General features: G+C 40.1%; 4 protein-coding genes across 28 annotated transcripts in view; 3 read left to right on the top strand and 1 right to left on the bottom strand.

Annotated features, from left to right (window-relative positions):
- Positions 1-1499: 1499 nt before the first annotated feature.
- zpld1a (zona pellucida-like domain containing 1a) lies at positions 1500-14980 on the bottom strand. The gene is made up of 11 exons (XM_068721329.1): positions 14416-14980; positions 13798-13911; positions 13241-13461; positions 12324-12505; positions 11477-11549; positions 10894-10991; positions 5044-5124; positions 4785-4956; positions 3452-3554; positions 2403-2432; positions 1500-1855 (listed from the first exon to the last, which is right to left on the bottom strand). The coding sequence occupies exons 2-11, from the start codon at positions 13901-13903 to the stop codon at positions 1680-1682; spliced, it is 1242 nt and encodes a 413-aa protein (XP_068577430.1). The 5' UTR covers positions 13904-13911; positions 14416-14980; the 3' UTR covers positions 1500-1679.
- Positions 14981-22509: 7529 nt separating this feature from the next.
- Positions 22510-65943, top strand: picalma (phosphatidylinositol binding clathrin assembly protein a). 11 transcript variants are annotated; one of them, XM_068721278.1, is made up of 23 exons: positions 22510-22591; positions 22769-23012; positions 34046-34188; positions 34362-34437; positions 34539-34641; positions 35012-35105; positions 35234-35345; positions 35996-36102; positions 36183-36224; positions 37489-37574; positions 37894-38017; positions 38889-39016; positions 43671-43756; positions 51525-51665; positions 52129-52212; positions 52692-52769; positions 54556-54666; positions 56038-56172; positions 56416-56446; positions 56531-56630; positions 63021-63080; positions 63500-63604; positions 64609-65943. In XM_068721278.1, exons 2-23 carry the CDS (start codon positions 22883-22885, stop codon positions 64621-64623), a joined length of 2091 nt encoding a protein of 696 aa, XP_068577379.1. In that variant the 5' UTR covers positions 22510-22591; positions 22769-22882; the 3' UTR covers positions 64624-65943. The 11 variants fall into 11 exon arrangements, with proteins under 11 accessions (XP_068577379.1, XP_068577382.1, XP_068577380.1 ...); XM_068721281.1 differs by having other exon boundaries at positions 38883-39016; positions 56068-56172; XM_068721279.1 differs by having other exon boundaries at positions 38883-39016; positions 56047-56172.
- A 5128-nt stretch (positions 65944-71071) lies between these two features.
- sytl2a (synaptotagmin-like 2a) lies at positions 71072-89167 on the top strand. 4 transcript variants are annotated; one of them, XM_068721389.1, is made up of 19 exons: positions 71072-71091; positions 74631-74929; positions 75240-75394; positions 75803-75923; positions 76989-77058; positions 77146-77254; positions 79268-79831; positions 80618-82708; positions 83330-83431; positions 83576-83632; positions 84324-84391; positions 84562-84666; positions 86389-86558; positions 86789-86891; positions 86984-87145; positions 87231-87327; positions 87407-87512; positions 87920-88125; positions 88631-89167. In XM_068721389.1, exons 2-19 carry the CDS (start codon positions 74829-74831, stop codon positions 88777-88779), a joined length of 4536 nt encoding a protein of 1511 aa, XP_068577490.1. In that variant the 5' UTR covers positions 71072-71091; positions 74631-74828; the 3' UTR covers positions 88780-89167. The 4 variants fall into 4 exon arrangements, with proteins under 4 accessions (XP_068577490.1, XP_068577493.1, XP_068577492.1 ...); XM_068721392.1 differs by lacking the exons at positions 79268-79831; positions 80618-82708 and having other exon boundaries at positions 83363-83431; XM_068721391.1 differs by lacking the exons at positions 79268-79831; positions 80618-82708.
- Positions 89168-91035: 1868 nt separating this feature from the next.
- The window catches only part of dlg2 (discs, large homolog 2 (Drosophila)), a 224494-nt gene continuing 193633 nt past the window's right edge, over positions 91036-121896 (top strand). For all 12 annotated transcript variants that reach the window (XR_011103787.1, XM_068721250.1, XM_068721241.1 and 9 more), the window contains exons 1-3: positions 91036-92260; positions 94589-94720; positions 121233-121375. Coding sequence is in view for 11 of the 12 variants with exons in the window: in XM_068721250.1 (XP_068577351.1) it covers positions 92242-92260; positions 94589-94720; positions 121233-121375 (294 nt within the window). In the remaining variant the exon portion in view is untranslated. The remainder of the gene's footprint in view (positions 92261-94588; positions 94721-121232; positions 121376-121896) is intronic.

The raw sequence follows: 121896 nt of genomic DNA, 5'->3' as shown, positions 1-121896 counted from the left end.
TAGTAAAGCATCTATTAAAGGCTTAGTTCCATATGATCACCAGATGGTGTGCAATTTAACATATTTTAAGCTTAAACCTGCAGACATCACACTTACATTTAAATAATTTATACATAATTTGTGTGTGATTATCAATCATAACCCATCTGTCAGACAAGCACTGCAGGCAAGGTGCCAATTGGCAAATGTACTTTAGGAAGAACACTGACAGTTTGTATCATCATTACAGTCTATTACAAACAAGCCTACAGCAGTTCTTACATTCAGTTGATATAATGAAAACACGGCCTTACCATTTGTAAGTGACTGAAACCAAACCAAGTACTCTGGTTTTTTAGAACAATTTAATTAACCCTCTTCCCCTGTCCATTAACCGTGTGACCCAGATGTGACGACAGAAGCTATCCAGAGGAGTTTAAGGCAAGTTCCCTGGGTGAAGACTTGGCACTGTTAGTCATAAATGGTGAGATGTTCACAATAGGCAATAGTAAAGTACAGATGATGTACATAACTATTCATACTGGGTGTTAGGTTTACATCCTACTGAGAGCTCCTCGGGCGTAACCATAAAAGACTTTCAGAAAGACAATAATTCCGAAATCCTAACGACTCAGCTACAGGGTGAGATAAAAGGCCGAAGGTATTGTTTTGACACCTCCAAGAGGAACCTTTTCCTAGTAGGTGGGACAGCCGATGGAGTTACCACCGTGTTAGGTGCGCAAGCTTGTCCCGCTTTCCCTGGGGCAGGAACCGTTTATGCTATAACTAAAATTCTCCAGTCGGGTTTATGAGGAAATTCATACTGTATGTTTAGAAATATGACACCGGGCACGTTTTAATCACAAGTCATAGCGCAATATTTGCAATATGCACAATTGTACACAATTTGTACATTTCAAGAATAGATCGTCAATGGCATTTTTTGAATTTTGGAAAGTTATACACAATTACATTGGGTACATGTATAAATGAAACTTTCATTTCTGCCACATTGAATAAACTATTTAAAGAGTGAAATACATATTTAGGTAGAACAGACCTCTCAAATGATTAATTCAAAAGACTAGCACTCTAATATGTAGCAATATTAATAAATTAAAGATTTATTCCAATTATTATATAAATACCCTTTTAAAAGTTAGATTTTATGTTGAGAAAACTTTAAGCTCCAAGCCTGAGGCTTTCTGTTAGTTCACTGAATCACTTAATTGAAGGTTTTATTTTCATACAGTAGAATTCCCTCATTCTCTTAAGTTATATTTATCCAAATGAAATGTTTTCATATTTCAGCCTCTAAGCAGGAAGTGTATGTCTTATCAACAGATCATGCACTACTATAATGTACTGTAAGCCCTTTTAATTGATCCTATACCCTGCAATTGAAAGCTGTATAGCTGAGGTATTTAATTAATGTGGGTCAAAACTGCACAACAAATAATTACAGGCAGGTTGAGGCCTAGCCTGCCACATGGTTGAAACACAAAGTACAGAACAACATATAAAAAAGTCCTGCTTTACTTCTACACTAATGCACATTGCACAGACCTACATCAACATTTAACTTGCATTCTCCTGTAAAGATGACTACATGCACCAACATCATGTTACATCATGTTGTTTGCCCCTCGCTGAGCATTGTTGGTTGTGGAGGAAAGTCTGCAGGGAGTTGTGTTAGGTGCTCAGTTGAAGGCTGGGTTTCGGACTCCAGACAGGGTGCTGACAGGAGCACTTTTGCCTTTGAGGAGAGTGAGGGAGAAGATGAAGAAGCAAACACTCATGACGCCCAGGATGATCACGCCGGAGATGAGCGCGCTTGTTACTGTGTTCATCTGAAACACTGGAGCTTTCAGATGGGCTAGAGCAGAAAAACCACAAAGAGGCAATCAAATCAGTTCTTATTTCTTCCACCTTTCAACACTTGCTCTACTACAACTTAATTGCCAAATCCCACATAGAGAACCCCACTATTAGTGATGCACAGAGCAATTTAGTTTGTTTTCTTGTTCCTGAGAAAAATTACACGACTTGTAATGTCATGCTGAGATATTTCCAGCTCAACTACAGTGGTGTTTGATAGCAGAAAATGATTCAGCCATCCAAAACACCAGGAATCAAACAGGCATCAACATCTAACAATCAGGGCAAAGAAAAATCCATCTTAACAGCAGATATACCAATTTCATCACTGACATTAGAATCAAGTAGACCAGAATATAACTATAAGCGACAATGAATGTTTGAAGTTTTTCTCAACTAAAAAAGTATACTCTCTTTGCTCGTACTACACTTAGTTGCAATCAATGACTCTTTCTGGTGTTATGTAGCAATATAACTAATTTAAGTGCAATTAGTAAAGGCAAGCCACCCTAATGCAACACAATGCACAGAATGTGAGGGCTTACCCAATTGAGAGTTGTTGGTTGGCGTTTCATCTGTGAAAAAATTAAAGGTCATTTAAGGTAAGAGCAACAGAGTAGTTAACTGTCCAATTGTGTGTTGTTCATTTCTTGTATAGTACATGAGTCAACAGGATGCCTTCCAGCAATCTCTAACCATCTAGGTTGCAGAAATACGTTATCGCTATCAATCAACAACCTGAGGGTTGATACATTCTTAATATATATCCATTCTGAAAATCAATTCAGATATAAATAATACATGGATCTGTAGAAATCACAGAAAGAGAAGACTTGTGGAGTTTGAAAGAATTAAAAAAGCTCAAACCAGGCTCAAAAACCAAGTTTTAAAATCCAAACAGATTTTGAAATCGGGTTGCATCACAGATCCTTTTTCTAATCTAAAATAATGGCATATCACACACTACAAGCTATCATTAAGATTATCATGCCAGACGGAGCAACTTGCCACCTCCCTTGATCTCTCGGGGAAGCAGATGTAAACAAAACGGACATTGCAGTTGTGTACAAAATTCCATACTAACATGCTATTTAGTACGCAAACTTTTTAGTATGTCCGAAACCTTTGTATGAAACCAAGAGTAGGCAAACTATTTTCATGGAAATATCATGGTATTGGTCATGGCATAGGACCCAAACACATAAGGTTACCAGTACCTCGGTGGGCATGGACACCTGGCCAATATTAGCCTGGAAGAGCAGCGGGATTCATAATAACAGGTCAGCTGATGTTGGATATTAACGGGACTGCTCCGAAAAGGCTGTGAACATTTCGGGAGGTTTAAGGCTGGATTTGTAAAACGCTCACATTACCAAATAATCTGGTACCGACCAAGTTCCTGGATCATATTTTTCCTCCGATTGTCGGGAGGGGTAAATTGGGGATAAATCGGTCCAGAACTCCTGTAGTCTGAGCCTGGCTTCATGTATTGGGTATTAGTCAGTCAGTAACAGTGCAGTTTGGATTATGTCAGAAAGATAAAGGTGGTTGGCAGGAAAAAGACACTGAGAGAAAGGAATATCAGAAACTCTACCACTCCGAGTGATGATTGGCCCAGCAGTCAGGACGGCATTCCCAGATGCAGCGTTAGATTCATTTCCCTCTATGACATCTCTCTTTTTCCTGCTGCCACATATCTATAAAAAATGGTCAAGAGAGATATAGTGGTAGAAGGTGTTGTACTTACTCAGCAATTTCTATAATTAAAAAATTAAAGAAGGATGAGGTGATATATGCTGACTGAAGGATATAACCTGTTACAATATATCATGCAGCTGCTCTGTTTTTACCACTTTTATAAATTACAATCAACTGCTTAAATGCTGCTGTCAATTAGGTCTTGATAAAGCATTGTCTTGAAATATGAGACGGGAGGAATATAAATGGCCTGTTCTGATATAACATCATTTTTCTGAATTGGCAGAAAACATCACAAGTTGTACTTGATACATTGAGGAAGATACATTTTTCTATATGAGCCAGTGATTTAAAATAAATAAAGGATATCTGACTGTAAATAAATATCCAGAAAGTCAGTAAACACCTCAAGATAATATATAGGTCCTGGCGCTATGAATCATGTAATCATTTCTTGAATGATTACTTGAAATTCAGATTTTGTTGTGACTAGAAACTCATTCGTGGCCTGGTAATTAATTTTGTCTGGTTATCAGTGGTGGAAGAAGTACTCAGATCCTTTACTTAACTAAAAGTATCATTACAACAATGTAGAAAGACTTCATTAAAAGTCCTGCATTCAAATTATTAAATTATAAAAGTATTACAGCAAAATGTAATTAAAATAGCAAATGCCAAAGTTCTCGTACAAAATCATCCAGTGTTATATTGTTATCTTTTAATATTTGATTATTAAGCTACTGATGTAAAAATAATTTAATATAGATGGTTGAGTTGGAGCTGATGTTCACAATTTTGGTAGTTTAATTCATAAACTAAACTATTTAAAGAATATGTTTTGTTTGTAAAATCTTAAGCTGCAACATAAATAGTAATTCTAATTGTCAAAAAAAGTGTAGCGGAGTAAAAAGCACAATATTTCCCTCTGAAATTTAGTAAGGTATAGTAAGGTAACAGTAAATGGAAATACTCAAGTCAATTACAAGTACTTCGAAATTGTGCTTCAAAAGTAACTGAGTAAATGTAGTTAGTTACTTTCCACCACTGATGATTGATGTGTATAAGTGAATGTTTGATATCTGTGAAATTCGGAGTCTGTTTGTCACATGCTTCCTCCATAAGATGGAGCCGTAGATGGGTGTAAGAGAGATACTGACAAAATACGTCTGTTATATCTTATCCTAATAGTATGTCATGCTTTGTGTGAAAGTGTCCTTTGTTAGTCTCACTGGCATGAGCATTGGACAGTCATCTGCTCTACACAGTTTGGTGACACAGTGTAGGAAGACTGTGGACATCTTCTGATTCTTGTGCTTTACAAAGCGGAATACTTCAAAGGCAAAGCGGCCCATTTGGCTCTTTCCATTTTCAAAGACGGCGGTCTGGGGGTCTTTTTCACAGCTGGTTCAGGGAGAGAAAATCAGAAAAAGTTATTGGAAAGGAGAGAAACAGAAATATAAGAACTGAACAAAACCATAGATCTGTTACCTAAAGAAAAGATCATAGCGGAGGTCATCATTGGGGTTTCCAGAGGGTGTGGTGTAACAGTAGTCCATTAGAACGTTCCATCTATTTAACATTAAAGATTAGTAAATGCAGAGTTGATGGAGTTTAATGCAATTGAGATTATGTAGATGTAGATGTAAAGGCTACTCAGACACTTTGATGGCACAATGCTCACCTCTCCTGCTGATGATATTTGTATTGTTTCAACAGATAGAACTGTCTATTACAACCCTGTCTACTAGAAATTATATCCATATACTACTTTTTAGTTTTCCCAATTATGTATTGCATAGAAAAGTAATTGTTGCCTTGAATTCCTTTTTTTGTGTCGGAAGCATTACATGTATATATCGTATGCAGTTAACAATGTATTAATAAATACATAAATGAAGGGCTTCAACGTGTAGTTTGTCTGGTCGGTCGAATGAGTTGAAAAGAGCTTCGTCAAAGAACATGCCGTGGCACCCGGGCATGACAAATCCCTAAAACCCCAATGACTTGAGACAAGATTGAGACAAGTCTGAAATCTTTGAGATCTGATTGGATGTAGCAATGGTATGCTTGAGAGGACCATCGGTCCATGATTTGAATAAGGTGATCTGGGACACCATTACGGGAGGCCGAGGTAGCGGCTCCAATCCTAAAACTCACCTCTTCAAGAAGTACTACCCTGAGCCTTCCACTCAGCACTTATTGTATTCATACTAGTTTGTTGCACTTATTGTATTCGTATTAGTTTGCTGCACTTATTGTAGTCGTTTGTTTCTGCACTGTACTTTTGCTCTGGTTTATGCTCTCTTTCATGCTCTTAGATGCTTGTGTAAACAAGGAGATGCACTTATGACTTCTGATGACTAGTAGTTATCTTGAATACCTATGTTGAATACACTTATTGTAAGTCGCTTTGGATAAAAGCATCTGCTAAATGACTGTAATGTAATGTAATGCAATGTAAAACAGTGTCAAGAGTAAAGGGCGGGAGATATGCCAGACGAGGAGAGAACATGACAAGTATCTAGTACCTACTTGACCAGATATTGAGATGATGAGAGAATCTCAATCATCTCAAGGCACCATGAAATTCTTTAAGTAGAATGTCATTCTGAGAAATAAGACGATATGCAGGCGTGGCGGCATTGGTCAAAGTGGAGGGTTGAGGCAGTGAACTCAAAACATCTGAGAAAACCTAGTGAGAACATGGCTTCTAAGGTGAAAGCAATGTGAGGATTGCTGTATCTGGAGCAGATAGTGAGAATGCAGGAAAACAGCAAGCAACGGAATGAGCAAATGTAACAAAACAGGTCACGTGGACCAGATCAAATGACGGAAAGGTTATATTGTACTGGTCATGGAATTAGTGGAAGCTCTTCCAAGCTGTCCAGTAAGATGAGAGGGTTGAGGGTGATAGGCTATCGATGATGGAGTGAAACGACTTTGTGTCAAGAGGGATTCCGATAAAAATCAAGGGATGTGAATGGGCCCTCTGTCAACAGTGGAACTCCGAGTTCGGAAAAAAATTAAGTCAGGGTGACCAAACTGGAGGGTGTGGCGATGAGGGAGAGCAGATGATGAGAAAATCATCCAAAAGATGGACAAGGAATGGAATTTTATGGTTATTAGACAGGATCCAGCAGAAGGCTTCTGACAGGGTGTCGAAGAGTTTAGGACTGCTTTTGCAGCAGAAGGTGAGCCTAAGAGTGGAGTAATATTTCCCCCCGCCACTGGGACAAATATGGGCTTACCCCTTTTTACCTATACTATATGGCTGACGATATAGGCTTCAGAGGTGTGGGTGCTGGAGGGGCCAAGGGCAATAGGCGAGAGAAATTTATGGGCTAGCTGTGGCTTAACATGGGCAGGAATGGAACAGAAACAGGCTGGGTGAGACAAGGCACCGCATAAGGAGCCTGAAATGGCTGCACGGCAGCAGATGCGGTAGGAAAATGCGTTGTCGAGCATGTTGAGTATGTGTCCTTGTTGAACTGTTGCACACAGGCAGCAGCAGTGACATCCTGGTGCCGGAAGCCTCAACTAGAGCTAGCTGCTGCAGTAGTTGGGAATGGTCGGCAGAAGGCACTAGCATCCCGTTGCTTGGTGCCCCTGCTGAGGTGGGCTGCTGTGGCTGTGAAAAGTAAGCAGCAGGAGGCGCTGTCAAACTGTTGCCAGGTTCCCCTGCTCAGGCTGGCTGGAGAGGTAGCTGGTGCTGGGTGGCAAGGTAGGCTGATGTCCTGGTGTTGGGATGGGACCCCCGAAATTCCAATGTCGGAAGCGTTGATAAATGGCTTAAATAACAATTGAATGTTGCTGAAGCCCTTGTGTTTTTTGGTCTGGCTGAAGGTGGCCTTTGCTTTTGCTGCTGCTGTTTCTGCCGCTTTTGTGATAGGTGATATGGGTGAACTTTCTCTTTAACTGGAGTGCTGATGTCGTGGCATGTTGGTGGCGTGTGCACGATGAAGTCATCCAGAAGAGGACTGGTGTTTACTGAGCGGTAAGCACGGCAGGCAGACATGTGCGTATTGAAAAGTTTTGCTTTGTTGTCCAATCTGTGACAAGGAATTCTTTTTTTCTTTTACTGTTTTTTGAAGAGTGGCTATGGTCCAATCGAAGATTAAAGAAGGCTGGTTGTCATGGGACCTCGCTGGAGAGTAGTGATGGCTGCGTGTCGTGAGGCCGGAATAGTTGGTTTGATGGTGGGAAACTGGCATCTTTCTCAGTGGTGATGAAGTTCTGGTCCAAAAAGATCGTCGTCAGAAAGGGATAGCGAGATGGTATCCATAGTGGAAACAAGGTAAGTAGATGTGATCGTGAAATGAGATCGTTAGAAGGTTACTTACTGACTAAATGTTTCGATTGCTCTTGCATTCCACCAGAACCAAGAGCCCGTTTTGGTTCTGGTGTGGAATGCGGAAGAGCGGAATGGGTTTCGGTGGGTATTTATGGGTATTTATGAGAATGCAGGAAGAGATGTGGTAGAGGTGTGGTCCTGCCCCCTAAAAATTCTACTAGGTCGCTTCCAAAGCCATACGAGACAGTCAGTATGTATGGTGGTCGCACAAACTTTGACAACAGAGACTCCGTTCCTGCTTGAATCACGTTTGTTAGGGTTAACAAAGATGGTAGTTTTGCCTAAATGTTAATTATGCAGGCTGGTCTCAACCAGCATACGTAGCTGTACCTACGGACGATAATGCGCTGTAAATCGTAGATATCCCACGAAATTATTTCATATGTTATCCAGGTTATCATGAACGACGAAGTATAAAGACCACTAAAGCACTCACAGGGCGGGAGCGAAGGGAGGTGTATAGGTCTGATAACCAACAACCTTTAGCCAGGGATTTGTCACATAACTCTCATAATGTAGTTCCGACACCAAACAACATTCTTTTTCTAAACATAATTAAGGTTTTGTTGCCTAAACCTAAGAAAGTATTTTACAATCTTTTCTTAAACCTGACTAAGTAGCTTTGTTTCCTAAACCTAACTAAATTGGTTCCTGTAAAGACGGAAATTGTTGCTGGCTTTTGTAGGAAAAATATGAGGAGTAATGTTTCATAATGTTAAAGTACAAAACAGGTCATCAAGTTATTTTTGATTTTTTTCAGTAAAAGTCCTCATCCACTCAAAAATGTTGTACTTATTGTTCCTTCGCTTGGATTTTGACACTAAAAGGCTGTTTTCACATGTATCTGCTGTAGGAGGAAAGACGTGCTCATCTTAAATCCCGTGGGCCGTCAGGGCCAGCAAGCGTTCCCTGCTGGCCTAGACAGAATCACAAAGTTATAGCTATTTTATAATTTAATTATTTTTCATAAATACACTACATGTATTCTAATTATATTTCCCATTAGCTTATTTCACAGCTACTGTCTTCCTCAGTTGCTCTGCTTCCAGTGCAGCTTGTTTTAAGTAGAGCTTTTATCCAATCAGATTTCATCGATTTCTGGACGATATTGTTGATTGTCATAGTCTTCAACCAATTACATTTTTAGTTTGACATGTTGGGCGTATTCTTTGAAATGCCAGAGCTTCTAGCTGGCCTACAAGTACGTCAGCATTAACGTGCGGCTTGATTGGTCAGTGGGCTAGCGTGACAGTTGTGAAACTAGCTAACAGAACTTTGTAGTAGTAAGAGTTAAAGATATGTAAGCGTTTTGGCATGTTTGGTGGTGACAATCCCAATATCTACTGCCTCTGTCGAGCGGACATGTTCAGGCCTCAAACGCATTAAAACGTATTTAAGAAATACAACTGGGGAGGCTCGACTGTCATCACTGGCATCCATGAATCAAGGAAAACCTCGTGCTGGGACTGAACCGCACCGATGTTCTGTTCAACCGCGTCATTAAACTCTTTGTAAACAAAGAAAGGAGGATGGACTTCGTCTTTAAATAGTGAACAGCAGCTTTTGCTTTTTTACATCTGCAGTAGCATTACTACTAATTTTTCTATCGCGTCGTTTTTTTTGATTGGGTTAATATTGTTCCCTCTGATGTGAATAATATTTAAATGGCCCATGCCCTGTGCGGCGGAATGGGTGTTTTAGCGCCAAAGTTTTGCTGGAATGTGCAGAGGGCTGTTGAATCGTGGTATTTGGGTTTTATGTTATTCTACCTGCTTTGTTGTCATATAAATGGTAATAACTGGTTGTTGTGAGTTTGTTCATGTCATTGTAGTACATCAACATATTTGTAGGAGAAAGGGTTGGAAATTGGCATGCCATAGACATAGTTAATGTATTTCTGGTGACAGGAAATAAGGATAAGGTGATAAACAATGAGCCATCTCCCCTTAAAATCTGTGAACTATCCTTGTGTTTACTCCCACCCTTCAGGCAAAGTCACTCTCCCACCTTCGACTAGCCCCACAGGCAAGATCGAATGACCACAATACAATAATACATAATAATAATGAAAGTATTGTTATTATTATTATACAAAGGCTTCACATAGTCAAATCATGTCATGTTCAAAACAATGGAGTCGATAAGTCTGTCTGACAGAAGCAAACCATAAGTCATTTTTAGAAGCAATAACACAAAGTGCTTTCCCAAAAGGTGCTGCTGCTGATTATGAAATCCCCTAAAAATGATCAAATTTAGATCTATTTAAACCTGATCTAGTCAGAGAACATCAGGGGATTTGGTCAATTCTCTGGAGAGGTCAGGTGTACACTCAGCAGAATGTATTTCCAACAACGATTACAAAGATACAGGACCAGCAGTGTGATGTACGATGTGGTTTTCATGCTCTGTCACAAATTGTGAGTCTTAAAGAGTCAGAATTCATGAGATCAGATAGAAAAACATCTAAGATCAAAGAGAGGTACAAAGTCAGAGTCAAGACTTTGACATGGTGCATCCCTGCACTGTGTGTATCATCAATGGGAGCAGTAAAACACAAAAGTTCTTCTCAGGTGAACAAAATAACACAGTTAAAAGCATAATCCTTCATCTGTCTCATGCGTATTTATAAAGCAGGCTGATTACATTTACAAGCTGTTATTTTTCTGAGACATCCTTAAATGAGTCTAATGACTAAATTAAGAACTTTTTTTTACTTTTACTGTGAATGAATCCCTATTCAGCTTCTATATCATCTAAATATATGCCAGTGGTGTTGTTCTTCGCATTGTGTTGCAGCCAAAGGTATCACTTTACAGCACTGTGTGGGTTAGGGTTGCTTACATTGATTACATTGTGCTTGTACCAATGGCATTATTTCATAATGGACAACATAAATGGATATGGTAACCTACTCTCCCTCTAAAAAATATGTTGTTTTGGTATAAAGTGACTTTTTCAGATTGAATGGCTGGATGTTGATTGAATACCTCCTATCCAGGTTAGAAGCTTTTACGGCTGCAAACACTCGCGTCTTCAGGGTCAGTCCTGCCATGGGGATGGACAGCTGCTGAATGTATGACGAGTCCTGTACATAAACCACAATAGCATTTCAGCAAGTTTGTCACAATACCCGACTCTTTCCCTTCATCCTGTTGAGGATGATTTGTTCAGTTTCACTACACTTCATGAAAACCTGCATATTTATTATCTGGTGTTTGCTTCAAACTGACTAAATTTAGCATATGGTGTGACATGAATTGAGGGTAAATTGAGAATAATTTTCTCCAATTACAGGATTAAAGGTAATTTGCTGCCTACTTGGGCAGCATGAAATAACCTTTGGTATCCTTCCCATCTCATACATAGATCATCATCCTCAGAAAATACTGAAATTGCAGATTTAAAAGGTGTAGATTCATTTAACGTATCTGCAGAGCTTTGAATGCTCTTTGATGCTTGCTGACTTATTATAGCTTTGGTATATGGCTTTGTCTCCAGTGCAGCAGCCTATAAGCTCCCCTGCTGTGCAGCAAAATAACAGATATTTCAACTCAACTGTTGTGAACTTACATTGTAAAGCAGTAGATTCAGTGTGCTGATGAAAGTACCATTGCTTTCCTTCACTGAGATTGCAGCTGCAGACCTTCAATGAAGATAAAGAAAAGATCAAAGCTGCCAAAACCATTTTGAAAGGTGATTCCAATATTTTAAGTGACATTTGCCTCACTGGTATGTGCATTTTTTAAATCAGAAAATAATTCTGTAAGCATAGATGGTGCTTTGCACTGTTAGCTCTGTCAGCATTGTTGCCGTTGTTTGCACTGTTTACTTTGTTAGCACCTTTTACACTGTTTGCGCGGTGAGCACCATTAGCTGTGAGCCACTGGCTCAGCTGTTGCCATGTTGAGAGCGGTGTGATCTGAATTTTTTTTAGCCATTTGTAAACATTGTCTCTCCATGGTAAATATTGTTTCTTCCCCACTTGATCCAGAAAAATGTTCTGGTGATGTCGTCTTTGAATGCATTATACTTCTAATAAAAATGTTGTGCATCATGGAAGACAAACTCAGAGACAGAGTCAGTGCTAGTGTGTGGACGGTATTAATTATGTATTGACGGTGGTTCTTTTATTTTGTTCACCCCGTTGGCATAATGACTCAAAATTGACATTATTACAAACAACATCCTCTCTCTACAGAGTCAACAAAAACTGAACAGCATAAATTCTAAAAAAAGATGAAGAAGATTTGTATTTAGTTGCCCACCCCGTATTTCAGTAGTCAATATGTCCCTCCATGACTTTTTATCGTCCCATTTGTTAATTGGTTGAACTTATTTCAATGGATGGCTTGCTGACTCTCTGTAGCAACCTACTAAAGCACTTTCAAACCAATGAAAAAGTGGAAGTGAGACTTACGAGGCCAGCTGTGTGTTGTTGACTAGGTATTCCAGTGGGTAACTGCAGCTGAACTTGTACAGCAGACCTGGCAGGTAGCTGATGATGGTGGGGGGATCCGGTGTGTCGATATACCCTGATATGTTTCCAATCTGCACCAGTGACAGGTTACCATAAGCGTTGGGTCCTTGAGCCGTGGAGACCTGAGGCGAACAAAACCAGTGTGAGTGACACTCCTCCTTCTGGCTCTAACCACCATTATCTTACTGTGGGCACACCGGACCGGACCGGGGCTGATACCATCAGCCATACTACTGAGCATGCTAAGGCCCCTCACTAATCCCCAACTCAATCCCTTTTCATCCGAGTACGGACCCTCCAGGAACTGTGCCGTTGCATCCGGCTGAACACAGAACAGAGAACAGATTCACTGTGAACTTCCTTTGAACTGTTTTAAGATTGTTTGTTCAGTCATCATCCTGACAGCCCCTTTACAGAGATATGCAGGACAAAAACACAATTTATCAACATCCAAACATGGATACTATTAACTGACTCAAATAAAGATGCATCTGAAACGGCGGGGAGGGTTTTTGCTGTTTTTAAAATTTTCCGCTTCAGTTTGTAATTGTTTATCCTGTATAATTTAGCATAAAAAATGTTACAAAGGTAACTGTCAAGTCATCTAAGAATATGAGTCATTTTATGACACTTTTCAGCAGTTAAACTGTACATAACTCAGCCTTTACAGTAAACTATATTTTCAATAGCTTTGATAATATTTTCTCAAAGCTATTCGTATTATAATATTTCTGACCCATAAAGTATACCCATAACAGTTAAAGCACCAAATCCAACTCCATCATTAACAGTGTCAGTGATGCTGACAGTAATACTGTTGCTAAACAAGCAATTATAACCATTTCCGCTTTTCTTACCACCAGGGAATTGCCACAGGATTCCAGCGTCGCCAGGCTGATACTAAAGATTACCACAGTGGGAAAAGTGTTGTTATTGATGAAACCACGGCAGTGGGAGTCTCCATGGCGACCATTGAGGGCTAGGTCAGTGTCTGTGTAGCCAGAAAAGAGGACAGGGCAGAAGTTGATCTTGAGGGTAATGGTCTGCACCCCACAGTACACACTGATATCCCTCTCCGCTGCAAGACACACACACAGAGACAGGTGCATACAGGCATTAAAATGAGTCACAAGATATTAGGTTTGATATTTTGTTAGTTATAAAAAAATTAAAATTATGATTTATTTATTTTTTTATCATATTTTAGGTAAGAAGTGCACTTCTGGGATGACAGTCCAAAACCATCACTTTAAATTGTGTTCAAACCATAAATTAGGAACTGGTTTGTAGGCAAAAATGTAATTATCTCCTTTTTGGTATATGTAGCCAGTTTGTGGATAAATTTACTTTAAAGAGACATTCACATGTAAATTCCGTCCAGTTAGTCTTACAGAAAAAGTGTTGAGTTCCTCACCAGGGAAACGGCTGTGAAAGTTGGCGTCACAGTTGTATCCATTGAATTGAGCTCCAACTGATGAAGCCTTACTAAACAGTAAAAGAATCAGAAATATATGTTCCATTTCAGCACCTGAAACAGAGCAAGAAAGTGCACTTAGTGTAAGACACGCAGTCTATATGTCAAATAGAAAGTGAAATCCTTCATATATTACATTATTCTTGAGGAAAACCTAAGATAGTCTTCTCCAAGTGTGCTAATGTCAGATGCTAAGATCTCCTCAGAAATTTCAGTTATCTTGTAACAGTTTTGACTGTCACATGGAATTATCTTTGAAAACCTGCAGCTTTGGCAGCAAAGTTATGAGAAGAATGCTGGATAATGCGTTGATAACGACGGTCATTTCATCAAGGATAATGGCTTATCTCTGTGTGCACATCTCATTGTTCTGTGATAACCTCTTATCACAGAATCGTTGTCAGTCACAGACACAGTTTCAGTCCTGAGGAAACAGATAAATTAAAGGAGTAATTGCACCAAGTTTGTAGTTAGCATCTCTATCTGACAGCAGACAAATTCCCGACAGCTTGAGGTAAAAACACAGATCACTGCTCTAGGAAAAGTAGAATCACTCACCCTGGTTCCTGGAAGCCAGCGAGTCAGCGGTTCTCCATAAGCTTGGGACAGACGATGGAATGGTCTGCACAGCATCCCTACCCGGCCACTAGAAACAGGACTCGGTAGCAGGGGGGGAAAAAGGGATCTACACATAAGAGATTCATTATTTGAACATGTCAACAAAAAAGGGCTGTTCAGAGAGAACATGGGAAAGTCCATCAAATCTGAATGTGTTATACAAATCCTTTCACGTTCGCAGAAACATGAGCAGGTTTTGAAGTTTCCCACTCATATCCTTTCGGCCCAATCTGGCTGTGTCACTGCTCACAAATGGTTTGACGCCGCATGAGGTCCAGTGGCGGTGGGGGGGAGAATTATCTTTTCATCGCTCCAGTGGCCCTGGCCTGCTGACTGAGCCGTTCCTTTCTCCCCGGGCCAGTCGGGGATTGTAGAGCCCCCGGAATCCACACTTTTCATGCTTTGTGTGCAGTAGTCCTCAGTCAGCACAGCAGCAGGCAATCTGCTTGGTGGGGCTGCGAGCTGCTGCCGGCCTCCTACCTGATCCCCAAACTTTGATTCCTGGTCATAGGACTCCCGCCACATAAAGAGAGCAAAGAAAAAGAAAGCAAAGTTCATGCAGTTTCAAGGGATTAGCTGGTCCTCACTGTCCCATCTTCCATATAGACGGCAGTATATGTGACGGGCTGGCTTACAGGGATCCTGTGAATATGGAATATGAGACGGAAATGACATTGTTCTGAGCAAACTTCTCACTTTAGGTCCAATGGAAACAAAAAGAGGCACTTGTTTGTTTACTCTCCTCTGACTGTTTGAAATTCCAGCCACATGGATTTTTCTTCTCCACATGTCTGTCATCACCAATATTATTTCTCACCAGCTTCAACACAACAACAATCTGTCCAGCAGAACATCATCAGATTTTACAGTTAATGACAATTTGTCTTGAAATCAACTTTTATTTAACTTTGTTTTATGTATTTTATCTGAAATCATCAGAGCACAGTTCATCAGGTGTAATCAGCACTTACCTTGTTTGTCTCAGCTGAGAGCATCTTTGGCATTTATCTTTGGTGTTTTCATCAGTTCTTTAAAGCTCTGGCAGTCACTGTGACTTTATGTCAATCCATTGTTCAAAGGTGTTCCAGCAGGGTCTTCCTGTTTAAACGTCTTGTTGAAGCAGCCAATGCAAACTGGACAGGAGTGACTCGCCACAGCTCAAGACAATTCGCGCTTCAATGCTATGATATTCACTCAGAGAGCAGCACAGGAAAGTGTGCACTGACAGCAAGGGAATGGCAACTTCTTATTTTCAATCCAGATAAATTGTAATTAGGAGAATTTTGGCCAAAAACTGGAGATAGTACATTGCTTTATTGGAGACTGATAGTCATCTAGAGTGCCTCAGCACCTCAATTATCCAGAACTCTTTTCATCACTCTATATGCCTGATAGTTAGATTTAGTTGGTCTTATCAGCTGGAGAGCATCTTAATCCATAAGACCTGGCAAACATAGAGGCTAAAGACACAATTTTGGAACTTTTCATCACTTTGCAAAACAGACTGACATTGTCAAACCACAGCACTCGGGTGACGGCCGACTTTTGGGTAAATCCTGAGAGCTCTTTGAAGGCCATGTGAATGCTTAGCTTTCTGTTGACCGTTTGTTGTGTGTTAATGGCTGCTTGTTATAGGACATCTACGTATTCATGGAAAGGACACATTATCTTGGCAAAACATGTGAATGTAACTGAGCAACTTGTTAACAGTTAGTTTTATCAGTGTTGAGGTTTTACCCTAGTATTAACAAACATCTGGAAGCAAACATATTTGTTCCAGGAACATAGAGACTCTCGTTAGGACATAATTTTCAAGATTCAAGGGGGAAATTTGTTTTGCAGCCAGGGTTCACGTAAAAACAGAGAACAAAAAGATGCCACATCAGCACAATAAAACAGAGCTAGAACAGGGAAATGAAAATTCATACCAAGTACACATGTTCAAAAGTGCAAGTCTGCAAGAGAAGTGCAAGGTGCTTTATGCTATAAAGCATATTAATAGCACTTGGGGTGAAGAAGACGTGGCAGTCTAATACAGCCCTTATCTAATGTTAGCCCTTCTAAGAAACCTGCCTGTTATTAATGTCCAAGTGCATAGCCTGACGCCTCCCTGAAATCTCACTGGCCATTTTAAAAAGACTTTCAAGTCAATTCTTATTGGACAGATTTATACTCTCAAACCAAGCATTAATACAAAAGGTTAAAAAGATAAAACGAAACATAAAATAAATAAAATCATCATTAAACATCGAGAGTCATCATTAAACATCGAGAGTCATCATGAAACGTTGTTAAAAGCGGTCTTTGCTGGACCTTTTTGAGGTGTAGCATCAACGGGATTGAAAGCACATTTTGAAAGCCCAACATAAAAAGACTCACATAAAGCCACGTTAGCCAATGATCCTGTACCTACCCTTCAAGAAGGCTAACAACAACAAAAGCATCAGAGAAATCATTAAATAAGAGTATGGCATGCCCTCCAAATGCTGGTAAAGAAAATTTAGCTGAATTTGCTTTCAGCTTCTAATTCTTAAAGTGAGTACTTAAATCCAATTTAAAATGTGTGACAATTTCCAATGACTTTGCTTTTACTTGGTATATCATTCTGACAATAAATCACTGTCAAGTAATTTAGTCCAGGAACCTGATTGTAAAATGTGGTTTATAACAAGCAGAGATCAGGACAAACTAATTATTTTCATTCTCATCCGCTAATTTTATTCTTTGAAAGCATTTTGAGGATTGATTTGTAATCCCTGGATGAAGTTATCTTGGGTGGCTGTGCGCCCTTGAAATAAAGGAAAAATGTGTGGAGCGTTGAAACCACGAGTAGCATACATATCTGGCTGAGTGATGACCGTATGATGCGGTTCCATGAGGTAAGTGTGTTGAGAACCATCCCAGCATGCACTGAGGCAAGAGATTCATTCATAATCTCATTTTAAGTGTGTTCCTGCGTTGTTACTGGTGTCATTTGATTCTACATTGTGCTCCACAATGTTTCCACTGTGTGCACCGATTCATTGCTGTTGAACAGTCTCTGAGTGTATGACGTGTGTGGTCCTCCTCCCTCATGGACAAGCAGGACTCTTTTAAGTGATCATCAGAAGCCTGTTATGAAAATGAATCCTTACTAATATCTCTTAACAGCAGCTTTATTTGCATAAACAAATTATTGTGAGTTTTGCACGTAATCATTTAATACATTTTTGTGTTCAAATAAAATGTCACATTAAATTCCATATATGTTCTGGTGCCAGTTAACAACAGTCAGAACCTTCGCTCACAGTTTCTCAAACTAAATTTGATTTGGTTCTTTCTTGTTTACAAACTTTTATTAATTTTCATTTTACAAATTGTATTAGTTTTAACATGTATAGTTTTCATTATGAACATTAAATAGTGATTATTCAGATTCAGATTCTATTTTTTAAATAGATCTTGTTTGTTTGAAACTAATTCATTGCTGCATTTTAAAATCATTATGCCACCTTGGCACCTCGTACTGAATCCTGATATAACATTTATTGTTTATCATATTGTATACTTATATAGACCACAAACATATGTAACTGAACCCTTAGTTTTCACTGTTGTCAAACTATATGTGCTTCTTATGTGCTAACCAATAAGTCATGCCCTCACCATGGTGACAGTGTGTTTATCAATTAAGATGACAGTAACTTGAATCCATCCCCTTTCAGCTGTCTTTCTTGCACTTAGATCCGTTCCCTGTGCATCATAGTGGAACCCTTGCATGAGGTGTGATATACAGTTCAGACTGAGTTCAAATTCCTTCTGATTCATAAATTCAGTCTCTGTATTTAAGATAAAGAAGTTGAAAGGTCAAATGTATCAATGGCCTAATTTTTGGTGGAAATGTACTACTTCAATAAAGTCACAGTGAATCATCCAATTTTTCAAAAGTCCAGTATTTGGTTGAAACTCTGACAAAACTAGTGACAATCTCTCTCAACAGAAAAAGATCTGAGGACCCTTTATCTGGAGTGAAATCAATCTAGACTGGGTGCCATCACACTGAGCTCTCTTTAGCAGTTTGAGTGGCACACAAATAGTTTTCCGTGTTTGACAGAATGAAAGGGCAAGTCTCTCAGCTTTTGTTGGCTAAAATGTCATCACTTGGCTCACATACAAGTAGCCAAGTCTTTGCATCATTTTCAGTGTCCCTCAGAGAGTATCCCTGTTTAAGCTTGCCCTCCCTGTTGACATAGCCATTATATACATGAGAAATAAATTCTTCAGAGGAGGATGCATTATCTGCCTGAGTGCTTTAGGGAAAAGGGCAGCTAAAGCATGGCTAAAGTAAATAATATTCAACATAGGCTGAACCTATATATTGAAAAAGATATAAAAGTAGAATAAAAACTTTGGGTACATATTTCATAAGTATCATATCTTTTGTGAATAGGTCAGGTTGTTCATGGTGGTACTGGTGTCTAAGCTCAAGTGCTCACATCCTCACATATCTGGGAAATGTGAATTTCCCTACATTTTTGACTCTCTGACCAAATGTGTGAATGTGGCGGCACAATGATTATGTTTAAAAAAAGACATACATTTAAACAAATTTAGCTAATCAATAATAAAAAGTAGAAACGCTAAGTAAACCTCTGTATTGTAACCCTATGCAAAATAATTTTTAATTTCCTTTAAATATAGCTGATCATTTCTGATAGATAACTGGATTGGATAATAAATGTATTTGCATTTTTTTTACTACAACTGCACTTAACTATCTTATGTATGGTTTATGTTCATTCAGCCACAGCTGGATTACCAACTGGCTAAATTAGACAAAGCAGGCACTTGCCCCTGTGTGGCATATAGTTTGTTTCAATCATTTAAACATCAGGGAGGTTTGTTATGAGTGGAAAGCATCCTAAGATATCATCCTCATGCAATTTGAAATCTTTTTTATGAAAAGATGTGCAGCTAAATGTCACATCTCATTTACCAGAAAATTAACACTGTCAGCAGATAATTAAATGTAGTGAAGATTTTGGAAAACACTAAATAAAGCAAAAGTTCACCCATAAACAGTTTGATTAGTGCTAAAAAAAATGCAGCTATTAGTGATTAACTAGATCTATTTTTTTTGGCATACTTATATACACTTATGTGCTGTAGTTTTTATGTTAAGACATTCCCAGCTCAGGTACTATGCAGTTGAACTTCTGGACAAAAAGGTTTAAGCTGACTGAAACTTAACAGTAAATGTCAGTCTCCTTGAAATTTAAAATCAAAAGTGTTTTTCTACTATTCAACATTGTGCAACAATATACAACAATCATTCAAAGAGAAATTTATTACAGAACAGACACAGCTCCTTATTTCTCTCTCTCTCTCTCTCTCTCTCTCCCCCTCTCTCGCACGTATGCGTGCGCACACGCACGCACGCACGCACGCACACACACACATGCACGCACACACAGGAAGATGTCCTTTGCTAAAAATGAATATAAGCCCTTAAGGATTCCCAAGAATTAGATATGATAATTTCAAAAATATGATGTGATATAACTCTGGTTCATTAGTCCATTTTATGACCAGTCCTATGCATTAAATGACACACATAATTAACTAGTTATATTTACAAACCAGTATGCAGGTAGTACCACAGAAAGACGAAGTGAACTTAGCTTCAACCTCAACACATTTATGGTTCCGGCTGGTGGTTGTTCGAAGTCATTCTGAAATGTAAGAAACACTGAGACAGAAACAGACAAAGTTATTGATAAAATTTACAACAATGAATCACAGATACCCGGAATGTATTGAGCGTCACAGACTGATGATGTGCTACAGTGTCAGAGTATCCTAATGTGGAATATTTAAACTACTTCAACAACTGTTTGATCATAAAAAATAATTTGGAAACTACAATGAGTAAGAAATGTGTCTTACACAAAACATATCTGTTGACTTGAGGCCTCTGTAAGTACTGTGCATTCAGTGCCATAATTACAAATGATGGCCACTAGATGTCCTCAAAGTTATACCAAATATTGTGATGGTGGGGCAAGGAGAGCGTGTTCAAATGTTGTTGGAAATATCAGAACTAAATATTTTTAAGTAAGTATGGAGGAGCCAACACAGAGTTAACTGCTGAGAGGCTGAATGAAAAAGTTATCTGTGGTATCTGTATTGCCATTAAGTCATTATGTGAATAGAGCACAGATGCTAAGGCAATGCTAAAAGTGATTCAATCATTGGAGCCTACTACGTGAGGTCTTAAATAGGCAATACATGAAACATCCAGTGTAGTTCCCCAGTGCTTCTTCATGTGCGAATGTTCCTATTTTTTGTATGTCATGCAGGTTGGTTTCTATTTTTTTATTCAGCACATTTTAAAATCTGGAAAGCCCATTGTGCTTCAGCTAAAAAAAGTTCTATGTAAATAAAATATTATTGCTATCACAAATATCATTATTATTATCAAAGGACTACTGAAAAGAAGACTATTTTACAGTATTTTCATCCTTTGACACTTTTTTACCCCATGTGTTTGGTGTACAAATGAACATGTAGGCTACCTCACTCCATATTTTCCATTGGATCCCAAAATAGCTTTGTACCACTTGACATGCTAAACAGGCCAAATGCAGCCCCCAGCCCAGAGCAGGGCTGTCTCAGTCACAGGATTCTTTTGGTTTCCTCGCATGGGGTCAGGGCAGAAAGCCCTCACTAAGTACGCAATTTACAGAAGCAATCCACATTAAAGCTTCCTGTAGGAAATGATTGACTGACCCAACTGAACTGAAGTTGTTTTTTTTTTAATTCAAGAGTTCACCAAATGAAAAACGCTTCCTACCCTGATCACAGCAACGCTGGATCCACTAGATCACCAAGCCACTATGATTTAGAGAATACAGTTGCATACATTTAGAATAGTGCATCCTATGTGATATAGGCCCAATCTTATTTATTAGTTTATTTAAAGTTACTACAATTCTAAATTGTTATGGAAATTCTGATGAATGCAAAATAATGACCGTACTGGAGTATCAATAGTAAAACACACCTTTGACCTCAAATGAGAGGCCTATGGAAAGACCAAATAAAGCACACACAACACCAAACAGAGGGCAAATGTAACAGGATGTTTTTTTGACTTTCAAATCTTTGATTGGTAATTAAATCATCAAACTTGATTATCGACCAAGTGCCATAGAAGCCAATATCGATCTAACAATAGGTTATACCCAATAAGGCACACAGATACTTAGCCATGTTCTCAGATCAGCGCAGGGCAGAGATGGCGCCTCTCTAGCATTGTTATGTTCCTGCGATAGAGGGGGCTTCACTTACAGGGCCTCATTTCTAGCTCACATCAGCAGCCTGTCATAGAGTATGCACTTGGTTTCATGATGTCCACAACCAACGTCTTGAGAGGTTAAGGACTGACCAGGAAACAGACCCGCCATTTTCCCCTCAAACCCCTCAGTCCATTTAAAAGCTGGTTTAAGGCAACTCAGCAGGGAGAGGCGCTGTTAAATACTGAACGGCGTTCAGCGTGGGAACCAAAGTAAGAGAGAACAAGAGCCGTATCAAGGCACACAGTTAATGGCGACAAAACCGGAAGTGAAATTTATAGACTACAAAATAAAAGCTCGAGATAACCCTAATCCCACAGTGTGTTTAAAATGAATATTGGTGAACCCAATCACATTGTTTCTTTGTTTCTTTGTTTTTAGCACAAATTAATCCTTGGACCTGTAGATAGCTTCATAAGTAGGTCATGGTTATTGGGGACAAAATATATTGCAGGCCACCAATGACACAAAACGTGTGCTTGTGAAAATATATATAGCTAAATAAACGTACTACTTTATTATCAACAATGGGGGTAATTTTAACAGGAAATGTGTGTGTTTGTGTAAGTGTGTGTGGGTGGGGGTAATACAGTCGGCTACTGTATTTCATTATCACATCCTGCTTTTCATATTGTTTTTCCTCAATGGAGCTTTTATTGTGGAAAACTGTGTCCGGAAGTAATATATATTTTTAGTCTGTCTGTCTATCTAGGGCTACGGTATGTGAGACTTGTACGGGAAGAGGAGAGGATACGTGAGTGGTCGATCGATCAGAACACTGGGTTGGTATCTTAAGGTCATGGGTTTTATGGATGGTTCGTAGGTTCAGTCAGCGTCTTTAAATTCAGTCGTGTGGGGTTGTTTCTCCCATTAGTTAGCTAGCCGGCTAGCCTACAACCGAAATGTATCTCCTGCCGTCGTCTCATTGTATCGCCTCTGTCTCTCTCTCTGGTTTCCAGTGTTGTCAGGTGGCACAGATCCCTTGAAGATCGACACCGTCTATAAACCCGGGCTATTCCGCTGGATTTGGAAAGGTTTCTGTAGCGGTGACTGTTGATTTGATCCGATACAGGATGTCTGGTCAGAGCATCACAGACAGGATAACCGCCGCTCAGCACAGTGTCACCGGGTCGGCGATATCCAAAACGGTGTGCAAGGCGACCACACATGAAGTAATGGGGCCAAAAAAGAAACATTTGGATTGTAAGTATCCTATTAATTGATTATTGATATAGCCGTAACGTTAACAGTTCAATATTTCATTGTGCTTTTTTTTTTTTTATTAACGTCATAATTTGAATGCCGTGTCTTGGCTATGAGGCCTGCACATACATGTAGGTTAACTTAACGCTAAGGTTAACTTACATGAACTCATACACACTGTAGTAGTTAGTCTACTATCACAACTAACATGTGTTTCTTTAGATTTTCAATAGATAGTGGTTCATTTGATCTTAAATAGCAGGCTTTTGGTACGTGACCAGCAATCTGCCAATGACATGGGCTCAGTGTTAGCAGCTTGGATCTTTGTTCATGCTAATTCATTGTAACGCGTTATCACCTTTTTATTTTAAATGAATAACCACATCCCCTAAACAGCCACCCGATGTATTTAGGCATTGCACAAATAGTTTAAAATAGTTTGATCCGAGTAGGACACCGTGTTGGCTCGCTAACGTTAGCTCTGAAGTCAACATCTAACGTAGAAGTTAACCTTCTTTGTTGAACGCGCTAACTTGTATAGTCTATTAAATAATAATTTCAGCCTGCTTTTTCATGAAACAGTTACATTTGCCATTCAGGTTAATGCTACATTAAATAAGTCGTGTTAAAGTAGCTCCGTTGATATTTCAGCTTTATAATGTCCAGGTTAGTCCCACTAACGTCACTCAGTCTGCTCCAACATGCACTAAAGCAGGGGGCTAAAGAGGCATTTCACATGATGCATGACGCAAAGTAACTTTGGCTTCATTGAGTCGGCTGACAACATCATAAAAACATAACGTTGTTTTGAGAATGGCACATCCTGACAGATATGTGATTGTGTTGGGAGGAATGGTAATCACTTGAAGCTCAGTTGAGTTTGTATTTTCCATGCAGTAACAGTAGACCTTCACAGCTTTATGGAGAGCACACAAGCTAATATATATTCAACAGGGCCACAACCAGATCCTTTCGGTTATTTTAGTTTTTGAACTTTTATGAATGAATGTTTATGAATGGATCTGTCCAGATGCATGGACCTCAACAGTCGCTCTCTGTTAGTGCTTTTGGAGGTTTGACTGCTGGATAATTGACGCAGCCTTTGCTCTTCCTGACCTTTGGGTCTTGTTTGAGTGTCTATCTATCTTTTCCAAGACCTCCATGGTGCTGTCAGGGGCTCCCAAGTCAAACATCATATTTATACATTATCCTGGTTGTTTTTTTATTATCAGTTCATACTAATTCGCATGCATTGGATCACAAGCAGCTTATCAGTCCTTGTAGCGTTGATCACTGGTTCCCCCATACCATTAGCTGAAAACACATTGTTACATTGTAACTTACAAGATTGTGTCAGGTTGTAAACATTGCCCTTATTTGTGAACCAGTATCAACAGGATTGTCCATGGACTGTCGGCTTAATCATAATCACAGCAGCTGTCAACCCTGTTTCCAATGTAAAAATAAGTACTCTGAGACAGCTGAGCATGAATGTGCTGCTCCACTCTGTATAATTTAAACGGAGTGAAAGTAATGCACATCTATTTTATATTCACATATTGACACGTTGGGTCTTAATTTCATTAGATGTGCTAATTTGTTGCCTTGCAGGTATTTGCTAACTGTTTATCATTCATCCTTCATCATCTTTTTTCCATTCAGTTGTTTCTCTTCAGGGATAGACTGTCTTAGATGTTGTCCTAGTTCTATCAGCCTTGATTTAAGGCACACAAACGGCACCAGAACTTGGTAGCACTTCGGTCCACAAACGGCAAACATGCAGTGCACCTTCTCAGCAAATTAGTCATTGCAGTTTAATTTGAATAGCAGGCATTGATAAGCCTTTTAGATACTTTGTATTAGGTTCTCAATAACTTCCCTGTCCGACACAGAGAGATATATATATATCTGTGAGTATTCTTATGTCAGTTGGCTGCAGTTTAAATGGTGGCATGATCTGTAAGCAAATATCATGTTAGGATGATTATTGTAAAGAATTGATGAATATATAATGTGTTTCATCACAGTGCTCTTTTCTGTTCTGTAAACTGGCTCAGCAACAAACAGTATTTTGCCTGTTGCAGGCAGCCCTTTGGTACCATATGGAATCCACTTCCACTCAGCTCATATTTTTAGGCATGGAGCGCCATGTTTGATGTTGGAACATGTGGGTCTTTGAATAGCTACACCTTTTAGCTGATGGACTGCAGTAATGAGGCCATGTCCCAGTGACCTCGCTGATACCAGACAACAAGGTGATATGTGGCTCATCTGTGGAACTGCTGAATTGAAGCCTCTCCCTGAGGTAATCTAGAGACCAGGAATCTCACTTAGGTTTGAGGTATTTAAAGAGGGCCGAAGGGTGCACTTTTTTTTGGAGTTTCCTCACTAGCCAAGTATTGCTTTGATGTGTCTCGCTGTATTTCCTATGTTCCTGCTGTCTGGGTAGCAGGTGAGACATGGCCCGTCATTGTTGAGTTTACGCTGGCTGGACCACAGTTCACATTCTTTAACACTGGCATGCTAGATAGTCGCATAACTTAAGTTACTCTGCAGTTACCAGACCGTGATAAGTGAAGGGTGAACAAATCAACCTCCGATGCCAGCTTCAGCTTATGTACTTGCGTGTTTGTTTAAAGTCAGTGTGACATTTCTTCAGGGAAAATTAGAGTTAGTGCAGTTTATTTTTGTTGCTCAACTGTGTTGTTGTTTAATAATGGTCTGCACAAGGTCATGGCAGCAATCTTTCTTTTTTTTGGTCCAGGTTAATTGCCAATGAACATCATAAGTTCTTTACACACTGCGAGTGGTCAAAGGTCTCTCATGGGGTGATGAATATATGAAGTCAGCAGTGGCTGTTGACCTTTGGTATGGGCATACAAATCTTGATTCAAGAGGAAGTAGCCATAGGATTTGTAGGCATATGAATGGGCCCAATGTCCTGTGGTCCATGGTGCATTGTTCAGAAGCTGCAGGTACCCAAGTGTTAATTGATATTGGTGTGTCACATGCTCTCCAATCTGACATCCAGTGTTTTCGGTGGCTGGTCTGCTTTATATATAGAAGTGATCTCTTCCCGGTTTAGTAGACACTACTTTAAAGGTAGACTTCTAGAACAGTAGGTCATTTGTCAGTGTTATTTTGTTACTTTTGTAACAGAAAAGTAAGAGAAAGACTGAACACACACTTGTTCTCACGTTGTTGAGTTCTTTTAGGCAGATATGAAACACAAGTGGAGCATACCACTTTCTACATTAGGATTTGTCTCACATAATCAGCAAGAAAACGAGTGTTCTAAACCTGTCCTGCTCATTTCAATAATGCGATAGCTTTTTTTCACTTCTATTGAGAGGAATAGCCTTGCAGTAGTGGTGTAAGGGATCGCTGTCGATCCATACTGATCCGCCCTTGTCGGCACACATTTACCGCGGATTAATTACACAGTTAAACGTTAACCATCACAGTGTTACAAAATAAAGTGACATTGTTATCCGCCAATATTCAGTAAAATATGCGATCGGGACATCATTTATGCTTTCTGTCTGCCGATCTGTGACCCTATCAGTGATACGATGCGATCCTTGGGTTTCTGATCCATTACACCACTACCTTGCAGTAGTGATACTTGCCTAACCGTTCTTGTACTAGATAATTAAAGGCTGCATGTGTGAAAGGTGTTGGTGATTGGAGGTTTTTTACTGGCCAAACACCTCCAATAAGATATTTACACCACTTCCTGTTATGTGCAGAGGGTTTGGCCACCAATGTGCTCTGCTGAAATGTGTGTGTGTGTTCGATATGTGTATATTTGACATGGTTGAGACTATTACCAACTACTCACACAGAGGGCAATAGTTGAAACTTAAACTGACCTGTTTTTGTGTAACATCTCCATACATAAACTTATCTTAAGAAGGACAATGAAGTAAATGTTGAGAACGCTTCCACCTTTGGTCCGTTTATTCACAAGGTTATTAAGTGAGGCGCTTATGTTCTGACAGTTTCACCCACACCTCAGACCAACATGCACATCTGTACAGCTTTCATGTCTCACCTGTTCTGAGTTTGATGCCTGGATTGTGGATCTGGTTCTCTGTTGGCATCATTTAAGTTTTGCCCACTGGAATTGTATGTCCTGTTTACATGGCTGGCTGTGGTTGGACATTTAGGAATCTGGGTTTACCGATTGTAGAAGTTGTGGGTGTAAACTAGGTTTCTGCGGCTGTGCAGTGCCAGAGAATTTACTGTTGATGAAACCGTAGCACGTACAAGCAGCAGTTTTAAAGGCCTTACGGAATAGCATTTTGATAACATGTTCTAAAGAATAGAGCAGGTGTATTTGAGGACTCAGGACTGTTCAAAATTTGAATTGACAATATTGCTTTGATAATTATACTTGCACCTGCTTGTCCAGCATGAAGTATAGTTAAATTAGTGCACCACAGCTTCCCCCTCCCCACACTGAAGGAGGGTGTGACTGCAGTGGCATCAAGTAACAACCCTTAAAAAGAGTGCTGACGCCCGGTCCACGGCCCGCTGTGACTCTGACGGGGCCTGTGAGATATAGCAGCACAACTCGAACTAGCTAACATGACGCGCTTGCTCCTGTAGCCCACCGTTATGGAGTGGAGAAGTCTTTGTCAACACTTGACACCTGTCTGTCGTCTGACTCTTTAAACTTAAGCTTCTCAGTTTTGTTCAGTATTGCTCACAGAACACGGAATCCTTCTAGGGCTGTGACACTGATTGGTTCAACAGTGTGATATGTGCCATCATTGCGTTTCTTTCTTTTGTTAAAAAGGAACTGTATTTAACATTCAGAGCATTAATTTAGCAGCAAACAACTATTATATATGTAAAGAAATAGTGGAGTAATGTCTACCTGAGCAGAGAATGAAGTAATGCTGTCCTGACTGATCGCGTCGTCGTCGCAAGCCGTAATGATGTCATTTTCTAGCATGCACACGACATCCTGAGAGCCGTTGAGGGAATTGAAATGTTCCTATTTGCTGCTCTTTGAATTACAAAATTGACAGTTTTGAACTAATTAAATATGTGTTTATTGTTGAATGCAGGACACCGTGCAGCAGGTTTTTCTTCTTCCAGTTGAGACACTTTGGCTGTGTTTGGTTGCTATGATACGGACTATTTGTAGAAGTAAAAATGGCGGCACCAGGTAGGGTGCTGTGCGTGTGTGTGTGTGTGTGTGTGTGTGTTTGTGTATGTATATGTATGTGTGTATATATATATATATATATATATATATATATATATATATATATACACACACACACACACACACACACACACACACACACACACACACACACACACACACACACACACACACACACACACACAGGTAGGTTTTGGCGATTGCTTGCCGTATCCTCTGGTTGGTTTATTAATAGCTCAGTATTGCGGCTATTGTGACAGCATTAAATGTTTCACAAAATGATAACTTGCAAGTACTCTGTAGTGCAGATTATAGGTAATCTTTACCCTGTCGCACACATCTCTGTCTCTTACTAGCCCGCATCATGTTCAGAGTAACTGGATTGTAAGGACAGACGTTTCCTGAAGCAGGAAGTGTTCCTCGCGTTCCTAAAGTCTTGGATTGCCTGGGATAAACGTTCAACAGGAAGTCATTACTTGACCCAACCTCCTCTCCAGAGCAAAGGGGAGCTGTGCTGATCAAATGTGAGATTGGCTGGTATACTTTTGATGTATTTCCTGGCAATTAGGCTGCTGATTACAAGCATACACGATCCCAGCAGCCACACTTGGCCACTGGAATGCCCATCATCATGCAGTCATTTTATAATCATGTTATTTTAGAATTTCCAAAGTGAACTGCATCTTTCTTGGGTGTGATCCAGAAAGGAAGTACACACATTTAGCAAAGCTGCCAAAGTAAAAGCTCAAATTAAAGTGTCGACCGCTGTGTCATGAAGCAGCAATTTGTACCACAGATCTTAAATGAACAGTCAGCGGGTCCTTGTGTAGGCTTCCCTCTCCGCTGGTGTATAGCAACTTTTTTTAAACCAACTTTATTTGAAGTGTTCGGTTTAATGAAGCTTCTTATTTAGCAGGTGCGCTTTAGTCACAACAAAACCTATTTAATCTGGCTCTTAATGTATTTTTAGAAGTTACTGACTGATTTACACAATAATGTATAAATCTATTTAATTTACAATGAAGTTATTACATCTGCTGTTTTGTTTTACCACTAGAGATCAAGATAAATGGCAATTGGTCACTCGCAGTTGCCATCTTTCTATCACATCAATACAGCATCATAGAAAGTGGAGCGTCTCATGACTGCATTGATATACCATTGGGGTTATAAATTACCCTGACATACCGTAATAGCACCCGAGCCTTTGGGTGATTGACTAGCGACCTGTCCAGAGTGTACCCTGTCTCTTGCCTGGTATAGCTAATAGATATTTGATAGAATACATTAACCATAGAATTACAGTGTCTCAAATTGAAGTGCTGAAACAAAACCGTGTTTTTCCAATATGTGTTGATTTACCCTGCGATTACTGCAAATCCATTGCACAGAAGCCCTTATCTCCTATATCCTCTTTGCGAAAGAGTTTACTCATCACTTCCCTTCTCATGTTCTCTCTCAGTGGACGGTCAGTCTGCTGCTAATGCAGCCATCCTCACTGAGCTACTTAAATCCTCCACAGTCATGCTACTCCTTTTCAGAAACCCTCCATGGACACAAACCTTTTCAAAATCCTGAGAAGCCATGCATTTTACTACTAAGCACTCGTCTGAGTTCTAACAGCTTCCTTGTTTTACATTGACTTCCTGCTGCACGTCACATTTTCTACACCTTTCACATGTTGACATTGCGCCCGGCATCAGTTGAGCAATCTCTGAGATGTTGGCAGAGTTCAATATGGTCACCAAGATGCAGCTTTCCATGAGCTTTCCTTCTGCAAGGTGCTGCATTAAATGCTCTCTGTTCAGGACTATATCTCCAGGTTGCAAAGAAATGTTATCACGACTTCTTTCCCCTCTAGTTTATATCTAGTTAAACATCCCTTACCCTGATCACTCTGCCTTGTAGTTCCAGTAAATCCAAGAAATGTATTTCCAATACATATGTATATGGTATTAGTGATATGAAAAATTATGACAAATGTACAGCTAAAATGAGCCTACTGGCCAGCGGAAATACATGCAGGCCATTCCAGCCCACAGATTGTGTGGGTTCCAGAAGCCTCTTGTTACGCTGCATTTAATGTCATTTGAATGTGTGCTTATGGTGGCTCAGCCAACATATGACAGAGAGCAGTAACAGCGTTCTTTTTGTCTTATCTGGCACACTGGGTCTCAGGAATTTTGCTGACGTTAGACTTTCAATGAAGTATTTGCCAAGAGCTGTGTTAATGTTTTCTTTGGAAATAATAGTGCAAGAATGATGATTTTCAGAAATCTGCCTTCAAAGAGAATGTATTTTTCTTTGGCTTTTAACAATTTCAGTTCTGTTTCAGTAAGAATACATTTTCGGGAAGTGGGTGGGTTTCGAATAAATTCCACACAATGGCCATTTCACAAACGGTTGCTTTGACACATTCTCAGAATACCACGAGGTAGCTCAACCCAGTCAGTGACATTTAGCAGCAGAGGCAATTAGGAGAAACGAGACGGCGGTAGAAGAAACAAGCCACTGGTCTCTAACCACAATCACTGTTGCAAAGTGGAGCTCTTCCTTTGGGGAGATGACTCTTTTTGAACTTGTTCAGCAGAGCAAAAGCTTATATACAGATAACTGTCATATCATGCCATTCAAATCACGCAGGCTTCCAGCTGCAGATTTGTGATGGAGTTATGTGTAGCTTGTTGGACTTGGTTACACATATATTGCAAATTGTTCTGTTTCAACATACCTTCTTTCAGACTAGTAGAAAGAAAACATCAAAAATGAATGTGTAGGTGTTTATGTCGGTAGATTTCTCCTAAATTCACCAAAAGTTACCATTAAATAATTCTTCATTTGCATATTTAAAAATGGCATTTCAGAAAGAATAATTGTCTTAATGTAAGTAATCAACTGGGGACGTTTTGTGGTGATATATATTAGTTACATTTTACCCTACACCCCTGAAGTGTTTTATAAATGTCTGTAATTTTACAATACATATCTTTAAAGGCTGTTTTCTCAAAACACTTCAGTAGCGGTCACATAAACCAAACTTTCACTTTCATTCCTATCTATTTTTCTGATTTATGCAGTGATAAAAAGAGATATAAAAAATTCCCTCAATAAACCATTGACTCATAAGTCAAGTATGTGATAAGATAATTCCTCATTTTGCATATTTAAAATACGTTTTCAGAAAAATTGTAGTACAAACGTGTTTGATGGCAATATCCATTAGTTCTATTTTTTACCCTACTCACCTGGGATGTTTTTCTTTGTAGCACTGAACAAGCTAAACTACTCATTAAGCATTTCTATGTTTGGCTTTTTACCTCGTGTCTTCCTTTCACCATTTTGGTCATTTTTTGTGTATGTTAAGACGGACATGAGCCCTGATCTGAGCCTTGTGCAGACACACTGTAAACTTCACATGTTCCATTCTTAATAATTTACTTGCCATAAATTATTTTAACATGACTTTACTAGATCACCTTATCATCCATTTCTTTCTTTCTCAATGCGTTTCCTGCTTTACTTAACATACTTTTAAGATTCACTGCAGACTGCCAAGTTGCAATCTCTGCGCTGCATTGTCACAAGGGGCTCAACTTTGATCCGTCTTAGCTGAAGTTTCTTGAGTTGGATGCTAACATTAAAATGCAACCATGAAATGAAAATCAGCATTTGGGAGTTGGAACACTTCAAACAGGGTGTCACTAGTCTCCTGCAATATACAAGGACAAGAAAGCAGGGGGATTTAATTTGAGCTTGTCTGTCTGTACATAAGACCACTTTTCCACTTGTTTATCTGAGCATGATGAAAGAAGTGGCTTCGGACAGATATATGTGGGTTAGCTGTTCAAGATAATATAAGGGGAAATGAGCAGTGTTCATTTACGCACTAATTCGCTCCTCATGATTAATAGATGAGACCTGTTGTGGATCGGGTCCCAACAGTTTGTCATTTTTCAAAAGTGGGTCCCCAGATGTATAGTTTGGGAAGTTTGAAAGTTGTAACATGTCTATCTGATGAGCAAGAGCTGCAGGTTATGAGTTGTGTTTATACAAAACCAATTTCAGAAACACCAGTGGAGAAAGTCGGTGTTGAGTTTGTACTCCCTACAGCCATTTAATTTGTGTCTAACAAGGCCTTTGTTGTCACATGGGTGGTCCATTGTGAATGTAAAAAGCAAAAAGCCTTTTGTGTGGCTTTCAACAAACACTGAGGAGGATTCATAGACCACCCATGTAAATAGGCTTCAATGGGCAGCACAGCCTAACATGACCTATTAACAGAAACGGCTTGTTTCAGTTAATATCGTTTCATTGATGTGGCTTGAAGTTGTGACCGTAATCTGGTGTACAGTATATCACTTACAAACCTACTATTATCCATAGTTCATTTTGGTGCAATCTAATTAGAGTCTACAGTTATTCCACAGCCAATAAAACACAATTAGAAATATGCAATGGGGATACAAAATGGAACTTGTGAGTTTTCTGTTTCACATCTTGAGGAATCGGTGGAGAGGATCATTCATCTCCCTTCAAATATAAAATTCACATAAATATTTATTTACATTGTCTGCCAAGCCTATTTTTGACATCTGATGAGAATGAATAACTGGGATCATTCTCAGTTTAGTCTGTCACATGATTTTCTATTCTTTTGGCACCATGTCAACATTTGATGATATCTGACTATATATCCAGATTACATCGTTCAGTAACCGGGCAGGTTTGCTGCTCAGGAGTTTTTTCAGATGCGTCTCATGAGTTTGGCTTTGTTGAATAATGTCTTGTTTTTGTGTATTTGCTCTATGGAGTCAGCAATCAGAATAGACTATAGGCTTGTGCCGATTGGCGGTCGCATATTAACACTTGTTAACGTCAATATTAAGGCAATTTAAGTTAATTTACTATCATCTCTAGAATCTGCGCCCTACTGTGTGCTTAGAGATGTTTCCAGTGGAGCAGCGTGTTTCACCCACTGAGCCCCGTTGATCTGCAGCAGACCAGTTTGCCATCTCTTCTCCATCACCAGCATCTCCGGTCTCCATATGTCTGCTTACCACAACTGTGCTGTACCTCCACAATTTAACATTATGGATGGGGCTCTACTGAATGTCTTTTTTTCCATTCAAAGCTTTGATTGTTTGTTTGTTTTTTAATAAAGCTTTGAATGTTTGTTGTCATATTTTACTTTTATGTTTGACATATTTTTGTGTTATTGTGGTTATTTAAATGTAATTCATAGTGCCATTGGACTGCTGTTAGACAGCCCCGTTAATACAGATGTATGGTACAAGTACAGCAAAATTCAGTTTGAAGCTTTCCTATCGAACGCAGCAGTCAGTTGAGCTCCTAATCCCCCTTTTCTGCATCTAACTCAGTATTTAAGCTTAGTATGTTCTCTAGGATCTCACAGTTTAAAAAAAGTCAAGATGAATGAATGATATGAATGTCTGAAACATAGTACATAATTAAAGCTTTTACCTTTCATATATTTGAAAGCATACACTCACCACATAATGGATCAAAACTTGTGGCATCATAGATTATTATCAAGATCAAGATGTGCGCTTAAGAACGTGCACACGGCACAGAGAGAGAGGGTTGATAAACGGGCTTTGATGGATAGGCTGCATTTGCTTTCACCTCAGGCCAGATGGTTGTGGCGCACTGCCATGGCAGCCATGCTGAGGATGTATGCCCTGTCAGGCCACAGATCAGAGGTCCTCTCATGTGGGTGTGAGTGTGAAAAATAAGGAGACGTACTGGGTAGTGACCGTGACTTTTTCTGCATGGGAAAGGTCTGTGCTTTCACCAACTTGTGTGCCCCCTCTGACGTTCTTTCTTTCTCCTCTCTCAGACTTGATTCAGTGCACAAATGAGATGAATGTGAACATCCCTCAGCTGGCCGACACACTGTTTGAGAGGACTGCCAACACCAGCTGGGTGGTTGTGTTCAAGTCCCTCACCGCTACACACCATCTGATGGTCTACGGCAATGAGGTCAGCACTTCACTAACCACTGTTCTCCATCTTTGCTATATTGGATAGAAATTCCACAAAGGATATTTGTTTATCTGATAAAGGTTTCTCCCCTCTATGGTGTATATTACATCCCCACAATTTCATTTTTCAAAAGCCTCACTTGTTGTTCCTCATTTGTTGTTTTTCTGCAGAGATTTATACAGTATCTGGCCTCAAGAAACACACTATTTAATCTCAGCAATTTTTTGGACAAAAGTGGCCTTCAAGGTACGTTACCAGCACTGTACACACGTGCTGCAATAAGCCAATACTCATCTGTGTCATGACATTCATCATGACACCCCTCTCTTCTTTTCTTTGCAATGTAGGCTATGATATGTCGACGTTCATAAGGAGGTATAGCCGCTACCTGAATGAGAAGGCTGTGTCCTACAGACAGGTCGCTTTTGACTTCACTAAAGTAAAAAGAGGGTAAGGAGCTTTCTCCTCTTAACTTACACTCTAACTGACTGTGGTGTTGGTGTTGATCTGAGCCACAAAGCTTAATGCTCTTATTTCAGAAATCTTCTGATGTTTCTAGATGTAATCATTCCCTGTGGTGGGCTGGGCATAAAGGGGCCTAATGTTACTATTGCAGTGTAACTATAGTGGAATGTTGCAGATTTGTACATTGACTCTACTCTGCAAGGAGAGATGTGTTCACTCATACTGTACATATGATCCCACAAAGTCCTATGTACAGTATCAGCCATGTCTGTTCACAGTACAACATCCTGAACAGTTGAGACTAGAAGCCCAAAGACATTTGGATGAGATTACAATTTGCCTTTTTTCTCCACAGGTCTGATGGAGTGATGAGAACCATGAACACAGAGAAACTCCTCAAGACCATTCCCATCATCCAAAATCAGATGGATGTGTTACTCGATTTTAATGTGAGCGCTCAGTATGGGCTCAGTATAGCTGACACTTGAAATCAGCTTTTTCGTGGGTTCTCAGTTGGTTTATCAAATGCTCTCCTCTGAACTTTAAACTGATCTCTAAACATCCACCTCTCTTCCAGGTCAATGCCAATGAACTGACAAACGGTGTGATCAACGCAGCCTTCATGCTTCTGTTCAAAGATGCGATCCGACTGTTTGCAGCGTACAATGAGGGCATAATCAACCTCCTGGGTAAAAACAAGCATTTGGGTTGGCACGCCCTTGCTAATTCACTGTTTGGAACTTTCTGCTTATCCTTATGTCCAGTGCATTATACTTGAAGAAGCCACTACGTATGATGAGGGCCACCAGGTGAAAGTCTAAATGAATTACTGCAGCAGCCTTGCAAGTATTTGATACTTTACATTGAGATTTGAAAGCAAGGATGTGCTTACAGCCACAGAGTTCATGTTGGTCTATAACATAAAAACAGAGGACTGAAAAAGTGATGGCTTCCTAGAACTGCAGACTTCCAACAAGCTTAATCCAAAGAAAGGTTAGGGGACGTTGTACAGTAGTCCTCAATGCTCATGATCATACGATAGAACTTCAATATTAACTATGCAAATCTAACAGATCTCAAGATGGAATTTACCATCATTTATCATGTCTGCTGACACCTGTTAAAGTGTGTGTGTGTGTGTGTGTGTGTGTGTGTGTGTGTGTGTGTGTGTGTGTGTGTGTGTGTGTGTGTGTGTGTGTGTGTGTGTACTCTATGGAGATACTGTACCCATAAGACTATGATTTGTGTTCTGAAAATATGAACCTAAAAACATCAAAGTAGAGTTAAGGGAAATCATGATAGTGTTTGTCATCATCTTTGTGTCTCCGTCTCTTAACAGAGAAATACTTTGACATGAAGAAAGTCCAGTGCAAAGAAGGACTTGACATCTACAAGAAATTCCTTACACGAATGACTAGAATCTCAGAGTTCCTCAAAGTTGCAGAGGTAAGAAAGGACCCCGGATGTAGAAGACATGGCTGTTTTTTTTCTATCCGACTCTGATGGTCTTTGTTCTCTTCCTGCAGCAAGTCGGAATTGATCGAGGGGACATCCCAGATCTGTCACAGGTAAGCAAATCTAAAGATGACCATTTGGATTCTTTGCAATTAACTTGACTTAACTTTACACCCCTCACCTCTTCACTGGCTTTGTTTAACTTAAAACAGGACAATGGCCAAATGGGGGTATTAATTGATAATGTGTTTTTTGGCCAAATCCCTACTGAATGTCAATAATGACTTCAAGGATACTGTCAATGTGCAGTAGCACCTGCTCCCCTATGTAATGTGCTAGTATTAGTGAAATACCACAGAAATCAAGTCATTTAAGCCAACTGTCATCCAGGCCTGTAGTTTCTGTTTTATGTGCTGAGCTTGGTATAAACCACTGAGAATTAGCTTGCATCTGCAATCTATTTTATTTCTATGTTTTAGTTCATCCTGTAGCTTAGTAACACTTTTACAACCACTGTTAGACCATAATGTGCATCAAGTGAGTCTCAGAGCTGACGTAGAACTCGGCAATATTGTACAAACTCCTGGTAACTTGATAAGATGTCAACACTTTAAGAATTTACTCTCATGCAGCATTTTATTTTTGGTGTTAAGTATATTGACACACTGTAATATCTCTATCTGTTTGCAAACTTTCAGCTGCGGGTCATTACGTGTACTCAAGTGCTTTAGTGAGCTCCATGATATGCAACTTGCTAAATGTGGCTAAAATAGTTTTTTCACAGGCTGCTAACCCCTGCAGCTTCAGGCCTGTCGAGTTTTAACACCCAGCGCTGTGCATGCTAGGCAGGCAATGCATGCGCCCTCTATAGCTCTCACACACACCCTCCAACTCACACTCACTCCTGACCTTGCACGCCATACAGCAAATAAAGGTGTGAATCAAGGGTTTTAGGGTGTGATATGATGGAACCATCTTGTATAAAACAGTGACCTGCTGAAGTAGTGCATTATGTAGAAAATACACTTATTTGGAGTCTCTGTTGTTCATTATGTAGTTGGTAGAAGTTTCTAACTGTAACCAATATGCCAGAAGTGGAGAGCTTTCTCCCAGAGGTTTTCTTTATAACATCTTGACTGTTGCCACCTTTTATTTTCTGTATTTTTCTCTTCTTTCTATCTCTCCTTTTTTTAGTTTACAGTTTGTGTAAGTATCTGAACCTTTTCTCTCTCTGTATTTGGGAGTATCTCTGTTTGTGTACTCTTGGCAATAACTTGGCATGCTTCAGTGTTGTTGTTTTTTCCTTCTTCAGAGGAAATCTTGTATTAGGCTTTCTTCCGTCTGAAACTTAATGCTTATCAATGACCTTCACTCTAGGCCCCCAGTAGCCTGCTTGATGCCTTGGAGCAGCACTTGGCCTCTTTAGAGGGAAAGAAAGTCAAAGACTCAACAGCAGCCAGCAGGTAGGTCTGCTTCACTTCATCTGGCACCGAGCAGAGGCTCGGGGTTGCTTCAGAAACTTGATAGTTGTGGACTGATTTTGAAGTTTGTTTTTTTTTCAGCATGGAAGATGCTAAGATGCACAGTTAAACTATTCATGTATGTGTTACAATTCACAAACAAACAGTGGAAACAAGACAACTTTGACACCACAGAGATATAAAGTAAAAAGCGCACCAAACAGTTGTGAAACGTATATGTGCAAACCTCAGTGTAGTTTCTGGACCGCTCTGCGATGGTTCTTGGTTTGTCATTGTTTTTTGTGTCTGTCCGTTGATTCAGGGCCAGCACCCTCTCCAATGCGGTCTCCTCCCTGGCCAACACTGGCATATCTTTCACCAAAGTGGCCGAGAGGGAAAAACAGGCAGCCCTGGAGGAAGAGCAGAGTCGCCTGAGAGCACTAAAGGTACATTTTCTTCACTCACCTACATTTATTTCAGCTTAGTGTTCTTCAGGCATTTGGTATGAATTGTTAAATCCATGAATGCCTACTTTCCACTGCACTAGCCTACTTTCTAGTGCAGTGTTTTTCAACCTTTTCTCAGCTGCGGTACTAAGTGAATTTGGACATTTTCCCATGGCGTACACTGGTGAGCCGTGGCACAATGGTTGAAAATCACTGTTCTAGTGATCATATCAAATGCTTAGCGGGAGAAGGTAGAGGGGTCGTCCACTAATTAGGAGATTGGTGGTTCAATCCTGCAGTCTTTATGCCAACATCTTGGGCAAGATGCTGATGAGCGTGAGTTTATTGCTTCTGATGAGCAGCCACCAGTGAATGTGTGAATGCTGACTTGTGTGTTATATGAAAGCAGACGTTTACCACAGCCCAACAAAAGCCCCAGATCAGAGGCAAATCAGCGTTGAGTCGGTGTTCACAAATCATTAATTTATAAACGATTTAAAAGCCCTTTTCGCGCAGAGATTCTGCTGTAAGAAGTGCTTTTTCATTCTGAACAAAACAACGGTGGCATAATGCCGCCCCAGTGTGTGATTTCAGATGGCATGCTGGCATCAAAAGAGCCATGACGTTTAACACAACAGCGTCTGCATCTAGTTTGACGTGTAACATTTGCGTCGGGCAGCGACTTGCATCCCAAACAATAATGGTGAGTGTTGAGCTCCTCTGCTAGGAGAGTAAGGAGCTCCCGGACCTCGTTGTCTCCCCAATTCGCTGCCTTTCTCCATTGCTGCTAACTGGTGCAAGCGTATTTACATTCCTTGACGTGTAGTGTGAACTTTGCTTAACACTGTCCTCCTAATGATTGAAGGAGCAGCGTCTGTTAGAGCTCCAGAAGAATCCTTCCGCAGCAACCACAGACTCCTCCCCTATCTCCACGGTGGGTGGGACCATCAACTCAGCCCTTGCCATTGACCTCTTCTCCACCCCCAGCTCCACCAACAGGTGAGGCCACAGGGCTTATTATTCATTCCACACTATTTTGTTTTTATTTTATAACATCAGATTTCTTTTTCAGACCATTACAAGGCTTCCTATAGGTCTGGCTCTATCTCTCTCTCTCACACATTAAATTTACTTTAAAAATGAACACTTACAAATTAAGTGTTACTAGATTATTGGTCAGGACATTGCTAGCATAGGCAGCAAGGCCAGCAACGCTTGGAAAGTGAAACGTGATGGGGGCGTGATGAATCAGGGGACACAAATTAGTTTGGATGTAGCCTGACACTCATGACACGGATGTTTCAGAACTGGAGATAACAGCTGAAAGAAGATCTGATCATTTTGTTTTAATAAACAGCTCAAATTAACATTTGGACATTTGAAGACAACAAACTGAATTAGATACTTTTTTTGAGCTTTTTGTGCCTTTACAGCCTAATTACTGTGATGAACTTTTAACTGTTTTTTAAATGGACTCATCTAATACTGATGCCTCTACATGACCTTCATCAGTAACAAGACCATCAGTGAGAAGATTGGCTATTTCTATCTAGTTGGGGCCCGAGCATTGATACCACAGCTTATAAAATTTGATATATAGTTATATTATACATACAAAAACTATAGTTTGTTGTATTTATGAAATTATAGAACAATAATAAAGACAATTCTTGACATTTTATTGCTATTTTACCTGTTATAACAATAACAAACTCTTATGAAGAGGAGAAAAAAAACTTAATCTCGCTCATCTCCAGCGTGATACCTTTCAGCAAATGCTGTGTGTTTGTTCTGGAAGTGTCTTTCAACATTACATTTTTTGTTGTTTGCTAATTTCTCACCACATTTCAACTATACAGGTAAGCCGGCATTGTTGGCAGTGAAAGCTAATTAATACGTCCACGCAGAATTAAACTCTCTATTTTCCTCCATGACTTTTCTTTTTTGGGATTTATCCATTGATAGTGTAGCCGAAGGTTAATGTTTCCTATACTTAATGATAGTAAAATAATGCGACAAGACGGCAGCAACTTTATTCACTTCTCCCACTTTTCACCAGAACCTCTTTCTGTTTCCATCTCATCCTCCCCAATAAAAGCTCCAAACACAGGAACACTGCTTCCTGGAGAGCTCTTAACGTGCTCAACATAATAGCTTACACTAGTTTACCGATGGCAGTGGTCTGCGAATCATAATTAGCCACCTGCAGGGAAAGGCGCTTTACAGCAACGTACTAGGATGTGACGCTCATTTTAGTTGACAAACTATTAAAACATTTTTTATTTTGGCGGCGTTATCAGCCCTACGGGGCGGACGTCTGAAGTCACGGTTAGCAGCTTTGAGGAGGACGGACACAAAACGGAGGACTTCCCTTTTCTTATTAATGCTTATTTTGTTCTGCACAACTATTGTGAAGTCCACACACACAAACTATAAAGGAACTAAACATTGATTGCTCTGAGACTTCAGTCACCAGCAGAGCTACGAGTGAGAGACGTGTGTTGACCTCATTTATTGATCCATAATCTAGTAAACTTTTATGTGTAACGTTAAGTGTTAATTTTAAAGTAGATCTGATGTGTCGACCCCTGACCTAGCTCTATGAAATTTGGTAGGTATATGTAACGTGATGGGACGTACAAAAAAGCCACAAAGAGGTATGCCCTAAACCAAACAGGAAGTTGGCCATTTTTAATTTTATGATGGTTTTTGGACCATTTCAAGGCGCCGTACTTTAACGAACTCCTCTCCTAGAGATTTAACCTGATTGGCTTCATATTTGGTCAGTATGCTCTTGAGATCATGGCAGTGAAAAGTTACTCAAAGATTAAAAAGTTATCAAACTATATATCCGTGGCATGGCGGCAAAAAAACCCCATTTGCCATGAAGTTAATGTAACTCGCCCATACATTGTCTAATCTGCTCCAAATCTCTCATATGTCATAACATCCTGACTCGGAACACATTTATGCGACAATTTAGAATCATAGTAATAGCGCCACCTAGTGGCAACTGGAAGTTGTATGTTTTGTACTTTGACATCCTGCTCCTCACAGATTAATCAGATCCCTTTCAAATATTGTCAGAAGTGATAATGCTTCATTGTGAAGATTGTAAGAATGTGTTGAAAGGTGTCGGCTGGGTAAATTTCGATCCTTCGCCATGAACGAATAAACTGATGTAAATCGACTTCACATCATTAGATCTTTTCCAGATTTCATGTTTGATGAGACTCCAGTCCTGAAGCTATCCACAGGTCAACTGTGTATAATAATTATAGCGCCACCTACTGGTAACGGGAAGTTAAAGTTTCTATTCTTTGGCTTGTTTCTCTTAGTAGGTAAATCAGATAAACATCAAATTAGTTCCACACAAATGTAAGAAGTTTATAATGCCAGTTCATGAAGCTTTTGATGTTTCACCAAAGGCCAACTTGTTTGCCGTGAAAAACAAAGGTGCTTTTGAGGGGCTCTAAACAAACAAAGCCTAGCTCGGTAGCGCCCCCTACAAAATTTCGACGAAGCAGCCCTCGCAGTACGTTTCACATAGATTTACAAAATATGGTAGGCACATGTATCACATGTGTACTTAAAAAAAAAAAAAAAAAAAAAAAAAAAAGTCTCTTAGGGCCAAGCCCTAAACCCAACTGGAAGTCAGCCATTTTTAATTTTGTATGAATTTCTAGTGTCGTTTTTGCAATTTCCAGGCGCTGTACTTTAACGAACTCCTCCTAGGGAATTAATCAGATCAACTTAGAATTTGGTCACTATAGTCTAAAGACCTTTGTGATGAAAAGTTACTCAAAGCTTGTTGTTTCGTGAAAGGCAGTTGCCTCGACGTGTTTTTCATGGTATTCACCATGAAAAACAAAGGTGTTTTTGAGGGGCTAAAAATGCTCAAAACATAACCAAACTTGTCAAACACATTGAAAATCCTGAATGTAGTTATCTGATGAGATTTCAATGTTTCAGAGTGGTAAGTCGGCTCGATAGCGCCGTCTACAATATTCCGACGATGCAGCCCTCGCAATACAGTTCACCTAGATGTATACAATTTTGTAAACAGATGTATCACATGTAGACTTAAATAAAATCGTAGGGGTCCATGCTCTAAACCCAACCGGAAGTCAGCCATTTTGAGTTTTGTATTAATTTGTCATTGTTTTTTGGCAATTTCCAGGTGCTGTACTTTAACGAACTGCTCCTAGGGAATTAATTAGATCAACTTCAAATTTGGTCAGTACAATCTAAAGACCTTAGTGATTAAAAGTTACTAAAAGCTTGAGGTTTCATCCAACAACGTGGATGTGGTGTGGTGGCCATTTTACATGGTTTACCATCATCCATCAAGCTGTTGTAACTCAACTGTACTTTGTCAAAACTGTCCCAAACTTGACATGCTTGATTACTGTCATGACTTTAGGACTTCTGCATGCCAATATTAACTCAGTCATAGCGCAACCTACTGGCAACCACAGACGTAAGCAGGATTCTATAATTACAGCAGCCCGAACACTGAATTTATTGAAAGGGTTCGTGGGCACACCATGAGAAAAAGACTTCTCTGATATGTGCAAACTAAGATATTTGGAGAGCAGAAATTGGATAAAAAAGGTTTCCAAATCGCGCTTGTACGTGGAGTTTTCATTAATAGTAAATTGAATTGTTTTTGTTTGTTTTGGAACAGGCCGTAATGTCGTGCAACATGAAGTTTGTTTAATAAAATCAAACTGCACCAAGACTAATTGGTATGATAGATTATTCTACATTGGCTCACCTTTTAGCTTAAATTTAATTCTTTACAAAAAGATCTTTTTTTTTTCCACATGGAACTAAACATTCTCCCATTTCACCTCAACGCTTCCAGCTTTGAGTCACTCAGCAGTGATTTGTTTGTGCAGGTAGCTCTGACAAACGACCTGCATTTACTTTGACAGTCTGTTATGTTACTAACACTGAAGCGCGTTCAGACACATTCAGTTTTTTGTAAATTTTTACAGAATTAGTTATGATTGTATTCGGAGGTACACTCAAAACATTCAAGGCTGAAGACCTGGCAAAATGACCTGGCTAAGCCATTAGTCGACACAGGAAATACCGTTTAACTCGTGCTCACAGTGTGTAATGGTCACGGAAATGAATGGCCGCATCCACCAGAGTCCTGCCAGTACCCTCGACATGCGTGAATATGCGAGGGCCCGATCAATGCTGCTTGCAGCTTTAATTATTGTTAATGCTCGTCATCGTGCCAACACAAAATGAAAGTTCCCCATAGTAGCTTTAAATGCAAGTAGATGGCTAAAATGTTTCAAAAGGACTTCACAGGTTCTGAGCTCTCTATGATTAGATGCAACTTTGATGTCTGTATAGAAACTGCGCTGCAGCAGCAGTACTGGTAACATGCAATAAAAGTAAAAATATGCGTATAATATGCAAATGCAAGGCAACGTAACACTCCAACATGACACTGTCATCAGTATTAACACTAGTATTTGCAAACATAAATAAGAATGAAGAAGATATCTTTCGGTTACCCTGCATTGCTCAGGACACAACTTTTCATCGCAAGGCAACCGTATGTTGAACCTACTGTTTTGTCAATGAGTGACTGATTTATCCTCCATGCCCTTGTTTTTCTGCCCGTTCCCACCAGCACCTCCAAGGCAGCCAATGAGCTGCTGGACCTGCAGCCGGCTTTCCAGCAGTCCATGCCTCTGTCCACCACCAACACATGGGGAGGTGAGAGCGCCGCTCTTCTTCACAGCATTTCAGTCCACACTGCACCACATGCACAAACACACATACACGTCACATACACATCTCACAGACATTCCTCACAGTACACACATTCAGTGGAATGATTCCTTAGAATGTATGTTAAGGACAGAGGTTAATAGAATTATTAAATATTGTATATATGACTACAGAAGAACAGGGGAAAAGACGAGCGCAGAATACAAAACATTTGTGAGGTGTTGGCAGTGTATGTTGAACTTGTTAGTTACTTTTTCTGTAAAACATCAACTACTTGCCATATAAACAGAATGTCCTCTTTACTCATGCAAATGACAGCAAGTGTCACCACCCTGTGAGGTGGAGGTGGACGGATATGTCACAGACCTCGGCAGCAAACATTGTTACATCATTATTTAACAGGTACAATCGGTAATAAAATCTGTTAATCATGTACCTTGTTTTTATGTTCCTGGGCCATGTGTTGAATCATTGAACAGCACAAACTGAAACAACAACGTTCCTACATTTGCATGTCAGATGTTTTTGTTGAATATTAAACATAGGAATATAATAATTGAAAGACATTTCAGTGCCTGCTGAGCACTTGGCTTGCCTGTGTCGTATTACTGTACCTTAAGTACACGATGGAACTTGTTACTGTTGCATGGTTTGTATGTGAACTTGGTTTGTATTTGTATTTAGCAATTTTTGGAGATTAATTTAGGAGAATAATATTGACTTGTGCCAAGTGGTAGTTGCAACCCTATCTCTTCATAATGTGTGCTTTTCATGTCAAAAGGTATGTAAATATTGTGGATGGTACAGATGACAGCCTGTAGTTTAGAATAGTAGTGCGCAGACCAAAAGTCTGGTTTTAAATTGGGCCACATAGTTCAAGCTAGTGCTGGGCGGTATGACCAAAAATTTCTATCACGGTATTTTTTTTAAGATTCTGGCGGCTTCATGGTATATCACGGTATTTTTTTTCCTCCCTTGACTGTGTTTTTATATAGGTTTATAGTGACTTGCTCTACTGTCAGGAGTACATAGAATATAAAAACATTTTAGTGTCATGTATAAAGGCTTTGATTACTAGAGGGTTTACGTTGCAGAATGTAAACATTTTTTATCGTGCAAACTGCAGCGTTTTGGGACCAAAACTTCCAAACAGCAGACACAGCTCCTCTCTTGGGCACACATTGTATTGGTGCATCTCCGGTCTCTCTTTGTTCATCCTGCATCGCTCTTTTCTGTTCTTTAATGTAACGTTACTGTAGCGACGGAGCCTCTCCCAGCTGTTAACAGACTAGCGAACGGGCTAGCTAGCGAGCTGTACCCAGCATGCCGTTCGGCGGTGTACTTTTATAATTCAGTGTGGCTTTGTGGCACAAGCTGCCTGTGCCAAAGCACACTGACTGTAATCCTGCGGGCTTATTGTTGGAATGCTGATTCAGCATTCCAAGTATTGTTCTTCGAATCTTTATTCAACTATTTCTTCCGTACGTATTTTGGCACTTAATAACTTCCACATTTCTTAAGCTACAGAAACCATTCAACTATATAAATGTTCAGCTTTTTCAGGAGAGGGGTGCTATTTCTCATCATTTTTCTAATCTTTCAACTTTTTGAATTATTAAGCTTTTTGCAACTTATTTTTTGAATGGGATGTCTATGGAGAATATTTTTAAATCCTCTTAAACTTGTTCAACTTTCAGATCCTTCTACTTCCTCATACTTTCAGCTACAGACACCATTTAAACTTTCAAATGTTGAGAAAACCCTGACCAATGATTGTATGTTATAATCATTTTGATATCTTTTACACTTTTTGAATAGTAGCATTTTTGCTTTCATGTGTTTTTCAGTCCTTTTCTGCTTTTATAATGGGTGTGTATTGCGAAGCTTAGAGTGCGTGATGTCACCGCTAGAGTGAAGAGAAGCCTGAGATTTCTGTGAAAAAAATATTTGTCTTTTGCGACTGACTCCTCAATTTTCACTCTACATGCATAATTTTTGGATGGAAACGTAGCTAATCTTGTCCTTGTCGTAGACATATGACTTTGGAATCCCACAGGTTTACACATTTGGCTCAAAAGCCTTTACTTGAGAGGAAAACCAACTTTCTCCTCCATAGACCCCAATGTTAAAACGTACTTCAAAAAAGTCTTGCACAGACAACCGTACCCCATTTCTAAATCGCCATTGAAGCCACTTTTTTTTACACTACAGATCCAATATTCGCATGATCTGTTCTTCAAGTCATCCTTGCACTTCAGTCTGAATATCGGAGCAATAGGGGCTATGGTTATGGGAGTTTTGTGGTTTTGTTTGACAGGTGTTTTCCAGTTTTTTTCTCATGAAAAGGCGGCAGGCTCACAGGTGTTCGTGCTTTAGCTAATTACTAATGTTTATAAACACACAGACTCACAGACTCTCCAACTGCTGCGTCGTCACCATAGGAACCAATGACACACACACACACACACACACACACACACACACACACACACACACACACACACACACACACACACACACACACACACACACTCTCTCTCTTTCTCTGTCTGTCTGTCTCTCTCTACACACTCAGAACATATAACTGTCTGTCTGCCTCACTCACTCACTCAGTACATATAACTGTCTGTCTGCCTGTCTCACTCACTCCATATAACTGTCTGTCTGCCTGTCTCTCTCTCCAAATCACTCAGTCAATGTAACTGTCTGTCTGCCTGTCTCTCTCTCCCACACAGTCAGTCCATCTGACTGTCTGCCTGTCTCTCTCTCCCACTCACTCAGTACATATAACTGTCTGTCTGCTCTTCTCACTCAATCCAGATGACTGTCTGTCCACCTGTCTCACTCACTCACTCAGTTCATATAACTGTCTGTATACCTGTCTCACTCACTCACTCAGTTCATATAACTGTCTGTATACCTGTCTCACTCACTCACTCAGTTCATATAACTGTCTGTCTGCCTGTCTCTTGTCCATCTGACTGTAAGTCTGCCTGTCTCTCTCTCCCACTCACTCAGTACATATAACTGTCTGTCTGCTCTTCTCACTCAATCCAGATGACTGTCTGTCCACCTGTCTCACTCACTCACTCAGTACATATAACTGTCTGCCTGTCTCACTCACTCACTCAGTTCATATAACTGTCTGTTTGCCTGTCTCACTCACTCAGTACATATAACTGTCTGTCTGCTCTTCTCACTCAATCCAGATTACTGTCTGTCTGCCTGTCTCACTCACTCAGTTCATATAACTGTCTGTCTGCCTGTCTCACTCACTCACTTCATATAACTGTCTATTTGCCTGTCTCACTCACTCAGTTAATATAACTGTCTGTCTGCCTGTCTCTCTCTCCCACACTCAGTCCATCTGACTGTCTGTCTGCCTGTCTCTCTCTCCAAATCACTCAGTCCATCTGACTGTCTGTCTGCCTGTCTCTCTCCAAATCACTCAGTCCATCTGACTGTCTGCCTGTCTCTCTCTCCCACACACTCAGTCCATCTGTCTGTCTGCCTGTCTCTCTCTCCCACTCACTCAGTACATATAACTGTCTGTCTGCCTGTTTCACTCACTCACTCACTCACTCACTCACTCAGTTCATATAACTGTCTGTCTGCTTGTCTCTCTCTCTCTCCCACACACTCAGTCCATCTAACTGTCGGTCTGCCTGTCTCTCTCTCCCACTCACTCAGTACATATAACTGTCTGTCTGCCTGTCTCACTCACTCACTCACTCAGTACAAATAACTGTCTGCCTTTCTCACTCTCACACTCATTCATTCAGTCTCTCTATCTCTGTCTTCCTGTCATTCTGTGTTTCTCTGTCTTTCTTTCTGTCTCTCCCTCTCTCCCTCTGGCTCTCTCTCTGCTACCACTACTGCTGCTATTCATGCTACTACCATTACCAATACTACTACAGCTATTAGTACGATTGCTACTAGTACTAATACTACTGCTATCACTTCAAATACTGCCATTACTATTACTACTTCTTCTACTACTACTACTGTTATATTAAATACTACGACCACTACTACAGCTATTACTACGACTACTGATACTACTACTTATACTGCTTCTTCTAATTACTAATACTTCTACTACTAATAATACTTCTACTACAACTACAACTTCTACTACTACAAATATCACTACTGCTGACATTTTTTAAGCCACAGAAGCTGTTCGAATATCAAAATATTCAGCTTTTTCAGGAGAGGGGTGATATTTTTCATATTTGTAATCTTTAAACTTTTTAAATTATTAAGCTTTTTGCAATTTGTTTTGAATGGGATATCTATGGAGAAAATCTTCAAATCCTGTTAAACTTCTTCAACTTTCAAAGCCTTTTTTCTCATACTTTCAGCTACAGACACCATAGTTGGACGTTTCAACTAGAAGGGTTTTCAGCAGTGCAGTTTAAATGCTTTCGAGCTTCAACATTTTTCAGATTGGTAGTTTCTCATTTCTGTATTTTCAGCAATGTTTTTGCAATTCATTTCATCTTTCAGCATTCCAACGCATTTTCAGCAGGAAATGCATTTTCTAGTTATTATTATTCTCCATCTTCCACATCAGAGTTTGCCGTGAAACTTGCCCCACAGCGTTGCCAACACCTGCTCAAAAAGTAATTCAACACGTGCGGCTTGATCGGGAATCGTGAGCTATGACTTTTATAAGAAATTCGTCCAGCGGTTTCCCCGAAAATCGCGATCTACGATGAAAAATCGGCCCATTGACTTGAATGGGATTTCGGCGTGAAGAAAGCAAAAAAAACACTTAACTTTGGACCCATATTGACCAGCCATACTTTAACGTAGAAACATGATTCAAAGTTTAAAACGTAGACAAATTGAGGGACATTATTGAGCCAAATGGACATTTTGCTAGCTAGCATAGTTTTCATGAAGTCACCGATTTAGTTTCAGCAAAACTTTGGGTCTGTTTGAGATTTTATAATGGGTGTGTATTGCGCAGCTCGTTAAGTGCTAGAGTGATGACATCACGGTCAGAGTGGAGCAGAGCAGGAAAAAGTTCTGTGATTTTTCCAAACAAATTGCTCCCATTCCCACAATTTTTACTCTTTATACACCATTTTTGGCCAAAAAGCTTGGAAATCTTGTGCTGGTCGCAACAAAGTGTCTATGGAATTCAACGGACTTACACATTTGGCTCAAACAGCCGTGGAGCGACATGAATTCCAACCGACTGCCCCATTAGACCCCATGTTAAATCAGAAAAGAAATTTGTCAAAGAAAGCAGACGGTACCAGTTTTGTAACTTGCGCTGGCGCTCACATTTATAACACTATAAACATAAAAAACATACCAGGGCGTTCGGCAGAGTCTTATCTCTCTCACGGTGCACTTATTTTATTGATTGGACCCATGGTTTTGGTATAAAGTGCATTTGTTTGACAGGTGTTTTCCAGTGTTTTCTCATGAAAAGTCTGCCAAGCTCACAGGTGTTCTTAATTCAGCTAATTACTGATGTTTATAAACAAACAGACACACAGACTCTCCAGGCCCTGCGTCGTCACCATGGCAACCAGTGACACGCACGCACGCGCTCTCTCTCTCTCTGTCTGTCTGCCTGTCTCTACACAGAAGGATTTACAAATAAATGTGACTCACAAATGCACGCAGAACAAATATATTTCTGCATTTGTATGTATTTGTGTGTGGATGTTTTCTATTTGTTTGTGGATTTGTGTGTATTTGTTTGTGGATCTCTTCACATTTGTTGGTGGGTTTTTTGAGACTCCCCTGCCTGGCCGGATTCACAAATACGTTTTTTTTTAACATGGACCTATCTGTAGCCAATCAGATGTCAGCCTCATTTTCAAGCAATCACATGAGCGCAGCTCCCCCCTCCCCTCCCCACGAGGCTGCCAGCTGTGTTCACACCGAACGCAGGGCGAATTATTCGCGCGATGAGATTACATACAAAGTCTTTGCACAGACGCGATGAGACTGCAGTGACGCGAATTTTGCGCGGCGCGTTTGGAGCGGCGCGTTTGGGCCGATGCGTTTGAGGCGACGCGTTTGGGGCGTTTGGGGCGTTTGAGGCGACGCGTTTGAAGCAACGCGTTTGGAGCGACGCGTTTGGGGCGTTTGGAGCGACACGTTTGGGGCGCTTGGAGCGACGCGTTTGGGGCGTTTGGAGCGACGCGTTTGGGGCAACGCGTTTGGGGCGTTTGGAGCGACGCGTTTGGGGCAACGCGTTTGGGGCGTTTTGAGCGACGCGTTTGGGGCGGGGCGTTTGGGGCGTTTGGAGCGACGCGTTTGAAGTGACGCGTTTGGGGCGTTTGGAGCGACGCGGTTGGCGCAATGTTCCTCCTGTCATCACTGACGTCCTGTTGTTGAATCAGGAAGTACAAACTGTAGCCATCTGTGTTCACCCAGAGCTCTACGCAGGGACGTGCGGTCAGGGTGTGATGATGAAATGTAAAAAACAAATAATGCTAAGATAAAATAAATATTAATATTTCTCTACTGATCTGCGCTATAAATGTAATTTCTGTATTATTCCAAACATTTTTATAATCAAAATCTCTGAATTAGTGCATGTCCTGTTCAAACAGAGAGGACACAGTGAGGTGAGGCAGTGACTGCCTCAATGAAGGGGGCGCGAGAGCCCAAGGCTCGGGTTTATTGCGTCAATTAACACAGAGCAGATCGACCCAGGCAGGAAGTCAGACACCGATAAGGGATAGAGCATCCGGTAAGTTTTCAAAATAAAAGCGTCAGCTTTAACTTGGTTTAACTTTTTCAAGAGTATGAATCTAAAATGCAGAAAAGAGAGAAGCATTATCTCAATCGAACCTCAACGATACTGCCGGTAACATCAGCGTTTATGTATATATTGCGACGTCTTCGGGCAGTAGAAGCCACACTGTCAAAATTTCTTGCGAAATTTTCTAGTTTTACAATTATTAGTGTTACAAATTGTTTGTGTCACAAACTGTTGTGTGCCGTGGTGTTGCCCTGTTGAAGAGAGTTAGTTGTGGGTTATTAATTGTTGGGTTATAACCATAACTTAGGGGTCCCTCTCCATACTCAAGTAGCGTTAGCTCCGACCTTTAAGAATATATTTAGCTGCCTGTTGAAGAGTGACAGGAGTTGTTTCGGCTATGCACCGGTATGACGGTGTATGAAAAATTCATATCTTACGGGAAATTAAAGTAGTCGTAGTGCTCAGCACTAGTTCATGCTTATTCATTTCAAGTAACTTGATACAAGTTTAAGAGCTAGTTAGTAAATGGACTTGGCAATGCTGTATAATTACAGCCTTGTTCATGTTTGCACTTACTGCATTTTGTAACAAACAGGTTGGGCAACATTCCCCAAATTGACACTTGTGAACACAAACATCTTAAACAGCTATTTCCGTGTGAGCACGGCTGTCTTTGGATATGGTAACCTGTGGACTCTGGCCGTCGTGATAATGAAGACTCTTAACCTGGTGTCTGGTGGACTGCTCGCTGTGCTTGTGATAAAGCTGCTCGTCAGACCTGAAATTTTTCCAATGAGTTTGCATGATCTCAGCCTGTCTCTATATCTTAAACACTGTTTTAATCCTCCTCACCTGCGTCACTGTCATCTTCCCCTGCACTCCATCTCGCATGCACTTTTTAAACTTCTCTTCTTCCATTTTCTCACCCTCCTCTCCGCCATAATCTCTCCATTCCTTCTTCTCCTTATCCTTTTTTTTTCTCCCCCTCTGCTCACTCCGATCCTTTCACCTCTGCTACAGAAGCTGTGGAGGAATCCATTCCAAACTCAAACCCTTTCCTCACACTAGCTGTTGTCGATGCTGTCGATGCTGTCCACCTGTCCACGACGTCCTTGGATGGTGGCAGCCTGTCCTCTAGGACACCTAGCCATGAAGTGTTTGGTGGGATTGTTTTGCTGCATCCTCTCTCTTTTTTTTTTACAGTCTAGATTTAATTTTGTATATGAAATATACTGTACAATGCTGCCATTAGTCTCATAACATCAACCTGGCTGGTGGTTTAATGCCATTTAAAATGAGTACGGGGCGAATACATAGAAGTGTATTTCAGAGCAGTAGGAAAAGAGGGAGGAAATGCCTGAAGTGGTTTAGGGTAACAAATCAGAACATTTCTTGACTCTTTTCTCTCATTCATCAAAGATCTGGCATGCTGTCCCACACCAAATATTTGTTTTCTTCCACAATCAGGCTACGTTCCTACTGTTTATTTCCTCAGCTCTTAACTCTCTGATTAAGGCTGCTGTATCTTTTATTTGCTTTCTCTCTTTTTGATTATACTTCAAAGGCCAAAAGACTTTGTTGCAGAATGTCCATCTTTACCAGCAGGCTTTTTGTCTTCCTGCAGATCATTACAATCCCTTCTTTGACTCAAACTCTTCCCTGGCATCTGATCTTGATTCTGCCGCGCAGACAGAGACATTTATCACAGGTACAGACGACTGTCTGGCGGCTGGATGGCTGACATGAGTTTAGTGAGATGCTTTGTGACATTTGTGAATGGTCATGAGTAGAACTAGAATGACACGGTGTCTCTGCGTGAAGTCTGAGTGTTAACACAGAGCCGCCCTGCTGAACATGCCTCCTCTCTCGCTTGCTGCTTCCTACAAGCCTGTAGTTGTGAGCCTGCATTGTTTTATGGCCAACCCCTAGTTGTGCGCTGCCCTGGGTTTTGCCTTGTATTTAGTCTAGCCATGTGATGAGTGCCGGCTTCCTCCCCTTTTGTGCTGCAAAACCTGACCTTTGTTTTCCCTCTGTTAAAAAGGCATTCCCACAGTTGCTTGGCTTCCTTGCTGCTCTTTCACTCCGGTATTTTTTCTGGTCTCATATCTTCATAATCTTCTCCGCTCTTCCTTCCTCCTCTTTCCCTGTCTGGTTCTTTGCCCGTCTGCTGTTGCTGCTGTGTGTCAGACTCCTTCTGTGGGCCGAGCCCTTACACCACTCCACTCTTCCAATCTGAGTCCCCTGCTGTAGCTGGTCTATTCAGAGGTAGGTATTCCCAGGTTGATCAAGGTGAACTCACTCTTAATGTGCCAGATGTTCCTGCTTGGGTTGTATTTGTCTTAGTCTCCTGGGTAAAACTTCCACATGGACATCAGTGCTTTTGCAGCATAGCCACAGCTGAGTTTGATTAAAAAAAAATCTAAAGGAAGACGGATGGAACAAGTTTTGATGTGAGTTCCTTAGAGCTGATACTAACAATTATTTTTGCCAATTGATTAATCTGTGGATTTTTTTATTTTTTTTTCAATTAATCATTTAAAATGTCAGAAAATGATGAGAAATGGCCATTCACAATTTCTCAAAGTCTAAGGTGACATTTTCAAAATGCCAAATGTCTTATTTTGACCAACAGTCCAAAATCCCCAAATATTCAGTTTTCAATCACATAAAAATGTAAAGCATCAAATCCTCTTGTTGGGGAAGTTGCAACCAGAGGAAAAAAAAGATAAGCTCAGTTAACTAAAAGTTTTAGATCCATGTAATGAAACATCTAACAATAAAGATGGACCCATTAATTGTTTCAGCTGGAGAATTCCTCAGAATCAAAGGAGTTTCCTAGACTCTTAGGTCATGTCCACACTACTACATTTCCATTTGGAAACCCATATCTTTTGCTACATTTACTCGTTTACTCTGAGCTTCCACACTAGGCTGGAGTTTTAGAGCACTGAAAACAAGTTTTTATAAACGCTCCTGAGGACAGATAAGATTGAAAACTCCGGGTTTACTTCCTAGTGTGGACGGCGTTACCGAGAGGAAATGAGTGACAGATGTGTGTTGACCACATTTATTGACCCATAATCTAGTAGACTCTGATGACAAGAAATTAAGTGTTCATTTTGAAGTAAATGTGATAGAGAGAGAGATCAAGGCCTGCAGCGAAAAATAAAACTTTCCACGAAATTTGTTCATTTGAGTTTGTAGAGGAAGATCTTAAGTATCAAGCACGACTTTTCGTTATTAAAGACTACTATAATACCTGTCGTATTTGCTGTAACTAAGCAACCAATCTACTTCCTGTTTACACCGGCACCCGAATGTCCAGTGTACGTGATATTCGTTTTCAGGCGTCTTAGTCTGGACTAAAATCATTCCAAAAACAATGCTTAAATGCTGTGTGGACGGAGATGGTTTTTGTTTTAAACTAAAACGTATTAGTGTGGATGTAGCCTGACCCTCAACATAAAAGAGATAACCAGTTCCCCCTGCTCACGTAGGCCTCACAATACAGCCACACGCTTAAAAAAAAAAAAAAAAAAAAAAAAAACCTGGCTCAAATAACATTAGAAATGCATTCCAAAAAATGTATGTATGTAGATGTTATTCAATAAAGAAGAAATATACAAGGCAAGTCTAGTAGAAGTGACCTTTGGGTACAGTGAACTGTACCCTGACACATCAACCTGTGTCCAGACACCACTGATGTGTGAGCTCACATAGACAACAATAGATGGGGAGGTTTTGACACAAACCCTAAGAATTTTCATTTTCCTTGAAAGATGATGGATACCGACCGTATATGTGGTACTTTCGACCTTTCTCTTTGGTCTTCTGCAACGGATCAACACCAAACAGCGATGACAGTGGTCAGGATGGTTTTGGGTTTTTTCCACATAGACTGGAAGACTGTTTCTTTTAGAACCAGTTACATTATCCACATTTTCCGATGAGTTGGTGTCTTTCTACCTGCTTGTGGTTGTCGGGAGGAACAGAGGTATCGAGTTGTCAATATTTGGATACTGAGGGTTCATTTTCTTTTTTGCCTCAACAGGGTTTACAGCCTCCCCAACACCCCAGCAGCCACAGAACTCTCGGGGCCTTAACGTCGACTTTGACTCAGTATTTGGCAACAACGTCAATGCTAACAACCTGGATGCTACAGGTAAGAGTAGTCCTACACACACTGCCACTATACACTAGCCAGCAGACCTCATGTACTCTGCTGCCACCTGAAGGTTTGGGGACAGGTTGCTTGTCCACTGGATCTTGTTGAGGCTGTTAAAAACAAAGTGTTGGACTATGAATGTTCTGAGCATATCCCAAGTACTTCACTGATTTCACTGATTAGGTCATTGATTTGTTGTTGACATGATTTCTCCTTGGTTAACATGCTCAGTCAAAAAAAAAATGTAACCCCGGCTGATCAACCCAGACAGCATTTTACTTCAAACCCCACAGACTCAATGAGAGAGCCTTAATGACCATGAAATTAATTTTACACTCTAGCGCAGTACATAACCATTAGACAATGACATAAGTGAGAGTTGGCTCATTCTGAAAAATCCTGTTAAGCACATCACAGAGTATTTGTTATTGTTGAATATCCACACAGTTGTCATGTGCTTCTGCCATCTCACCACATATTTATTCTTAGCATGCACAGAAAAGGACGCCGTTTTGTTGTGTTGTGGCCGTAGAAATCATTTCAGCTGAGATGGTCTCACTTTCAGATTCTTTGTCTGCTGACTATCGTAATTTTAAATGAGCTGCAAACATCACAAAAGCCCAACGTTTGATAAAACTGTTATTCTTTTCACCTGGGTTTGAAAAAAGTTGAATTTTATGATTTAGAGACATTAATCTCTTGTGTGTAGTATTTTAAAATCTAAATATCTCTTTAAATACTCATTGATGTAATTCCTAACAAATGAGCCTATTACTGGAAACACTGGCCTGTATTTAACGCTGTGTGCCACTGAGATGGATTTTTGAGGAAATGCCAATAAATTGTGATTGATGAGAAATGAGTCTTAATTTTAATAAACACCGTCACTGGAGTGTGATTGAGGACTCCTAGTAACCATCTGTATACCATCTGACACACTCATTGTTTGTACACCTTCACTGGATTGTCGGCTGCTCGCCGTCTCACATAATTTTTGTTCTCTCCTCCCTTGTCCTGGGCTTAAACACACTCTCTGGGGTCTTGGCTTTTGCATGGTGTGTGCATGACTGGGTGAGTTGGCTCAACACACACACACACACACACACACACACACACACACACACACACACACACTCTCCTCTCACACAGTCTTAGCATGATTGAGTTTATTTTTTTCTGTGAGCCCTGCTGTCCTGCCTCATCCACGCTCAACATGCTCTCTCTGTCCATGTGTGTGTTTGTGTGTACAATGTGTATGCTGTCCTGTGTTTGTGTTATTGTCTGTCCTCATGTGTCCTGGGCCCCCCAACCTCTTACCGTCCCCTCGCCTCCCTTCCTTTCCCTTTGTCCTGCCCCCTTTTGATTAAGATGTTTTAGGTGGCATCCTCAAACCCACAGTGACATCTTCACCCAGTCAGGGTATGGGCATGACCCCGAATGGTCAACAGGCCCACAAACTGGTGTCCAGCGACCTGGACTCATCACTTGCCAACCTTGTCGGCAGTAAGTTCCCTTTTTTACAACTAATTGTGCTATAAGCAGATTATTAGATGAGGTAAAATGTGTACCTAGCAGCAGTAAAGGAGAATATTTATAAAATGATGGAAATAAATATGTATTTATATAAAATTAGCATAAAATGAGTACAGGGAAATTCTACATTCTTTCTACATTTTATGCTTTGTGTTGATTGGGTGTTTTGTTTTGGTGGTTGTGCATTCATTACATTGCATCTGTCCTCTTTAGATCTGGGAATTGGCAACGGCACAGCAAAGAAGTGAGTGCACTCATCTTTAGTATGCAGTATCGGGGATAATAAGTTAAATGTCACTTGACAAACATTTTGACTTGACCTCTGTAGTGATCTTCACTGGAGTCAGCCTGGTGAGAAGAAGCTGACAGGTGGAAACAACTGGCAACCCAAGACGGCTCCTTCTACCACCTGGAACCCTGCAGCCATGGTAGGGCTCACCTGTTTGCTTCTATCCAGTAAACATCCAAAAGGAGATGAGCATGAATGATTGTATAGCTTGGCTCTCCTCCATAGTCCTCAGTGGTTGCCAGGCATCAGCTTTTGGTTGCCGAGATGGAAAATATGGTTGCCATTTTTAGTCACCTTATATTTGAGTAATTTAGACACTGCAGTAATACGTGCGCTTAATAATTGAAGTGACAAAAATAATAAAAGCTTTATTACAGTAACTGTACAAAAACCTTTGTAGTGTGTGTTTTAGCAGAACACAAACTACATTATCATTTTCCGTCCAGCTCAAAGTTATCAGGGTCCTTCGCCTCCCAAAAATTCACAAATTTCCCTTTGTTATTTTGTTCAGGTTCATCTGGTTTGGGATGTTGATGGGTTAGTCAAACTTTTAACCTCAGTCTGGTCCTGACTGTAACTGCAATATTTTAATATTACTAAGAGAGCAAATAGTAACAAATATATTTATTTTGGGGTGCACATTTTTTCGTTTCCCTGTTTTGTTTTTTTTATATACTAAAAGTAGTGACGTTGAACAAAGACCAAGAATTGGTTGCCAATTCCTCCAAATGGCAGCCTGGCAACCCTTACTGATGAGCCCTCTTCTTGGAAGTCCTAAGGATATTGGACAGTGAGCAAAATTAATCAAATAACCTGCATTTTGAATGTCATACTAGGGCTTAGCAATTTGTGAGAATCTTCCAACTGGCTGCCAACTATATATATATATATATATATATATATATATATATATATATATATATATATATATATATATATATATATATATATATATATATATATATACTATAGTGTGTGTGTGTGTATATATATATATACTATAGTGTGTATATATATTTATTATATACTATAGTGTGTGTATATACTATAGTGTGTATATATATTTATTATATATGTGTAGTTGGCAGCCAGTTGGAAGATTCTCACAAATTGCTAAGCCCTAGTATGACATTCAAAATGCAGGTTATTTGATTATATATACGTACGCGAGTACGTACGTGTGCAGCAAAAAAACTGCGGGATGCAACGCAATTTCATTTGAGCTTTTGTTTGCATGAGAGAAAATAAAATACATTGCTGTCTTTTTTGGGTGTGCTGTCCTCCCACTCAATTTTAAAATACCAACTTCACCTCAGTTTAATTGGAAACGTTGTTAAACAAACAAGCAACATACTCCCCAACACTTTGACTAAACAATCTACGAAGGCAAAAAAAAGGCAGCAGAAAAGGCGTTGTGGTTGTTCTGAATTACATCAGAGCCTGTTTATTATTCTTCTTTTCGTTTCACTGAAGCGTGATGGTTATATGACAGTTTTTTAATTTCTTTACACAGTCCTTTGCATTTTTATTGAACACTGCAAAGTCTTTTGAGTTGCAAGGGTTGGGTAGTAGAGGGCAGACAAGGCAGTGCTCCATAGTATGGTCTGCTTCTCCACATTCACAGGTGGTTGTGCCAGTCTTGTAGCCCCATCTGACCAGAGCAGATTTTGATCGTCCCGTTGTCGTTCTGAGGTGGTTTAAGTGTTTTCCATTGAGCCCATGGTGCTTCTGGGCCAGGGGGAGGTTTTCAGTGGGGGGAGTATTCCCATGACAGTTGGGGTACCTGGAAGCAGTATTTAGTATCGCCTCCTGAGAAGGTCCACAATGTAGTTGTTAGTGAAGGATAGTGGACAGCAAAGCAGACAACACGCTAAGCTACAGATCATTAAGGTTCAGTCATAAGATGTACTTATTATAATTTTCTAGAAACTGAACTCAGATAAGACAACCAGTGATATCCAACCACCCCAGGTGGCAACCCAACCGATGATGGAGCGTAAGGGTATACGATGTAGCGTTGTTGGTTGCTCTTCTCTCCGGCTCAAAGAGAGAGTGAAAGAGAGAAAGAGATCTGCAGCCGAGCAAGCTAGAGAGTGAATAGGGTTAGTGAGAACAAAGCAGTGAATTCGAAGAACAAAATGTTATTTGTGAGTGGGTCACAGCGGATCTGTTCTTAAGCACAGCAGAGGAGAGCGACAAATGACCCGGGGGGCATGAGCACATAAAAACACAGCGATGGAACAACCAGCTCTCTGCCCATTTGTATCATACAGATGCTAAAATATCAGAAACCAAGGGTCGTGACAAAGCGCTGATGTTTGTCCTGGGGATGAGAACAGGTAGCACGCCGTGCTTATTGGCTGAGGGTTGCACCCCCACGTGGGGCTCAAAGGCTCTTTGCTGACACCCAGAAACGTTCCCGAACACGGCAAAATAGGAACAAAGAGAACCCCAGGCACCAACACACACTTCTAGTGAGTCCTCAGGGATGACTGAGAGGAATTACATCAATGGGCTTTTTGCTTTTTAGGAAGTTCCTGCTTCTTTTACCTTTAACCCCTTTGTGCCTTATGTTCTGAGTGTTAACATTAACACTAGGGGTGCAGTGATACTGATATCGGATCGATACTGACTCAAATAGCTGGGTCGATACAATGGGTTCGGTGACAATGGGGTCAGTCTATTCAATTCTGTGTTTATAGACCATATACATTATACAGAATTTAATTTCCTGTCATTTTTTACCAATTTCTTGCTGCATTTAAAAGTTGCACACTTGATTTGTAATTCCTGTTCATTCTGAAGATGAATTTACTAGGTTTCTGGTTTATGATTTGTTAATTCAATAACAACAACAAATAATCAACAATATCAACAAATAATTCAATACATTTATATTTATGTATCTATTTATCATGTTCTTGTTTTGCAAAGTTAGGAATGTAATGTTTAAGTCACGCCTGATGTTGCCTTCACATAATGAATAGTCACAGTCTCTTCCATACAGGCAGGGATTACACACTGGTATCCCATCAGTACACAAAGCCCAGCTATCGTATCAGGATTGAACAAACTGGATATCTGCGTCCCTAGTTTACACGGTGATGTTTGTTTGCTCCAAAGGATTCTTCTAATATGTGTTTGTTGCAATGTGTCATTGTTCTCAGAGGCCAAACATCCAGAACAGTGTACATTTTCCACAATATGTAAGTCCATCCCTACTGTATGTATGGTCTAAAAATCTTCTGCTGTCACTGGTTGATATTAACATCTTCAGCTGACCACCAGAGTTTGTGTAAACCTGTTGCATATAAGTTGTTACCAAGGTTACAGTAATTATTTTCAGTCATGTAAATAGAAAACCCCAGCACTGAACAAGAAGTAGTCCAACACTTGCAGTAAGTCATTCATTTTGATTAACACATTTTCTCTAAAAAGGATCTTGAAGCACCGTGTCAAGTAGGCCCAACCCGAACAAGGTTTGTAAATATTTGTCTGAGCCTGGCCTGGTCTCAAGTCTGGTATCCACACTATAGTACACATCCAGGTGTGTACTTTTTTACTTGACTCTGTTATCCAGAACGCAGGCCCTCATTTTATGAACTAACCTTGGAGAGTTTCGTGCCCATCCAAGTTGTAGCCTCTTTTAAATTGTAAATTCTGAAGAATGAAAAGGACTTTCACTCAGGCTGCTTAATGCAACCACCACCACCTTTCTGTGGTTGTGAGTCAAATTGTAATACCTGGCACCTTTATTGACCGATATGGACAATAGGGACTGTGTTGCATGAACTGTATGATTAGGAACTCCAGTCTCACTGGCGCTGTCATCATAACGGATCAGGTGTAGCCGTGGTTTGTCATGCAACATTTTCACAAATGAGATTACAAAGTGCTGTCTGGAGTTCAGTGTTTTCCATATGAAACATTTCATCTGAAATGCCCCTTTAGTAAAATGTTCAAAAGGAGCTTCTGACCGTAATCCTGCAGAACACCTTCCGACTGTGCTCTCACTGGGTTTGATCCTGCTGAAGTCACTCATGACTTATTGATGATGTGGCCAAATGTCAGCTGATGATCAAAGGCTGATGAGTGTTCTCTGAGGAAGCCAGAAAGAAAGAGTTGGTGACTTGAAGGAAGCTGATCCAATAAGACGCAGAGACACAACATCCATCAGTCGTTAAAGGACGCCCCCTAATGTGATGCAGAGATCCAGCCTCCTCATGGCCTTCTTGACTGGCTGAGGAGCGCTGAGTGAGATGTCCCTGAGACAAAGCAAACATTGTCAGCCAGGAGTTATTCTGAAGGAAAGCTCTCGGTGCAACGAAACAAGCGCGGTCTGTGATGAAAGCACCAATTTTGGCACCAGCGTCATGTCTGACTCACTTGCGCCTCTGCCAATGACTGAATAGTTAATGGAATGTATTCTTCCCGAGAGGGCTGGGTGGTAGACAAATCTGGGTTTGTTATTACTGCAGGGGCTGTTGGGGAAGCAAGGAAAAGGAAAGGGTCTGTACTTTCTTCTCTCTAATCTCTTTCCACAAGGAGCACCTGCCAGTCGCCAACTTCTACGCCCAGGACTCTACACACTCCTTTTTGATTCCTGCACTTCTGTCTGTCATTCTGCTGTTCAAATAAGTCGGATCCGGCTCTGATAATGTTAGAAGTCTTTTTGTAGTCTCTACACATTTTCAATAGCAAGGCCTCCTTCCACCTTCATGTTTTGGAGTTAACGCTGAACTTGAGAAGTGTCTGGAACCATTTTAGAATGATATTGATGAAATAATGTCTATCTGCACATGACTTGAGTTGTGTCCACCTCAATCTCGAAAACTTCTGTTATTCAGTGGATAGAAAATGAATACACCCACCTTCAATTTCATATTGAAGTGGTTGTTTTTGCCCTGATCCCAAAACATACAACATACTAGATAAATGCAGCAAAACCATTTTGATTAGCATTTGACATCAACCACAGTTACCTGTCTTTGTAGCAGCTCTGCACAAAGAAGGCAAACCTGGATTTGGATATCTTGTCCCACTACTCTTTGCAGAACAGTTTGAGCTGATTGACGGCAACCGTCAAGACAGATTTTCTATTAGTTTTAGTTCAAGGCTTCTTGGCCATCCACCTTGTTTTAGCTAGCCAGTCCAAATTCACTTTGGGTCATTGACCTGTTGGAATATGAAATTCTGACCCATTTTTAGTCTTCTTGCAAACCTCTTCAGGTTCTTCTCCAGAACCTCCCTGTATTTGACTCCATCCATCCTTCCCCAGTCCCCTCTGATGAGAATCATGTCCACAACATTAAGCTGCCACCACCATGCTTCAGTCAGGATGTTATTTGGTGATGGTTGCTGTTGTTTTTTTGCCAAATGTAACATTTGGCATTTATCCCAAAAATTATATTTTAGTTTCATCAGACCACAAAACTTTCTGCCAGTTTGTTGAGGGATCCTTACAGATGACCCCTCCCATACAGGCCACATGTTTGCATTATCTTTGACATTGTTCTTGTGTGATGCACATGTTGCACCCTGTTCTCTCTCCTGATTATGTAGTGTAGATGGACACCCTGATTTTGGTCGGCTGTGGGTGGTGCCTTCATTTCCGTTTTGTAATGATGATCTTAACGGGGCTTCCAGGTATCTTTGCATCCTTTGGGATCTTTTGGTATCCCTCACCTGATGTGTTCCTTTCTACAACTTTGTCACGGAATTGTTATGGGAGATCTTTTGAGCCATGTTATTGTCGCTGCACTTCTAAACAGAGGAACCATGGTGAACAGATGTTTGTAGTCATTTCATCAAGTTAATTGTTGTGATTCTACACAGGTGTTGGATATTGAGTTATTGTATGATCCTGAAGGCATATGTTTATTCCTGAGAAAGATTAAGTGGTGCTTCAGAAAAGTGTATGTACTTATCAAACACAGAAATTGCAAATGTTAATTTGTTAGAATTTGTTTTGTTTATTCTTCACGTTAAAATGACAAAATATTGTTTGATTATTAGGAAAAATACATTGAGTTATTGCCTTTTGAATTCCTGGCTATAGATGGACATCTGAAAATTGTTCAAAGGGGTGTATTCATTTTCTATCAGCTGTAAATGGCCATATTGGCTGAATCCTGCTGTCGTTTTCTGTTCCATCTTCTTCCTTCACGCTCCATTCAAGCTTCTTTCAATCCATTCAAGATTCTTGATTTACTAGTTTTGAATGAAGGCAGCGAAAAATAGTCTGAACAAGGTCATGTTGTCATATGTCATGTGACTGCTCTCTCAAGAGGAAAAAACGCCCGCTAAGCACCTTTGACTGTGATCAGAGGTGAAAATGATTCAAATTGGTATTGAGTAGAAGCCTTCATCATGACATCTTCCTGAATAGATTAATTTGAGTTACTGTAATTACATGTAAGCTGAGGTCTTCCTTAAATGTGTTCCTCTACTAACAAACTTAACAGTGGGTTGAGTTTGGCTGTGTCCTGATTCCGTAGAAGGAATCATCTTGTCTCTTGTGTCACCTCAGGCACCATCTGTTATGGCCTTCCCTGCAACCACACCAACAGGCATGATGGCATATGCAATGGTAAGTCAGCAGGGACTGTGAGACACACACACGCTCACACTCACACTCTCTGCAGGCATGCAAAGAGGAGATTTTCTAACACATATGTGTAGCATAGTGTGCAGTAACTTTTTATTATCTGTCGATATGCACAGTATTTATTTCGTCTTTAAACATGACCGTAAGCACTTTCATGTACTATCTCAGAGGGAATAAATTACAGTAAATGTGTCACAACAGAATGAACTGAGAGAGGGTGATGAGTGATGATGCTTAGTCGTGTCATCATCACTGAACAGGCTGGTTTCCTTCAGTGCCACAGAGTTGTTTTTAGTGCAGATGGAAATGACATGTACTACCTTATTTAGGAGATGTATTGTCTTTTTTGTGCATAGGTTGTGTAATCCATCCCCGCTGTGTTTTCTTTTTTCTCCTCTCAGCCTCCCAACGTAGGCTCCATGATGATGACGACACAGCCCACTATGATGTACACCCAGCCAGTGATGAGGCCAGCCAACCCCTTTGGCCCCAGTCCAGGTGCACAGGTAATGGCTGTCTGCATCTAATCAATCCTTCCACATCAGAGCTGACAGGCCTGGCCTGTCTGAGCCAGATCAACGGTTGTGCTTGATTCTTCCATAATGCAGTAAAGTCTCCTCAGCTCTGAGGGTCCTTTACCTTTTGTTCTGCCTATGATTAACTTTGTTGTCTTTCTCCACAGCAGGTCAACATGTAGGTTGAGAGTTTATTTGTGTGGTTTTATGATTGTTTGAAGTGGAAAGGTTGATGTTGATCAATAACAAAAATGCCACAAAGTGCATGATATCCACACACAGTATTAATAAAACAGTAATGCATACGTTCTATTTTGTGATCAGACACCTGTAGCATAGCTTTTCTTTTGGAGTTCCTCTCTTATCATTGTCTCTCCTGTTTATCCTCTCATCTGTGACTCAGTCCCCCGCAGCATCTTTCAGGTCTCAGCCCTTTCTGCAGACTTTCTCACAAGTGTTATTGACACTCCAGGTCCCAGGGTTTTTGGTGCCAGTCACAGCACTTTCCCGTGAGACACCCATCACACTTTACTCCCCAGATTGCTGCTTTACACACGCTACTTGCTCAGGACTAATGATGTGATGGGAGAGATTGAGAATCACACTTGTAGTTTCTTGCAGAAGTGAATTTCATGTCCATGGACATATGATAAATAAATGGTTGTGCCTTGTCAATAGCGAAGCTAAGCAACAGAACACAATCGGAATGTGTGAAACTAAATGAAAGACTGCCGTTGATGTGATTCGTCAGGTGATATCAGAGGATCTGAGAAATGAACTCAAATAACCAGTGATACTAGTCTCTTGTGAATTGGAGTTCTTATTTTTGCAATCCAAGTTTTGCACCTTTGTTTTGCTTGTTGGAGCATTTTAGCTGGTGTGTTTATGTACCTAAATGATACGATTGGAGAACTCTGGAATCTGGTCCTGCATTATTGGATCTTGTGTTTTCCCCCCAAAAAAAGATGACACTGTTGATTTTTTTACTTCACCAGATGCACTTTATGTAACCTGGAGGGGTCTTCCTCGTCTGAAGATGATTCACGACGAAGACAACTATCCAAGCAAACCTGCAGTTTGCTTCTACTGAACTCGCCTCTCTGGGAATAAAAGGCCCAAATAAGACTTGTTGAATAAAACCACGGTGACTAGGAGCGGCTCTGACCATCTCAGACGGGCATCGCAGTGGACATTGTGCCCATCATGTCAAAGTCATAGAAGGAGAGGAAGAGTGTGCTGCCATTCAGACCCATGTGGACAGGGATCAACCCCTACTTCATCCTGGACTAAGAGAAACTCCACACCCACGAGGAGAGCTCTGTGACATCACGGTTTATGTACATGGAGAGAAAAACAAAGTTGGGTTGCTGTCACACATACACATTGTTTCAGTTCTTTTGATTATCATAATACCTTCTTAAAGTATCCCCAAATTAGGAAAGCAATTGCAAACTCTTTATACCACACTTTTTTATGTATTGTCTGCAGTAGACATTCCTTGTGTATTGTTTGTATTTATTTATGATTATCTAGAGATAAGATGACAACATATAGTAAATGTAACTAGTCACTGATCTCCTTGTGGACGGTCTTCAGGTTTATACATAGGTATGATTGATTGTAGAATTGGATTTTGAGTGATTGAAAGAATTCTTTTTTTTCTTCTTTTTTTCAAAAATAAGTTAATATAAAGACGATAAAGAGATGACATGTTTTGCTGTTGGGGCACTAAATATTATCTGTACTCGCATGATGCCTTGTACAGTTATCTGTGGCTCCAGGGGTCACTGAGGATGTGAATGTTCATAATCATTCATTAACACGGTCAAATTGGTGAGGAGGATTTCTACAAATTTGGCGAGGGAACGTTTTTCACATCAGCAACGGCACAAAATTTTGTGATGGAGGCAGCATTGCATTGGAAACGAATCTGCATTCATGCTTTTGATGCTTTTGGCATGCCATTTATTCTGACTTTTAACAAAGCTCCTGGCTGCCCTGTTCCAACATGAATATGCAGGGTCCCTTTCATGCTCAGATCATGTTTCCATAGGCGAGCACTAGGGCATTCAGGACCATGTGGGGGCATGGGGAGTCACACTGGTAACAGAGGGGGGTTCTAGTTGTTCAGAATAGAGCACTGTTGATCGGTGCTTTGTGTATATAAAACTTTCCCTGCCAATCACAGAAACGGGCGAGTGCAGGTATGAACGATGGTCTGAAGATTAAAGTGGCCCTGAATCCATTCTCTGAGAATATTTGCTGCATTGTCCCTGCAGATTATATTTTTGTTTGTTTGATTTTTTTCCAATAAAGTGCAAGCCTCCACACTTTGGCTCCATAATTATTCATCAAAAGAAAGTGTATGACAATATTTATTGAGGTTGGCAACAGAAAATATTTTGTCTGGACTCCATAGATGAATGAAGTCTCCATGACCCTAATGGGGTGTAGTGGGGGGGAGTAAAGCCAGTAGGAGGTTAAATGAAGCTCTCTGAATCCCCATGAACATCTGGGAAGTCATGGTGGTAATGGGAGAAATGTTTTTGGGGACAGATTGTGTAAGAAATATATTTGCTACTAAGTCGTCTATATATCAGCAGGAATATAGCCTGAACTATAATAAAGGGACGGCTAATTTTCATTTAGAGACAGAATTGTTAGACTTTTGTCTGAACTTAAAGGGTTTTGTCAGTTGCCAGTGAGTCACATTTTGGGGGAGACATTTGTAGAAATGAAATATAGTATTCATAACTATGTTTTCATTAGTGCACACTAACCTGAAACAAAGAATCGTGTTTTTGTGAGCTATGACTGAGTCTGCCATGTTGCACCCCCATGTTTCTACGGTAGCCCAGGATGGACAAACCAAACACTGGCTCTATAGAGTGCTTTTCACGTTTCTTTTATGGTACCTGAAGGCCACCGTAGTTCTCCAACATTGTGAAACTTGTGAAACTGCAATAATGTGAACCACAGAGTGTAAAACTTCAGTACCGCCACCCACTGTCTCACTTCTGTTGTTCTTGCAGTAGTGTTATTATGGTATGGATGGCCTCTGAACGAGCCAAACAGGGTTAGTATGGTTTTACACTGGGCGACTCAACGTTACCACAGTCGTGGAAAGGGAGGAGTGAGCGGAGGCTATTCAGTATGTTGCCTCACCACTACACCGAATCCTACACACTGTTCCTTTAAGGTCACATATGCAAAATGCACTTTTTAATGGCTTTTCAACATCAATACGAAAGTATGGGGAAAAAAACATTCTCTCTTTCTGCTGCTCCCTCTATCAGAAAATCTGAGTAACAGCGAGAGAGTTAAATTTGCTGCTGGATGTGACGTCCCATAAACCAATAGCATATATTTGTTAGACCCTCCATGCCTGGTGAACACCTACCAATATCAAGCTCAACACCCCCAGTATAACAGGCTTTCTCTTATTCATGTGTCAGCTTCCAGCCTAAACTGAAATAACCGTGATGACATCTCATGTTGTTTTCACAGACTTAACAAAACTCCTTCAGAGCCACGGAATATATTCTACAACAAATTCATAGTAATTTAATTAGTATTGTATTACAAGTAATCCGGCCTTTTTGATTGACATCTGTGGAGTTTCCCTATAATGGCAACATTCAGGAAAAACTAGTTAAATTTGTGGAAACTGAGCGGCCGGGTGATCTAAGTGGTGAGGGGCCCCACCCTTCATCATTATGGAGTCTTCTGCTGCTGAACCCACAGGTGCATCCCTGTGCCACACACACACGGACCTTGACATAGAAGCTACATCCTGCTTGGCAAAGCCTCTCCACCAGCAATGAGAAGATTCTTTGTTGTGCTGCCACTTCCCCTCAGTTTGGATGCAGCAGTAGAAAGATGCAAGTGTGTGTTTGTGTGAGACACTGACTTTCATGATAGAATTAATTGGCAAGTTAATAGAAGTCTCACTGTTTAACTGAGGCCTTCCCTTTTTCAGTAAACCTTATGTGACTATTCCTTCTCTTCCTAAAGGAGTTGGATTGGACTGTTTCCTCTAGATTAAGAGTCTCTGGGAAGCTGACGTATGTACATTAAAAAATCATGTATTAAAAAGAGCTTTGATTTCAACAAAAGTATTCCGATATTTCAATAGTCTGAATGGGCTAAAAAAAAACTTTATTAATACAAAATATTTGTAAACAGGATTTTGAGAAAATGAAAGCGAGAAATTCCATTTTTTTAATGTTGTGAAGACAATCACTTTCCTGTGAACCGGTTGAACATAAAGTTAATTGCTATGCCATGGGGTTCTTCATTTTCCTTCTGCCAAGCAGCACCCAAAGGTCCTGAGGTGCAGAGTTGAAGCCTCAGTCTGGTCCAGCCCCTTCCAGCCCCTCTGACATCCCTCGCATCCATCCCTGTCACTGTGAACCACCGTGGAAGTGACGTGGACAAACATCCCTAATGATGTAGGTGTAAATATATATATATATATATATATATATATATATATATATATATATATAGCTATATATATATATATATATATATATATATATATATAGCTATATATATATATATATATATATATAATATATATATATATATATATATATATATATAGCTATATATATATATATATAATATTATCTATAATCTATATAATATATATATATATATATATATAGAGAGAGAGAGAGAGAGAGAGAGAGAGAGCACAAACAAATTCATCTTTGAAATATCTGTTAATGTACCTCCTGTAGTGTCAGTGAAATCGTTTTAAAAATATGTTGCCATTTTCACAGCTTCTACCAGCTACCAAAGCTGCATGGGGTCACATGTACAATTTGTATCATTCATTGTAATAGATTGATGATTAGGTTAAATTCTTGAAATGAATAACCAGTCAATCAGAGCCTCAGAAATCAGTCAGTGGACTAGAAAAGAGTGAAGCTCTTCTGCCATCTTGTGGTGTACATGATGTGTTGCTACTGATTTATTGCTCTGTGCTGTTTATTGTTCTTGTACTTATTTGATTTAATAGAATTCTGGTCCTTGAGGTCAGTGGAAACAAGTTGAACATGTTGCTTATTTTCGCATTTACATTATTATTCATGTTTTGCTGTGTGTCCACATGTTGAATCTAATAGCTCTGTTTTTGGTCTCCACCTACTCTTGAGGCAATATCTGTCTCATTAGCAAATTTATGTGTTACTGAATTCTGTACAGTGAAACACTTTTGCAGTGTAATGACCTCCTGGAAGTGAACATGCTTTTGAATGAGATGTAATTCAATGTTGGGGTTACGCAGTTAAATGAGGACAAATAAATACTCATCAATCAGTGAGTAATGTGTTTTTCCCCTTGATTAATTACTTAAGTATTGTTATAATAATCATTGTTATAATAAACATCAGGTTGTTTGTGATGCTGATTCCCAGCAACTTAAAGCTGTTCACTTACTTCACCTCAGCTCCATTGATGTAGACAGGGCTGTGTGTCTTCACCTCCTATTTTCTAAAGTCAATCAGCTCCTTGATTTTATTGACGTTGAGCAGTCGGTTGTTCCACTCTCCAAGATTGTTGATTTCCTTTCTATATGAAGTCTCATTGTTGTTTGTGAGTTCTCTTCATGTTTGGAGTAGCAGTCGTGTGTGTACAGTGTGAACAGGGGGGTTCAACACTAGAGTGGAGGAGGCGCTGGGGTCTGTTTGTGATGAAGTCTAATAACCAGTTGCAGAGTGAGGTACTCAAGCCCAGAGTGCTAAGTCTACCAATCAGTTTCATTGGGGAGATTGTGTTGAAGGCTGAGCTGAACTCAACAAACAACATTCTGATGTAGGTGTTGTTATTAGCTAGTCTATAGTCTAGAATGTTCCTGACAATACTCATCTTCCTGGACCTCCAAAACACTATTGTACTGTATTGTATTGTCTCACAGTTATTAATAAATGTGGTTTGCCTTACATTTTGTTATCCTCTGTCCCCCTCCAGTGCTATATCAGTAAATATGATCATTTTGAAGTAATTACAGCAGGTTTATAAAATCATCTAGAGACTTCATTACCCCATCTTTGCCCCAAACCTCATCTTTGCATCCTCTCAGCTGGTGGGTGAAGTGGGTGGTGTCGGGGGTAGAGATGGAGAAGCACTCACTGGGTCTCACTCACTAGGCTGCTGAGAGTGGTTCAGTGGTCTGCTGTGGTTCTGGGTCTTTCTTGGGATGACGCTAAAATCCTGCCCTAAAAAACAGAGACACAAGTGAACTCAACCTACAACCTTCACATTGTTGTGTTGAATTCGGCCTCCAATGATGAAATTATATTATAAACTGTGGAATAATATTCAAGAATCAAATTTGTAAAGTTAACTTCAGTTAATCAACACTTCATGTCAATACTGGTACTTCTGTAGGGACTACTTACTCAGCCTGCTGAAGGAATTTGATCCTGTAGTCCTCCACCCTTCTCATCTGGTCCTGTAGTCCTCCATCCCTTTCATCTGGTCCTGTAGTCCTCCACCCTTCTCACCTGGTCCTGTAGTCCTCCATCCCTTTCATCTGGTCCTGTAGTCCTCCATCCTTTTCATCTGGTCCTGTAGTCCTCCATCCTTCTCACCTGGTCCTGTAGTCCTCCATCCCTTTCATCTGGTCCTGTAGTCCTCCATCCTTTTCATCTGGTCCTGTATTCCTCCATCCTTTTCATCTGGTCAAAAAGCCAGAAGTGGAGGGCTCTGACCAAGTACTCAGAACTTTTACATCAATAAAAAGCAGTAATATCAGAATAGAAATACTCTGTTATAAAAGTCTAATCTGAGTAAAGGTCCTGCATTCACTTTTTTACTTCATATACTGTACTGATGGGTAACAGTATCAGTCAGCGGTTATTATTCTGAACCTGACATTTACTAGTAACTAAAGCTGTAAAATAAATGTTGTACAAAGTGCAATATTTGCAATCCAAAATGTTGTAGAGTAATATCAATATACAGTTATACAGTATATATATATATATATATATATATATATATATATATATATATATATATATATACATATATATATATATATATATATATATATATATACGTATATATATACATATATATATACATATATATATATATATATATATATATATATATATACATATATATATATATATGTATATATATATAAAAATACATATATATATATATATATATATATAAAAATACATATATATATATATATAACTTTTAGAATATCTACCAAAATGCTACAATGAACTACGTGGAAGTGAAAACACTATGAAAGGGTTAAAGTTCTTAAACCGAAACACTAGTGACCTGTCAATCACATAGAAGCCACGCCCTAAAGCCTACCGTGTTACTGTGAAGGTATCTCACGGACCTCCCCGCTGCTCTCTGCCGCCCCCTGCTGCTCCGGGTCTGCAGCTCCAGCAGCTCCGGATCCAGTTGTAAGTTGGTTTTCACCCAGCGAGGAGCAACATCGAGAGGTGAGTGCACTGCTTTCTGACTTCACACCTGGCTTCTATGTTAATGGTATAGTCCACTCTCTTCTGTATGCTGTTGTTCTTACACTGTTAGTGCAGTTTGGGACTAATAGTTAGTAAAATATTCAGCAAAGGGAGATCCATGTTGGTCAGAACAGCCAAACGATTTGTCCGTGTCACTCCAGCAGCACTGATAAACTACATATTCCTGTTGTTGTGAACTGGTCACGTAGCATATTGCCAATGTCACAACATACTATTAGGTCATTGTGTTGACTCACGTCATGTTAAAACACCTAAGGAATATGGTGTAGATTGTTATAATTAGGAGACATTTGTAAACATTTGTTTTATACTTTATATATGGTTGCTGGACAACGAATTTAAAAATCCATGTCCTCCATTTAAATGCAGTGTCCTAAGTCAGACTTTTTGGGTTGCACTGGACTGTTTGGACAGAAACATGCCATTTGATGTTTTGACTCTTTTTGAATATGCAATCCTATTTTAAGTCATATTAACTGAACAGCCCTTCAACAGCAACTTCTAAAAGTCTGCAATGACTACATATTAACCAGACGTCAGAAGACATATTTACATTACGTTTAACAATTCTTTATATTATGTTAAAGCATTTTTATACGTATGAACTGCTTTTAATCACATCTTCTACCAAGAACCTTGATGGTAGTGTTCTTTAAACAAGTGATCCAGTGCTCACCATTTTTTGATCACTGTTAGTCCTCGATTTGTAAGGCTTTAGTGTTCAGTCAGTGCAAACAGCATAAGGATTTGTGTCACCACTTCAGCTTCAAGTGTGAAACCTGGTGCTACAGAGACAGAGTGGATACCATCCAGTGGTTTGTTTTTATGTCAATAGTCAGGTCACTTTTATGAAATTTATTTGCAAAAACACAATAATGTAGCTTGTTAAATCTTCATTTTTTCTCAAGGAAGTGCAGTGATGAAGAAATAAAATATCAGTACCACAACAAGGAAATAAGTTCTCTGTCCTTCAGCTATACTTTCCTCCTTGTAATGTACTGGACATGCAACATTCTTCTTTGTTAAAAAATAACAAAGAAGTTAAGTACTCCCACATCAACCAGCATGAGGTTAACCAGGAAAAAGCACGTTATTCAGGTCTTCTGACAGCTTAGTCTTCATCCAGCCTTGTACTCCAGAATAGGAAGCGATTACAACTTTCTTAACTTGGATAATGAATAAACAATGGGAGAAAACATTGTGCAACCACAACCATTTCTAAGTCACAATTACATAAGTACAATGTTCTCCAAAGCAGCTGAATGACATAACACTTTGTTACTTTAGCAAAGAGAACATTTACATTATGTACAGGTGTGCTCATTTTAACACAATGTAGTGTTATCTCAGTATGAACATCAACTAAGTGGAGTTTCCAACAGATTCACACAGGTCTGTCTTATGTGGGTGGACATGGGCAATGTTAGAACATGCAACATTCCTCCCAAAGATTTTGTCTACTCTTAAAGGAAAAGCAGCAGCTCTGCTGTAAGTTGTATTCAACTTGTATTTGATGTTTTACTTTTGGCATGGCACAAACTCAAAGACCCATACAGGTATTGATCCTTTATCAGGTAAGGTGTATGTATCATAATTTTGACACTGATCAATTGTCTGATAGGTACTGTTTGTGTGGCAGACAAAAGAATGACAGACAGAGGTAGGCAGTGAGAGGAAGAGTGAAAAAGGAAGGAGCGTTTTAGTGAGAATAGCTGTTGTAACGGGAAACACAGATACATGTTTTTATTGTGGAGTCGACGGCCTGGAGAGCTCAAGAAAACACATGCTAATAGAGAAAACACAACCAAATACAGACATACACTGCAAGTAGCACACAACCCAACGGAAAGTGTTTCCAGGGGACACTAAAAAGTGATGCACACAGAACGCACAGCTAGCTGACCAAGAGGAGATGATTGCTGAACTTGACAAAAGCTTTATATGATTAGAATTGCTGACTGCAGCTTTAAGTAACAGCCTGTATCCTTGCCGAGATTGCTGAGGGTTTCTTTATGGCCATAACTGGAGCTTGTCTTTGGGGTTTTTTCTCAACCTGTAGGACAAAAAAATGTCCTGTGATATTTGACACATTTTAGGACTTTGACAAATTACTTTGATTTGTCCCAACAGTTAAGTTACAATGTATCCACACTATCACACTAGCACCTGTGAGATAATTTGAAATAAACCAATGATCAATATTTTTATATTAAACAAGGATCAAATGACTGTGTAATGTGAAAGGTGTTTTGTAGTGGCAAACCCACCGACAATGATCTGGTTATCCCTCTGTAGTTTCCTTCATCACTTTTTAGATTCCCCTGGATACAGTTGAAACAGTTTCCGTGTTGTGTGCTACTTGCAGAGCGTTTCTCTGTTTGGTTGTTTACTGTATTTGCACTGTTTTCTTCTAAATCATTTGCTTGTATTTGGTCTTTCTGTATGTGTTCTCTTTATTTGCAGTGTGTTGAGCTCTCAGAACCACCGTACACATTCTCCCATAGACAGCGAGTTTTACTGTGTTTTCATGAGGTGAACTTTTAAAAATTGAGAACTGATCTGCCACATGTGTTACTAGTCATCATCTGATTCCATTTCATGGGATGGGACTATATAGTCTGATTACAATAAAAATAAGAGGTGAATTTCTGTTTTGGGGATAATTGTCAATATTCTCACTTGAGTGACTTGAAAAGCTGTCTAGCTCACTATCATGGTAGAAAAGTGAAAAATATAAACTAATTAAAAACAATACTCAAATTATCATGTCAGAAAGCACAATGTAGCTCTTTTTTATTCATGAATGCTTTATTTATGCAGGGGGACCTTATAAATGATGGTTACCTAGAGATTGTTTGTTATTGTCTTTATAAGAGTTCAATTAATTGTTTCTCAAAAAAAGTCAGGTAAAGTTATACCTGTATATGCATGAGATAATAATCAAAACATGAATTTGTCATATTGTCCCATGCCTATCCATTTCACATTCAACTTTTGACTTCTGTCTTGAGCAGCACAACACTTTACATTTTTAATTTTGAGTTCTGTACAGCTTATTACAGTACACCTTACCCATCAACCACCATTGAATATCACAAAGCACAATTATTATGATTTACTATCTAGCTGTCAGTGTGTTCTCATCTCATAATGTTGACATGGTTTGATGTAAGTTACAGCTGAGAGGCTTGTTCAAATTTGAACATTCTCTTAAATAATTTAGTGAAAAATGCCCTTCACAATTTCATAAAGCCCTAATTGACATATTCAATTTTCTCATTTTGCATGAACAATCGTCCTAATAAAACTATAATCTTCAATTTATTATCACTGACTGACTTAAACGATTAATTAATTATCAAAATTGTTGTAGATGAGTTAAATGTTGATTGACAGCTGTTTAATCATCTATCATTTCAGCTATGCTGTCTGTTGACAGACATTCTTCTGTAAATATCAGATAACAAAATTGATGATATTCTTCAATATTCTTTCAGGTTCAAACTGGTCTAGAAAGGGTCAAACACGGCTGCAGGAAAGAAGCCCAGCTGAAGCGAAGCGTCATTTTATACAATGGATAGAGCACTGTTCACACTGACTTGAAGAACAAGTATGAAGCTGTGATCATGTTCAGCCTCTAGACACTAACTCAAATCAGTAGAAAGCTGAGGACGCAGCGAGTGGCAGCAATCATCATGATCGACCTGAGTTTCCTGACAGAGGAGGAGCAGGAGACCATCCGGGCCGTGTTGAAAAGAGACGCTGAGCTGAAGAAGGCTGAGGAGCAGCGTGTTCAGTGAGTTCCATGTCCAAGCACAAACTAACCCCTGACTCTTTAAGTTTGATTTGTCACAGACAGACAGTGGAGAGAGGATATACACGTCTGTCTGCAGAAAGAACATGTGTTTGCTACCTAGAAGTTTCAGGTGCAGGTGGAAATGTTGCTTGCAGCACAGCAGAGACATGTTTATTTTTTTTGCAGATGTTTTGCAAAAAGCAATGCAATGAAATACTTTATATTTATTTAGAATCCCAAAATTTTGAAACAAGTGCTATGAATAATGAAGTAGTGACTACACATGTCCCATTGATGTGTCTGGATTCAGAAACCTCCAGAAGACGGTGAGGGACAAGGGCCGGCTGAGGTACATGACTGGAGAATGGTTCTACGAGACCAAGCAGCTGCGACATCAGGATCGCATCCATGGCTCCGAGATCATCAGGGCCTCCATGAGACACTCACATAAACCGCTGACTATATGTGAGTCCTCTAGATCCCGCATTGCTAATCTCAAAATCACAGATCCAACCTATGGAATGAAATTGATCTCAAAATAGTCACAAATGTGTATTTTATGATCTACAAATGAAAAATAATATGAACAAATGTGCACAACGATTTATTATTCACATCACAACCTGAATACATATTCATATTTTAGATGCATATTTTTAACTTCAACTTCACAGATGTGATCATTTTAACCTCAAAAAGCTTCCTGTGGATACAAAGATATTTGTAACAGTCTTTTGTATTTATTTACAGATTGTGAAATGGTTACATTGGCGTGTGGAGTTCTAGATTATTATGCTGTAATGGATATAAACAGTGTGCTTTACAATTAATGGTTAAACTTCTCTAACAGTAGCTGTGTGTTGTGTGCTGCAGTGGAGCTCTCACAGATATTGCCTGAGAAGCCCAGTTTTGTCAGCAGTGAGAACAAAGAAGTGTTCATCCCACCTGCACTTTGTGGAATCCTTCAAGAGGAGATGCAGCTCAGCGATGAAAGGTGAGTACAGAGAACCAAAGCAGGAAGTAGTCTGCGAGCAGAAGTCACACATTACTCAATTTTGTAAGGCATGTTTTTGTGGGTTGAAATTTACATTTCCCCTCAAAACTACAGCTTTATGGTTTGGTTCTTCCGCATCAGTCTCATCAGCACTATTTACAGCTATTTACAGTAAAAAAGACTTTGCTGCTCTGTGCACATAAGCAAACAAGTTCAGCACCACAACAACTTTACAGCTTGTTTCGCTTTTAAAGGGATTTTTTTTGCCAATTACATATATATTGGATGTTTTGATGCATCTACAAAATGTTTAGAAATGGCAAGATATTTGTTCTGATCACTTGTCATGTTGTTTTAAAGAATATGGCTGGTGTTATTCTATATTCTTGTTATTGTTGGCAACATAAATCTCACAAATATTATACTTTAATTTAGGGACTATTTTCAACAGTGGATTAATGCACATTTAATTTATATATACACAGGGATTTTAAATGGAAAGGAGATTTTACCCAATGTATGCTCTTCATACATTGTTAGCAAGTTCAATTCAGTTTTGGTTCACATAACAGAAAGTGTATATTTAAGGAAAAGTCCTGCGGCTCTAAATAATCTCTGAAGTACAAATCTCAAACTCTGTACACATTTAGAAAACTCCACATCGTATAAACAAAACATGTAGTCTGTGTAGTCTGTTTTGAGCACCATCACATGCTGCACTAGTGGAGCAGATTATTTGGGTGTGATTGCCAGTGAGTGGAGTTGTGCACACAGTAAATGGATACTCAGTAATCGGCCCGGTAGTAATCTTCTTACAAGGTCAAGTCTCACATGTTCATGTTCTCCAGTGCCTCTGAGGAGTATCGGATACGTTCTGCACTGCCTTAACTTTTTTTATTAATTTTTTATAGAATTTACCTGCCTGTTCTTTGTAGCAACTATATTTATTTAACTGTAATTATTTGTCCCAAAAAACGTTCAATTAATTATTTTTTAAATCCCCTGAAAGTTTTTCTATCTTCAGAAATTGTCATTGCATCTTGTGGTCTTTGTTTATAATAATAGGTATGAAAACCAGAAGCCATGTGAAACACCACAGGATACACCTAAACCAGTTTTACAGTCACCCACAAAGGTAGGATTCTGACTGGAGAAATCATTTAAAAGGTTATGAGTGTGAGTCCATGCAGGTGTTGTATTTATCAATCTTTTTTTGTTCAAGCAAAGACAAAATCCATTCAACAGTGATGTAATTGCAAGGCACAGGTTTGAAAACAAGGACAGTCAGTTATTGGATGGAGCAGTGGATCAAACCCCGATACAGAATGAGGGTGAGTTTCTATATGTTAACTCAGTTTATGCTATTTTAAATATGTATCGTGAGTGTGAGTGGATTTCTTGATCTAATGATACACCATGTATTTTGAATTGAGTGGATGCCTTGATGGACAAAGCAGTTACATTACAAACCAACGTAAGTCTGGTTTCTAGCAATCATTTGACATCCAGGTGTGTGGGTCCTTCAGCTTCAGCTGTTTCAACCTTTCCTGTGAACAGCATGTTGGCATGAGCAGTGGTTGCATGGCAGTGGAAGGCATGTACTGGCTTGTGATTTCTAACAATTGTATCATCTGATTTCATTACATCTTGTTTTTGTTGCAATTTCAGAGAAGGCATTTCTAGTGTTATGGGAAAAGATACAATTTCATGCAGGTTCTTGGTAGTTAACAGTGCTGATTTAAAAACATGTAATAACTCTTGAACCACAACCATTCACTAATTGTACACAACAGAGATGATTCTTAGAATTTAATTTAAGTTCTTGCTGAAGTCTTTGGGTTTCTGCCAATATTTCTAAGTGTGTTTTCTTCTAGTCCTTGTGAAATGAGCCAGTGAGCTGGGACCACAGATTTTCCCAGGGATTGTCAAAGTAAAGGGAAGTCCAAATACACAAGGCTTCCCGACTAGCCAGAGGATTACACAGAAATACATTCCAAAGCCTTAATCTTTACCGCATGACTTGTGGCTGCTGGAAATATTTCGCAGGAGCTATGAAAACAACGTTATTGTGGGAAAAATTATACGATAAGAAGTAAACAACCCAGACAAATAGTGACAGTTTAGAAGAGGCATAACAAGTCCATGGGTTATCTAATACCTATCCATACTGAAAACTGTACCAGTATTATGTACTGTATGTACATACACAACAAGCTCTTGACATAAATAGATCTTGAAACCTTCATGATAAACACTAATATTATGCAGTCTGGGTTTCTCAATCATACAACAATCAACAGTAATGTGTTTTATAAGTAAAGCACTTCCCAAGACACTCACTCTTTGTGTCAACGCATACAGGGAACAAAAAAAGTCTCAAGTTGTTTAAAGGTGGTGGCTCGGGTTGTCCACACTAAAGAGCCTCCCTAAAGTGGAATAAGTATTCAGATCCTTTAGTTACTTAAAGATGCAGTGTGAGATCTGGCATCATCTAGCAGTGAGGTTGCAGATTTGCAACCAGTTGAAACTTATCCCGTGTTCCAAGCTTGTAGGGGAACTATGGTGGCCGATGTGAAAACACGAAAAGGATTTTAAGCAAGTGTACACTCTAAATTGCAGTTTTTGCAGAAATTAATGCTCCAGCTCCTCAAGATGAACAGCGGTTTCCTGTGTTTTGTTTTCTGGCCCTGGAGACCAAAAAAACAGTGCCGTTCTGGGTTTTCTTTAGAAAAATGGCAGCTGGTTCCGTGAAGAGGACCTGCTTTTTATGTACAAAAACAGCTCATTCTAAGGTAACAAAATCATAACATCTTATTTTCAGGTAATTATGCACTAAAGAAAACATACTTAATAATATTTGATTCCATTTCTACCAATAGATCCTCCTAAATGTTACACACTGTTCCTTTAAGTAAAAGTACCACTACCCAGTTTTGTAGTCAAGACCACCTAAACCAAGACCAAGTCAGGACCAAGACCAGAGTGTTTTGAGATCAAGAGAAGACCAAGACCTGAGACCGAGACAAGATTAGTGGGAGAGGAAAGAAGAAGTTAGGAAGTTATTGAAGAAATGTCTCTTTAGTGGAACTGCCAACATAGTCACCTGAAAGATAACAAGGAGCTATAACTAGACCAGACTTCACAACCCTAATGAAAGAGTGGAGTCAAAGTAATAATATGAGTTGTGAAATAAGTGAATAACTCCTCAGAAATACGGTGATGCAGGATTAAATAGACATTCAACATGATTCCGTGTTTGAGAGTTGCTGAAAGACACCAGTGATTAATTATTCTTTTTTTTTTAAAAGGTTAAAATGGTGTTCATTTGTCTTTGTTTCTTTCAGAGCCTTTGTCTTCATCTGATAGCTGCATTTCTTATGCTAGTAACCTTAAACAAGACCCTAATGATAGCCCGATCACCCAAATTCCATCTATTCCAATGCCTGAAAACAGAGCAGTCAGCACCAGTTCTCAGGACTGCTTTGTTGAGGAAGATGGTCCAGGAGATCAGCAGACTAACTCTGCTGCCCCGCGGGGCATCCTCAAGCACTTGTCCACTTCTAACTCCACAGACTCCTTGTTCTCTTGCCTGGACCTGCAGAGTCCAGTTAGCCTCGATTCTCCCGCTGAGAGCTGGATAGACAGGAAGCAGGTGAGGTTCAGCTCCATGGTCGGTCAGAGTGGAGTGGAGTGGCAAGATGGGAAGGAGCTGGGAGAGAACAGTTTGCTGGACTCCATCACTCCCTCTGAGGCAGAAAATAATAGTGACCTTGAGGATACCGGCAGGGCTACTGTTGACACACGTAGGGCTTTACTCAATCAGAGTCAGGTGGATTCACAGAAAGGTGAACTCAACTGCAAAAATGAGGCAAATCTCCAAGAGCAGGAAGCTGGCCAACACCTTGGTGGTAAGACTTTTATTTAAAACAAACTAGTCAACTAAATCATCAATCAATAAGTCAAACTACTGTAACAACCAATGACTTCAGTATCTATCTATCACATTCATAAACATTTAGCATCAGACAAGATTATCCAAAAGCAATGTTCATATTCATCCTGCTTGTGCATGTTCGTGCATGGGGCAAAATATGTTCATTTATGTATGACTGCTTATAGAGACTGGTGGATAAGAACAGCAGAAAACAGTTTGTATTGTATAATTGGGGTTACTGCACCTTGCTTTGACATTATGCAATTTAGCTTTTAATGTGTCATGCGATGTGTTGGACTTTTCCATTGGTATGTTGTGTTACTGTGAATTGAAGTGTGACATTGCAATTCCTAAGGTATTCTGTATGAGTGGGGCTAAATATCAACCTTAAAAAACTGCTAATTTAATTTAGTCCACAGTTATAATAATATAATATAGTCCAATTATAATGCAACCCAGAGATTTCTTTGTGTTTTTATAGCATATTTAAAATATGCTATAAAAACAGACAACTGTTGCACTCCATATTTCTTTTTCAGTGTACCTTTGTCTGATCTGCTAGTATGTGCATTGCTGTTTGCCGTGTCGTCTATTTTATAATACCACTGAGAATTCCTCTGGAATGCAGTTACAACACACAAAGCCCCACTTCCATATACGCCAAAAAAGTCCTACATAGGTAGCTTTAATTATACTTTGCAGTGTTAAGTAGACATAATGTATGTATGTGTGATCCAATATGTGGTTGCTGTCTTTGCAGATGTCTCGGAGCACTGTCATTCAGAGTTCTTAAGCCCTGCAGTGTTCGGATTCGTTTCTGCTGAGCAGGAGTCAGGTAAGCCTGTTGATCTGGAGACAGAGTCTGAAGAGGACCGTCACTCTCAGACTACATCCACAGGCTGGTCAACTGGACACAACATTCGTCACCAAAAGCTGCCTGAAGAAAGAACTGATGTCTTTGTTGAGGCCCCCTCAGATACCAAGTCGTCTAATGGTGGTTCAACGGGTTCATCTCATGCTGTTTCACCAAAGCCTAGACAAAGACTGCTCGGAATTTTCAGAAGAGAGAAAGAGAAAACTGCTGAAGTGCACAGTCCACAAAAAGAAGAGGTGAAGATACCTAAGCAGATAGAACCAGGCAACACCCAGAATCTCTCTCAAGAGGCGGCAGATTGGACCATGGACAAACCTGCAAGTGTCAAACAAGAAGCTGAACCCTCTGAGATGACAGAGGTCAGAACACTACAACTTACAGCACTGCAGAACACACCATTTAAAGAAACAGTGACCTCAGTAGATGAAGACACTCAGCAGGAGGCAACAGAAGATAGAGTTGTTCGGTTTCCGGAGAGACTATCCAATCTGAAAGATTTCTGGGAGAGAGAAAACAGTGGTCCCAAAATAATATTTACCAGAGAAGAGGCAAGGCGAAAAGACTTCTCCAAGAGTGGAGTAAAAGCTCCACATGGCTGTCAGACCAACTCTGATGTGGAGAGCGTTGACAACAATCTCTCACCTCAAATGGAAATGACAGTTGAGGATACTGCTGACAGGTCACCACAAACTGACTGTAGCGTCTTTGTAGATTTATCTAAAGAAGATGGCACATATAGAGCTAATCCAGTCATCATCTATGAAGAGACAGATGACTCTTTAACAGGTTCAGTGACAGAGTCCAAGATTTCTGAGCCACAGGATAATGCCATCATTCCTGTACCTTCCTGTGTAGCTTTCAACACTCAAAAGCTGGAGAGGGATATTCCAGTTCCCCTTCCCAGGCAGTCCAGTTCCAGTCCTCAAGAGGACAGGCCAGCCAAGATTAGTGAGGTTAAGCATTTCTGGGAAAAGGAATATGCAGGACCCAGGGTAATCACTGCAAGAGTCAAGGAAGCCTCACGCAGTTCAATACTCAGTAACAAAGTGGTTTCTCCACAGTCTGATCTGAGAACATCCTTAGATAACAGAGAGAAGTCTGAGGAAGAGGCACAGACATCTCTGTACAAAACCAAGTCTAACATTGTCTTGAAACCATCAAAAGTGACAGACAAATGCTTTGTTAGTTATGGTAGTACTGGGGATGTACAATCAGCATGTCATCAATATCAAGTCAAGGCTGATATTGAGTATCAAGAAAGGCCCCTCAGTCCTAAACAATCCCAAACTCCAAGATCAAAAGACCAAGATGACGAAGTCAGGAGGAGTCCATCGAAGACCTGCCATCCAAGGGTCCTGCCAAGAGAATCCTCCAGTCCTAAGAGATTCAAGCTGGAAGGCTCTCCCTTGAAAACCTTTCAAATAGACATCGACCCCCAAGCTAAGGTTGTTGAAGAGCAACAAGGGAAGCCAACACCAGTTCCAAGACAGAAGAAGAGTTCCGCACATGAAGCAAAGCAGACAGTGCTGACAGACACTAAACTTAGCGCAGGCAGCACCTCTCAATCTCTCCCTTCACATCCAGAGGACAGAGGGGCTTACCTTGGTAATGTGAATACACAGCAATTTAGTTCAAGCTCCTCTACTTCAACACAATCCAAAAAAGCCCCAGAGAAGAAGTCGATGACCTTTCCACGCCTCGCGAGGTCTTTCATCCCTCAGGATTATCAGCACTACCTCGGGCCGAAGGAGAAGTCCCATGTCCCTCTTTTTCCCCAAGGGAGAGCTGTTGTGGCAGAGAATGATGCCTTAAACACACCGCAAAATGCCCTAAGAGACTTTGTGGGAAACCAGAGTGACAGTCCTTCTGAGGAGAATCCTCGCGGCATCAGTTCTTGGATTGTGCAAAATGATGATGGAAAGTTCAGCCAAAACACAACGACCAGGGCCTGGTCTTTGTCTCGTGCAAGTTCAGGCAGTGAGCTTTTGAATTTTTTTGAATTTCTTCAAGATAATGATTGAGAAATTAATACCACAGTGATGTTTTTTTCAAACAAATCACACCAAGTTAACACGTTAACGCTATAATGAGTCTGATTTGACTGAGAGTTGACAAATTCCTCCTTTTAGACAGTTGTCTATGTACATGTTTATACAATCTGCTGTGTTCATTGACCCTAATACTTCTTATGTGTTTCCACTTCAAGCGTACCTTTATACAACTTCCCTTTAACCAGTGTAAATCAATAGAAAATATTTTTGTTTAGTTTTAGGTTAAATGGAGCTACTGATGCCATAGATATGCAGTATCACTACCATTAACAGGATTCCTGTTGATTCATCGCAATAAAATGAAAATGCTGTTGGGTGATGTTCCTAGTGTTTACCATGAGGACACAGTAGCAACTTTTTTACCTTTAAACTGATTTACTAAGCATTATACTTGCCTGAAATGTTTGACCAAAATAAACTAACACTTATTTTGTATTAATATAAACAGAAGCATCGTAGTTTCAGATGCTTGCCTAGTAAATCAGAAATTGTGTAAAATCTCTGTTGAGTCTTTTTTCCAGAGCTGATTTAGTTTTGTTTGTGGCAGGTTATGATGACAGTTCTAGTCCCATCTTTTCAGTACTTAAACGATTATCTTCAAGGAGCACGTCTTCATCCAAGAGCCTGGAAAACCTCACCTCACAAACAAGTAACAAAGCTCTTTCTTTTTAAGTGACTGTAGTTCTTCTATACAAGTGATGGTCATAAAGCTGTACTGTATTGCCAGAGCATTACTTCATGTATGTGTTACAGGTAATAATAGCTACTGTCTCATGGCTCTATTTCTTCTTAGGAGAAGAGAGGACCCAAAATAACTCAAGAGAACAAATGAATCAAAGTGTGGATAACGGTAAACATGTCAACATCTCTTTATGCAGTGGATGGATTACTGAATGGGCTTACTAGGCACATGCCCAGGGGCCCAAAGTGTCAGGGGCCACCCTGGACTAAGAGACTAAAATGACTACAAAGAAACCACAAAAAGTCTACAAACAGACCAAGACAACTCCAAAGAGGTGCAAAACAGCTGACAGAGACCACAAAGAAACTCCCAACAACTATAAAAACAACTAGATACACAACATGACTAAAGGGACACAAAACACCTATGAAAAGGGGAAAAACAACCACAAAGATACACAAATGACTACAAAGTGACACAAAGCAACTACAAAGAGACTTAAAATGACTTAAGAGACACAAAACAACTACAAACAACTACATAACAACTATGAATAGATTTAAAAAGACCACAAATCAACTGTAAAGAGATGCAAAACAACCACAAAAATGGGTAAAACCACCTTAGAAAGATACAAAAACAACTAAAAAAAGACCACTGAATGGACAAAAAGAGACTAAACAACTATTTTGTCCTCCTATGTAGGTGAGATGTTTGGGCCCTTTGCATGTCTGTGTCCGGGGGGCCCTTGTCTCATAATCCACCCTTACATTATACTGTACATTCATCAGGACATACACAGGATGTTTCATAGGGTCATTGAAAGAGATTCAAAGCTGTTTCTCTTTTCCACCGTCAGCCTCTACTCTCTCCAGCTCAAAGCAGATGAAAACCAGTGTGTCCATGACTGTTCTTCAGCAGGAGGAGGTAAAGTACTCTTACTCTTAAAAGTAATACATATAGTGTTCAACTCCTGCACTGCAGTCATTTTCCTACTTAACCTATCACATAAGAGCTAAGTGATTGGTTTACTCTCTTGAGTGATTTTTTTCTTCCTCACTGACATTTTTTATGTCTTTGTTATTCTCTGACATCAGAACGACAGTGACAGCACTTTTGAGACTAACTTGGGCTGGAGAAGGAACACGGGCAGCTCCACGTCAAACTTAAGTCTCTCCTCGGGAATGGCCTCCATGTCGTCTGTATGTCCACATGCAGTTCAATAGATAATGTGTTTTGGATTAAACATAGAGTTTGTCAGTTAGCCTGTGGGAAGTTGAATGTTCTCTAGGATACAAGATATTTTTTTAACTTAATTAAGCTTAACCCTTTGATGATTTATGTGTTATGTGACAACCAAGTTTCTGATTAGATTACTTCACTTTTCAAAGATCAGTATGCAAACACAACAAATCCCATGAAAAGCCTAAAACCAACAATGTGACAATATTTTCTGACTCCCGTTCCCTGTCTGTGGCTCTCAGCTCAAAGCCTGTTGGTTCATACTGAAGAAAACAACTTGCAATATTATTATTTATTTTTTTATTACCTTAAACAATTGGTCACCGTAGTTTTCAGCAAGCCTTACTCAAACAAGTTTGGGTTTACTCATTGTTGGTTTTGGTCTGTTAATGAGAATTTTTGACCATGACAAGTATAGAGAAAATCACCAGACTAATCCTTTAATTAAAGAATATGATTCATGTGGAGTTTGGTTCTAAAGGCAAACAAAACAAAACAAAACAAACCAGCTGCAACGGTAAATCGAGCCATGGACGTTTAGTGTGTGTGTGTGTGTGTGTGTGTGTGTGTGTGTGTGTGTGTGTGTGTGTGTGTGTGTGTGTGTGTGTGTGTGTGTGTGTGTGTGTGTGTGTGTCCAAACTACACTACACACCTGTAAAGTTTCATGACTGCTTCTTCCACGGTCAACAAATTCTCACTCCCAACTCATCAAATACAGCAGCTTGGTCACAGGAAGTTAGGTTAAGACAACAAAACCACTTAGTTAGGATTAGTGACAGATCGTTGGTTGATATTAACTTTACTGACTACGTGACTATAGAGTGACTAACTACATGACTACAGAGAGACCAACAACTCATGTGATTTGGTTTAACATTGGGACATGAACAGCGGTCTACTGGATGAAAGTCCTGTGTTTGTTTGACCCATGTGTAGGTGACTATCAGCAACTTAAAATTAGTCACTGAAAGGCTAAGTAGGGGAGACTAACCTGCGGACGCGCTGGCAGTAAATTATTCACGCCGATCCCGTGGCTGAGTTTTGTGAGTTTATTTGTGGACAATAAACAAACGTTGATGTTGGTTAACATACAGTCATAATTGTCCAAACTCTCTTTCTCCTTGGTATGCAAAGGCGATCAGCAGCGTCAAACAATGACAATAGTAGTGTAAATAGCGGTCAACAAAAAATAAGGTTCCCTCTCCTTCCATTCATCCAACTAACTACTGAACTGCTGATATCCCCATTGCTTTACCCAATACCACGTGACTCAATTACTGGAAGTTACAAAAAAGGGTGTACAAAATGGCACAGGCCATACCTGGCTCCTACACCATGGATGTATAAGGAGAACTGGATATAGCGTTGGAGGCGGAGCCCCATTCATTTCTATGAAAGTAGCTCAGTGGTGCATGAAGCAAAAATAGTTCTTCCTCTCCCACCCACCCTAAGCACACGCTATCACAGTGATACAATCTGTCCACAGACATACAGACAGACAGACAAGGCAGACCTGACAAAGTACTCAAACACACACAGACTCACAAGGTGAAAACAACACTGGCCACTGGTACCAAAAGACAAACCATCAAGGTAATTTGTGTAATTTATTTCCCCTGACAAAAACAATTGAGTTCAAACCATTGAGTATGGTGTTTTCTCTTCTGTGTCAATATGAACAGGTCAGCGGCAGCATCAGCAGCCTTTACCCTGCAGACTTTGGAGACATTAAAGTCCAGGGAAGCATCCAGTTCGCTGTGAATTACATCCAGAAGCTTGGAGAGTTTCACATATTTGTGGTGCACTGCAGGGATCTGGCCGTGGCAGACACCAAGAAGGCCTGCTCTGACCCGTGAGTGTTTGCTATATACTGTATGATCAAAATGGCAAAGGTAGAGCAAATGTCAGTGATATTTGTGATATAACGGTTGGAGAAGGAGGTCTGGCAGATCAGAAAAGAGGCTGAAACATTTGAAATGGGCATTTGTCAGTTGCCTCCTGTTGTCATTTGAAGAATTTAAAAAATGTCACTATCTATGTTCTAGTTGAGAATAGAAATGTAACTCCACTGTCTTTTTACAGGTATGTGAAATGTTACCTTCTCCCTGACAAGACAAAGTTGGGAAAGAGAAAAACCAGTGTAAAAAAGAAGTCTTTAAACCCCACCTACAATGAAATCCTCAGGGTAAGAATTCCATATTTATTATTTTATAGATTTCTCATTATATGTATTCCATAGTTTACAAACAGCTTTGTGGCCTTCTTCTCCTTTTATAGTTTAAAATCATAATGGAATTGTTGAAAACTCAGTCTTTGAACATCTCCGTGTGGCACAACAACACTTTTGGGCGGAACAGTTTCCTGGGCGAGGTGGACCTGGATATGACAGAGTGGGACTTCAGTAACACACACATAAATGAATATGCGCTAAAGGCCAGGGTAAAGGATTCATTTCTATACACAGTCTGTGTGTTGTGTAGAAGTGATTTGTTAGACTGTTACTCACTTCGGCTCAATCCTTCAGGTCTCAGGACAAAGTCCAACAGCGTCTCCCTCACATCTGATGGACAGCAGAGGACAAATGAGAGTCGCCCTGAGATTCCTGCCGCAGACGTCCTGCAGTGAGCTGATGACTCCTCAGATTTCATAAATTCTTTCCTTTGAATTTTAGCGATTATTGTGGTCTGACTGCATCCACAGGTAAAAGAACATCTAGGATGGAGACTGGTGAGGTGCAAATTTGGGTAAAAGACTGCAAGAATCTTCCTACAGTCAGAGGAGTTGTTATCGACCCGTTTGTGAAATGGTAGGATTTCGTCCAAACTGTAGGTCACTGAAAGGAGACCTTAAGTGTTCACAATTCAATAAATGACATTACGACATTCATTACATTCATAAACATTACGAAAAAAATACTGACAAAATATAACTGTGAAATTGTGAAATAATGCAATACATTTAATTTCCTTTCACACAATAGAGTTTATTGCTGGTGATTTTTATTTCATGTAACATAATTCTGTCAATCAAGACAAATTGTGATTGACTTTCGCTCATTCAGTCCGAAGCGACAACCAATCGCACTGTGAAATAAAGACAGGGACATTTAGAAATGAAAACTGCTTGAATAAAATCAAGATGAACTGCAATAAACCCTGTATGGTCTTTCCAAATGAAAATGCATTTGATCTCGCTCCTTTCCTTCTGCTGCAGCACCGTACTTCCTGACACGAGCCGGAAAAGTCGACAGAAGACGCGGGTGGTGAAGAGGACGGCCAACCCGATGTTCAACCACACCATGGTGTACGATGGCGTCCGATCCGAGGACCTCAGAGAGGCCTGTGTGGAGATAACAGTGTGGGATCATGACCGACTGAACAACCACTACATCGGCGGCCTGAGGCTTGGTTTAGGGACAGGTGAGGTTCAATTCCACTGTTACTATTTTCAACATGGTAACAGCTGCAATCTGGATACCTTTGATATACAAGTTTGAACACCTGGGATTACAGTTTATTGAACACCTGGGATTACAGTTTAATGAACACCTGGGAATAAAGTTTGATATAACACCTGGGATAAGAGTGTGATCTGAATTTGGATGCACTCAGTTCACATTAGTTCAGTTCACACTATCGTGTACACCTTTGCATCGTCTGGAGATGTTTTGGGATATCCACTCACACCTCCATCACAGTGAGGGTTGTTTTCATTTCTTCTATTTGTTTTGCACATATAAAACATGCACACCGCATTTTCAGGTATAAATGGGGTCTTTGATTCGGCCTCCCATATAAAAATCAATCATTCTAACATTATTTTTTTGTTATAAAACTGCCATTCTGCAAGTAAATATTCTTTTAATTTTATTATTCAAGTATTACCTTCATATTAATACAATTATTTCTGGGCCTTTCTGTGCAGGGAAGAGTTATGGGGTGGAAGTGATCTGGATGGATTCAACGACAGATGAGGCAAATTTATGGCAGAGGATGTTACAGTCTGATGGTGAATGGGTGGAGGATGCTTTACCGCTGAGAATGTTGGTAATGGCAAAAAGCATGTTAAAGTGAGATTGTACACAATGTGTTGCTAAATGTGTGGAAACTTTATGGGAGCACACTGCATGCACATTTGGATAGATCTACTAACTATAGTCTACACTGAGTGGACGCAGCTGCCTTAGTGAGCAATGTGTATGCATCTGTATAATTGATGATCATTGTATGATAAGTAAATACACAAGGTACTTTAATTTGTATAACCCAAACCACATGTTAAATTTGTCAATACAAAAGGAGTTAATTATTCAGTGTGGCTTTGTGGCACAAGGCAGTAATACTGCCTTGTGCCAAAGCACACTGACTGTAATCCTGCGGGCTTATTATTTATAATATAATGTAAGTTATGCAACATATAAATTGTTTTGATCTGAGCACTAATGAATTGTATACAGTCCTGTTCAAGCTATTCTATCTTCAATAAAAAGTATATTAATGGGACTTGTGATTTGTTGCGAAAATAATGGGTAAGTTGTTAAATTTATGTTTCATTCATGTTAGAGAAGTCAACACTTTGAAATAGACAGTATAGAGTTAAGTTATTCATCAGATAGTAACTCTCATCTTAGTCATAAATATTCACCTCAGTAGCAGCAATGAATCATTAGATTTCCAGTAGTTTTCCACGATAGTCAGCTGTATTGCAGCTGTAGTATAGATAGTGGCTTAACACAGACTGTGAGGCCCCCAGAGAGATAACACTTGGCTGGAAATGTCTCCAAGGGCCAAGAAACACAGTGAATCTAAAATATAAGGCTAGCTCAAGCATGCTATTATGTGTCTTTGCTTTAATTTTATTATTCATTCTCAACTCTATTTATGGTGCTGTTCTAGTCACAGTTCTTAAGTTAGTCCTCAGCAGTGGGTGCACTTATATTGGATGTTTTAGAATCTTCATTTACCACTAGAGTCTGCTGTTGGGCTACAAATGGCAACAACTCTTGGAAGAAATATTTTCAAGCTTTTTGCAACTCATTGCCTTTTACAACCACACAAAGTAGAGACAGTCTTGTCCTGTTTTGCAAGATTATATTGTTTTATCTCTTTATCTGTCATACCAGAGAAGTCTCAGAAGATGAATACAATTTTACTTTAATGAAACACCAGAAAACATATGCAAACTTTAAGAATACACATGTATTTATATTTGGGATTTCAAACTTTAGTTCAGTTATTTTTTATACTTTGTTTCACTGACCACACTAATAATAGTTACATTAATTATATTACAAGCCCAGTCAGGGCAATACGAATTAGTAGAATAGAAGTTTCATATTTCCTACAGTATATTTAATGCAGCAATATTTCAACTCTCACCTTCGCACAGGTCTAAAGCCTTGTCATTGGTTGATCCGCCCTGATGCCGACAAGACATTGCATTATACGATTGGTTGTCCCTTCTTGTCAATCTAGACGGGAACCAGCTAACCAGCGACCAGCCTCTGCGTTGCTAAGGTAAGTTAAACAGCTGCGTCAAGCTAAACGTATTTTTCACTACACGCAGGTGATTTTGCCTTCAAAATAAATTTACAGCGCGTCTTACTTTGGGAAAATAAAACGATTTATGCGGACTATTATTGAGTTTATTTGATGAGCCAAAAGCATTTCATATATGTCCTGTAACCCTGGCCTGGAACTATATCCCTAAATTAAAGGATAAGGAGAGCTGCCATGTTTCTGTCGGCATGAAATGTTGAGAGCGGTGGCAAGAGGAAGTTAGCATCCTGGAACATTCATTTACCATCAATCAATTTATCATCAAAATCATATTCCACAATATCTGCCAAAATATTACGGTTTCTAATTTGTTTAGACAAACCTTTTTAATAATTTATAGCGTTACAGTGAATAGTTTTCAAAACAGAGCCAGTTTTAATGTGGAGGTAAATAAATGTGTGCACAAAGAGAAAGCAGAAGTGAAACACATTGAAAATAAAATATTGTTCCATGTTGATGATGTTTTAAAAGCCCTACACCAACTATGATGGTCTGTAGGTATGAATGCTTCATATTTAAAGATCTCATTGTTATTGCATTGGCTGGCAATTGAATTACTTTAATAATTGAACTCACAATGTGTCTCTTCATTACATATTATTCATATCGATGTAAAAATCTAGACAGTCGTTTGCTAAAGCTGCAAATTTGTTTCAAAACTGTAAACGTGTATCGTTAACGAGTGTAGTATTGTGAAATCGATAAGCGGAAGTTCCGCTTGTTATTGTGGCTAGCTTGTTTCTGGTACCTAAAACTGTTGGTGATGCTGTCAGTTCATATGGCTAGCGTTACTGTACAGTACCTGGTTAAAGAATAAAGAGATGTGGCAGTTCGAGGACAGTGCTATTCTTCATCAGGGGAAATGTCCGGCGAATGCACAGTCACCATTTTACGGAATATGAAAATACATGGAGTCGTTTGAGAGCCATGCGTTTTCTCCCACAGTTGGCAGGCAGGTATTTTCCTACAGCCAGGCGTCGCACTGGGAAAGCGTTTCATTGAGCCCGCCGCTGGCTGCTGGTGTAGCATGGATGCTAGCTAACTAATGAACAACACGCATCTTTCTATCTATCCGTAGGAGCACCGTTAGCAGGCGGCGTTAGAGTTTAGAGTTTTGTATTTCATCACTTGTCGTTATCTGCCTCATGGGGTACGGTACACATGTCTTCCATCAGTCCCACCTCCAGACACCAACTCTGAAGGGACTGGTACGTGTTAGCTGCCATGTCCCAACGGTAAATCTTCAAGGAAACCACAACATTAATTTTCTTCTTTGGAGTGTCGTGGAACCTTTAACCTGCGTTTTGTCTGAGAAACTTCAGGTATGTACTGTCATGCAGGAGAACTGATGTAGACCCGGCTCACAGACAGGACCGAGCCAGGACCGGGTGCTTCTCTACTCTCTTCATCAGGACTGTGAGGACTTCGCGGCTTGGTGTCCACCGTCTGTCTCTAGTCCTGCATTGTAACCCGTCTGTCTGAGAAAGGATGTTTGGACCAGCAGTGGGTCCATCATGACCAGGCACGCCTGTGGTCTGCCAGCTGGACAGCCAGAGGAGGAACCTAACAGAAGTAATACACAGCCTCACGTGCAGAATGTCTCTAAAGCAGAGGAGCCTTGAATTAGTGAACGGACCCAGTAGATACAAGTTGATGAGGCATCGATGCAGGGATCCTCTCTGAGCTTCTTGTGGATTACTGTTGGTACAGAGACACCTGTGATCACATGACATCGTTGTGCTAAAATCTAGTCTGTGGAATCAACCTTCCTCACTGGACACAGACCCCCTTGGAGACCCCCTCCTTGTGGTTACAGCCTCTTGTTTAGGTTCTCCTCTCAGAGTGCTTGGAGAAGAGCTGCTTTTATCAGTACCCTACCTGTTTTGTGTGATCCCACCAAGAGGAAGAACTTCTTGACCATGCACTGAAGACGGAGCTGGAAGAGTTGGAGAGAGTCAAGTTTACACAGAGTCAGCCATGCCTATCAGAAAAAAAGGTGAGTCACTGTATGTGCCACGCCTTTGGCTCTGAGTTATGCTCTGCTTCATGCTCTTAGATGCTTGTTTGGAAAAGGAGATGTACTTATGACTCCCGGTGACTAGTAGTTCTTTTGATTACCAATGTTGATGCACTTATTGTAAGTCGCTTTGGATAAAAGCGTCTGCTAAATGACTGTAATGTAATGTTATGAGAGTCTTTCATCAGACCCCGTCAAAAGTAAAAGTCACATCACCAACATTGCATTTGTCTACATGTTATAGTAACATTGTGAACTCTCAACCTTTTGTGTTCCATTAGCCTCAGAATATACATCTACTCTATGGCCAAAGGTGTGTGGATGTTTCTCCCCATGGACAACCAGTGTCTGTCCAACTTTCCACCACAGTTTGTCCTTCACTGCCCTAGAGTCAGCTCTATCAACACGTCTTTTTGTAGAGATTATAAAGCCTTTGAGGCACATTTGTGATATTGGGCTATACAAATTGAATTGAGCTAAAGAGTGGAGACTGTTAGAACAGCACATTTATGCCGATGGTTTTGGAATGATGTTCAACTGTCACATATGACTGGAATGCGGGGGTGTCCATATATACTTTTGAGCATATATCTGTCTGTGTAGCACAGTGTACAGCTGTAGAGGACAGTAAACCACCTGAACTCACTTTACTCACTCTTCATTTACACGCTCTGGGCTGAAGTACTTTTTTTATGGCCTAAAACATATCATCAAACCCAATATTGTCACATCATACTACAATATATATATATATATATATATATATATATATATATATATATATATATATATGTGTGTATATATATACAGTGCTGTGAAAAAGTATTTGCCCCCTTCCTGGTTTCTTATTTTTTTGCATATTTGTCACACTTAAATGTTTCAGATCATCAAACTAATTTTGATATTAGACAAAGATAACCCGAGTAAATACAAAATGCTGTTTTTAGATGATGATTTAATTTATTAAGGGAGAAAAGCTATCCAAACCTACTTGGCCCTGTGTGAAAAAGTAATTGCCCCCTAAACCTGATAACTGGTTTTGTCACCCTTGGCAACAACAATTGCAATCAAGCGTTTGCGATAACTGGCAATGAGTCTTTCATGTCGCTATGGAAGAATTTTGGCCCACTCTTCTTTGCTGAATTGTTTCAATTCAGCCACATTGGATGGTTTTCGATCAGAAACAGCTTGTTTAAGCTCACGCCACAGCATCTCAATCAGATTTAAGTCCAGACTTTGACTAGGCCACTCCAAAACCTTCTTTTTGCTTTTTTTTAGCCATTCAGAGGTGGACTTGCTGGTGTGTTTCGGATCATTGTCCTTCTGCATAACCAAAGTGCGCTTGAGTTTGAGGTCACGAACTGATGGCTCGACATTCTCCTTCAGGATGTTCTGGTAGAGAGCAGAATTCATGGTTCCATAAATTATGGCAAGTCATCCAGGTCCCGAATCTGCAAAGCAGCCCCAGACCATCACACTACCACCACCATGTGTGACTGTTGGTATGATGTTGTTTTTATGAAATGCTGTGTCAGTTTTACGCCAGATGTAACGGGACGCACACCTTCCAAAAAGTTCAACTTTTGTCTCGTCAGTCCAAAGAATATTTGCCCTTAAAGTCTCGGGGATCATCAAGATGTTTTTTGGCAAATGTGAGACGAGCCTTTGTGTTATTTTTGCTCAGCAGTGGCTTTTGCCTTGGAACTCTCCCATGGGTGCTATTTCTGCCCAGTCTCTTTCTTATTGTTGAATCATGAACACTGATCTTAACTGAGGCGAGTGAGGCCTGCAGTTCTTTAGATGTTCTTCTGAGGTCTTTCCAGACTGGTTCATGTCAGTTACTTTGTTTCTCATCTGTTCTTGAATTTCTTTACATCGCGGCATGATGTGTTGCTTTTTGAGATCTTTTAGCCGACTTCACTTTGTCAGACAGGTTCTATTTAAGTGATTTCTTGATTCAACAGGTCTGGCAGTAATCAGGCCTGGGTGTGGCTAGTGAAATTGAACTCAGCTTTCCAAAAAATCACAGTTCATTCATGATTTATCAAGGGAGGGCAATTACTTTTTCACACAGGGCCAGGTAGGTTTGGATAGCTTTTCTCCCGTAATAAATGAAATCATCATTTAAAAACTGCATTTTGTATTTACTAGGATTAAAAAACATTTGATGATCTGAAACATTTAAGTGTGACAAATATGCAAAACAATAAGAAACCAGGAAGGGGGTAAATACTTTTTCACAGCACTGTATATATATATACATATAGCACCAACGGCTGTCTTGTCCTATCTGCCCCCCCTCTCCAGACACAGCTCGAGCCCTGGGGCTTCTGGAGGAGTTCTGCACTAAACTGAGGAAGCCGGAGGAGCAGCAGCTCAAAACTGCCATTCTGAGAGTGATGGGGATTTTCCAAAGCAACCTGTTTGAAGCTCTTCTTGGTAAGTCAGTGAAGTACAAACAATCCATCAAGCAACTGTTTTTTCCTTTCAACTTAATATTGTTGTGGTTTTCAGAAAAACGAAATAATTTACAATCAGCCACACAGTCATGTACCTTTAATGCCGCAAAAATATTTGAAATTCTTTCGTTGCACCAGCACAGATGGATGTTTATGATCACCGTAACTGAACCGATAAAACACACAACTTCTCATGGCTTCAGGAACACTGGAAGGCCATCAGAGTTGGGGCTGCTGAAATAAACTAAATGCATTTAATAATCGCTGTACAAAATGACGTCATACCAAATGCAGCACAACAATAACTGTTCTTATGTTAATATGAATGTCTTGTAAAATGTACATACCTAGTCTTTCACAGAGCACTGTATACCACAGTAAAACAGGAAGCACACTAGCACGTTACATATGGGCCTCAGCAGCATTTCAATCAGGAGAGACATCATTAGAATTTAACAATAATTTATTACACATGCATAAGAATTGAATAGTGCAATCAGTTCAATCAGGAGAGAGAAGTCAGATGAAGAAAAGATAATAGTTTATAATTAACAGATGATATATAACGATAAAGTCTTCAGTCTTTGGTGCTTGGACTCTACATGGAGATTTGTAATGGATGGGCTTCTGCTCTGAGTCCAGACACTGGTGGTGGTGGCTGATGATAGAATGATGAGTTGGTGAAGATGATAGAATCTGATGAAGATTGGGAGGAGATGGGGAGGTGGAGGGTTATGTAACAGCAGCACGAACGTACTGAAGGTAGAGAGACAATCATATTTAAAAGAGACAGCAGCAAGATGATAGGCTAATGATGTCATTGTTTCATTGTGCTATTGGATGAAGAGACCAGCTGATCTAAACTGCTGACATCATGACCGACAGCCTTGAGCAATAGACAGCAGGGAAATAATGAGTGAGCATGAGGAGTGATTGGCAGATGTATGAGAAATGAACTACGGGCTTAGGCATGCAAGAGTATAGTCTTCTTGATGGGAGGGGCTGCCATGCAAGATGCCACCTGCCCATCAGGACTCTTTAACATTCATATCCATTCATACACCACTGGAACAGCCTGCGGGAGCAACTTGGAGTTACGTGTTTTGCTCAAGAACACATCAACATGGACTAGGAGAGCCGGGGATCGAACTGCTGATCCTCTGATTTGAGGATGACCCTGCTCTGTCACTTATTCACAGCCCCCCCCCCCCCCCCCCCTCCTTGTCAGTTTGATCAGGCGAATATCATGAAATTATTACTATTCCAAAGTTAAGATCAGCCTCCACAGCAGTGGAGTTTTCTGATAAAAAGCTAAAACCAAATCGCTGCATCTTAATGAAACGGACTGATTGTACAATTGGGTTAGTCAGTAAAACTAGAACCACATTATTTTAACTTTATGTTGACAGTAGCACACCAGAGTTAAACTTCCACACTAATGAATAAGTAACTGTGGATTACACTTAGCTCTCTTCAGGAGTTTGACTTTTGGTTGTTTTGTATCACTGGCATGTAGAAACAGTACTCTAATACACCTTGATGTGTGGAAGAAGACATTTTGACAATTAGTCCATAAAACCCAAATCATTTTGACCCAAACATTGGTACTCAAGTACAGTACTAGCTGACAAATAAATACACCAGCAAAACGGGGAAACACAATACACATAACCCCCATAGTTAAAACAGAGTTACTTTAAACGTCACTGAGGGTTACTCATCGTGCAAATAATATAAAACTAGTGAAAATATAGTTTTTATTTTTATTTTTAATAAAAGAAAGATTCTCGTTCATGGGCTTCGTTATCCCTCAGAGGTCATCTGAACTTGTTTGGCAGTACTTTAGTTATTAGGTTTTACATAATATGTAGGCTAGCAGCTGTCTGGCTTACTCCTCTGTGACTTTCAGTGTTTACCAGAATTTATTTGGCTCACACTAATATTTTGTTGTCATTTAAATTTGTTAAATTCTTCTGCCATGATATTTTATTCCTGTGGTCCTGATAGCTTGTACTTTAAATCCAGTGCTAAATAATCAATGCTCAGAGCTCATTGTAGCACTGAACACTGTTTACATAAAGACGTTGGCCATTTGTCATTACGCATACTGTTCACTAACAAAAGGACACTTTTTCAAGTTCACACAAATGAGAACTAACGTAAAATTCATTTGAATGAATGAAAATGTAGCTTGTGTAGTCTCATTGTGAAATATGCTGTGGTATTTGTGATGTTCCTTTCATCATCATCATCCTTTCAGGCAGTTGCAGTTGACAGTTGACAAACAGCCTCACCTTTATCCACCATTTTCCATCATGTTGCTGAATCCAGATTCCCTCTACACATTACTTTTCAGATGCTTTGGTGTCATGATTATCCTTTCAGCATAACTTGATAGTTTCCTCCATTTTGCTTCGACAAACTGAACAACAATAGCTTGCTTGTGCGATTGGGCATGCAATAGATCAGAGTGACCGTGCCATTAATGGATGTGCCTTGCTGGAGTAGAAGGTACTCTGGTCTTAATGGGCTATATTATAAGCCTGATTTTAGAGTGCACATGCAGACAGTGGTCAAGCTATAGGGTTCTGTTCAGGTGCTGTGGGTCAACCTCATGATCTCCACATCAGTTGAAGGCTCTGACAATCGTCCACAGTGAGGGTTTGGAATCGTCATTTCCTAACCCTTCCCCAACCACTGGGCCCCAGTAACAGATTCCTTTATTATGTGCATTAGTGACCGAGACTTAAGGGCAGGCGGCAACCTGTGGTTCTGTTGAGTGAAGCCAATGAGAAAGTGTCTTAAAACTCACATTTTCTCCGCTGACCAGCAGGGGGCGACTGCTCTGGTTGCAAAAAGAAGCCCGATTGTGTGTGAAGTCTATTAAAAAATTACCCTTCTTCTCACTTGATTTGAGTAACATATCTCTGGCCCGCGAGAATCATATGTCTATCATAACTGACCCGCCACACCACAGAGCTCCGGGATGAAACGTGGCGATGTGAGCTGGCCTTTTTGTGCGACATAACAAAGTGTCTCACTGCGCTAAACCTCCAGCTTCAGGGACGGGGACGGGTGATCACAGACATGTATGATGCACTGAGAGCTTTCCAAGCCAAGCTGCGCCTGTAGGAGACTCAGATGCAGCAAGGAAACTTGGGTCACTTTCCGTGTTGCCAAACCGTGTTTCCACCGCTGTGTTCCCGACTGCGCAGTTTGCTGATAAACTGGGCGCACTTGGCACAGAGTTCACTGGGCAATTTGCCAACTTTGCAGCTCAGAAATTTAAATTTGAACTGCTCAGCAATGCGTTTGCAGTTGACGTGGAAAGAGCACCTGTGCACATCCAAATGGAGCTGATAGACCTCCAGTGTAATGACACACTCAAGGCAAAGTGTGACTCTGTGGGCGCTGCACAGTTTCCAAGCTTCATCCCTGAAACGATGCCTCAACTCCACCTACATGCTGCTCAAATGCTCTGCATGTAAAAAATGTGCTGCGGCTCAGAAAAGGTTGAAAAACACTGCTCTTCATCACTTCTCCATGTTCCGACGGCCAGATCATGGAACTCGAGGCTTGAAAACAGCAGTCCACAAACCAATGAGTGACGTCACAATGACTATGTCCACTTCTTATATACAGTCTGTGCTTCAGGAACGTTGTCAAATGTAGCTAACCTGGTATCAAAGCGTGTGGACAAATAGATCTTTGTAGAGCTGGAGTTTGGCACAGAGTCACGCTGAAATATTTGTAATTTACTACTAAAACAGTAATATTTGACCGCATTGTATTTGGTCTATGGGTTATCTAAACTTGTATTTACATTTACATCACTTCTCATTCAGTCACAGCAAAATCAAATAATTTTCCTAAAAGAGAAATAAAGTCGCATGCAAACCTAGATTTGTTCTTGTATTCCCAACAGTATGTTCAACATCCAAAAATGAGACTGCTGTCAGAGGTCAAACATCACGTTGTTCTGCAACAAGCAAAACTTCAAGCTACTGATAGTCCACCATCCAGTGTTTTTCACCGAAGTGACATTGTCTCTCTTGTATACAATCAGCATTGCTATCAGTCTAATACTTGCATGGCTCTGTATCACTGAGGCTTTCTTTGTTGTCTCCTCTCACTGAGTGATGAGTTGGATGACTTGGTCAGTTGACACACTGCAGATAACAGGGCACCTGAGCTACAGTATATGGTGCAAGGTACAAGTGAGCCAGATACAGTAGGCAAGTCCATCAGTGGTCTGCCTTTTGTAACCCAAGATGCAGATTGTGTCACTGTTTCAGTGAGGACGTCTCTTTGTTCTCTGCTTTGCTGTGTACTATATGGTCAGGCTGAAGAGGGAGGGGGGGTAACATGTGCCAGGTAATGGCTCTGCTTAAGTACTGCATTGGCTTCCCGAAAACCAAGTTCCCACTACACCACTTTCAAAGTAGTCAGATAGCGGTACCGTTCACACACAACTGGCTGATTTGTGATGGGGAGTCTTGAGGTTGTTGTGGTTTTCACACTACATGACTGACTGGAGACAGAGGGTCACACACTATAAGATCTTTTACCAGGAGGAATCCCTGATGAGTAGGTCCGGTCTCTGAACTACGCTTTGTCACCAAATCACACACGAGAAGTGACACGGATGTAACATAGTCATGCCTGTTGATGTGGTCGGTGGCCCATCTGTTCACATACTAGTCTCCACACGTCTCTACTGTTTCCCACACAACACAAAATCACATTTTCCCCATTTTTTTAGGGTGATGATGTCATAAATATATTACAACAGACATTCTAAGCATCATTTGAAAACTTCAAAACTTTGAATGTAAAAATATTTTTTGGTTCCGACCTCTCTATAACGTTAACTACTTTCATGGAACGCACAGTAAAGTTGTGGTGAGCAGACATATGGAGAAAGGACTTCCACGGAGAAGAGACGGCAAACTGGTTGGGATGTCGCTTCACCACAAACATCTCTAAATGTACAGTAGGGCGCGCATTCTATTTTTTTGTTTTAGTTTTTTAGTAATGATAGTAAGTTAGTTAAAATTGCCTTCATCCTAGTGTAGGTGTAGTGTGTGTATACAATAGTTGATAATCCCTTCAATCATTGATATATGATCAGATTGCCAATTGGTTCAAGCCTACTGACTGATTGACTCACAGTACACACTACACATGCATTATACATCTATTCTAGGAAAGCTATTGGGACACAGACTCTGTTAACACTTACAAAACCACAAATAACCAACTCTGCACATACAATGCCTATAAACAAACCTTTTGTCTGTTCATTTAATTCTATTCCTTCACACACATTTATTCAGCTTCCTTGCCTGCTCCTCTGTTTCAAATCAGGGTGATAATTCAAAATACATATTTTCTAAATAATAAATATTAACTGTGTGGACAAACTCCATTAGGACTCATTTTTCATTTTTGTGTGGATTACATTTTATAATCTTTCCCTCATTTGAATGCTTACATAATATCCTGCAACAGATGTTCTCCAGGAACACGCTCATATCTTTCACTTATAATGTGCGTTATGTGCCAACTTCCATTGTCCACAAGCTGTCATTACAAAGTCATAATTATTATTATTCATCATTCACCAATATAGAGTGTGCTACTTAGTTAACTAATGTCATCCATTCATCAGAAACCAATAGTTCTCATCAGGATATATAAAGTTGTAGTGAGAGGAAGATTTGCTGAATATTTGAGTGTTGTAATTGTCTATCATGACACAACTCCATTTTCATGGCTTCTTGTTATTTTTTTTCTTCATCATTGCAAGGCTTTGTTAGTATGAAGGCAGAGTTGTTAAACGCTCATTACTACTCGCTTCAAAGTAAGATGGACCCTAAATGTCTTACCAGTTCCTTTGAAACAATAGGTCTATGCAATCAAACACAGTCACAACTCTGCAATGATATAAATGCCTCCTGAAATAGATGTAATCATCTTACAAAGCATTAGGTGCTGTCTAATCTGGCCAGTGGCGTGGGCGTCCCAGCTAAACCCCATCACTGCAGAGTGGATCCGTGTGTGGATTAACCCATTCATCATCCCCACTGCTTCTCAATCACTCATCTGCACAGTTGAAGGACTTACGTATGTGCTTCCAGCTCTCGCTTCATTCTTCCTTCGATTCCCAGTGCTTTCAAGGTTCTAATATTTTCCTCACAGATTCTTCATTCTCAATCCTGAAGATGAGGATCAGTGTCTTTTTAACATGCTGTAAATTGCAACATATGCACGCATGCCCACATTGATTTGAAAAGATTTGTTTGAAATGCATGTTGGTTCTGATACTGAGATTCACTCACACTAATACAGTCACCACCACTGAAGTTCCCTTTAAGGAGATCCTTAACCCCAACTGCTCCTGTGGAGCTCAGTGGCCAGCAGGTCAGACTGTGGTTGAACTGGGCAGCTTCCAGGTATGAATGTGTGACTGTGTTAATGTGACTAGGGCTCTCCTGAAAAGAGAGCATTGTTCATCTAGCGCCATCATTGGGTCAAAATTTAAATTTGTCCAGTACTTTGCTTTATGAATAAAATGGCTGCAAAACTAATGACATTCTCCTTAGGGATCAAACAAGTCGTCTAGTACGTCTTCTTCTATTCCCATCAACCTCAGCTGGACTTATTGGTTGGTGCTAATTAGAAAATATTACCATGCTAACAAGCTACGCTTAGATGGGGAACACAATAGAATTGTACCTTTAATCATCAGCATTGTCATGGCGAGCATGTTAGCATGCTGGCAAAAGCATTTAGCTCATAGCACTGCAGTGCCTATGGCCGTGTTCAGACCTACTTTTGCTCTGCAAAAAAGTTATGTATCTGCTTTGGGACTTCCCTCTAGTAGACCAATTATTAATTCTGTCAAGATTAAAAAAATGTATCATGGTTATCACAGACAACAAACTCTGATTAAAGCTTTGTTTATGCGAGCCTCCACAGACGGCATGTGAGCTCCGAGTTTGTATGTATTATACTCTCTGTGCTGTGCGCTGCATTATTCTCCGAAATGCCAGAGGGCGTACAAACAAACAAACAAACTGTGAAGAATCAAAAAGACAACGAGTGTAACTCAGAGGGAGATATGCCCATAGTCTGTGGTGTAACAGGCAAAACGCCATGAACCACCCTCCACAATGCCGAGGAGGGATTGTAATTATCTGTAATCTCATATTCATGGGATATATATATATATATATATATATATATATATATATACTAAAAATATATATATATATATATATACTAAAAATATATATATATATATATATATATACTAAAAATATATACTCAAATAAAGATTTTTAAGACCTCCTCTAAAGCATTTCAAAGCAAATTGGCCTTTTTTGTATAATCCTTAGACAGTAAATAGTGCAGTTAAGAAATAGTTAAACTAAACTCCGACCACCAACGCAGACCACGACTCGCGCCGGCTTCACTACGGCGAGTATGATCTAAGCCTCACTTTATTATAATGAAAGATAAACAATGTTGTCCAGTGTGTCATAATATTGAGAAAAAAATGGTGTCTAAGTTAAAAGCTTGAGAGTTGCCCAATGGGGAGATTAAAATATATATATATTATAATTATTGGTACTCCACCTTGATGCAATGTAGAGACATTCATTTTGGCTCAATGACTGTGCCATTTACCAACTCATATTGTTGGAAATGTTGTAATTAAATATCTGCCCTTTCAGCATCAAATTGATTTTGATTGGTATCTGCTGACTCTTGAAATTACTATATAATCAGATATTTGATATTTATGCCTTCTGTCTACTGATGTTGCTGTACTGTTCCACTATGGTTTACGAACGTTTTCATATAAAAACACCAGTTTGTGATGTTCGGCATTTTCACACAGTATATCATATGGAGAAATTCTTTTTTCTGTTTATTTACATGAGCAGCATATTAGCAGTGCATATTTTGGCACTAAATACTTAGCAGTAGGTTGACCATAGTGGAGCATATGTTCTAAAAGCTGTGCTGTAAAACTGTGTGAAGGGGATGTTAATGATGACTGTTCTGTGTGCAGCTTAGCTTTTGGAATGCATTCAAAGATATTGGATATAATATAGTGGCTGCCGTGCATTTGTTCATCTTATGGTGTGTATGTTTGTGTAGCTAAGTTTTGTAGTGGTGGTCGTGCATGAAAAAGGGTTGTACCTTGCGGTTTAAAAGTACTAAAGTCTCAATGATGATGTAGTACTTTTGAACATCTGACAGCCAGTAGCTGTGCACTTATGCACAATGACTATACTTTGTCCAAACTACTTGCAGTAGAACTGAATATCTTGTCTGCATCACAGTCTACCTATGACACGCTCCAATGGCATGTGCTCACCTAAATAAATTCCAAACTCAGGTGGGATTCCTAGGGTCCTAAACACACAACTGTTGTCTGCCAATATGCCTCACAAAGATTTCTAATGAGCTCAATCATTGTCTGAGGAACAAGGCTGGCCAGTCCTTTTAATAGGATGGTTGTCTCTCTGCTCTGCTGTCTGAGAGACATCCTTTCCTGGGAGGCTTCATTTCTCTAATCTACTCTTAGTATTAATTGAATCTCTTCCAGGCAGACTGAAAAAACAAACAAACATCTGTTCGGTGCTGATACTTGTAGACAGTCTTTCAAGTTTGGGGTCTCCTCTTTTGTCAGTGCTGTGATGAATCTGTACATTTAAACAATCTAATATTTTGAGAAGCTTTCTGTTATTTTTGTGACGATTCATTCATCCATTTAGGGTGCTCGCACACCTAAACCTTTTGGTGTTTTTAGGTGGCTTTCATCCAGTTCCAATCAAGGATTTTAGCATGGATTCAAAAGATAGATGATTGTCATGATCTACTGGTGATTGTGAACTGTTAAGACAAAGATCTGTATAAGCTATATGTTAATGCAAGATCATTGGGTAACCATAATAACATGTATGTATATGTATATCCTGTGATTTCCTTAATTAAGAAGTGAAATGTAGTGACAGTAACTATTCCCCATATTTCCCTTTTTTTATGAGTCCCTTGTCATGACTTCATGTTTACAGATCTTAGTTTTTAAAGCCAGTGTGAACACAACATCTGAAAAGCATCATTTGACCTTTTTTTTCTTGGTCCAAACCAAATATATATTTGTAGGAGTCATACAAAAATCACATTTGAAATGTGAGGAAGTCAGACGGTTGCCGGTTCAAGTCCCTGCATGGACCTAGTTCAGAGTGTGGACTGGTAGCTGGAAAAGTGCCAGTTCGCCCCCTTGAGCAAGTCACCCAACTCTAAACTGCTCCGCGCCGCTGTATGGTAGCTGCCCTCTGCTTCTCATACTAAGACCTGTTAAATGCAGAGATTCAATTTCACTGTGTGCTTTGACCAATGTGTGACAGTAAAAGTTGATTTACATTTACAATTAAGCAGCCATGGTAAATATTTCATTACATAAATAAGGTGACGTCAGCACATATATAGATTATAAAGAAGTTCTAAATCACTGCTTTAACATGGCTGCTTAATTGGCACATTTCATATGTGGTTTAGTTTGACTCTTACTGTTCCATGCTAGGTCAAAGGTTACAGATGTCATTGGTAGGTTTTAAGGGTTTCATGTGTACTTAACGGATTACAGAACTCCTCTTGACCTTTACATCAGATAGATCATCTGTTAGAGCGGTTGTTAAGTTCAGGATACATCAAATAATTTACGTCTGTTTGTATGTTCTGTCATTCTGTCAATGGCAACAACAACAACCACACGCGTGTGATTCTTCGGTTCACTTTAACACACCTCTATTTGTTTTTTACACTGAAAGACTACTGTCTGCAAAGACAGAGTAATATTTTCACGTTTTTTCAATAAAAAATGTCTGTGAGCATTTCATTGAATATTTTCTCTGTCCTGTGTTTTGTAACTACTCAGTGTCCTTGAATGTGGTTGTTACTCATATTTAGATAATCACAGCTGAGTGATAATTGATGTAGAGAAGGCTGCCATCTTGTGGAGAGAGAGAGCGAGAGACTTGTAATGAATCCATGCTATTAGACAAATCCTGTCCCACCAACACTTACAGTAACATGTTATATGAAACATTTCATATGTCATCCTGTTCATATATCGATAGTGGGTTATTTTGGTAATTTTGCATGTGTCAAATGTTCGATAAGCCTGGTGTGTATACATGACTGAGTGAGAATGACTGGAAAATAGACTGAGTATTGTATTGATTTGACAGATTTACACCGTCCCAGACATGGAAATCAATGTAGCATCAAAACTTGTATGTAAATTCAGAAGACATATGCTTGAAAATGTGCAATAGATAATCTTCACACCGACACCGTCGTCACCATTCTAATACAATTAAAAATTCCATCAAAGATTTTGAGCAAACAAACAGCGGCATAATCTCACAATGTACATCAGTGACGAAAATAGACTATAGGTTTGTACTATAATGGATTTTTGCCTGTAGTTAGATTATTATATGTATTCCTTTGAAACCTCAAGTAAATTAAAATTGTATAATACTTTTCCAAAACAGGTAATACCATGCTTTATAGAATCCCTTAAATGCAATTGGAATGAAACAAGCGAGACATCTGGCTCCATAAGTGAATGACATGTGCCTCCATCCATCCATCCATCCATTTTCCCGACCCGGGGTCGGGTCGCGGTGGCAGCAGGCCAAGCAGGCTGACCCAGACTTCCCTCTCCCCCACAACATTTTGCAGCTCATTCTGGGGGATCCTGAGGCGTTCCCAGGCCAGCTGGGAGATGTAATCCCTCCAGCGTGTTCTGGGTCTTCCCCGGGGTCTCCTACCAGTTGGTCGTGCCTGGAAAACCTCCAGTGGGAGGGCCCAGGAGGCATCCTGATTAGATGCCCGAACCACCTCAGCTGACTCCTTTCGACGCAAAGGAGTAGCGCCTCAACTCCAAGTTCCCTCCTGATGTTCGAGCTCCTTACCCTATCTCTAAGACTGAGCCCAGCCACCCTACGGAGGAAACTTATTTCGGCCGCTTGTAGCCGCGACCTCGTTCTTTCGACCCTCACCTATGGTCACAACCCAGAATTCATGACCATAGGTGGGGGTCGGAACGTAGACCGACCGGTAAATTCAGAGCTTCCGGCTCAGCTCCCTCTTCACCAAGACGGTCTGGTGCAGCGCCTGCTTTACTGATGCAGACGCACCGATCCGCCTGTCGATCTCCAGCTCCATCTTACCCTCACTCGTGAACAATACCCCGAGATACTTGAACTCCTTCACTTGCGGTTGGCACTCCGTCCCCACCTGGAAGGAGCAATTCACTGTGCCGTGACATGTGCCTATGTTTTACCAATCATGAAATTTAAATGAATCTGAGCAGCCTAGAACAAGAAAAAGAAGAAGAGCGGCTGGGCAGACAGGGAGGGATGTGAGCAGATGAACAGCAGAAGAGCAGTGTTATATTGAAAAATAAATAGTACCCCTGTTGACATTTCAATGGTAACTCTCAGCCCTTTGAGCTTCTATGTCCAACAAAAATGTCACCCAGCCCATGAATAAATGTTGGATCTGTTCTAGTGTTCATTAAGCAAAACAGGTGCAATTGCCATAGTGACTACTGAATGAGGAAATGTGTTGCTGCAGTAACATGTGTTGGGACTTCACCATGTGGTTGGAACAAAGGGAGTTGGGCCTGCATGGGCCTACATGGTTCAACAGCCTGATTTGTGTTCAAATACATCAAGCCCCACCAGACGTTAAGTCTCACCTACGGGGGATTTTTGGTCCAAACTCAACACTAAGGTCTCATTGGACGAGGGCCACAGGCACCACAGGGGGCTCCCTGTGAAAAAATAAATTAACGTCACCTCCAGCTCTGTGCCATCCCGTCCGACTTGATTTGGATGAAAGGAGGTGCACAACGTTGTTGCTTTTAAGAAAACCTAGGAATAGTTCTACATTTGCTGGTCGAACAATAGACTGTTATGGATCCCGAAGGAGAAGCGGCCCCCGCCAACTTTAACCTGCAGAAGGAAGACGACATTCTTCAGAGGAAGAGAAGGACAAATTCTCTTCCCAATCAAGTCAACATTTGCCGGTCGTAAGGGAGAAGATTCCCCTAACTTCCGAAGAATCCCCGCTGCCATACGGAGGTTTTTTCGCCGCGCAGCTTGAAGCTCCAGATCCCAAATTTAATGATTAAATTCAAAGAACCACATGAACTGCTACGAAGTCATCTCAGAGTAAGAGGCTTGTGTCTGGGTAGAGATAGGTCATAGTGTGTTTGTTGCCTTGTTTTGTTTTGTTCTAAGTTTACTGTATTGTTATAACATGTTTTTGTGTATGTTTACGGACCGCCAAGTTCCGTTAGTGCTGTGAAGAAACTACTGTTGTTTTCCATGCTGTTGTAATAGTGTTGTGGTTAGATCAGTCACCGCGAGTAAGGTTGGGAACTGTAACTATCAGGTAAAAGACCAGAACCGCGGCTGGCTGAATCTGAGTTCGCAAGTCAGGTTTCTGTGCAATAAAGAAAGAGTTCCTGTATTTTACTGCGGCGGTATGGATCTGCCTTGTTTTGAGTGTTCCTTTTTTCTCTTCTTTTTCTTTGCTTTTTTGTTTCGCCTTCGTGGTCTCGACCACACCCATTTTGTTAGTTTTCTCTACACACACACACACACTCTCTCACACACACACGCACACACACACACACACTCGTTTGTTGATTTTCCCAACAAATGTCAAGCATACCTGTGCCCACACAACACAATATCTCTCTCAGTACAGTTTCAGGTGAATTTATTTCTGCTCCTGTATGCAACATCTTCACTTGAGTTTGACATTGGGTTGAAGTGTAGTAATGTGTGTGTGATGTGTGGAATATACAGATGTAGTTGGAGCTCCAGTAGAGGGAGCCAGAAGACTGGTTTACTGTTTATGTCCATCTTCATCTTCTGCTCAACATTCTGCTTTTGTCAGGAGGGATTAAAGAAAGACTAGTGACCCTACTACAAATTAACTGTTTTTGTAAATGGTCTGTATTAGATTTGAGTGGTTCACTGTCCACATCGTTGAAACGGCAGAAAACGCTAAAGCAGTTCTTACTGATGAAAGTGTGAGGCAGACATGGGGTTTAAGTCGTATAATGTGAACATTCTTTGTTATGTCATACTAGATGTTGTGCATCTGGCGTACTGCGTGATTGTCATAGTAAGAACTGATGTAGCTCTCAGTACTATTATAGTCGGCACTGTCAGCTAGTAGTGGTGTAGTGCTAGAAGTTATTCCTCCCACACTTGTGAGGTCATTAAGACGCCCACACACTTCACTGACCCTGCTGTAGCTGACTCTGCTGTACCTCAGCCTTGTGACTGACCTCACAGGAAATTGCAGCCCCACACACACACAAGAGCTACGGTACGTGTTACTCTTTTCAGACTCCCATTATGCTTGGGGCAGTGAGTAGGCATGGAATTAACATGAAGCTGTGGGTAATGATTCATCAATTACTGTGTTCTTCTAATGCAGTTCCACTGCTGAATCTCATTTGGTCCTTATATCTGCCACCGCTGCTTCTCAGTCAATGATGTCTGTTTTTTTCTGCAGTCCCTTTTTCATTAGCGGATGTATGCAGGTAACGTCAAAGCCAGTATGTGATAAAAAGGTTGAGGTTGTATAAAATAGAGATGAGACGGAAGGGTAATTTCATATCACAATTATAGTGACTCGAAATGATCATGTTTAGCAGTCATCATTTTAACAATACTATGATCTGAAATGTTTCAAAGAGTACTGAAATACCCAGTTACATTATTACTCACTCTCTCACACACACACACACACGCACGCACGCACGCACACACACACACACACACACACACACACACACACACACACACACACACACACACACACACACACACACACACACACACACACTCTTCTGTGTTGCATTTGCAATGAGCCCAACAATTGACACAAATACATAAGAGTCTAGAATCAAACTAAACCCACATTGCTGAATAGTGGGTCCGCCTTAAAGTCCAGTCCACCTAAAGGCCTTAAATTGTTTCTAAATTCAGGTGTAACTCTCTTCACTTTAATCTTGAAATCAGAAGGTGGCAAGAAAAACATGGGAACGTGGCTTGGTTCTTGAGGCGTTATAACATTTGTTCAGTGACACTTAGACTAAACCAGGGGTAATCAATTCAAATTCAGTCCATTTAGCAAGAATTCACAAAGGTCCAGAACATCACAATAATGTCTAACTTGCACTGTGATTTAGTCCCATATATATTGAAGTGAACAGTTGTATTAACGTCTGTATGTCGTCAACAAGTGAATGTCAAATCAAATAAAGAAAGTTCAATTGAATAATATCTCAACAACATTTATTGTCAGTTTTTAAATTGAACTGGATGAATTATAAATAAGACATAATCTAATAATAAATACATATTCTCTCATTTCAAGTAAAAAAAAAAAATACAGAAACATAACGGAAGGCTTTTAAAAACTGTGATTCTAAAAATATAAAAAATATTTTTTTTTTAAATGAATTTAACTGAATTGCCCTCGAAATTTAGATTGATTCCATTCAGGTGTGAAGTGATGTCAACCAATAAAACCACGATATTATATTATTCTCATCTTCTAAAAAGACTCTATATGTAGCTATTAAACCACTTGTTTCAGCTTTATTCCTCTGTTAACATCATTGTTGGACAGTTAATTAATGTTAGGATTCTGATCATATTGGGCTGTACCTTCATTTCAGATGTGAGTGTTAGCTCAAAAGAGTTTTGCTTTGTCTCGTAGTGTGGCTTCACATCGCCGCTTCCTCACAGTCTCTGAACATATGACACCTACTGGTTTTGAACTGCCTGTGGGAAGAATTAACCTATAAGAGTCTGTTCATTCTTGGTTTAAGACTGGCTGTCCTCTTTTCTCTTTTTGGAGCACTTCATGTGAAATAACTTCTCTGACTCACGTACTTCTCCGACTGTTCAGTCTCTCTCCCCGTCTTCCCTTGTCTGTGTATATCTCACTGGAGTTGCGACGCCTATCGGAATACACTTATTTGATTGGCTGAGTAGCATCACGTGAGATAGTTTACAATGCATGTAATTGGTCGGTGGGTTTGTTGGAACGCTGAATGAGTACTACAAAGGCCAGAAAAGTTGCGCTGGCCGTTGTATCCGGACCTGGACCTATAACCGAGCCTGGCGTGCTTCTATTTCAACCAGCGCAGCTTTTCTGGCCTTTACGGGTCTGCCTATTAGTGACCGCTGACCTAAACTGTACACAAAATGCAGTGCTACATTCACAGCATAACTAACTTAATTCTCATCGTTACACACACGCTGTCTCCCTCTCTCTCTCAACTGCATTGCATACTGCCTAACGTTATGCACACAATCAACACAATGAGTTATTCCTTAAAGAAGTTGGCTACTTGTATAAAACATTTTAGTTTCGAACAAAACAAATACATAAAATATGAATACTTGAAAAAATACTTAAAAAATGAAATCCCTGATGCCCAATCTGGAGACGGAGGTGCTATAGGGTTTCCGCTGGCTTTGATCCAGTTGCTACAGCTGCAGTGGTCCGTCTCCGACACTGGCACGCACTCTTCTCCCAGCAAAGTAGTCTCCCAGCAGAGCGGAGTGAGGCAGGGGGACCGTGGAGTGTAATTTTTGGTACATGCCATATTGCTACTTTCCAAGCTATTGTAGCTGTATGCTTTCTTCATAAGGACCTGCATGTGGTTTCATCTCTCAGCCACTTGCCCATTTTATTGCATTTTTCAAATGTATGCAGTGGGTGAACTTAGGCTCAGACCTGGGGGTGAAGTTACACTTTAAACATGATGGTCTTCAGTGCTGAGTCACATTTAGCTGCATAGCACATAGCAATTTCATAAACGTTGAATACAAATCTTTCAAATCAATAATTTGGACAGTATTCCTGAGAGTAATGTATTTCAAGGAGGTGATACAGCTAACATCTTGTGATGGGATCACACCTCTACTTGCAGCACTCTTCCACCACACCCATCTTTGAACTCTGCCTTCCTTTAGATCTTTGTGACTGCATTTTGCACTGTTGTGACGCTATCAAGGTGATAGAAGCTGACTACAGACAGACTTATAAACATGTGCCAAAGTACTCCAACCCTCCTCTGTGGTTGTTCCCACATTTTGCCATAATGACACACACAGACTCACAAGGTGAAAACAACACTAGTGTTGCTGTTGGTAAATGTGCTGATGAGAAGTCTGTCATTATCCTCCATTCTTATAATGTACACTGTGTTCTATAATAATAATGTGCTCACACAGTAGCAGGGATTTCAAATGATTTCACAATGCCATTTATAAAACAGACAGCTGTAATTTAGCACAATCTTTTTCATCAAATTATGTGTTATCAGTGATTGTGCTGGTGTTTGCTTGTGTTGTCAGTCACTCAGCATTCCTTTTACAGGCATTCTTTAGTTTTCTAAAGCAGTCATACAATCAGACAGTTTCCCTCAAGTTTCTGCAAATGTATTTGGAGTAGAAAATGATGCTGAACAGTGCAATCATTACCCAAACTGTCCATTGTAAACTCCGTTCACAGTTTACAGACACACGTTCTCGGTCTGTCCCTCATCCCTGCTGTGCAGACACACACTCCACCTGTGCAGTGAGAGATTGTTAAAGACTTATGGCTGCCCTCCCTTTCGGTTTTAATAATGTTTTTTGGATAATTTAGATAAATAGTTGTCATGTTTACAACCTGTCTTTTCTTGCCCTATAATTGATTGATTGAGTTTATTAATATATTGTTTTTTAATTCAGCTAGGTAGGCTCCTGTGCTACCCTCATGTACTGAGTTTGTGATGGTGTTACTATTGTTGGCTGTGTGTGAGCTCATGTAGAGCCCCAAAACACTGCTTTCTGCAGCCCCATTCAGGTCTGTGTTTCCATGCGTTCTCAGGAGAGAAGTGGATTTCAGTGTTGTCTCACTCCTGCAGTGTGTCAGTGCCCAGAGAATTACTGAGTTTAACGGTTTAAAAGATACGATAAAATAAAAAGTAAAAAATTCCTCACAAGTACTGACGTTGTTATTAATAGTGCACTTTGTATTTGTTTCCATGGAGATGCCATGAGCAAGGTGCCTGGATATGAGAGTTCAGACACGTTTGAATGTGTGTGACTCCACCCGACTTCTCCTTCCCAGAAACCAACAGTCGTCAATACAAATTAAGAGTAAATCTGTTGCCTCCACACAGCTCTCAACATGGCGACGGCTGGTACCAACAGTGCCAACGGTGCAGACAACCGTAACAGTGTTTCCCTGAGGGAGAACCGGAGGATGGGTGCTCAACTTCCGTGACAGTGCTGTTGGTTGGGTTGACGTTGTCAGCTGTAACCGCCGTATGAGCACTTTGCAGAGCAGCAGCCGAGGGCTAACCAGTGGGGCACGCTAAAAGGCACACACAGCCGCCCCGGCATGTCAACAAAGTAGAGAAGCTCACAACACACACAGAGAGAGTTCATTCTCTGCTCAGGTAGACATTACTCCTCTATATCTTAAAGTTCAGTGTATTGTTGTCATATACATATACACACAATTTATCTGCATTTAACCCATCCCTAGCTTATTGGGAGCAGTGGGCTGCTAAGAAGCGCCTGGGGAGCAGTTTTTTTAGGGACACTTCAGCGTGGTACATGTAGCAGCCAAGGATCAAACCGACCTTGCGGTTGCCGGACAACCATCTCTACCCATTGAGCCACGGCCGCCCCCTATTACATAGAGATTTATTAATAGAAAATGCTATAGAAGACCTTTAAAATAAAATGCAGAAAATAGTGTGAGTCAGAGCTTAAAGTGTTTACTTCTTGCAGTCATTAATTTTAATCCTCCTCTCACTGTTCCCTCAAATTGGTGTTGAACCTAAGTGGAGTTTTCCACCCACTGTTCCTCTGCTACATTCAGATACTCCCTTGCTTTCAACATTCACATTTTTGTCTCCAGTGGTGAAGCTGCAGCCTTGTAAGTGAAGAAAAAAGGATGTGAACTCAAGACTTTTTGATATTTGGGGACCAAAAAATTATATATAGCTTTAACTCTAGCTCTCCAGCCCTCACATTACAACAACTCAATGATTAATTTCCTCTTTATTTACACGATTCACAAAAATTGTGAGAGTTAGGCATTGGTCAATAACCTGGACTTCAAAAGGACAAAAGGCATTCCTGCACAAATTCTTCACATTTTACCGGCACCAATCTGACAATACAATGTTATTAACCTGAGGAGGGAGAGCCAAAGGAGTGAGCAGTGATGTATTACCATTAATCGGTAGCCTGTGTGTGTTGGGAGATAGAAGGATTATCTGGCACCTTTGTGGAAGAGGGCTGTAGGGAAGGGATGCAGCTGGAATAATCGCTCCCCAAAGAGGCACGGCTACACAGGAGCCATCACTGTGAGTCACAGCCCACTCCACCCACCCGTTATGTAAGCAGATCAGCATTGTGACAGTGTCCATGCGTTTTCACTGTAAAAACGCTTTGTGTGAGTTGAATTTTGTACTTCTTAAAAGGCAGCTACCAGTAAAGTTGCATAAAAATGTGTTGAAGAGGATGCAAATCTCCTCAGATCCACCGTTGAGTTGGTTATGAAACCTAAAAGGGCAAGAGCAGCATGCAAACAGTCGCTGTCAAGTACTTGAAAGCCAAAAGAAGTGATGCGACCGGAGAAAATAAGTACCTTCAAATGATAATGGCAACAATGAAAATTTGCTTTCCATTGAAACTGTAAGGATTACAGGTACGGGAACCCAAGAGCACGACTCAGAGACAGAATTCAGGTATAGATTTCTTTACTTGGTAAAGGTAGGGTCAACACCGGGAGGTCAGTCCAAAAGGCAAACAAATCCAATAAGGGGCAGACAAAAATCCAAGGTCGAGAAAACAGGCAGAGAGGGTCGGAATAGGCAGATCAGAACAATACGATATATATAACGCTGGAGAGTTTGGCTGAGACACACAAGACAATCTGGCAGGAAACAAGTGCAAGTGAGGGGACCTAAATAGTGAGGGACTAATGAGGGAATAGGCTGCAGGTGAGAAGGGCGTGAAGGACCAGGTGAAGGGAATGAGAGATGACTGGGTGTGAATGGCAGGATCTGAAATGACTGGAGAGTTAATTACAGGCAGGCAGGATGAAAACAACTAATATGAAGGGGAATTTGTGACAGAAACCATGCATGTAAACATTCTAATATGTTGCACTACAATGAGCGTTACCTCTGAAACTCATTTAAACAGCTTCATAGTCTACAGTAATAATACATATAAAAATACATTTTTAATACAGTCACTGATGGAAAGTAAGTACTGTGTACTTAATGCTAGGTTGTAGGACTGGGCGATCTCCTATACGTCATTTCATATCTTGATAACAATCTATACTGTATATATTTATTGCATGTTTTCTGGTAATACATACTCTATATGAAATAACCACAGGATAAAGGGTATCTGGGTAAAGGGTATTTAATTCACACTTTAAAAACTTTAGTTTTTAAAGTGTGAATTAAATACTTAAAAAACTAAAGCTCTTAATAATATGAGAAAATTATTTTAGTTTTTTAACAGTTTAAGTGAAATTATGGAGACTAAATAAATAAATAGAGGCCTCATCTACATCTTATCTAATTAAAGGGTTAATTAAATGTAATTTGAATCAAAAACAGCTGATAACTGCATTTTACAGGGACATCTTGGTCTGAATCAGCTGTACAGTAAGGTGTATAGTATGCGTAACATCACTGATTATTATATCCTTGGTTAGAATAACAAAGGGGCTCGGGCCCTAATGATGCAGACCGGACACGGTAACATACTCTGCTGCTGGGCAGTATAGCATGTGTGTGCTGAAGAGCACAATTCATGCTATCTGGCCCTGCTACCAAAAATACTCACCAGATTGGGATTTTGTCATTGTATTTTCTGATAAAGCCTATGGATTAACAGTTAATGCCAAGGCTTAGCAGATACTTCCACTGTTAAAGTATAATTACATGATTACGTTTTTTTTTCTTTTTTGACCCACATTTTAAAATACTGCCCAAATCTGTTAAAGTAGACTGTAGCCTCAGTGAAGGCTTGATCCATGAACCACAAGTTTGGAGGTCACTCGTACATGCAAGTCTGTAACTGACAAAGATGGAATTTACTCATGTTTATCTTTTAAGGATTATAATGTGAACACTTCAACAGTCTTGTATCTTAAATCGAATGCTGATGACAGATAATCTCAGTAGGACACTAGGACTTTGCTGACACAGGCATTATATATATAAAACTAAAGTGCACAAAAAATTGTAACTGCTATTTTCTCACACTAAACAAATATTTGTTGTGAAAAGATGCACAGAAAAAGGAAATGCTGTTTTAATTAAAATCATACTAAACATTAGGTTGATGTTGCTGTCAATGTTAATGGAAAGTGGCAAATTCCTTCACTGATTAGTCCAAAGTAATAGAAAATGGACCTTGTTTAAGTCTTTCCTCAAGGAAACATTCCAGTGATTTGCTGGTTCAAGCTTCACAATGAGAGCATTTGCTGCTTTTCTCTGCTGTACATCATTTTAAACGTAATATCTATAAGCTATTGGACGAAATCACCCTGGACTTTGGGAACTAGTGGTGGGTGCTTCTCACTCTTGTGCGACATTTTGTAAACAAAATAATGAAACGGTTCAAAATGAATTGATAATAACAATAATATTTTTTTGTTGCAGCCATTTTATGTTGGTTACAACTCGTTCCAGGAGATTGGATCTAAATGTGAACAGTTTACTATCTCACTGAGGCTTAAAAATATAACGCCCCTTGCCAGTGGAGATTCCCAGCATGGACACATGTATTAGACACACATACACCCTGCATACAGTACTTAGTTTTCCTCTGCAGGGCTCATGATTCCTTTTACATGCAGGCTATGTGCCTTAAATATTGTGCCGACTGCCTACTTAAAAGCAGCTCAGCGGCACAAAGATTGAATGGACCGTCCCAGAGCTGCTAGTCACTATCTTTGTGTCAAGTTCTCATTACCTGATGCTTAACTTGTACAAAGCATGATGAAAACACTACACTGGTGTGAGAAGCACGCTTTGAAGATATTAGAGGGAAGAGGGTGGAGAATGGGAGGCCAGGTTGGAGAGTTGTTGAAACACTAGAGTGGAGAGTTTTGTTCATTAAGGGAGAGTTGGAAAGGACTGCTGGTTGTGTTAAGCACAGAGGAGGGCTGAATTAGAAATCAGCTATGCAGGGTGGAAGGTCATTGTCTGCATTGAAGGGAACAGGCGGCTTCTATGTCTGAGGATTAGGCTCACTGTTTGCTTGCCACCAGGCATCTGGTCCTCTCACAGCACACTGTTTCACAGGATAGCACGCTGCAACATGACCAGAGAGAGCAGGGAGGTTTTACTGCACTGTGAGTTACTTTCTGCCTCTGTATATTTCTGAAACTAAAACTACGGTCACTCATTCTTCCCTCTCCCTTTAAGCCTAGTTATTGATGGTCCCAGTTGATGGTTTTGAGTGGAATGTAGTGTAGAGAGAATAGTATTTGAGATCAACTGTCACTGCTTGTCATGTGGACATAGAGGTGAGCGCTGCAGATGGATGTCTGGTTGGATCTTTTCTTTTGTAAACTATTTTTATTTTAATTAGTTCTAATAGATCAAAAGTCAAACGTTATTTATCCGTGTAAAGACAAGCTACATTGGATGTCATGTGCTGTATAGCAACGAGTAAGTATAATTCTACTGCATAACTTTACTCGGTCATAATATTTAAATGAGTGACGACTACAACAACTGTTTTTGTACCACAGAGTCTTACACATATACTCACCCCGCTGTACACCAACCATTCAAGAGCCTTTGGGGATTTGCATACATTTTGCTGTTTTCATTTGCATCTATAATAGCCTGTTTTCATTTGAATTACAAAAAGAACTCTGATCGTCTTTTTGTTTGTTTGTTTAGTTTACGAAAAACCTCATCAATTGTGGATGTAGATACATTTATTTTCTGCAAACACAATTCATGCTATCATTTGTGTGATACGATTGGGACAGAAACATAACCCTGTATCTGGTGGTTTTCATTCAGATCTATTGAAATGTAAATGTGGCGATCACTTGTTATGTGTCTGGTTCTTTGGTAAAACATCACCAGCCATTCAAGAACAATAGGACTTGAATTGGATGCCAAACAAAGAGCTCACTTGAGTCATGCAATGCAGATGCTTTGTGGTAGATAACGATAATGATGCACCAATAAAGGTTGAGTCCATCGCCCCAGAAGATTCTATTGCAATGATGCTGATACAGCAGGGAATCATGCTGACATTCAGCCAAAGCACCCATATGGTCACCTGGCTGAGTGAAATATATACATTTTATAACTTTGTCCAAAATGTTTGGTACATAATTGTGTACAGTAGGAATGTCATTCTGAAACTCTGTAAAGTGTACATGGTAAGATTTTGGGGCATTTTTCTGCAGCCATTTACAGACTTTTTATTGTTATATTATTAAAATTGCTGGTTATCAGCTTGTTCTGCACACACTGTTCTGCCTCACCATCTGGAAAACCTCATAATTACATTATGTATTGCTGACCAAAAAGTCACTTTAAACAATTTGTAAAACTACAATACAATACAAATCATGTGAGGCAAAGGTAACTCAAAGATATTCTTCTTCCTCAAAGACAACTCTTAATGGACAACTGTCGGCCTTAGTATGTTTTTCTGGTGATCATAATTAATGATTGAGCACAAAACCTTTGCTGTACTAGTAGATACTCAAAGAAGTTCCCATTGTGTTAGCTGTGTGTGTATCATTTGGTTACTTAGAATTTGAAGGATGAGGTCAGCTGAAAAGTGCTGGAGAAAATATTGTGAGTATATGTTTATGAAACCATGATTACAGCTAGAAGGACATATCAAAGCCTGGCTTGTTGGGTAGATGTTTGGCCACCCAAGTCTGCTGCCTCACAGCAAGATCCTGGGTTCAATCACTGGTGACTCCTAACTTTGTGGAGTGCTCCTTCTACATTTTAACAAATGCATTTGCTCTTGATTGTTCGGCCCCTATTGCGGGTTGGGTTTGTTGGCGGGATTTGCAGGCTTTCGGCTGTTTCCGGTGAACGGCAGTTGCAGGTGGTTTCTGCTGGTTCAGAGCGGAGTGCCGCTTTCAGTGACTGCTGCGGTCTCTGAGTTGTTCGGTCCCTTCATGGCGGGCGTCTTTTGTGCTTGGTGGAGCGCCCTTTTGCTGTTGTAGGCCACAACAGCAAATAGCTGTAATCATTTCTTAAATTCTGGTGCGGGCGTGGCCGGGCGTCGGGTTCTGGCGGCGTTCCAGGGGAATCTTAGCCCATTAGCCCCGGGGTGGGCTGAGATTCCTCGGGGGCACTGTCAGGGCCCGGTGTCTGGCTGTGCTTCGCGTTTGCATTGGGTCGTGGCAGCGGAGGGGTGCTTTGGGTAACTTTATTTCTATAGCACCTTTAAAAACAGAGTTCACAAAGTGCTTTGACAGTCAAAGCAGCAAAAAACAAGGAAATAATAACAACAGAAAGCTCAGTGAGACCTTTGGATACGTTAAAAATAAACTATGAAATGTGCTCTGAATACCGCAGTGCGGTGTTCATTGGTGGTGGCACTTTGGGTTGGATTTGGGGAGACCGCTTGTGGCATTGGTTGTGTTGAGCTATTTGGGTTGTTTTTTGGGAGCGGCTGGGGGTTTGTAGATTTTGCTGATGGACCTGATTTTGCAGTGGGGGTTGAAGCATTTTCAGTGCAACTGTATATGTATGTATGTGTATATGTGTATGTATTAGGGGTTCAACGGTTCACAAAATTCTCGGTTCGGTTCAATACGACACAGTGGTGCCACGGTTCGGTACGGCACGATTCAATACAGCAAAAACGCAGAAATGCCATCATAAAGTATGTTCTTTTTTTACTTTGAACAATGATGGATTCATTTGTGTACAGGAAGCTGCAGCAACTCCTGTTCTGTCTTTAACACGTGGGCTGCTGTTGTGCTTCTGTGAAAGAAGGTCACACTTTCTGATCTTTGGAGGAGACAAGAGATCTGCTGCACAGCCGTTGCTTTGCGAGATGCTAGATTAATGACATCGGCCTATTTGTGTCGTACAGTCAGCTAGCTTTGTGTAGCCCGTGATGTCCGGCCGTCTGTTGTCAGAGCAGCAGCGGGAGCTCGGATATTTGATTCTCTGTTTTAAACGGGCTTGTGAATGAGTAGTGTCATTAAGCATGTTCGTACAGCCTGGTTTTCCACTTCAGAGTAGGGTCTTATATCCGCGGCTCTAAATATACCTTTAGCCCTGTTTGAATCAGTAGGGAGTAGCTACCTAAACGCTGTGGAGAGAGTTTGTAGCGTGTGTGCTGCTGTTGGTTTTCCTGCTAAGCTAATTTAGCAAAGCGTGCCTCCCAGAACAAATGTGCCTCAGCAGAGTACAATGTTGTTCTTCTGTGGTGGGCGTGTCAGACAGCACGTTGTCTGTTACGTCGGGTGGGTTGCCAGGTTGAGCGCATTATATTTCCCACAATTTAAGCTTCTGCATTTTCCAAATGAAATAGTATTATTCAAACGTATTGTTCGGTTCGTAATGCTTACCGAACCGTGAGCCTCGTACCGAACGGTTCAATACGAATAAATACATTTTTTATTTATTTTTTATATTTATTATATTATCGATTATTTTATTTCATACACTTCATAGTTTATTTTTAACGTATCCCAAGGTCTCACTGAGCTTACTGTTGTTATTATTGCCTTGTTTTTTGCTGCTTTGACTGTCAAAGCACTTTGTGAACTCTGTTTTTAAAGGTGCTATAGAAATAAAGTTACCCAAGCCGCACTTGGGCTCTTTTCTGTACTTGGACCCGGAGCAGGAGAGTTATTCCGGCTGCTACTCGCAGGAGAGCGAGTGTTGCCATCGTCACCACATGGGAGCGTTTAAAAAAACGCAGATATTGTTGTCTGCTTTTCAGCTGGTTGACGTGACAAATTTTCCGATGCGCGTTCTCTGTCCGCTGGTGGGAGTGTGCTCACCTGTGTGTGTGTGTGTGTGTGTGTGTGTGTGTGTGTGTGTGTGTGTGTGTGTGTGTGTGTGTGTGTGTGTGCGCGCGCGCGTGCGTGCGTGCGAGCGAGCGATACAGAGAGCAGAGGAGAATTCTAAACGCGCGACCATGTAGAGACAGAAATGACATGCCATTGTGCAAATGAGATAAATAACATAAGGCTATTTAGTTTGTTTAATAAAATAACACGGTATAAACCTGTTCTATAGGAAAGGGAAACTGAAATGACTTCTGTTGTGATCTGGCGCTATATAGAAAATAAAATTAAACAAAATTAATTTGATGTTCAAGGCGGGGGCGGAGGGTGCCGTTGGGGGCGGGGGCGGGGCACCCCTTAATATAATGGTAGGAGAAACACTGATTATTATGATATTACCACAATAACATCAAACCATATTTGTCTTTTTTTTAGTGTGATGTCTTCATAAAATATGACGATTCAAAGCTTCATTGGAAAACCTCAATATGTTTCAAGTATGACAATAATTGATGAGGCCAGTTTATGTACATTTAGATGATGTATAAGTAAATTAGCAGTTTTAAATATTGTCATCAATGAATGCAGTTTTAAGTAAATGTTTTGTATGAGATGCATTTAAGTTAAAAGGTGTGTTAAGACAGCCGACCTGGCCTTTATCATTTGTGCGTACACATGGTCTGAGGCGGTTCCAAATTTGTTGGCAGAGTAAGAACAGGTTCAGGTAAGAATATATTGATATAAAACGTTCATATGTACTGTTTATGCACAGATTTGTGCTTATGCACGGTTTGTGCATTAGGTCCATGGTGAGAAGAAGGTTGGTTTTATCAGATGAGAATTAAGGACAATGCAACATTTGTTCTGACACTCAAACAGCAGTTTATTAGTAATTGTTTCTACAGTTTTGCATTAATATGGTAAATAGTAATGAGCTAGCATTTGCATAGGGCTTTTCTAGTCTTCCGACCACTCAAAACACTACATGTCATCATTCACCCATTCAAATGTCAATGGCAGGGTGCCACCTGCCACCTGCCCATGTGCATAAGAACCATGGCTGCTTTCACAAATATTGTTCTTGCAAGAAAATTTGAATATGCACATTTTGTTATGGTAGGTGAATTTTATATACAGAACCTAACCTTATTGATATTGAACTGTAAGATGTTCAGTTCCATCATTTGTATGTATAGTACAATTGTTGTAGCACTGACCCAGTTTAAACTGTCTCCACATCAAATGAGTTCATTTTAGTTTGCTGTCTTGGTTTTGGAGAAGTTAACCAACACCTGAGTCATATAATATCTCTGTTTCCACAGATATCCAGGAGTTCTATGAAGTGACGCTGCTAAACACACAGAAGAGCTGTGAGCAAAAGCTGGAGGAGGTCAACTACATGGCGGACAAGTGGGAGAAGAGTGTTTCTTTACAAAACTCTGAGCTTGCCTGTCCAGTGGAGGAGGTGAGTCTTTGACAGTGTATCAGCGGTCATCCTTAGACATACCTGGACTGAAGAAGTTTGTCTGCTGAAGCCATACAACATGTGCTGCAGTAAAGCAGGTTCGGGGCTGAGGTGCAGACATTTCTTGCAGACAGCATCAGCAGTAACAGCAGCAAAACATGAATCAGCAGATATGCAGGATATGAGGTCCAAAGCCTTTATCAGGGGTCTCAAACTCATTTTGGCTCGAGGCCACTGCTGGTATTGTCACCTCATAGGAGGGCCACTTCAACGTTCAAGTACTACAAGTGTAGGAGCCATTAGTTATGTCTTTGTATTATTTGAATTGGGAGCCTATCTCAGGTTGACCACGGGTGGCAGTGTGTATTTGTGTGACAGGTAGTTTATATATGGGGACAGGTGCAACTGACAGAGGTAATGATGCATGGGTGACGGGGAGATTGCACGGTTTTTACCGCAAACCAGACACACCAGAAGGAGACCAAAAAGATAAATGATATTAAAATGTATTATCATCTGAA

Source organism: Cebidichthys violaceus, unplaced genomic scaffold (genome assembly GCF_023349555.1).
Source record: "Cebidichthys violaceus isolate CVI_PGR_0920_01 unplaced genomic scaffold, fCebVio1.0.p SCAF_27, whole genome shotgun sequence".
NCBI lineage: Eukaryota > Metazoa > Chordata > Actinopteri > Perciformes > Stichaeidae > Cebidichthys > Cebidichthys violaceus.
This window is presented reverse-complemented; position numbering and strand designations above follow the sequence as displayed.

Excerpts from the sequence above, each read along its gene's own strand:
- sytl2a (XM_068721389.1), top strand. The coding sequence starts at position 74,829 with ATGATCGACCTGAGTTTCCTGACAGAGGAGGAGCAGGAGACCATCCGG. Across the intron at positions 75,395-75,802 it reads ACATAAACCGCTGACTATAT|TGGAGCTCTCACAGATATTG; the intron begins GTGAGTCCTCTA and ends TGTGTGCTGCAG. Across the intron at positions 88,126-88,630 it reads GAGGCTTGGTTTAGGGACAG|GGAAGAGTTATGGGGTGGAA; the intron begins GTGAGGTTCAAT and ends CTTTCTGTGCAG.
- zpld1a (XM_068721329.1), bottom strand. The coding sequence starts at position 13,903 with ATGGAACATATATTTCTGATTCTTTTACTGTTTAGTAAGGCTTCATCA. Across the intron at positions 10,992-11,476 it reads TGAATCTACTGCTTTACAAT|GACTCGTCATACATTCAGCA; the intron begins GTAAGTTCACAA and ends GTTTATGTACAG. Across the intron at positions 3,555-4,784 it reads ACTGTCCAATGCTCATGCCA|ATATGTGGCAGCAGGAAAAA; the intron begins GTGAGACTAACA and ends CATTTTTTATAG.
- picalma (XM_068721277.1), top strand. The coding sequence starts at position 22,883 with ATGTCTGGTCAGAGCATCACAGACAGGATAACCGCCGCTCAGCACAGT. Across the intron at positions 34,642-35,011 it reads TTCACTAAAGTAAAAAGAGG|GTCTGATGGAGTGATGAGAA; the intron begins GTAAGGAGCTTT and ends TTTTCTCCACAG. Across the intron at positions 52,770-54,555 it reads TGTAGCTGGTCTATTCAGAG|GGTTTACAGCCTCCCCAACA; the intron begins GTAGGTATTCCC and ends TTGCCTCAACAG.